Source organism: Raphanus sativus, chromosome 8 (assembly GCF_000801105.2).
Source record: "Raphanus sativus cultivar WK10039 chromosome 8, ASM80110v3, whole genome shotgun sequence".
Classification (NCBI taxonomy): Eukaryota; Viridiplantae; Streptophyta; class Magnoliopsida; order Brassicales; family Brassicaceae; genus Raphanus; species Raphanus sativus.
The window spans coordinates 17,138,463-17,264,260 of record NC_079518.1 but is presented as its reverse complement, the minus strand read 5'-3'; the positions used below and the strand labels follow the sequence as shown (position 1 = coordinate 17,264,260).

Below are 125,798 nucleotides of genomic sequence, written 5' to 3'. Positions count from 1 at the left end.
CTCTTCAAATAAAAAGAATCAGGGGAAACTATAGATTAGACAAAGAGAATCCGATGCCGAAGTCGAAATCGACCATCTGGACGAACCAAATGTCGATCGATCCTCTGGGAAGGAAAACGATCGACCGTCTAGCGGCACCAGCAATAGCAATACACAATCTACCGGGACTGAAAGAGTCTATAGAACTCCTCCCCCATTTCCTCCAAACAAACCACAAACTAAGAAAGCATTGGAACATGCAATCTGCAAAAAGGCTTTCGACAAAATCACTCTCGAGATGTCTCTCAGTGACGCTCTTAAGATAGCCCCCTCGGTGAAAAAGTACGTAAAAGATATGATATCCTCGAGTGGAGAACAAAGCGTCATGCTGGTGTCAGAGGAAGTAAGTGCGATGATACAAGGAGAAACTTCAATCAAAAGGTCTGACCCTGGTAGTTTTGTCCTAGATTGTAAGATACAAAACGCACGTTTTCCTCGATCTCTATGTGATCTTGGTTCTAGTGTAAACCTCATGCCATACTCTGTGGCAGTTTCACTAGGTTATAATAAATTCGTTCCAACGCCTATTACGCTAGTTCTAGCTGATCGTTCTATTAGGGTACCTGAGGGAATCCTCGTAGATGTACCAGTCAAAATTGATGATTGCTTCATACCAGCAGATTTTGTTGTACTCAAGTATAAACAATTGCCGCAAGACCCCCTTATATTAGGTCGCCCTTTTTGGCTACAGCAGGAGCAATAATAGATTGTAAAGGAGGAAAGATTAACTTAAATGTCGGAGATATATCAATGAACTTCGACATGGAAAAACTAGTAAAACGTCCTCTGATAGACGATCACGCCTTTTACACAGAAGAAGTTTCTGAGCTGGAGAAAGAATACCTTACGTATATATGTGCTACCAATTCATCAGAAGACACATTCACTCCTGATGAACAAGAAATTATGAACGTAGATAGCAGAACAGAAGATTATGTGAACCTTATGGACGCAAGTATCGGAGATGCAAATGAAGAAATTGATGATTCTGAAATCATTACGGATCAATTCCTTAAGGAAACTATTGATTGTTCATTTTCTTCATCGACCAAATGGACTAAAGAAAAAGCGCCCAAGGTGGAACTGAAACCACTTCCAGCTGGCCTGAAATATGCATTCCTTTGCGATAAATCATACCCTGTCATTGTTAACGCTAATCTCAAGAATGGAGAGCTTGCGCTTCTTTTAAACAAGCTGCGTAAGTATCGGAGAGCGATCGGGTATTCTCTCGATGATATTCCCGGAATAGCTCCTGACCTTTGCATGCACCGCATCCACCTCGAAGAAGATGCAAAAACATCTATTAGAGCAGCAAAGGAGACTCAACCCAAACCTAAAAGAGGTAGTGAAAAAGGAAATAATTAAACTTCTGGATGCTGGAGTTATATATCTTATCTCAGATAGTAAATGGGTAAGCCCTGTGCATGTTGTACCAAAGAAAGGTGGGATCACAGTGGTTAAAAACGATAAAGATGAACTTATCCCCACACGCACTGTCACTGGACATCGAATGTCTATTGATTACAGGAAACTGAATGCTGCTACTAGAAAAGACCATTTTCCCTTACCTTTCATCGATCAAATGCTCGAAAGACTGGCTAGCCATAAATATTACTGTTTTCTTGACGGATATTCGGGATTTTTCCAGATACCGATACATCCTGAAGATCAAGAAAAGACAACTTTTACTTGTCCTTACGGAACATTTGCATATCGCAGAATGCCATTTGGACTATTTAACGCACCAGCCACTTTCCAACGCTGCATGATGTCAATATTCACAGATATGATCAAGATTTCATGGAAGTCTTTATGGACGATTTTTCGGTTTACGGATCAAGTTTTAAGGATTGCCTAGACAACCTGTGCAAGGTATTGGAAAGATGCGAAGAAAAGAATCTTGTCCTAAATTGGGAAAAATGTCATTTCATGGTAAACGATGGTATAGTCCTTGGACATAAAGTTTTCACAGCTGGAATCGAAGTAGACAGAGCTAAAATTGAAGTAATGACTGGTCTACCGGCACCCACAAACGATAGAGACATACGAAGTTTCCTTGGACATGCTGGATTTTACAGACGATTCATACAAGATTTCAGTAAAATTGCTAGACCCCTGAACAATATTTTGTGCAAAGAAGTTAAATTCGATTTTACGCCAGAATATAAGGAAGCTTCCGAAGCGCTGAAAAAGTCTTTTATAACTGCCCGAGTCGTACAACCACCAGATTGGAATCTCCCTTTCGAGATTATGTGCGATGCGAGTGATTTCGCAGTTGGAGCGGTTCTAGGACAACGAAAAGATAAGAAACTACATGCTATATACTATGCGAGTCGCACACTCGACGAAGCGCAACGGAATTACTCTACCTCAGAAAAAGAGTTACTAGCAGTGGTTTATGCTTTCGAAAAATTCCGCCAATACTTAGTTGGAGCACATGTTATAGTCCACACTGATCATGCTGCCATCAAATATTTAATGCAGAAGAAAGATGCTAAACCAAGACTAATAAGATGGATCTTACTACTCCAAGAGTTCGATATCGAGATCAAAGATAAAAGAGGAGTAGACAACGGTGTCGCTGATCATCTTTCCAGGATTCAAATTGAGGATAAAGTTCTTATAGACGATTTCTTTCCTACAGAGAATATAACTCTTTTGGACACGTCATTCATAGGTCACATATCGCTCATATCTGACGGATTGCTGGACGAATCAAATGGCAAATTGACAACCGACACTACTGATGTAAGATCAATCATATCCATCAGCGATAGAACATCAACAGAACTTATTGACATACCAGTTAAGGTTGCTTGTAATGCTTTGAATCATAATATATCTGATGTCTCTCTACAAGAAGCAAACGCGATTGGACGGAACATCAAAGATCGCCCTTGGTATGCCGATATAGTCAACTATTTAGCCGCTGATTTTGAACCAGAAAATTTAAAAGGTTATGAAAGAAAGAAATTCTTTCGTGAAGTTCAGAGATACCATTGGGATGAGCCCTATCTCTACAAGCACTGTTCTGATGGCATATATAGAAGATGCGTCTCTGAAGCTGAAATCCGAATATTATTTACCAATGTCACAGCTCTGATTACGCAGGACATTTCGCTACTTTTAAAACAGTTTCCAAAATTCTCCAAGCAGGATTTTGGTGGCCAACAACATTTCGCGATGTTCATGCTCATATAGCACAATGCGACAGATGTCAGCGGAGAGGAAAAATAAGCAAGAGACATGAGATGGAACAAAAATTTATCTTGGAAGTAGAAGTTTTCGACTGTTGGGGAATAGATTTTATGGGTCCTTTCCCATCTTCTTATGGCAACAAATATATCATGGTCGCTGTAGACTATGTCTCAAAATGGGTTGAGGCAGTTGCTTCGCCAACTAATGATGCATCTGTAGTTATCAAACTTTTCAAGAGCATTATCTTCCCAAGATTCGGAGTTCCCAGAATAGTCATTAGTGACGGTGGATCACACTTCATCAACAAGATTTTCGACCGATTGCTTGAGAAGAATGGTGTCCACCATCGAGTGGCTACACCCTATCACCCACAAACCAGTGGACAAGTGGAAGTTTCGAACCGACAAATCAAGGAAATCTTGGAGAAGACTGTCCGAATAGACAGGAAAGATTGGTCTCGCAAACTAGACAATGCCTTATGGGCATATCAGACCGCTTATAAAACACCACTGGGAACGACACCCTTTCACTTGCTGTACGGAAAATCATGCCATTTACCAGTTGAACTGGAGCACAAGGCAGCCTGGGCAACCAAATTATTAAATTTTGATATTAAACCACCTGCCGAGAGACGACTAATTCAGCTCAACGAGCTCGATGAAATACGACATTTGGCATATAAAAATTCGAAGTTATATAAGGAACGAACAAAAGCATATCACGATAAGAAAATCATATCTAGACACTTTGAACTGAATGATCAAGTTCTCCTATATAACTCCAGATTAAACCTTTTCCCTGGAAAACTAAAATCTCGTTGGCCAGGACCTTTTACAATAAAGGAAGTAAAACCTTCCGGAGCACTAACGATCGTTAGTGAAGAAGGCGACGAGTTCACAGTAACCGGGCAGCGAGTCAAACATTATTGGGCCAAACCACCTGATATAAAGCCCCTTCCACTGCTACCACCCGATGATAACTAAAAACAGTTATCCTAAGTCAAGCTAAAAACTTTAAACTAAGCGCTGAATGAGAGGCAACCCATTTTTTTTTTTTGTTTTAATTCATATTTTCATCCTTATTTTAACTTTATTCTCAATTTTATTTCATTTATATTCATATTTATTTTACTTAATTCATTTAATTAGAAATTTTAATCTTTAGTTAGTGCCATTTTCATTATTTTCAAAGCATTCACTTTCACATAAGCATAAAAATCGATCGATGTCAACAAGTTCGTATCGATCGACACGGGGATGTCGAGGCAATTTCTCATTTAACTCGACATCCGCTTCTTCTTTCCTTATTTCGCAAACCCTAGCCGAATCTTAAAACTCCCTTTTCTCTCTCGATTCTTGACTATTTCCGTTGAATCTTTGCCCAAAACCACTCGATTTCAAGCCCTCCATCTGTTTTCATTCGCATTTCTCTCATTATCCAAGGTATTGGTCCGAAATTCTCTTTGGATTGAAACCCTAAGGTTTGGTTTTTGAATTGAGAAAATCGGGTCGATTTGGTGCAGTTCTAGGGCGTTTTAGATGTTTAAACCGGTTATTTTGGTGCTAGGATAGTTTGTTATGCTCCAATCCACTCTTTCGATTCGTTTTCGTATAAACTGTTGAAATTGCAGGTTTCGCGAGTCGCTATCGATCGACACAGACTTTGTCATGTCGATCGCTTCCCGATTCTCTGATGAACACTGATTTGATCAATCGATCGACACACACGAGTGTGCATCGGTCGATATTACACTCTTTCGCGAACCAATGCTAACTTACTCATTTTACTTTTCTTTTCAGATGAGCACAGATTCGGACACTGAGAGAGAGAGAGGAGGACGAAGAGGAGGAGTGATCCCGCTGGCCCATCAAACCGCCGGCAACCTCGAGTCCCGAGGGACGACGAGAGGCCTCCATGGCCACATGAGGATAAGACCCCCATCGCTTACAGGGAGGGTCGCAACTTCTCGGACCCTAGGGCAGTCATCTCCAGCAGAGAATGTCTCGATAGAGAGCTCACAGAGCAGTGGGACGACTACGACAGCCTGCACTACAATGCCTGCATCGATGTCGACATCGAGCCTACACGCTTCATTGACCCGGAGGTCACGCACAAATGCGGATCCAGGATGATCTGTACGCGATGATTGCTCAGCTCGGGTTGGGCACCATAGCCACACACGCCTACGACCTCCACGTTCCGTTGGTGCACCAGTTCATGGCCTCTGTCCGTCTCACCTACCGCCATGACGATCCTAAAGTCGCGGGCGACGGCGTTCCCTCTTTTTTTGCTCGAGGGAAGAGATACTCGATCACCATCCCCCAGCTTTGCAGCATTTTCGGTTTTGAGGAGGATGCGACATCTTGCAGGTTCTCACCTCTCCCTGGTGCGAGCGACTTCTGGAAGATCATAGGCACATGCAGTTGGAGCGGCTCAGCGACTCAGTCTGACGTTCGTCACCCGACTCTCCGCTACTTCCTACGGGCCATTGCCAACACTCTGGTGTGCAAGATGGAGCCCAACAAGGTGCGCCTACATGATCTCTCACTGCTTTTTCCAGTAGGGAACGGCCTGGTCGATCTCTCTCACCTCGACACTGCGGGACTGGTAGTCCCCAACCTTGGAGCTCTCTTCGCCGAGCATCTGATCTCACTGAAGAAGAAACCCTTCTCAGGCTCGGGTAGGAAGAAGGAGAGTGTGGGTAATCTTCTTACACCGATCTTTGAATTCTGTGGTGTCCGTTTGGACAGGAGTACCGCGGACCGTCGCCATCTCTTCATGGACGAGCAGCATCTGATGAACTGCGGCTGGCTCAAGGAGAGCCTTCTCTGGTTTTTCAGGATTGACCGCCGTTTCCGTATGTTTCAGCTCCCACATGCATCACTCACTGACTTCGACCATCAGGTCGACATGATCCGGTTCAGGCCCGACGACGAGTTCCTATTGGATTTCACCACCGAGTCTCGCCAGGAACCGATGGAGCGTGGTGTTGGAGGATCGCAGGCAGCACCCACAGCTCCCCTTCCTGACTTTCCGGAGATACCTGACGTCCCGATGCCTGAGGCAGACTTTCAGAGGACGGTCGTGAGTGCTCTCCGAGCCATCTGGGCTAGAGTCACGTGACCACCATGTGCGAGCAGGAGGAGTGTCAGAGCAGCAGACCCAGGACCATCTCACCAGTACCAGCACGAGGAGGACGAGGAGGACACCGACTAGCCTTCTTACCTTATCTCTTTATCTTTCAGAATTTTTAATTTTATGTTTATGTTTGTATTTGCAGGATTTATGTTTTTAAACTTATCTATGTTTTATGCTTTAGCAGTATTTCGTATGTTTAATTTTCTTTGTGTTTGGACTGACAACAGAGCTAACTTGAGTGTCAAGCTAGACGAGTGAGTGAGTCCCGTGCTAACACATTATCCCACACTCTGTCTGATACTGTCGATCGATACCGTCTATGGTACATCGATCGACAGGAAAGACAGAAAGGTACGACACTTTGCTTCATTATCTCCACTTCTAATTTTTTATATTTATATATTTCCCTCTTATTATTACACTGAGACGGTGTAATTTAAGTCTGGGGGAGAGTGTTACTAACATTTATCAATTATCATCTATTTTCCAAAAATTAAAATCGTTTTTCGAGTCAAAAAGAAAAAAAAAATATAAATATTTATTAATGATTTTCTAAACCACTCTTTGGCATTACTCTAGACTTATTTACCACAGATTGCACTAGAGATACCAAAGTGGATCAACCTGTCAGTTGGCCACACTTGTCCAGATTGTCTAAAGGAACCGAAGCTAGCCTCCAACCTAATACTGACTAGTTTAGCTTGTCTTGGGGCTTGGTATACATTGGATCAGAATCCTCCTACAAGACTGAAAAGGTACAAGTCTGTGCAATTCTAGTCTCCTTCCTTCTCTCTTCGGCATCTCAAGATCTAAGTTTATAAAGAAAAGATTGAAATGATTTCTTGAGAGGCAGAGGGGTAGGAGTGATTCCTGCGACCCCAGTATTCTAAATCTCAAGAATGATCACACATTGTGGAACGAGGGGTAGGAGTGATTCCTGTGACCCCATTATTCGCTACACTTTGCCAAAAATGTGTGAGTTACAATGCAAATGTCAATGAGATGGACTAGACGCCTATGTGGCATCGAAACCTGTTGAAATTGAAACTAATAAGAGATTCAGAGAAGAGAGATGAAAGGAGAAAAGAATAAGAAAAGACTACCTGCTCAGGAAACTTGTTTGAGTTGAATCCATGTGTCTTTTGATCGATACTCCCAAGGTAAAGCACGCATTTTTATTTTATGTTAAGAAATGAGGTTAGTAAAGGAGAATTTTAGACAAGATCTGCTAAGTTGTTGGATAGATGAATCTGGTTGCTAGACTAGGATAAGGTATAAACGTGCATTTGTGGTTGAGACCGTTTAGATTCTTATGACGAAGACGTGAGATGGAAGAGTGTCGATCGATATTTAGCCATTCGATGGATTACGATTTAGAAGATTTTCAAGTATCATAAAGTGTGCTATTTACACAATTAGTCCCTGGCCGCCTGTTAGGCTTTATATACTAGGGGTTTGTATCATTTTAAAGGCAGACTTGCCTAGAGACCTATTGGAGAAGAGAAGCAATTTGGCTACCTTAGGAGAAGAGTTAGAGTTGGAGAGATAGATCTGAGACTGCAAAACAGAGAAGATCTTGAACTCCCTTTTTATCTTACTCATTACTCTTTGTGTTCCTTATTTCATATTAAGTTTTATTCAAACCATCATGGTCTTGTCTCTCATGAATATGTCTGAGTAAACCTAATTGTTAGATTTAGGTTTCTCATAAGGGTGAATCATGTGATGAGATTGAGATATTTGTTAGGGTTGTTAAATTAGTTCTTTCACTTAGTTATTCTTAATACTAGATTTAGGATTGATCACCCTTAAATCTAGATCTTAGGATTGAAGAGATAACCAATTGTATACTCTCAATACCCTGAAATAAACTAAAGTGATCTAACTGACTAGACTCATGCGAAAGGTGGTCTAGATCATTAGAGAACGTGTTCAACCAAATCGATAATGCTTGCTAGAATTACCATCGATCGACACAACCATCGTTGTAGCGATCGATTGTATGAAAGGTGTATCGATCGATTAAGACAAAAGTCGTATCGATCGACTCTTTTCCGAGATCAACAAACGACAGTTGAGATCCGGGATCTAGTAAAGGAGACCCTACTGGTCGTACCAATTGATTGAGTTCAAAGGATTAAAACCCTAATGTCGCTTTCAAACTGCATAAATTCATACCTGAGAAATATCTGAATCTAGCTATCCTCCTCATTTAGAAACAACCTTCACTTCAGTTACTGAACAACTCCCTTGTTCACATTAATATTTACTGCTTTAAAACATATAAAACCTTAAGTCTATCTTTATTTCTATTTAATTAAGCCTTCAAGTAATCCTAGAGTCCTTGTGGATTCGGTCCCTAAGTACTGCATCTGAACCTCTTATTTGAGAGAGTAATTCACTTTTTAGGATAATTTAAGTGACATCACTATACTTATATGTTAATCATATTTAATTTTCTTATACATGTATGTTGCAGATTTTGTTGGTCAGATTGTTGAATTGGGAGAACTAGAAACAATACAATGTTCAGGTAAACCCAGGAGAAAACTTGAGTTTCATCTACAAGATATCAAGTCTGATCCTCCCAATATTTAATCAATAGATTTCTTTTGAAATGTTAATTATCTTGCTTATTTTATTATTTTTTTAATATAGTGATTCAAAGATTCCATGTTGTCTTTGGAGCAATTTTGATGAAATCGTTCATGGTGTTTGCACACAAAACGAAGTGGAATGATTATTTGTCTAATCTGATTTACTAAGATCTTACGGTTTCGAGGTTTGATGAACTTTATTGTTTTAAACTCTCTAGCAAATAAAGGATATGTATTAACAGGAGAAATACAAATTTACAATGCGTTTGAAGCATTAGACATTATAATAAATCCTCTGATCGTAGAAGCTGACGCGTTCAAAGAGTTGTAAGATACCGTTTTGTTTGAAATATTTTTATAGTTTATATTAAGGTTATTTGCTTGCCATTTTAAATTGTGTAAATTTAAGGTTTGAAGATAAAAAGCCCCTTTTTGCGGGTCAAGAGAAGAAAAAATTGAGCTGGAAACTATTAATGGAGTGTAAGATAAGTGTGACAAATGACGTCTAGCACCGCAAAGAGGCATCCGTGAATTATCACCATGCCTTGAGGTAAACGACTTTGTGATCCCATTCAAATTATCCTAAAGAGTAAATTACTCTCTCAAATAAGAGGATCAATTGTAACATTTAGGGATTGAATCCACAGAAAGCTCGGACACACAATAAATTCTAAAAGCAGTGATTAAGCTAGGTCGAATACAATTAACTAAAGCAAGCAGTGATGAACAAGTAATTGTTCAAATGAGTTGACAGGGGTTTAAAAAAATATTAATAAAGAGTTAAGCCCAGGGTTTCTATTCAAGATTTCAGGATTATAGAGGTATGGATACTAAGATACATTCAAGATATATAAGAACTCAACAAAAGTAATAGTCTAACAACTTCCGTATTTTTAGACTATTTATTATCTAGATCTTCAAACCTCAGCTTCCGCTTGTTGGTCTGAAGAAAGTGTCGATCGATGACTCTATAGGAGTATCGATCGATACACCTTTTGTCGTGTCGATCAATTAGTCTATGAATACCGATCGATACGTTTTTAGGGAAGTTTTAAGATCGGGTTGAAAAATGTCCACTAGTCTTCCTAGACCAACTTTCGTGTGTATCTAGCAATCCTAGCTCAGAGAATCTATTCAGGTGAAAGACCAAGCCGTCGCTGGCGCCTAACTATCCTATTATCAGGGTTCTAGTTAGCTAATCTAGAACACAAGCATTAAACACAAAGTCAAGATGAATATCTCTAGGAACTTATAAATACCATATTAATTTGGGTTAATCCTTCTTTTTCTATTTGAACCCTAAACCTAACAAAGTGAATTACTCAGACATAGCAATGTAAAACATAGCAATAGATAAATAAAACTGCATAGATAACAGATAACAAATATGGAGTTCCAAGACAATCTCTGAAGGATTTTATGCTCTTCTCTCCAACTCTAAACCTAAAAAAATCTGCTGTGAATGATAGAAAATAAGAAAGCGTGTGTTGCCTAATACAATGGTGAAGTCTTGGGCTTCAAGTCGGATGTGACCAAGTGGGTTTCTGCGCGCTCGCTATCGATCGATAGCACAGAATTGCATTGATCAATTATAACATCTCTTTGTCGACCCAAGTGTGTTGGTCGACAGTCAGCTCCGGTGAAATCTCTATAATACTCTGAAATGCTCCAAAATCTCCACTTTACTCCAAATGACTCATGAATCTGTAAACACTCCAAAACATAATAATTATATCTTAAAACACTTATATACCATGTTTGGAATCAGGTAAATTCCATGATATATCAACTCTCCCCAGACTTACTCTTTTGCTTGTCCTCAAACAAAACAAACAGTAGTCTCCCTGGAAGAGGTTTGAAAACAGCAGAAACTCACAAAGTTTAAAACTCATAATCACTCTATCAAATAAATCCTAACCACAAAAGTTCATTATACCATATCTTAGTATAGCAACCGAATTCATCTATCCAACAACTTAGCAAATCATGTCTCAAATCCCCTATACTAACCTCATTTCTTACATAAATAAAAGTGCATGCTTTACCTTGGGAGAATCGATCAACATACAATTGGATTCTTACTCTAGCAAGTTTTTGAACACACAAGTAGTCTTCTCTGATCCCTTTCTTCCCTCTTTTCTATCTTCTCTGAATCTTATTAGTTTCAATTCCAATGAATGTTGATGCTAACATAGACATCTTGTTCATCTTGTTGACTTGTCTACTTTTGTAGCTCTATTTTTGACAAAGTGTGGCGAATAATGGGGTCACAAGTAATTTACATATCCCTTGTTTCCACAGTGTGTGATCATTCCTTTCAGATTTAGAAAATGGGGTCAAATGTAATTTACCTATCCCTCTGCCTTATCCAGGAAATCATCTCAATCTTTTATATCTGAAGATGCCGAAAAGAAAGAGAGAAGGGAACTAGAAACACACATACTTTTACCTTCCAGACTTGTAGGAGGGTTACTGTCCATTGTGTTCCAAGCCCCAAGATAAGCAGTTAATGTCAAATTAGTTTGGAGGTCAGTTTTGGTTCCTACAAACAATCTCAACAAGTGTAAACATAGTTGACAGGTTGATCCACTTTAGTATCTTTAGTACCCTCTGCAATCAGTAAATATAAGAATAGTGCTAATCAAGTAAAAATTGAAAAGTTCATTGTCCCCTTCTTGCCTCAATAAAAACTTTTTGAAAATATTTTGATAAGAATCATAAATAAACTAGATATCAGTAAACCTCCCCCCAAACTTAAATTACATTGTGTCCAGTGTAAATCTAGTCGGAGTAATGGTGAATAAATAAATAATAAGTACTAAGTTTTGAAGTACGAACAATATACCTGACCGGAATGAAAATCGATCGATGGTTGGATGTGTCCATCGATCATGGGATGTTCAGGAATGTCGATCGATGTCGACCTACTTACGTCAGTCGATGTGAATGTCAATCGTCTTTTTTTAATATATATAATCTGCAATAATAGAAAAACGAAATAAATACTAATGTATGATAAAATTGAAATAAATTACCTAATAGTGGGTTGCTTCTCACTTAGTGTTTTGTTATAGTCATTTAACTTGACTCTGGTGGGTAGATTGGCTAGTATGGTGAAAAGCAGCTACTTGTTTTAAACATTATCACTGCTCATTCTGAACAATCTAGCAATGAAGTTTCTTGTGGCATCATCTCCTCTGGTCTATCTTTCATTCATCTTTACTGTTGCATCTGTGATGATTTGTAGCATCTCTCCTAGATTCTCAATGATGGACTGATGCTTTCCAAGCTTGTCATAAGCATAATCTGATAGTTCCTTTAGTTCCTCTTGCATTAAATAAAGCATGTACATCTTATCTTTTATCAGCTTCTCTTAGTCTGATGCAGGCTCAGCGTCGATCGGTGTTGATGTTGGTATGTCGATCGGTGCTGTTTTGTGCATGTCGATCGATGCTGGGTGTCTTCTGTCGATCGATGCTGATGTTTCAGAACGACTCGCAAGCTGTCTCTGAATAGCTGTGATTTCTTTCTGCATCCTCATTGTGAATGAGTCCAATGTACTGATGATGTTGTTGAATTGGAAGTAGATCTCATCATATCTCTTGTAGGATCTATCCTCTGTCTGATCTAAAGCTCTGTAGATATCTTCTACCATCTTATTTATCTCTGCTTTGGTGTAGAGGTCTGCTTCTGGTTGGATATCATTGAATCTATTTTTCCAGCTAAGATCTGGTTCCATACTTTGGAGTGTTGTCGATCGATGCGCAGGGGAGTCTGTCGATCGATTTTGAGCCTTCAGCTTGAAAATCAAGTTGCCTTTGAATGGTGTCGACTTCTTGCTGTAATGCATCTACACGTGAAGTAAGTCCATCCGTGTTGTCATTGAGCGGATAGTAGACTCCATCTAGCTTGTAATTGAATGATTTCATCGAATCTTCTAATGCTGTGAGTCTCGCGTCGATCGATGGTAAGGACTCTCTGTCAATTGATGGCGATGCTTTCTATCGAGACTCATCCTTCTTGTGAAGCAAATCCAATTATTTTTGCATCACCTCACTCCTTTTGATTATCATGTTGATGTTATCGTGGATCGATTTACTATAACCAATGTCAATCAATTTGCTTTTGTCTGATCTAGAGACATGACTGAAACGAGTTCCTTCCCCACAAGCTGCTGCAAATAATGGGTCAATTTCTGCTCTTGCTTGATATGCTGGCTTGAGTGGGCGGAATGTACTTTTAATGATTTCCTCTTCTCTGCAAAGATCTGTGTGCTCAATAGTTTTCTCACTTTTGTAGTCTTCATCATATTCATCACATCTGGTTTCTATGGAAAAACTTTCTATGTAGTGATCATCTGCCAATCAAGTAGTTACCATATATGTTCCTTATATCATCATTCTGATAATTGACTGTTGTTGAGTGTTGAGTGGTGAGGGCGAAACTCGGGTAGCAGTGGTGAGGTAAGAAAAAATTGTGACTAGTAGGGCACTATTGATTGATTCTTTCGGAGGGGTGTCGATCGGTTATGTGTGAATAGGGTCGATCGATGTCCGAGCGGGGTATCGATCGATTGATACCCCGTAGTCAATCTCTTCTCCAAAGTGGCATCCTGTTATTAATCTTAGAATTATCTTCTACTTCATAGACTGGAGTACTATCGATCGATGTTGAATGCATGCTATCAATCGTGGGTGGTAGGTTGAGGTCGATCGATGGTCGGGATGAAGCATCGATCGATGCGATTTTGTGATCGTCGATCGATGCGATGTCGTGATTGTCGATCGATGCTTCAGAATCGTCGTCGACTCCGCAGTAACAAGCTGCTATCAATCGTGGTTGACTTTCAATCTCCATATGTGGTGTCTTTGTCTCGACAACTTTAACTGGATCATAGTAGATGTTAGGATCGATGAGTGTCAGGCATATCTTGTTGGTCTTCATATCACATACAGCTCCTACGGTAGCTAAGAACGCTCTCCCAAGTAATAGAGAAGAATTCATGTTCATCTTGTTCTCCAAAACATGGAAATCTACTAGAATTAGGGCATTACCAATCTGCACTTGGAGGTCTTTGACTATTCCTCTTGAATTCCTTATAGAACAATCCACAAAGGCGAACGATTCCTCTAAAGGTTCCACCTTTATACTTAGTTGGTCTGCCATAACCATGGGTAGTATGATGACTGAAGAACCAGTATCGCAGAGTGCACCTGAGAATTCAATACCTTATAGTATACAGGGTACTTCGAACTTTCCAGGATCAGCCTGCTTCTTTAGGGTAATCCTCGTCTTCATCTTGCTTTTGAACTATGGAACATTCTCTCAATGTCCTGCTCTGTTTCTTTAGTTTCTCTAAAGAAGATCCACAATCTGTCTTTAAAATAAGCTTCTTCGAAGATCCACAATCTGTCATTAAGATAAGCTTCTTCAAATGGCTTATCTATTGGTATCCTCAGACCTCTCTTTGTGAAACTATCCATCTCCATCGTATTGATTCCCCTTTTATAGTGCTTAGGAACTTTTTCTTTCCTTTTTCGTAGTCTCCTTTTTTTCATATTCTGATCAAATTGCATAGGATCTTCCTTTTCTTCTGAATGTTGACAGGTGTCATATGTGGGTGTCTCTGAAGGTTTGGGTCAGTTTCTGAAAGCATTAATTAGTGCAACATCTATCTTCGGTAATTTCACTCACTACGTGAGAGGTGCTCCTCGATCGATGTCTTCTTGCTCATGTCGATCGACATGATCGATTGGTGTATCATCATGTTGATCGATATCATGTTCTGATTGTCGATCGATGTTGGTCTTTGGAGATCGTAAGAGGGTGGGTGGGTGTGTATGTCTAGCTGCAAACTCCTCGTGGGTCATGATTCGGACTGGTTGGCTCGATGCAACTGACTCTGTTGACTTCGTCGATCGATGGTAGGTAGGACATGTCGATCAATGATCATCATCCTCTGTCGATTGATGATCAAGTCGTGGTGTCGGTCGACACCAATGAGAGCTGCCAATAATCATGGCACTCTCGACTTCAAAGTCTCCCTCTTGAAGCTTCTCATGCTTTACCACTTGCCAGAAATTATCATTTATGATGGCATTCACGTGGTGCTTCATTGGATCATCTCCTCTACCTCTGCTGAAAGCTTCTTGCTTCTTGATGGTGTCTCATGTTTGTAGCACTTGTGTTTCCAGCTTCTTCACATGTGTGTGCAAAGAATCAAACTTTGAATTCAGCTATGTTTAGACAGCATCAATCTTTCCACTGAAGTTCACCATTAACTTCTGCTGACCCTCAAGAACTTGATCTAGCATAACTTCTATCTTGTTCTCTCGAGTCTATGGTGGTGGATTCTGGTAGTAGGAACTTCCATAGGATTTTTTGTTGTTGTTGCTCTAGGGTTTCTGGTACTGAGAAGTATGGTTGTATCCACTTCTTTGTCCTTATGAGTTTCTGTATCTATTTGGATTTCCATATCTTTGGTTCTGAAAATATGTACTACTGATGTAGTTTACATTTCATCTCTTTCACTGTCAATATGTATGATTAACCCCTTGGCTTTCTGAATCTCAAAAACTTAGTCCATTTTATGTTTTTTGTTTAATCGGTCTCAAGTTGTGAACTCATTATCCGGTTGTAAAATCTTAAATTATGTAATGATCTAAACTTAAACTTATTTTGTTTATCCACTAATCATTTTTTGCATATCTCACATGAAGTTTTATACTTTTTGTTGTTCTGGTTTTTAGTTGATGCATTATGCTTGCTTTTTGCTTTTAAACTTTGTTTCATTAGTCTATTTTCGGGTTAAATATAGTTTAGGGATTATATTTGATATTAGTTTAGGTTTAAAATGTAGTTAGAAAGCTTTGTTCATAGATCAGTTTTTTGGTAATGATTGGATAGTCTAGGGTTTAGATACAATTATAATTTAGCAGAGAAGTAGTTGTTGAAGCTGTGATCTATGGAAGATTCGAAGGTTCTCTCCTTAACAATAGATTTTTTTTTGTCATCGACTTTTACAGACTCAATCGGACTCTGTAAATCAAACTGGTAACTCTGCATCCATGTGTACAACAAAGGACGTTTGTTTCCTAGCACTACGTGCTAAGCCATCGGCCTTCAGATCTTCTTAACAATTGATTAAAAGAAATATCTAAACTATTAAGGCTGAAGTACAAATAAATTTAAGCCCTAATAGTTGCACAAAAATTACAATTGACTACCATTGATATTAATTCTACTTCACTAACTAAAGAAAAAGCTTTCACGCCATCAATACAATAGTAATAATTAATGTTGTTACCAAAGGTAGAGAAAATTACCTATGCATGCAACCTGTCGGTATTAATTGTTCATTGTACTTTCCATTTTATGTGATACAGTTCTTCTGTAAATTAACTTTATTTCTCATCATATTAATTATTAACCAATTATGTTATACACTATATTTCATATTCATAACACTATTAATAATTAAAATGAGTTAGCATATATAATTAAACATATTGTACCATGTCATCTTACATTTATAATTTTAAATATTTACAAAATCAAATTTGATAAAAATATTTTTGCAAATCATATGTTAAAGAAAAATTATATATATATACGTTAACTTTATTTTTATAAAAATTATTAAAAACCCTATACATATCTATTCTATTAAAAGAGAAACATTCTTAAAAAATCTACTTATAAAAGGTTACTGCACTTTCATTAATGGTATAATTGTAATTTATCTAATGGTCTAACAATACTTCAATAAGCCGATTCTATATCTTCTACCGAATACAATGAAACGTCTGGGGCCCAACACTATAGAGTTAATGTACGGTGGTTTTTGATGTATATTTCCATCTTCTTTTTTTATTAACAAATATGGTTACACTTAAATTTAGTATTCATACCATATAAAATTTTTAAAACAACTAAAATACAACTATTAATATTTTATATAATACGACTTTGTAATATAATAATATACAAAACTAAAATATTTATTCATATTAAGTTTTTTTATCAATGAAAAATAATCTGCGCTTCTAAGCGTGGATCAAAATCTAGTATTCATTAAAATAGTATAGATATTTTAAATATATTTATACCTGTTATTGGTCAAACTTTCAGCATATTTTATCGAAATCGTATTTAACAAAGTTTTGTAAGTTACCGATGTATGTAATGATGATAATTATGAAAAATATAATATTTTTTTGTTATATGATTGAAGAATATTTAAATTTTCTTTGGTAATATAAATTAGATCCCATATAATTAAGATCTTGTAGTTTCCAATGCAATCATTATTTCCCAAATCTTCGCATGTGGTTACAAAAATATACTCCCTCCGTTTCTTAAAGAGTGTCGTTGTGATATTTTTTACACAGATTAAGAAAGTTGTTGAAATATATGTAAGTTGTAATTAATTATACCTTTTTGACCAATAATATTTTAGATAAATAAAATTATTATAAAATCAATGCAGTTTGCAATTAATTTTCAGCTGAAAGTTAGTATAATTTACATTGGAATTGTAAAGTGACACTCTTTGTGTAACAAGAAAATGAACTCAGAGTGACACTTATTATGAAACAGAGGGAGTATTTCTAACATTCTAAATATCAGAATTAATATTACACAGGAAAAAGAATCTAAGAAGTTGTTTATGTTACCAATGTTTGTAGTGATGATATATAATCATTTCTATGTTATGCACCGTTTTGTGTAATATATTAGTTGAATCATTATTTTGTATTAGGAAAACTTGAATCAACTTTATCTTTGTAAGATGTCTATGACTCAACCCCTCAGGAGGCTTTCGAAAAGGTAAAACTGGAAACCCAATTGCATTATAGGGCTATGCTAGCTATGCAGAAGGAGCAACTGGATGCAGTTGTTCTCAAGAATAAAGACGAGGGTGAAGTGAGGGCTATCATCGCCAAACTAGAGTTACTTGACAAACTCATCTCGTCGTATGCAATGAAGTCTAAGAAGGAAAACCTTGAATCAGAGCTACGGCATGCAGAAGCAAGGATGGTGGATGTGAAGGTTCCAGATATTGATTGGTTCAAGCTTTGTGAACCAAACATGTATGACTAAACTCACGTTTTGCAAAGGAATAAAATCCCACGTTTTGAGAAATTGTTTTTAGGAAATGCACATCCGAAAAATATTCCAACTTCCTAAAATACAATTAAATATTCTCTAACATTAAATTTTAGGTTTTCTGGATATTCTATTAAGACTTATTCTTGGGTTCACCCCCTATGTGAACTTAGAGATTCACCAACCAATAGAAATCAGTTATTTCACAATCTATATTTTCTAAAAAAAGAAATAAAGTATTGTCAAATTATATTATATTTTTAAAAATAAAAAATTTTAAAAACCAATTAAAATAGTAATATATGCAAATATTTTTTTTAAATATATATTTTAACGCCGTTATTAAAACACTAAACTCTAAACCCTAAACCCTTGGGTAAACTATAAACCCTTGGATAAATCATAAACCATAAATTAAAAATACTAAACACTAAATTTTAAAAATACTAAATCCTTAATCCTAAAAAGAGTTTAGGGATTAGGATTAAGGTTTTAGTATTTTTGATATTTAGTATTTTAGTGTTTAGTGTTTTTTATTTAGAGCTTAGGTTATCAAAGGGTTTAGGGTTTACCCAAGAGTTTAGGGTTTAGTATTTTGATGAGAGCGTTAAAATATTTAAAAAAAATTGCATATACTAGGGTTTAAGGTTTACAGTTTAGGATTATACAAGAGTTTAGGGTATACTCAAAGGATTAGGGTTTAAGATTTACGATTAAGGATTTTTCTTTTACGATGTTAAAAATATTTTTAAAATATTTTTTTCTATCTAATAATATTTTTATTTATTTATTTATATTTTATTTATTTTAAAAACATAATATAACTTGACAATATTTTGTTTACTTTTTAAAAAGATATCAATTTTGAAATAACTGGTTTTTATTGGTCGATGAACCTATATGTTCACCTAGGAGTTGAACCCATGAATAACTTTTCTATTGAGCATCTCTTATACATAAAACCAGTTGAGTTATTCTTGGGTTCACCCTCTAGATTGAACATCTAGATTCATCAACCAATATGATTTCATTATTTCAAATTCAGTATCTTTTAAAAAAGGAAACCAAATATTTCGAGAATTATATAATGTTTTTAAAAGTAAAAACGTAAAAATAAATAAATAAATAATAGTAGTTGCAAAAAATATTTTTTAAATATTTTTAATACCGTCAGCATAAAACTAAACCCTAAACCCTAACTCACAAACCCTAAACCCGAAATCATAAACTCTAAACCCAAAATCATAAACCCTTGGGTAAACCCTAACCGGCACTTGGATAAATCTTAGATCTTTGATTTTTTTTAAAAAAATATTTATAACACAATCAACAAAACACTAAACCCTAAACCCTAAACCCTTGGATAAATCCTAAACCCTACGATTTAAAATTTATCCAAGGGTTTATGGTTTACCCAAGGGTTTAGGTTTATGATTTAAGGTTTAGGGTTATGATTTAGGGCTTAGAGTTTATTGTTTTGCTGATGGTATTAAAAATATTTTTAAAAAAATTGTAACTACTATTATTTTTATTTATTTTTACTTTTTATTTTTGTTTCAAAACATATTATAATTTGAAAATATTTGTTTACTTTTTTAAAAGATACTGAATTTGAAATAATGAAATCATATTGGTTGGTGAACCTATAAGTACAACCTAAGGAGTGAATCCAAGAATAATCGAAACCAGTTTCATCGACTTATAGCATCATTAACACCACTCCATATTTTACTGCACAATGGAGTGGAATAATGAAGAAAGAAAAAAGTGATTACTCCATATATGGAGTAATGAGTTTTTTTTTTGGGAAATTTTCAAAAATATCACTTTGAAAGTACCATTATTCATTTTTATCACCACTAAAGATACATTTTTCAAAAATACATTATTTAGTAAAAGATTAAAGACTCTTATATTCTTGTTTTTATATGGTTTTCAAAATTTTAACCCTAAACTCTAAATCCTAAGCCCCAAATTCTAAACCCTAAACCCTAAACCCTAAATCTTCAACTCTAAACCCTAAACCATAAACTCTATACCCTAAATTCAATACCCTAAACCCTAAAATCTTAACTATAAACCATAAATCTCCAACTCTAAACCCTAAACTATATACTCTAAACTCTAAAACATCAAATCTAAACCCTAAATCCTAAACCTTCAAATCTAAACCCTTCATTAAAAGTGGTTAGTGTAAACATGAAAAGTGTTACTATGAAAATGGTATTTTTGGCATTTTCTCTTTTTTGTTCACTTCTCTATTTTCCACTCTATCTTGCAGTAAAATATGGAGTTGGGTTGGAGATACTCTTATACTCACAACCATTTCGACACAGAAAAAACCCACTATGAAACGAGATCTTAGATAAAATGATGAAGAAAATAAATATTATCGTGATAATTTTAGATCTATTAACATGATTTTCTCATTTACATCTCTTGGTGGGAAAGTTTATCGAGCAGTTATAAAAGGAGAAAACTACCATTTAATGGGTACTTTGAAGCCTCCATGGAGCAATTCAGCTAAATTGTGTAACATAATATTGTAATCTATAAATGACAAAAAAAAAATTGTAATCTATCTGCAAATTTTTTGGTGCAAATGTAATTAGTTTACCTGGAATAATAAATTGATAATTTTATATTTTTTTACCGATATTTTTCGAATGCAGTTTGTAATCTCTTAGAAAACCACGTTAAAAATACAAGGGATTTAAAAATAAAACACTGTCTATGGCCAACATCTTATTTATGTTTAATACATGGTACAAATCAAATATATATGCCCCTAAACTATATATTTTTGATTGGCGTAAACAACATCCATGTTTTGAAAAATATATATAAAACGTGCAAAACAAAACAATATTCGCACTTTGAATAACAAAAATTGATTTTGAAATTCTATGTATATAAGAGTGATTTGAAATGGCCCTTGTTGGTTCAAGGAATTGAAAGAATTCAAAATTTGAGTAAATCCTAGAAACTCTGAGATTTGAATAAATCATAAAAGAATTTATTACAAGTATAGTTTTTTTGAGAAAATTTGAGATTTTTTGAAAAAACCTGAAATTTTAAATATTTATTTAAAATAATAGTTTTAGTTACTGTATTTTGATATTTATCCGTTTTATGAAATATATAAAAAGTTTTTAAAAACCATTTTCAAGTATTTTTTTCATTTCAAACAGTTTTGATTTTCTTTTTAAAAATATGAAGTAAAAGTTTTTATAAAAGTTTCAAATACCATCACGGGAGGTAGTATTTTCAATTTATTGCTTTTTCACTATAAAATATCTTTCAACCCCCACCAAATTTCATTTGATAAATTTTACTGATAAATTCCAAATTTGATAAATTTTATTCATAAAATTCATATTTTTTCAATAATCTGGAAATTGGAAAAACTATACAAATAACTAATCCAATAAGCTTAGATTTCATATCAAATTTATGAAGGCTAAATACAATAAAAGAGGATTTGAAAGAAATATGAAATCCTCTCAAATCCTTGTTCCAATAAGACCGCCGAAGTCTCACAGATTTTAAGAGTAAACTAGAGACTGACCCGCACGCCCGTGCGGGTTTTAAGTTTTTTTTTTATAAATTGATCATATTTTGTTTTTCATGATTAATATTATATTTTATATGTGTCATAATATAATTAATTGTATAAGTATTTGAATATTTTTAGGTTTCAATATATCAGAATCGAACCCGAATAAAATAGGATAATATGGTTACTTTTGGTTATTTGGTTATTTTTAGGTTTCCGCGCGGATATATTTTTAAAAAATATGTTACTATTTTTCTTTCATGTCAATATTAGGACTTGAAAAAAAATCCAAATCTGAAGAACCTAATCGATCCCAATCCGAAAGAGTAGTACCAAATCCAAACCAAAATTGATTAAATATCCAAATTATTCAATGATATATAGATAACAGAAATCGTATCTGAAACAAAGTATTTCGGATTTCCAAATGTATCTGAAAAATGTTTATATATTTATACATAATAATTATTTTAAGATTTAATGTATATAAAACATCCAGAATACATATGATACTTTTAAGCTGGTTTTAATATTTTAATATATATACAAATAGTCAAAAACAAATATTTAAAATAGTTATATTATACTCAAAATACCAAAACACTTAAAATAACTATTGATTATCAATACAAATATTTAAATCAAACCAATTTATATGTTAAGTTTTTCTAACATATTTATTCGAATTTATATGTAATATATTATTTTGTTTACAGACTTTGAGAAATTTGAAGTATATAATGAATTTAAAAATTTTAAAAGTAATTTAGATCGGTTATCCGAACCCGACCCGAACCCACAAAGATCCAAATAGAATTTCGAACCGAAATTTAAAAATATCTGAATGAGGTTGAAATTTTGATTTTGAAAACTCGAAACCCAAACTGATCTAAACCGAACCCGAATGGATATCCGAAAGCCCACCCCTAGTCACTATTATATATCATATATATGTCATCGTATAATTAATATGTACCATCATATATGTAATCACATAATTAATAGTATTTTATATGTACCATCATATAAATAATAATATATAATATTTTAAAAATAATGTGAAATATAAAAGCCATAATTTAAGTTGGTATATGAAATTGGGCTTTTTATTGTATTTTTCTTATATATATTAAAAATATTATTTTAATAATAGTTATTTGAAATATTGTAGTAAAAGTTTTTTTTGAATATATGTATATTTTAAATCGATTTTTAATATAAATCAACTTTAAAATATTATTTTGATTTGAAATATTTATATAAAGTTTAAATTTTGTTTTATTATTATTTTAGACAAAAAAAAATTTAGGTAATTAAATTAGTCTATTTTCGTATATTTTAAAATTAGCACAAATAGATAGTTTTCACAATATAATGGACTTCCAATTTTTATTATTAAGATAAGTCCATTACTTTTTCTAATATACTACTATTCATATTTCCAAACAATATTATATTTTTTATATTGCTATTTATATTTTCAAACAAATTTCATTAAGACTACTATTCAAGTTTCCAAATAATTTCAATGTGTATTTTAATTTTAATAATATAGATTATAAATCTTGATGAGCAAGTTGTGCAAATAAGGAATATACTTTATATTTAGATTTTTTCAAATATTTTGTGTTAAATTATTTGATTGTGTAATTAATTATATTTAAACTTTTTGATAGACAAAATTTATTGTAATCAACCAAACCTATAATTCCTTGATTAGCATATTTATTCTAAATGTGAAACCTTAAATGTAGGGGATTATTTTGTTAAGTAATTAAGATTTTCAAAGATTTAAGGAAAGTTATTTGATTTCTTAACAGTTTTGAATTGATATTATTCGATTTATTTTTTTAGTGATAGGTGCAAGTCTTTATGAATCACGATTTTGAATAAACAGAAACCTGTTTTCCGCTTATTGAGCATCCGATTTAATTTTTTTTTCTTAAGAAAATTAGAATAATTATAGGTTATGAAAACAAAAGGTAGCCAATAAAATTGCTGACCAAATTTCAAGATCAGACATATTCCAAGGGCGCAAAATACAATGGCGGACAAGCTTGCTCATGGGGCAAGGAGTTCACCTTCAGCTATGTTATATGTCGATTCGATACCTCCGGTTTGGCTTTCCGAATCGGTGGAATCACGTTAGAGTAATTCATTGTTGTCAAAAAAAAAAAAAAATTGCTGACCAAAAAAACGTAGTGGGCTTTGTAGAGAGCTTAACGTGAAATGATCTTGAATAATTAGCCCAAAATTTTTAGTTAAAACCAGTGGCAGTCTATTGTAAATAATGAGAATAAGTGAGGGTTATTTTCTATTTGTACTTTATTAAAACTTTTAATAGGATAGATAAACGAACAACATGACGGAAATCATCCTTATTACTTATCAGAATAGGCTATACTAAATAATAATTCTATATACGTAAACGATTGTTGTTCTAGTTATCTACCGAAACGTAAAGATTTAAAAATAGGGAAATATGTAAAACGTAAAGATTTTAAAATATGTAATTAGTAGATGCGTAGTTAGTAGATACATTGGCCCAAATAATGATTGTTAATCATTATATATGTAATAATGGGTAGTAATGGACTTCGAGGAAAATATGGAAGTTAAGTCCATCACAAAATCAAATGGTAATGCATAAAGATCCAGTGGCCTAAGTGGTAAATATTAAGGAAAATTAATGGTTAATTCCAACTTGTACTTCAGTTTTAATAAAATAGACTAGAGACTGAACCGCCCTCAAGAGGGCGGGTATATTTTTAAAAAAAAAAAATTTGCCTAATATAATTTAGATGTTTGTGTGTTTGTATAATCATATTTTTGTATGATATGAATTTAATAGAATATATCATTTTGTAAGTATATTAAATAAATCAAGTTTCATAAGTATGTACTTGTGTCAAATATGTTTGAAATTTTTTTTCAATCTTTATTGATAAAGTTTGCAATATGTTATATTTTTTGGAAATTTCATATATGATAACATTTTTAGTTTCCCAAATTTATTTTTAAACTTAAGTAGGTGTTTTATTAAAAAATATAACAAATTATAGAAATTGTTTGATAATAATGTAGATTAGTAATATCTAATTTAAGCTCAATTAGGCAAAATAATTTTCAAAAAATAGAAATTTTAAAAGCCATACATTATTAGGAAATATAACGATTTGAGTCATTGAATGTTCTTATTTGTTGGATATATACTCAGAAAACAAAATCGATATGATCCATGTTCTCAAAGAACCAAAAAATTGTAAATACTTTTTATATTTTTTGGTTTCAATTTTTGATAAATTTAATCTTATATTTGTACTTTTTTATAATCATATTTGTATTTTTTGTAAGCGGTTTAGACATTGTGTCTACTTTCTTTTGACTAAGTTTCTAATGTGCTTATGAAATAGTTTTTGATTAACATTTACAAAAAATAATTATAAAAAAAAGAAATATAAAATTTTAAGTACAAAAGAACACAAATATAATTATAAAGAAAAATACAAATATAACATTTATATTTATAAAAATAATTAAAACAAAAATTATATCCGCTCTAAGGACGGATCAGAACCTAGTATTAATTTAATATAATTTGGTAACTATATAAATATGTCAAGTTGTATAACTATACATTTTTATTTATGCATTTCAGAAATTATTTTAAAAATTTATTCAAGTTTGCAACATATTATATTTTCTTAGTAGTTACCTAACATAATTAGTCAAGAATATTCATACCAAATAATTGATTTGGAATCATATATCAGACATATGACTAGTAAATAAAAAGGAAACAGAATTTACTTAACCTATTAAAACCATACTCACGTATTGACTTGAGTTGTCTAAACAACCTGTCTCAACGGCTTGCCTTGTAAAAATCATTGATAGGCAGATTCGCAATCAGTGCCTAACAATGCTACCAAAGAAGCTAAAAGGATATGAAGAAGTTGTCCAAGTATGGCTGTCAGGCCATAGTTTCATTTCAAAGAGATGATTCTTCCACTTTTCTCACATCCGTTCCTCAGAACTGATCCATTGGGATAACTTTTTCATATATATTTCTAATAAGAAATGTATTGATACTTCCAAATGTTTTGACTCCCTTTGTTTGTTTTTTCTTTTTAATTTCTAATGAGAATTTTTTTTATTTCTAATGAGATCGTATTGAATCAGGTTCCAAATTGTTTTTTTAATTTCTAATGAGAATTGTATTCAATGTACTTTAGGATAAAATATAGGACATTTGTCCATTTTAAATGTTTATATGAGCTAAAGCATGAGAAATATAAAGATAAGCTAAAGCATGGGAAAAATAAAGTACTCTTAAATCTATGTTTTGATTTAAGGATATGTTACTTACCTTCAGACTGACCTCTTTCTCTGTTTTGGAAAACAGATCGTATAGATTCCGACAGCTATTATTGGTTCTGTTTGATGCAGAAGCTTACTTGAACTTCTAATTGTGACAATCTTATCCGTCATCAGATAAGTATCTATTTAGCATATATTCTACATTCTACTTTGATAAAAAATTGTTAAAGACTTGGACACGATTTTTAACTGATGTCTTCACTTGCTTATACAGGAAATTATATGCAATAAATGATCAAATACAAAGTACTATAGAATATTACAAATGGCAGCAACAGAAGCTAAAACAAAAAGTAAGCGTTTATTACGTATTTGATTGATAATATAAAGAATGAAACAATACTGAAGCGATCTATACTTACATTTCTGTCTGTGAAGGTGGGGATTACTTTCACTTGAATTCAAGTCTTGAATATCTTGAATACACCAACTGGTTTTGAATGATTTCTCGTCAGAAAGGTAAGCGTTTCCTGTTTATGCTTCATTTTCTCAATTAAAAGCAGCATATAGTGGTTGTAGAAATCGTTTCATTTCCTAAGTTTAGTATATATAGGAAAGGATAATTAGGTAACATAAGTAATAAGAATATTCCTTGCGGATATTGGTTAAATTAGTTAGGGAAATAGAATATTTGGAATTAAAAAAGATACCTGGTAAATCTTCTTTTTTTAAATCGCTGAGGTAGTTGAAATTTTAATATGTTCAGTTTGAAAAGGGAGGAAATATACCATTTAAAAATCTTATTTTTACCTTTTTGGGTTTTTTTATTTAAAATATTTACAAATTTAGTAGTTTCATGTTTTAGTTAGCTATATATTTGCATTTATACATCAGATCGTTAATAATCTAGTTATTTTGCACCTGATTATATGCCTCGAGAATTTGGGCAATGTTTGTTAGAAAATATTGGATTTGAAATTAAATATAATATATTTCAAATTCAGATCGTTGAGTTAATTTGATTTAAAATTTTGAAGTTGCAAAATGGAGATAAGAAGCTATTAAATTTTAGTTTAAAATTTTTATATATTTAAATTTAAATTTTACATACGATATGGTTATGTATGGAATTTCTGAAAATCTATTTATTTGCCAAAATTTTAGCTTTTGATTAGTAGTTTATATTTTGGTTATTTATTTGAAAAAGCTTTGCAAACCCTAATAATTTGGTCGACTTTATTTCATATCGGTTAATTCGTTGAGGACTCTAATTATTCGTAATTGTTATGCAGTATAAGTTTTTTTTTAAAATAAAAACGAATCAGAAAATTAAAAGGATAGATATTCATGATATTGAACAATGCAACATGTAAGTTTTATGGTTTAATTGTTTGTAACCATGATTGGAAGTGATGAATGATACACTGATATTAACATAATGTATTGTTTTTAATTTTTATTTGCAGAATCTAATAAAAGTTGAACCTTGGGTGTCGATGGGATGGAACATTTATAAATGGGATGAAACATTTATTGTCTAAGAATGTAAATAAATGTATTTTACCAATCAAACGTTCACGATGCATTATGTGTGGATAGGAAATCATAGTTAATTTAACAGAGGTGTTGATTTTTAGATTTTCTGCTGTATAAAAATAAAAGGAAATTCGGAATATATATAATTAAATAAAAATCATAGGTTTTAAATGTTTCAATGGCATGGATCTGTAAATACTGTTAAAACAGGAGGGTACCTCAAAAAGGGCATTCTGTTTTAATAGTATAGATTCTAAAGATTTTAGAATTCACACTCATAAATCATTTTTAAATGACATAAACTGTTAAATCTTGTTGATTTAAAATCTTAATAATAAATATAATTAATTTAGGATCATCTACTTTATTAAAACAGAAGTACACATATAAACTTACCCTACAAGTTGCACAATATTTACGCCCAAATGCCACTGATTATTTAATAAACTACACGAAATAATCTACTTGTCTTTTCCACCTAATAAATGTTTTTCAAATATGCCTGATTGTAACTAAAAAATCGCATGACTTTCCTCCACATCCAATCATTCTCTCTCCGAAATATAACAACATCACAATCACAATTTTTTCTCTTTTACCTAACAGAAACAAACATAAATTTCTGGTCATGCGATTTTTGAAAAACCTACAAAGAAGAGTCCCTAATGCATATAATGACAAACGAGTCGATTAATATGAAACACAGAGATGGCTCATTGTAATTGTATCTTTTAGATGATTTATATGAACTAAATAATATAAAATATGTTTTTAGGGAAAAATTACAACCAATGGATGGACTTCTTAAGCTTCTTACGGTATAAATTAAAATTCAACTTAAAAATATTGTCTACAATATGTGTAACTTCATTATCGAATTCAAAGAATAATGATTTCAAATATTGAATTGGATCCAAAATTGTAGCATAAAAAGCCAAAATATCAAAATCTTTCCTATTTCTATGGTGAAATCGAAACCTACTATAAACAATCACAATAAATCACTTTTAATGCTCAACAACCACACAATCATCGCATTCCTATTCGTAATCCTATATATTTAATATGTCAATTAAATTCGAATATATTAACAACACAAAACCGCAAATCATAACAACTAAATATGCGTCTTTCCTATATTCTATGCTATATAATCTAAATCGCCATTTACAGAATATTCTTCTAATTAATGTTTGCGTATGATTGCTTGCATAGGTGGTTAAGATATTTTTCTACTCTAGGGTTTTAGGTCTCCACTATATATTAAGAGCAACGTCCACACATACTCTTCACACCATTTTCTTTACCGTCTCAGAAAAATCATGTCTGCTAAAAAAAGTTTTCCATTTGATCAGCGATCTCAAGCCATATAAGGATAAGTGACGTGTTCAAGTGAAACTGATTCACTCATGGATACAAAACCCACCTTATGCTGATGAAAGCTTAGAAATGGTTTTAGCTGATATCACTGTTAGTTCTACAACTTTTACTATCGTTTTTCTTAAGTTTTTTTATAAGTTTCTTTCTTTATTGAATCGTTTGTTGTTTTTAGGGTAATAAAATTCAATGCTCATGCAAGAGATCTTACATCAAGCGTGTTCAACATAGTCTTCCTCTTGTGAAATGGAAGGTTATTGAGAACATGAAGATTAGTGGAACCGGTGGCAAATTCAAGCCAACCAAATTGAGCTATAAGATGAATATCATTAACGATACTGTTTTTACAGACTCAAATCATAATGATGATAGCAGCTTCTTGGCTCTATCGAGTTTTGAAGAGATTTTGGGTGGCAGTCTTGATACTCACTGTCTAATTGGTATATACTTTTCATCTTATATTTATTTCTATTTTATCTACTTTATTAAAACTTTTACCTAACATGGTTTTTAATATTTCACAGAAATCTTAGGGCAAGCAATAGAGATTGGTGGAGTTCAGATCATCCAAGTCCAAAATGAGGATCGAAAAAGGATTCAGCTTCGCTTGCGAGACAACAGGTTATTAAGTTAATTAATATTGATTTTAATGTATATTTATGATTGATTTTATTTAAATTTAATGATTTCAAATCTGTTATCCAGTGGCCATGAATTGGCGTGTTGTTTGTGGGGATCTTATGCTGAAAGGATTGAAGAACATCTTGAAAAAGCAAATGGTGATGACATTGTTTGCTTAATATGATTTACTAAGATAAGTGAATTTCAAGGTTTGAATTCTCCTTATAAATAACTTTCATCTTACCTTATTAAGAAAATCGTTATTCTGTTTGTAATAACTTCGGTAAATAAATTTCATAGGTCAAGTTCAAATAACAAATGCATTTGCTGCCTCTCTATTGGATCTGAATCCAACAATGCCTGAGGCTATGGAGTTCAAAGAAAAGTATAAATTTTTAATCTTTATATTTATACAGTTTTTCAATTCAAATGGTCTATAGACTTTAAATTTTCTATTTTCAATATCTCAGGCTCAAAGATGGAGTACTTCCTCTTGCTGTTGTTGACCCTAACGATGCTAAACCAGCCATTGATGATTGGGATGATGTAGGTATCATCATGATTTCCGAGTTACATGAGACTACCCAGGTTTGTTTTTTTTTAAAGTATCATATATTATATAAGGTGACAATTATACTTGCTGCTTTAAAGTAATGATTTCCCTTTGTCCATTGTAGCTCGAGAATGTTAAGATCGTTTGTTCAATTGAAGCAATTGATACTGATTGCGCCTGATACTATTTTGCATGTAAGAAATGTGGGAAAATAGTAACTAGAATCAATAGAGCAGCTAAACTTTTGTTCCGCTGTGCGATTTGCAAAGCTAATGTTTCTAAGGTGTTCCCAAAGTAAGATTTTTTATCTTTTAAAATCATCCTTTACTTATTTTATATTTTTCATAACAGTTATAATATATAACTAATGTGCATTGTTACAGATTCAAACTGCATTTGATTGCTGAAAATGATACCGGAAAATGTAAACTGGTGTTGCTTGGCACTATTGCTCAGGAACTCATTGGTTTTCAGGCGACTGACCTTTGGGACGGTTCTTATGATGATGTACATTTCTATTTTTAAAACTTTTACATTATTATTTCATATATTTACTAAATACACCTTTTTCAGATCATCCTGAAATTTTGCCTCAACCAATAATCGATTTGGTTGGCAAATCTTTCTGTTTTGAAATTGAATCTTCTGAAAATGGATCCGAGAGCTATACGGTTTCTAAGGTTTGGTCTGGAGATATTATTCAGAAAATTGAAACTGAATCTGAGCCAGTGTCCCTTATAGAAGGTGGTTCATCCAGTATGGCTTCTGGTGGGGTAAGTTATTTTGACAATACTATATTCTTATTTATGTGAACTAAATTACTGTTGTTGCAACTACTATATTATAATTCCTCTACATTGTAGGTTCTGTTGTTGGATGGTGACAGTCAAACATCCTCAGAAGATTGTGGAACTTCATACTCAAAAAGAAAGGAAAGTGACAATGATCTTCCAGACATAACATCTACGTCGAAGAAGATCTGCACTGCCACAATCAAGACTGAAAACCCTAAGACTGATTAGTGTGGAAGAAGTTTGGGCTGCCGAATCTGATGTTTTTGCTTTTTTCTTTGATTTCAGTATTTTGGTTTTTGGTTATTTTCATTGAATTATGTTTTCATTTGTCCTTTGCTTTTTAAGTTTTTCAATTTAATGTTTTTGTTTTCTGTTTGAACTTCCAATAATGTTATATTTGGTTTTGGCATTTATTTATTTTTACAATATCTTGCATCTACTTTATATGACCAAATGAACAATCAAATCCATCAAACTTATCTAACCAAACAATATAACATTCTAATGTTCTCATATCCTCATAAAAACTATCAACTGTAAACTAAAATTGATGTTACGGATTGCATACCTTATTACAATTTGACGAGTGGGCAACAATGTCTGAAAATAATTGGCTTTGTCCCTCCTATATTATTCTTTGTCTACGCACGGCCATAAAGCAAAGCCTGCATATAATATACAATAATTTTTTTTTTAATATTAATCAATGATTTATTAAGTCTATAACATTTTTATTAACCTTTATATATCGTATCTACATTAAAAAAAATTTCCATTTTGTTCTGGCCAAGCTTTGATCTTTTCTTATAACTCAACCTTGCTTTTCCGATCAAGTACCTGAAACAAATAACACAGAATAACAAAGTTAGAAAAGAAAAGATTCATCTTTTGAAGTTTTGTACTTTTATTCACAAGTACCAAAGAAAATGACATAAAGTAGACAAAAAATGACACAAACTGACAAGTTTCTTTATCAAGAACCATGCAAAAGAAAGTTCTGATGGCGCTGCTTTAAACTTTTCCTCTACAGTGGACAAAACAATGACACAAACTGACAATTACACAATTTTCAGACATCGGAACCATGCATGACCTCTACAGTTTTTTCTACAGTTTTTAAAAAAGTTTGACAAGTCCATCAACTTGGTCACTTCCCAAGTGACCAAGTCTATATAATCTCTAATTCCCTTACTGAAAAAACAGAGAGAAACACTTCTAACCTCTTGAATTTCTTTTTGATCCACTTTTACAAACAAAGAGTTTCTAAGAAAGATAAACTATCCTAGATGGGGTCAGATTCTTCTGTTAACAATGGTTATATCATTGATATCGACTCTGATTTCGGTGATTATTCAGAAGCCGATCCGACCAACTACTTTGCAAATCTCGACCTACGCTATTTTGCTGCCAAACCAAAGGAAATGCTAACCGAGAACACTGAGTTGAAAGAAAAGTGTTTGGAGAATGACAACCCGGTTGCTCATTATATCGAGGGGATAATTAAATACTTCATAGAGAATGAGCAACGTGCAGGACTCCGTCATTTCCGACAAGCTTCCATTGGGAAAAATGATGACGGTACGTTATTTTACGGTTTGTTAATGATGGTTCGTGGTCACTATTGGAAGAGGCAAAAGTACATGGATAAACTTCGATGGTTGGAAAAACCATCGAGGTCCAATCAAAGCTGGGAGAGAATCAAGAACTCCCTAAGTGCAATTCCGTGTAGTTTCACTCATGATGACTATGCGGAGATGGTTAACATTCGACCACGGAGAATGTGCCATCCCGAGGATGACATAACTTTAGTTTGCGATGAGTGTTACTACTACAAAAGGGTTTATCAATGGTTTTCTTTTGTTACTCGTGAAGAATAAGAAATGGAAGTGTTTATCAATGGTTTTCCTTTGTTTTGTGTAAGTTTATCCATGCAATATGTTTTAATTTGTTTCATGCACTATGTAATCCTCTAGATGAGTTCTCTATGTTGTATAATAAAGCACTTGAATGTTTCTGTGTTTTTTATTTGCTTAGCAATATGTTTTATTATATGTGACAAAACTTTTGCATTTTATATTCCAATTATTTAAATGATTGAAATGTTAAGTGGCGACCAACATGTATTCACCAATATCCTAACTATCCTAAATCAGTTCCATACCTAATTAATTTCTAATAATATAACTTACCATTAACAAATAAATCTTTAACCTATCTACGTTAAAGATATTCTCACACCCTAAAAACTAGCCATTTTGTTTCTACTGCCCACAAGCCGAGTAAATTATCTGAAAAAATTGAAGTATCTTTGCTCGTAGATCATGAAACGAAAAAGAGGAGGTCGTGCCCAAGGAAAGGAAAATCTTCCTACAGCTTCTGCTTCATGAATACAGAGAAGCCCGGCAGCCTTTGTTCCTATTCTAGTTGGATCGGGTTTTATAGTGCCATTGACATCAGTTTTCCATAGGGTTAACCAGAGCATCGAATCCTCACAGTCGTCTACCACCTATGCTGCATTGAATGGTGCACAGGGTCGTAACCTAGCGTCACCTCAGACACCATCTACTGCTCCAGTCCGTCTGTTTGGTAAACCTTCTGTGATAAAATTCATTAGTTAAACAAATTTATTTTTACTAAAAACTGTTCTAACATCACAATTTTGTGTCTCTGTGATACTGAAAAAGGGGTGGATTTGACTCTAAACCAAACATCAAGTTTATCAGTTCAAAGAAGTTGTTTGACTAACTCTAATTGTAAGTTTTTCTATTACACTGTCAGTTAAAAAATGAAGTCTTTTGTAATTCAGTTTCCTTCATGATTACGGTTTAATAAAGTAAAATTTTTTTTGACAGTGTCAATCACTAGAAATTCTCAAACTACAAAACCTGTGATCGAGAACTCAAAGAGAAAAAGAAAGCCACCGCGCTCTGTTTTGAATGATATTACCAATATTTCACATTCATTCTCGAATGAAAACGAAGAAACACCAACAAACATAAATGGTGATATCGATGAGGATGACGAAATCCTTAATGAGGATTTTGTTGGAGGTACCAATCACTACGTTTTGTGCTTAGCTAAAGTTAAACGTAATGAAAAAAAAGTTAATATGTTTTTTGATGATTATGGTTTAGGTATCTCTGATGTAGAAGGTGAGCTTGATTTCGATTGTAGTTCTCAAGAAACTTCAGACAGTGAAAATGAACCAGACATTGTCGAGGTTCATGCTACTCCTGACACTGATCCATATCGTCCAGCACCATTTTCTATGAAATCAATTTTGGAACGATCCCAAAAACGTTCACAGAGCTCAACAAAGGTTCTAACTAAACCAAAAGAAGAAGGTTATATTCATGTTTACTTTTCTGTCTATTTTTGTTTTCTCTAATTTACAAGTTATTAAATATGTTTATTTTTAAAAATATTTTACACATGACCAGAATATCTTGACGAGGGGGATTCTGATCACTCATGTAGTCATTGTGGCGCAATATTTTGGTATGGTGAAAGGTTAAAAAGACGTAGAAATACGTCTACACCTACATTTTCACTATGTTGTTTACAAGGTCAAGTTTAGTTGCCACTACTAAAAGAACCACCAGAGGTGCTTAAAAATCTGATGGAAGGAGATGACCAATTAAGCAAGCATTTCCAAAATAACTTGAGGGCTTACAACATGGCTTTCTCATTTACTTCACTTGGGGGAAAAGTTGAGAGATCAGTTCCACAGGGCAAAGGGCCTTCTATGTTTCAGCTTCAAGGGGAAAATTATCATCTAATGGGAAGTCTACGCCCTAATGATGGAAACAATGCCAAGTTCGGTCAGCTATATATAGTGGACACCGAAAATGAAATTCAAAACAGGGCTAACTGTCTCAGATACCGTAAAATATGTCTGGTCCTAATATAGTACACCATAACTCATTTCAAAACTCTATTTTATTATATTTATTGATTTCTGATGTTTTTTTGTTCATTTCAAACAGCAAAGGGAAAGCCAAGTTCAATGCAAAAAAGAAATACAGGCTGAAGGATGAAATTATTGACATTTTGGTGAAGATGTTAGACGAAGTTAATCCTTATGTGAAGCGGTTCAGATCAGCTAAAGATCGCTTTAAGGCAGATCCTGATGATGCATTTCATATGCGAATTGTGAGTGACCGCTTAACGGATGGAAGAACTTATAATACTCCTACGGCTACTGAAGTTGCTGCACTCATACCTGGTGATTTTAATCTAGATATGGATAACAGGGATATTGTTCTTCAACAACAATCTGGCAAGCTTAAACGGATTAACGAGATTCATGCTTCTTATCTAGCTTTGCAATACCCTCTACTGTTTACTTATGGAGAAGATGGTTTCCGACTGGGTATTAAGAAAGGTGTAGCAGCATCAAAAAAACTAAAAAAGCCTAATATCAGTATGAGGCAGTTCTTTGCTTTTCGACTTCATGAACGTAAGGGTGAATCGCATTGTCTCCTACATGGTAGACGACTCTTTCAGCAATTCATCGTTGATGCTTTCACAACTATTGAATCAAACCGCTTGCGCTATCTAAAGTTTAACCAGTCAACTCTGCGGTCTGATAGTTATGATTCAATAAAAGAGTCTGAAAATGCTAGAATGACGGATATGAATGAGCAAGGTTCAGAATTCATTTTGCCAGCTTCTTTTGTGGGGAGTCCTAGATATATGAAAAACAACTACTTGGATGCTATGACTATATGTAAGCATTTTGGATTTCCAGATCTCTTCATTACTTTTACTTGTAATCCAAAATGGCCAGAGATCACAAGGTATCTGAAGAAAAGGAAGTTAAAAGCTGAGGATAGGCCAGACATTATTTGCAGGCTTTTCAAGATGAAACTTGAATCATTGATGGACGATTTAACCAGAAAGAATATGCTAGGGAAGACTGTCGCATGTAAGTCTAAATTCGTTTCCTATTCCTATTTTACTTGTAATCTAAAATTTTTTAATAATTTTTTTTTTCTGACAGCAATGTATACTATCGAGTTTCAAAAACGTGGCCTACCCCATGCTCACATACTCTTATTTCTTCACCCCACCTCCAAGCTTCCCAATACAGACGACATTGACAAGATTATATGTGCAGAAATACCGAACAAGGTTGAAGAGCCAGAACTCTATGAAGTGATTAAAGATATGATGATTCATGGTCCTTGTGGAGCTGCAAATATGAATTCTCCATGTATGGAGAATGGATTGTGTTCAAAGTCATACCCAAAATCGTTTTCTGCAAACACCACAATCAATAAGGAAGGGTTTCCTATTTACAGAAGGCGTGAGAAATCAGACAATTATGTTGAGAAGAATGGCTTTAAGTGTGATAACCGGTATGTTATTCCGTATAACAAGAAGCTATCTCTACGTTATAGAGCTCACATAAATGTGGAGTGGTGCAATCAAGCTGGTTCTATTAAGTATTTGTTCAAGTACATTAATAAAGGACAGGATCGTGTAACTGTTGCTGTTGAACCTCCTGCTCACATCATTGACAGTATGTTGGCAAGTGGTCAAGGAAATTTAGCTACCGAACCTCCTACCATTACAAATGGGAATGTGACTTCAAATGTCGAGGGAAATGTTGTTGACGGCACTGAAGGAAATCTTGAGAAGAAGAAGAATGAAATAAAGGACTTTTTTGATTGCAGGTTCATTCAATTATCTATTTCCTTTTTTTTTGTAGACTAATTTTATCAAGTATTTCTATTCACATTTTATTTTCATTGCAGATATGTCTCGGCTTGTGAGGGGACTTGGAGAATTTTTAAGTTTCCAATTCACTATAGGTCTACATCAGTTGAGAAGCTGAGTTTTCATCTACCCGGGAAACAGAACATAATTTTCAAGGGGAAAGACAAACTCAAAGCTGTTATCACCCGAAAACTCATCGAGAATACAATGTTTCTGGCCTGGTTTGAGTTGAATAAGATTGATGATCTTGCGAAAACTCTAACCTATGCTCAAATACCAAACTACTTCACATATAACAAGAAGCAGAAGAAGTGGATTAGGCGAAAAAGAGGCTTTAGCATTGGGAGGATTAACTATGCTCCGCGGAAACAAGAAGATGCTTACTTTTTGCGTGTGTTGTTGAACATTGTGAAAGGCCCTACCTGCTACGATGACTTTAAAACCTATGAAGGTGTTCTTTACCCTAGCTACAAGCTGGCATGTTTTGCTCGTGGATTACTAGATGATGATCAGGAGTACATTGATGATATTTTAAGGAGAAGTCATGAAAGCACAGCAAGTGAACTGCGCCAAATTTTTGTTATGATGCTGATGAATGACAGTTTGTCTATGCCCGAGGTTGTGTGGGAACGTACATGGCATTGTCTTTCAGAAGATATCGAGTATAATCGCCGAAAGTTTTTCAAACGACCAGGTAAATATAAAATTATTGTTTGGAAACGACTCATTAAAGTATTGTTTGAAATTATTTTTGACATTTTCTTTCTTTTCTAGGGTTACAAGTCAGCGACGAGGACAAAAAGAAATATGCTTTGCAAGAGATTGACAATCTTTTGAGGCGTAATGGTACTTTTCTTGGAAAATTCCAAGACAACCCGCCAAGATTCAAATGTCTTGATACTAGATGAGAGAAACTACTCACGTGAATTATTGCTACAAACCGTTGAGGAAGAAAGCCGCAAAATGACTGATGAGCAAACTAAAGTTTATGATGAGATCCTTTCGGCTGTATATGAGGGAACAGGTGGTATGTTCTTTGTTGATGGATTTGGTGGTACTGGTAAAACATTCTTGTGGAAATTATTGTCTGCAAGTATTAGAAGTCGAGGAGATATTGTTTTAAATGTTGCATCAAGTGGCATTGCTTCATTGTTGTTGCAAGGTGGTAGGACTGCTCATTCAAGATTTGGGATTCCATTAAATCCGGATGAGTTTTCTTCGTGTACTATGTCGCATGGATCTGATCAGGCTAATTTAGTGAAGGAGGCATCACTCATTATATGGGACGAAGCTCCAATGATGAGCAAGTTTTGCTTTGAAGCACTGGATAGAAGCTTGTCTGACATCATGGGAAAAATTAGCGACAATCCTTTTGGTGGAAAAGTCATTGTTTTTGGTGGTGATTTTAGACACGTTCTCCCTGTAATTAATGGAGCTGCAAGACCAGAAATTGTGTTGCAAACACTCAATAGATCATATCTTTGGGAACACTGCAAAGTGCTTAAGCTGACCAAGAATATGCGATTGCTAACAGGTTGCTTGTCAGTTGAAGATGCAAAGGATCTAAAGGAGTTTTCTGAGTGGATTCTAAAAATAGGGGATGGTAAAGTTAATGAGCCTAATGACGGGGAAGCATAGATTGAAATACCCCCAGAGTTTTTGATTACTGACGCAGACGAACCTATAGAAGCGATCAGCAAAGCTGTCTACGGTGATTCTGTTTCACTTCAAGATAACAAAGATCCTAAGTTTTTCCAACAAAGAGCAATTCTATGTCCAACCAATGAGGATGTTAATATGATCAACGAGTACATGCTGGATAAACTTCCTGGTATATTTTTAAGATTCGCAGCTAAACCTTGCTAAGCTAATGTTGTTTCTATGAATTAAATAACGCTTATGTTTTTTTTACAGGAGATGAGAAGATCTATACTAGCGCAGATAGTATAGATCCATCAGATAAAATTGCTCTAAACAATGAAGCATTGGGTCCAGATTTCCTTAACACTATCAAGGTTTCTGGTTTGCCTAACCATAGCCTGAGACTCAAGGTTGGTTGTCCTGTGATGGTTTTAAGAAACATTGATCCTTCTGCTGGTTTGATGAATGGAACAAGGCTTAAGATTACTGAGCTAATGGATTTTATGGTTAAAGCAAAGATTATTACCGGAGCAAAGGTGGGCCACACAGTTGATATTCCTAGGTTGTTAATAACACCATCAGACACAAGACTGCCATTTAAGATGCGTAGAAGGCAATTACCTCTGGCTGTGGCATTTGCAATAACTATAAATAAAAGTCAAGGTCAATCATTGTCTGAAGAGGGTATCTTTCTCCCACGACCTGTGTTTTCACATGGGCAGCTTTATGTAGGTGTTTCAAGGGTTACATCTAAAAAAGGTTTAAAGATATTGATTGTTGGTAAAGATGGTAAACCTCAGACTAAAACTATGAATGTTGTGTTCAAAGAGATTTTTGACAATCTCTGAGATTGATCATGGATGATCAGGTATGTTTGTTTTAAATTTCTAAGTTTAATTCACTACAGGAAATATGGGTAGTCTTAGCGGACGGAAAACGCTATGTAAAGAAAAGCATAGCGCTTCCTTCACCGCTCTGACATCGCCCGTTATAAAAAGTCTGGTACTTTTAATAGCGGTTTTCGTTTATGCTATAGTTAAGTAAACAAAGATAGCGATAATTTCTATGCTATTGTAAATATAATATATAATTCGCTTTTATATACGGGAATAACAATTAATTAATATTTAAAATTTAAAACCACCAAATATAATTAAACAAAAAAATAGTTAATGATTATATTTAAATAAGCCAATTAATTCATAACTAAAAATCAAAATTTATTTAGTAATTTAATTCTAGTTTACAAATAAATTCTGGTTTACAAAACCCAGTTTACAAAACCCGGTTTACAACGGTTTACAAAACCCGGTTTACAAATGTAAACCTAAAGCCTAACCTAAAAAAACAAAATCAACCTAACAGCCTCCTTCGGTTTCTTTATCTTTGAGGCCGACCACCACCCAACAGCCTCCTCCACCGCACTAACTACCATTGATGATGTCGAGACCACCATTGTTGACGCCGATGCTACCACCATCAAGCTTCTTCAGCCTTTTTAAACAAAGAATACAAAAACAAAACCGGAATTAGAACACAGAGATAGAGAGAGAAAGACGAAGCCAGAGATGAAAACAAAACAAAAATCAATTAACTATGTTAACACGACTTCTTCTCATTCCGTACTTCGTCTTAGATCTGTAAACAAAACAAAAATCAATTAGAAGTATATAGGAAGATGAAAAGAAAGAGAGAACAGATAAGAGAAAGGGGAAGTGAGTTTACCTGTCGTGATGGTTGCCAAGACTTCGTCTGTGCTTAACACTTTGAATCAGAAAACCCCCTTGGGACTGAGAGGAGAGGAGAGGAGAGGAGATCGAAACTTAACACTTCTAATCAGTAAAAACCCTTGGGACTCAGAGAGGAGAGGAGATAGAAACAGAGACATCTAGAAAGATGCAAGATTACTATTTTTTTGAGATCTGTAGAGAGAAGAGATCGACAGAGAGACACAGTAGAGAAGAAAAGAAGTTAGACCATTAGATCTCTTTTAGTCCATTCTAATCCGACGGTGGAGATTGTGATCCGTGTAAAATCATCTTATTGGTCAATGACAATTTTCCTTTTTCTTTTTCTTTTTCTTTTAACTTGTTTGTTTATAATTCTTAAGCTAAAACTAATTAGTAATGACCATATTTTTACTTTGTAAGAAAAAGATATTTAGTTTTAAATAATCTGTATGTATTTAGTTAATTTTATATTTATATTTTATGGTTTAAATTAAAATTGTAAGATCACATGTTTAAAATGAAAGGATTAGTGTTTATGATATAGGGTTTGATGTTCAAAGTATGTGGTTTATGGCATTATATTTATAGTTTTGTATTTGAAAGTTATGATCTATATAGTTATCTTTTTTTGTTTTGACAATATATAATTTAAGTTTAAAATGTTCTATATATTTTAAGTATATATTACAAATTTGGGGTTAAGATGGAGGGTTTAGGGTTTGAAGGGTTTGTGAAATAGAATTGTGCTTAAGATACATATTATAAAATGAAATTGATAAAGTTATTGTTTATATAAGGAATAGGTTTAAGTTTAGTAATTATATTATTTGTAGTAATTTGATTTTTGACTTATATGTAGGGTTTGAATTAGGGGTTTAGGGTATTAGATTTAGGGTTTAGATTTAAAATTTAGTGTCTGAGGTTTTGATTTTAAATTTGAGATTAGATTTTAAAATGATTGAAATTTTGATTTTAGGTTTAAGATTAAAATTATACAAACAAAACAATTTTTTATAGATTGAAATGTAATAGGTACTTTATAAATATAAACACTAATTTAAGTTTATGGTTTAAATCCTAAATTTTAAACATAGCCTTTAAATTATTACAAAATGCAATTTGTCACATGAATCATAGTGCTCGAATTGTCAAGACTACAAGATACTGGTATGACCCCTTTGTTTACTTCACACATGTATATGTATCCATATTAACAGAGTCAAGGGCCAAGAATCAAGACTATAAGATACTGGCATGATCCCTTTGTTTCAAATAGTCACATGGGAAGATTTGAATCCAAGAATGCCACAGTATCCGGAAGGCAATCTTACACCGCCAACTGTATCCATGCATGCAAAGATGCATTCATCAGATCAGCCAGCTCCACCTCCACGGCAAGCACCACCAGAAATAAGAGCAGGAGTCGCAAGATTTGTGGGAGACTTGTAAAGCTTGTTTTCTCTTTAACTTTTGTTCCCTGCAAAAAGGGAAACACGAAGTAGAACAATCAAAGGCAAAGAAGCCATGTTGAACTAAATCTCACAAAAGCCACCATCCATTGTGAACAAAGCCAAACAATGTATAGATATGAAAAGTTTCTCAGCATAACACATCACACACACAACTAACTAAGAACATAACCAGTTTCAGATGCAATGAAGAGACACAATGGACCAAACCGCAAACTTTGTCTTCTCAACATAGCACAACACACACACTACTAACTAAGAACAGAAAAAATTTCCAACCAAGATTTCAGATGTAACAAAGAGACACAATATATCAAACTGCAAACTTTGTCTTCTCAACGTCACACAACACGCACACACTACTAAGAGCAGAACCAGTTTCCTACAACACTCCGACAACCACACTATGGATCTTTGTTATCATTGAAAAAAAAAGATAAGATAGGGGTAGAATCCTTCACATACAAGTTTGAACTGTCGTGGATATTGACACGCCACAAGAGAACCATAACTAACTTCCAAGATGATGGCACCTTCCTGCAAGTGAAGACAGGACAGAAGCATAGTTCCAAATTTAGTGACATATCACAGAGTAGCTAAAATAGATAGGTGCAAACAGAAATTTGAGCTCAGAAACGTCCTCTTACCATGTGTATAACGAAATGCTAATCCAAGCCATCACGTGGTAGACATCTCTGTAATTAAAACATGTATATTTGTTTTAAAAATCAGACACATCGGGGAAAGCAATAAGATAAAAGAAGGAAGCCAATTAAGAGAAGAATGTGAGTCTGTGACTTGAACAAATCTCAATGATTCTACAGATGCAACCACTAAACGGGTTGGAAGGAAGTCAATCCTATAAAAGTCATCTACTTTCAACAGATTCTACAAAATGGGTTCCAACAAAACAATTATATCTCTCTCTATTCCAAGTGAAACAGGAGACAAAAAAAATAAAAAGAAAATACGTTTACTTTGAAAGTATGTTTCGCTTGGTCAGAGAAACCATTCCTTGAGAACCTCAGCTTTGTTACAGTCTGCACCCAACAAAGATCAAAGTTAGTTTTGATTAGTGAGCTGAAAAAATTATCAGATAACTAAAGATAATTATAAAAGTGAATCTCTCAATAGGATTGGGGAAAAGAGAGAACCTTTCCGCCATGGCTCCAGGATTTGAGGCGAGCAGAGAAAGTGCCTGAGAGGAAGAAGAAAAGGAGACGACTTTAGAGGACGGGAGAGGTGATGAAGTAGGTTTCTGTTTAATACTATCTCTGAAGCAAATATGGATCATAAATCAAATCAAGAATTAGGGTTCTTGCTCGAATCAGAGAGGGATTTAGGGAGCGGACTACGGAAAGGAAACAGAGACAATGGCAAAGAGAGATAGAGAAATTACAACTGGGATACCCAGGAGATTTAACTCAGCTGGCCGTGAATGACTAAGATTGGAGTGTTGTCCGGTGGAAGCCATGATTTCGTGAGATATGGAGGAGAGATGGAGACGATGAGTTCGTGAGAGAGAGAGAGAGAGAGAGAGAGAGAGAGAGAGAGAGAGAGAGATACAAAAGAGTGAATCAGAGAAAATTTGTTAGAGCCTTTTTCTAAGTATTGGAGCCAATACTACCACATTAACGCGGCTAAAACAAATTATTTTCCCGCGACATCAAACATAGCGTTTTTAATATATAAATGCTATTAAAAAAATCAGTGTTGGTATATAATAGCAGAAACATCAAAAACGCTATAGTCTGATGCTATTAATACTCACATTTCCTGTAGTGATTGTAGCCTTGCGTAGAAAGATTAAATTTCTTATCAAGTTTACATTTTGCAGACACGCATGGAGGTGAGGAAGAGTGCTACAGAATGTGCGTTTAAGTTTTAGAAGTTTTTGCGTGGCTTCTATTATAGGATTTTAGTTTCGCATTATAGACAAAGTTTGTTGTTTCTATCTTTGAAGAATTTTTAATTTCAAAACATATTTGCGATTGTTATTTAATTTATGTTCATTCAGAACATTTTTCCACATTCAATCTATACTAAACCTTAAACTACGGACAACCTAACTGATAATAAGCTATTAACTACAATCTATGCTACTCCATAGTGATCATAGTGACTAACCTTTTTTGGCAATTTGGAGCATGACTCTATGTGCAGATGACAACCCTCACTCCTGTTGTATCCTTTCTCAAAACCTTCACTAACGAAGGAAAAAAAATTATTCAAATATTTCAGAAAAAAATAAGTACAGTAAGATGTGTTAAAGTGAAGTTAAGATCAAACATTATAAACAGTGTTGCATTACAAGTGTGACAAAAATAATAACTACTTATAACTTTGATATATAAACTAAACTCTCATGTTGGTTTAACATTTAAGAAATGAATTGAGAACTTATCTTTCTGTATATGTCTTTGCGCTATGAACCGTATCCCTTCTTTCTTATATGAGAACTCCTTTAAGTGTTTGGTCACGATTCATAATCATGTGTCTGTTTAAAAATTAACAAAAACAAAATTTCTTATACTCATTCATTAATTTACCGTTCCGGAGTTTAAAAATTGAGAAGTTGTTACTCACCCGATGGTGCTTCACATCTTCAAGTGAACCAGGTAAGTAGATGATCCATATGCATTTGTAGGTGACCAACCTCCTCTACCTCCTCTAGCCTTCCTCTTAGCTGTAACTTGAAGCTTCACTCCTGAGTACAAGTGTGACACAAAACAAAAACTACTGATAAGTATACAATATGTGTTCCCGGTTATATTTACCATTAAAGAAATGAACTGAGAACTTAACTTTCTGTATCTGTCTTTGCGCTATGAACCGTATCCCTTGCGAATTTTAATATGACAACTCCTTATGTCTTTGTTCATCATGACCATGTATCTGCATATTTTTTCAACAAACAAAAACAATTTTAATCATTTATTAATTTACAGTTACGGAATTAAAAAATTGAGAAGTTGTTACTTACCGACGGTGCTTCACATGTTCAAGGTAAACTCTGTAAGATGATGATATATATTTCCCCAAACAGAGCGATTCACAACCTCATGTATACTTCCTCTTAGCTGTTACTTGAAGGATATGAGTCATAGTGACACGACAGAGCTTCATCTCAACCTACTAAAGAGCAATTGTATGCTATTGTTATCTTAACTGATCATGACTCCCGAAGGAAGCAAAAAATTAACAATTTCTTTAGTATATTATTTTACCTTTTTATTTGCAGAGACATTTGTAGATCGACGAACAGAGGTTACAGTCTGTTTAACGGATAGAAGTAAAGAGTTTCCTGGTTGATTCAAATAATATACAAAATTTTGATAGTTAAACAAAAGGTAAACCCAATCTCTTTTCTGCAATCGATATATAAAATATTTTTCGAACTACTTTTCCAGTATATGAATAAAATCTAACCTTGCGGACTGTAGATCTGTGTCTACGGTTGTGTCCGAAAAGAGATTGGGTCTTAATACAAAAGCTTTCCCAACCATGCATATCCACCACTTCATCTTCTTCATGTTCGATCTACACATGCAAAGAATATAGTTTCAAAAAGAATTAACAATAAAGCAATTTTTGGAAATAAGAGTCACTTACTCCATACCTTGATTCGTAAGGATAAAACATCAGATTCACTATTTCTTGACGGTAAGAGTGTTACGATTTAAGGTTGACTGAAACGAATCACCGGTAATCTCCTTTTTCATCTTCGTCGCCATTAGAGAAAACCGAAGGTCGAGAAATTTTTTTTCTTAAAGTTTAGAATGTTTTTTTTTTGAAACATGAACGGTCACAAAAATATGTTGTCGGTAAAGTTAATGGAGGGGAGACATGGGCCTGTCGACAACTTTAGATTCATTTATAATTGTATGGCCCAAACTGGAATTGTAATAATAAAAGCCCTATATAAATAACACATTTTATTTTCAAAGTGTTTACAAAACTTAATCTCATTAGTTTATATTAATTATCTACAACCATGTTGTTTAATCTAAATTCAAAACTCATATTATATTGTTATTATTTTAAATGCTAATTGATAAAAAAAATTATATGACTAATATATTGTTTAGATTTCACTTAATATGTATGAAAACTTATTTTTTTCTACAAATATTCAAACCAATTTTTTAACAAATCACATTATTTGTATTTAAATATTTTTAAACTAATTCACCCGTTACATATAAAAAACAATATTAACTTCTTCTGCATTCAACCTAACCATGTTATATTATAGAATGGAGGGACTCTTAATTTGTGAAATTTTAATATTATGTTTATATATAGTATTTCATAGTATAACAACATGTCATTTTATAACAAACAATTTATAATTAACACCTGCGCGGTCGCCCGGGTCCAGCTCTAGTTCTTATTTATTATCCTCATAATACCATGGCATAGATTTTCAAATAGATTTTTGCCTTTCATTAAGGGCTTTATTGTAATTTGGATAATGGACTACCATCTCCAACTGTCTGCCGGATTGTCTAGCAACAGTAACATTTAGGCCATGATTATTACGGGGTTTTTTGGTGGGGTTCTTAGCGTAATATAAGAATCGTTTCTTAACTTTTAATTAAGAAGAACTAAAAATTATCTCTTAAATATCTTATTTTCTTAGTTTTAAAAAGGAGATTCTTATATTACGTTAAGAACCACACCCTAAAACTCCGCAATGATAATGTTCTTATCCCTCTCAACTGAATAATACAAAACGTGCAGGACCCACTTCTCTGAACAATTTTAGTGTTGATTTTTTTACCAAAGAACTGAATAAGTATTCCTTCATTTTATCAAGTATATGGTATTTATCTGTTGTGTCAAAAGGAGAAGAGGAAATCAAAATACGAACATAGTAACAGTCCCTTATATACTAAAGGAGAAGCATTTGCATAAATGTATTCACACATATTGACACAAAAATGCTTACGTGTCAGTCTCACATTCATTTAGGAATTAATGCGTTCACGCAGCAATTTCTTAATTCTGTCCTAAATAATTTAATGTGTTCACACACTAATTTTTTTATTTAACTCTTTTTAGTTTACGTATTATTAATTTTTGTATTAGTGAATTCAAGTTCTCCAGACAAGTACTAAATAGTATCATTGTTGAAAGTAGGGATGGGCACTTTACCTGATATCCGAAGTGGCACTCGAACCCGATCCGAAAAACCCGAACCGAAATCCGAACCGAAATAACAAAATACCCGAACGGGTATTGATTTAGGATAGATTGGATATACGAACCCGAACGGGTAATACCCGAACCCGAATGGATATCTGAAGATAACCGAACATATATATACTTACCTTTATATTTTTAGTTTTCATCTCTCATTTTATTTAAAATATTTATATTGATGTCACAGATACTTTAAGATTATATAATATACATATAACTACGGAGAAAAATGATTTGATATTCATTCAAAATGAATATCAAGCTTTTTATTTTATGTATTAACAAAAGTTATATTCAAACTCTTAAAATAATGCCAAATGAATGTCTATTTATTTTTGAAATTTACCTCCAAATCTATTAATAATTTAATTTATTTAAAAAATAAATAAATCAGTTAATCGAAAACTAAATTTTTAAATACAAAAACCTTACAAATGAAAATTTTAATTTTTTCTTTCAAAATCTAAATATCCGAATCCGATCCAAAATAACCAAACCCGAACTAAAATTACCCGAACCCGACCCGAAGTTGAGAAATACCCGAACGGATATTATACTCCTATACCGAAATACCCAAAAATCCGAAATACCCGATCCGAACCCGAACGGGTATCCGAACGCCCACCCCTAGTTGAAAGAAATAAACTACAAAATCATTAAGATTCACATCAACTAAAATGTCAGAATGAGAATGTTTTTAGAAATTGAAAGTTCCGTATTTTACCGAACTTGGCCATGGCTGAGGTTTATGCATAAAAAGAAAAAAATAATTATGGTTGCTTATGAATTAAAAAAAATAGGTGAAAACACCACACAAAGTTAGATCTTAGTTTAGCAAAATATTGTTTTCTTTACATAGTTTTCATATCAAACCAAGAACTAGAAACATAATCAAACTGTACAAAAAATTAGAAATCAGAAAAGCTTTTAAAAAAAAAGGTCGCGAAATCGATTGAAAAACATAATTCATGTATCGAGTGAAGAGATCACATTATTTACGAGGCAACTCTAACCTATTTCATTCGATTATATTGTTTTTTATTATATTTATCAGATATTTTTTTAAAAGTACACGTTATTAGTTATATACTACATCTTGCCCAACATTATTGGCATCACGTCCAACCATTTTATTTCTTAAAGTGTGGTCCAATAATTATGTATGTAAAATAATCCCAACATATTAGTTTTGCATTTATTTATTTTTCTTTATATTAGTAGAAGAAAATAATTTTGGATAAAATATTTGGATTCGAAGAACCGAACCGAACTTGATTTGAAAGTAATACTAATATAAACACAAATGAAAACATATAAAGTACTCAAATGGATCTAAAGTTTAATATCCGGATAACCAGATCCGAATCCAATCCAAACTAAAATATTTTGGATACCGAAAATATCTAAAACACAATTATATACTTAAATATATTAGTTCTTTTAAATTTTATATCTATTAGATATTAATTAATATGAAAATACCTAAAATAATAAAATATCTTCAAAATACTGAAAATATATTATTTTCTCCATTTAAATATTTAAATTAAACTATTTTATGTAAATTTAAGTATTTAGTCTTATATTATTTAGATTTTTATATTTTAGATTATTTTTATTTTTGGATTTTGAGGATTAAGTATATTTTGATTTTTTTTTTAAATTACATAATTAAAAAAGGTACCCAAAGTCGAACTTGAACTGAACATGCAATGATTCGAACCAAATCCAAACCACATTCAAACCAAAAATTATAAATATCTGAATTATATTTAAATTTCTAACTCTAAAAATCAAAATCCGAATATATCAACTAAATACGAACATAAATTTGAATGTTCATCTCTTGAAAAAATATACGACATATCTCTTACTACAACTTAAAATAAATAATCTAATCAGTTATTTTACTCCGCGTATGGCGCAGATTACTACCTAGCGATGTAGTATATGGAATTATTTATTCAACTTAAGGAAATATTTGATTGTATCGGTCAAAGACAGTTCCAAGTTTATTATTTGATTACTAAACAAAATGTTACATACTCAACTGAATAATACAAAATGTGCAGGACCCACTTCTCTGAACCGAGCCGGTCCTAGGTTTTTGGTGGCTAGAAGCGAAGTTAAAAAAAAGGCTGGTTCATAAATTTTTCTACTAACTGTTTTTAAACAAATAAACAAAAAATCTTAAACAAAAACGTTTTAAAACATGAAAGATCAATACATTACTTCTGAAATATGATTCTTCTTGCATTTCTTCCCGCAAACTCATTCATCAAGTTTGTATAATCAAGCTTTTCAGCCATATCCCTCTCAATCGACAACATTGACAACCCATTAAGCCTCTCTTGTGACATACTCGACCGTAGATACGATTTTATGAGCTTCAACTTTGAAAAACTTCTTTCTGCTGAGGCAACAGAAACAGGAGCTGTCATCATTATACGATATGCTGTCCATGTATTTGGATACAAACTTTCCCTCTTTTTCAAAAACTCCAATATTCCAGCAGCTTTTGTAATACCTTCAGGTAAACCCGCCCTCAAAAGCTTCAGCTCCAAAAACAAATCATCACCATCAATATCAGAATAATTACCATGCTTCCGAAAAACTTCAAGATTAGCACAAGAAACCATCAGCTTGTCATCTTCAGCTAGCTTCAGTTTTTTTAAGTCGAATAAGAATCCAAAAGTCTTCTCATAACCTTGAAGTTGATCAAACCTTCTCTCAAGAGAAACCAAACCTTGATCCACAATTTTGATGAAGTAGTTGATCCTAAAATCTTCTTCAGGTGTTAGCACCACATCTTCTCCAACATTATCTGGCTCTTCATCATGAAACTGTTTTCTTTTAGTAGGACGGTTTGCTTTTTTAGAGAACACAGGATCAATTTCCATTTCACTAGCAATCCTTTCAGCTTCCCTCTTAGCTGCTTGAAAGCCAGTTTCTCTATAATCCTTAAAAAAAGAAACAAGTCCTTTCAATTGAGCAATAGCAATATCAATATCCATATCTTCTAACTGCAGGATCTTGCTCACTTTGTTAACAACAAACAAAAGCTCATACCAAATAATCATTCCAAACACAAACTGAAAGTTCCCAGTATTGTTTCTCTTTGTTAACCTCTTCTTGAATATGTTTGTCAATGGTCTGATTCGTCTTTAGTCTCACTTCTAGCTCTATCCACTGAGTCATGCATATGATATGCTTATGACTTTTTTCATGCTCCTTTAGCATTTTCGAAAGATTTCTCCAATCATCGTATCCACTGGTTGCAATCTGATTAGCATTTCTGTCTTGGGTGAATAGTTTACAACAAAAACAAAAGACTTTATCTTTCACTTTCGAGTAAACTAACCATTGTCTATCTTGCTTCTCTCCATTTCTTATTTCTCTTGTATAAGAAGAATGAGAAAAACATCTACCAATATAATCTCTTGGAAAATGATAATCAATCGGTAGCCGCATTGTTGGACCTTTCTCAACAAGAAAATCTCTCATTCTATTACCAATTATTTTCCAGTTTCCAGGATCATCGACATCTCCACTTATCTGATATTCTTTAACACCATCTTTTTTCTCTTCTTCGTCCTTATTTCCAGTCTCTGTTTTGTTTTCACTGCCACCACCACCGTCACTCTCATTATCATTCATGTTCTGAGTCACATCCACATTCTCTTCATCCTCATCAATGTTTATATTATTAACATCCTCTGCATCTTCTATAGTCTCATCTTCTAAAACCTCATCAAGTTTAGGAGTTTCAGTTCTTGTAACGTACCTTAACATTGAATTTTCTTGAGATTTTATTAATGCTTCTTGTCTTTTCTTTCTTCTTTCTTTTTCAGCACCTCCCATCTCTTTTCTAATTCTTTTAGAACCCATCTTTCTGCAAAGATTAAAAAATCAATGGCTATGTTATAAACAAACACATATGACATATAAATAATCATGAGTGGAGAGATATGTATATGTAGAAAATATGAAACCTAAAGAATTATATTACAATATAGTTGTCTTGACTACTTTTCCACAAAACAACGTCAAAAGAAGTTACAAGTTTTAAAAGTAACAAACAAAATTCTATAATTTCTATTACATAAGTATGTCATACTGAATTTACCACGTTGGATCAAGAAGAAGAGGAGATGACAAATTGAGAATTCAATTTACAATTGCAGAAGAAAATAAGCCACCATTCAAGTAATAGGAATTAGGAAGATGATATCAATTAAGGATATGTTTAGACTTTGGAGCTTAACGGCGACAGTAACAAAAAAAAGTGATTAATCTAGGTCTAGCGAAAATTTCCTTTTTTTTTAACTTAATTTAAGTTCATTGTAAAGTTAAAAAAAAATATTGCGACTGGAGAGAATCGAACCCGAGACCAGCCACATGTATCTGTTACCAATAAGCCACTATACCACGAAGCCCTTAACAAAACTGTGGCCGAAAAATATTCATAAATCTGTCGGCCGGAAGCCATTGCTTGATTGGCTTGGCCCAAGGGCCGCCTCTGCTCTGAACAATTATAGTGTTGATTTTTTTTTTACCAAAGAACTGAATAAATATTCCTTCATTTTAGCAAGTATATGGAATTTATCTGTTGTGTCAAAAGGAGAAGAGGAAATCAAAATATGAACATAGTAACAATGATGTAGTATATGGAATTATTTATTCAATAATAAGGAATTATTTGATTGTGTCTGTCAAAAACAGTTCCAAGTTTATTATTTGATTACTAAACAAAATGTTACATATTTACAGAAAAAACAAAAAACTACAAACTAACATTATACCTACGAGTCAAAATCTAAAATAAACAAATATGATTACAAATAAATGGATATACATACATATGATTATAAAGCATCGAGCGTATGTCCGGTCAACATTTAAATTATTATTATTTTATAAAATAGATTTTAACTAAAATATACACAAATATGATTATAAAGAAAAACACAAATATGGAAAATTAATTTCTAAAATAGAACTAAAACAAAAAGATATACTCGTCCTTTCAAATGGCGGATAAAAATCTAGTTTAAATTAAAACCAGTGATTGAATAAAATTTCTTTAACTTATATTTTCAACTAAATTAAAAAAGTTTACTTAAAAACTAAAGTAGCTAAAATATGCATAATCAAAAAATGTATAAAAAAGCATAACTTTCCATGGGCTGCACTTCCCATCCGAAGGTTAGGTCTGTGTCTTTAATAGATCCGGGTTTAACCCTTACAAGTTTAAGAAAAAAAAAAGCATAACTTTCCTTTTCAGAGGAGTCCATCACGCAATCAAACCAATTGATTGCTCTATTTCTGTTATGCATAACTTTTTCGTGGAACCATATATTCTGCGCTAACCACACCAAAAAAAAAAGAGAAGCCAATGAATGTGGTAAAGTTGCACATGCTCATTGATTAACCGTTTTTATTGATCACGACAAGCCTACTATGGAGTCTTCTCTTGGGCTCTAATAACACTGGATCGGGCTTTTAGACTGGGTAAGGAGTGGGGTAAAACCCGCTTGAAACAAAAAATAGATTTCTAAGGAAACGTATCTATCTTATTAAAACAGAAACATTCTGCTGGACCTAATATTTATTTTGTAAGTTTTTAAATTAAATACACATTTATACTTTATAGTTAAACATACATTAAATCACTTTATGTTCTTTTCTTTATACTATTATATCCATGTTTTCAAACAATATACTTATTTCTTTATACTACTATCAATGTTTCCAAACAATATACTTATTTCTTTATACTACTATCAATGCTTCCAAACAATATATTTTTATACTACTATCAATGTTTCCAAATAATACAATAATTAATCTTAGTTATTTTATATCTATCATTTTCTCTTTAAAATTTTGTAGAAACGTCATAATTTTAAAGTTCACTATCATAAATTGCAAAATAGTGAACTTTAAAATTTCGATTATAAGATTACAAATTATGAAGCTATTACAATTTAAATCCAATTAGATTACATATCGGTCATCCATCAGTTCAATCGGTTAGTCTCGGATTTTAGTGATTTTTTAATATGAATATTTTAAAAACATAAATTGAATTGTCAGATCTCCGGATTAACCGGTATAATCACAATCGGGTTGAATTTAAAATACTGATTTAAATGCAAAAATATTTTAAATACACACTCTTTAAAAGTTACCAAAATATTTGTAAAATTATTAGTGAAACTTTTCATCGTAAAATATTTCGCGCTTCAAAAGCGCGGATCAAAATCTAGTTACTTTTACAAGAAAACGGATATCACGGATGTTATTGTATCATTAAATAGAATAGTTAAGATGAATTAGACTTTCGTGACCAAAAAAAAAGATGAATTAGACAATGGCGGTAGTTCAATTTGCTTATAACTTATAAGTACTTGTCAACTCTTCCTTTTTGGGTTCATAGGGTTTACCCTTACACATAATTAAATTCGGAATGAGACTCATGAGTAACATGACACTGAAAGAAATGATCAATAAATAAAAGGTGAATTAGACGATCTTATTTAGCCAAAAATTAATAAAAATTAGACGATCTTATTTAGCAAATTTTAGCCATGCAATCTATTATTTCTCGGAGTACTTTTTATCTACCAACTGCCAGACTGCCAACTGCGACTTGCTTCAAGAGGCGTTGGCGTAGGCGGCTTTCGTTTCACAATAAAAAGAAAACTACTTCAGTAAAAAACATAAATTATAAAAAGAACACATTCTGCTTCTCACAAACCAAACGAATCCATTAAACTCTCTCCTCTCTCTACCTTCTCTGGTCTTTCGATTGTTTTAATTTCCCCTACTTCTCTGGTATCACATACAACAGAGATTCCACGATGTCTCGAGGAGCAGAAAATCTCACAGTGGCCCTGTTGAATAAGCCTGGGGAGAACGGCAGAGAAGACGATGAGTTGGGGATAAAGGAGAAGGTTTGGAATGAATCAAAGAAGTTATGGGTTGTGGCGGCGCCGGCAATCTTCACAAGGTTCTCTACGTTCGGAGTTTCTATGATAAGTCAAGCTTTCATCGGCCATCTTGGTCCTATCGAGTTAGCCGCTTACTCAATCACTTTCACCGTTCTCCTCCGTTTCAGTAATGGTATTTTGGTAAGATTTTAATTACTCCTCCTTTTTGTTATATGATCTAGTAATGATTACGGATTAAAACGTACTATATTTCTTCCGTTTGTTGCCAGAAAAAAACGTACTATATATATATATTTTTTTTTTGTAAAAAAACGTACTATATTTCTTCCAAAACACTATGTGGAAAACTCTCATATAGTCGTCAATAACTCAATACTAACCACTAATAAATTAAACGTATTTTCATTCGTCATCAACGATCTATAATCATGTATATGCTTCAATAGTTCTGATGATAAAACACTCTATGCAAGGTGTTACTACTTATTGATTTCAAAAAAAAAAAAGGTGTTACTACTTTTCGTTTTTAGTTTTTAGTTTTTTTTTTTTTTCGTTTTTGTCATCAAGTACTTTTTCAATAATTAAGATTCAGTATTAATGGTACTTTGATAAGATTTTAATTACTCCCTTTTTGATTGTTTACAGATTTTGAAATAGTTTTTGTTTTTGAAAAAACCAATTTTCAAACAATGATTTTAAGGAAATAGATTCCCTACATTTTAGGGAAACTATTTTTTCAAATAACTGTCATTTTCTAAACAAAAACCAAAATCCAAGTTTTCTTGGTTTTTCTAACTTTTGACCTTTTCTGTTTTTTTTTAATTAAAAACTAGATCATGACCCGCTCGATCGAGCGGGAGTCAATTTTTTTTTTATCTTCGTTTTTACTAAATATTATATATGATTGCAATGTGTATTAATATAAAATTTTGATTAATAACACTGTGTACTAATGTGTTTAAATAAGCAATGTGTTTAACTACTAAATCTGATTTTTAAATTTTATGATAACGTAAAGTAGATTTTTTTATATTATTTAAAATATATAGTGCTATATATTTTGTATTTTCAGCATTTATTATACAAAACTTACATTGGGGTATTATTTATATGAAAATATGTGTAACATAATATATTTATATATTATATAAACATATACACACCCGCACGGGGTTTATTTTTAAAATGTATTCTATATTGTTTATTTTTATGTAGTATCGAGTTTGTATAATTCAATTTTGTGTTTAAAGAACAATATCAAAACTGTCTTTCGTATGTAAAAAATAACACTTTGCAAGCGCGAGTTGTGTTTTTTTATTGTAACACAAAATTTTATATAAAACTTATGTTTTTTGTACATTACGAAATTTAATTTTTTTAAATAATTATTACGTAATTTCAAAGTGAATTTTATCTCTAAAGTCTAATATATTTTGTGTGTAATGGTTCAAAGCATTTTCGATATATGTTATATTTCAGTTTGGTTTGTTTTTAGTATTATTGTATAAGTATAATACTATACAATATTACTATTTTCTATACAATATATGAAGCTATGTGTTATTTGTTTTTAGAAAGTAGATTAGGTCCAACGTAGTTATAAGAATAGTCATATCTTTACGTATGTGTCTATGACTTATCTACCTAATGTTATTCGTACTAATAAAATTAATATGGCCAATAAAAGTATACTGATCAATTTAAAATAAATTGTATAGGGTAATTATAGAACGATTAATATTTTTAGTATTCTTAGTATATATCTTATCTAAATCGACATGTAATAAATGTAAAATCATATATGGAATATAGACAAAAAGAAGAACTGTATTTAAGGAAATATATCAATGCAAAGTTAAACTATGGTATGTATTATATATAAAGAATGAGATATTTAATTTAAATATATGAGATCTACTTTTAAAAATCCACCTAGAAAAGTTGTAATGTTCCTATTTTAATAAGATAGATTTTGTTACATTTATGCACTAACATGGGAAACAATAAATAAAAATGCCAACTACTATAAACAGATAAGTTTTTAGCAAAAGAATTGTTTAACATATATAATACAAAATAATTTCTATTAAGAACATTCTTTTAAATTTTCATTAGAGTTGAATTAGTTATTTAAATCTACTTCTATGTAAAGTTTGTATATTTTGTTAATAATCAATTGGTATTATTTTATTAAAAGACTGTGATATATTCTTTTAGTAATTTTAATTTCGATAATAAAACAAATTAAGTTATAAGTTAATTTAAAAAAAAAAACAGAAAAACTAAAATAAATCAGTTCAAATTTTAGAAAACGGAAAATTAAAGAAAAAATACAAATCATAACTCTACATTTAAAAAAAAAATTGAGATTTTTGTTATTAAGAAAATATATTAAAATAAAAAACTTAAAAGTAATCATTCAACTTTTCTAAAAACTAAAACTACAGTAAAATAAAAAAATTAAAATTATTAATTTTTAAAACAAAATGAAAGCCAAAAACAAAAAACAAAAAAACCAAAATCACAATTTGTATTTTTTCAAAAACTAAAATTACTGCAAAATAAAAAAAAAGCCAAAACTAAAATCCAAAATCCAAAAACTAAAAACAAAAAACCAAAAACTAAAATCTGGAAACCATCTAAACAATCTTCACCATAATCTAGTAATGATTATGGTTTAAAACGTATATATTTCTTCCAAAACACTTCGTTAAAAACTCCCGTATAGTCGTCAATAACTCAATACTAACCTTTAACTACTAAACGCATTTTGATTCGTCATTAATGATTTACAACCATGCATATGCTTTTCAAGTGCTCTGATGATTAAACACGCTTCGCAATGTGTTACTATTTTTGTTTTTGGTGTTTTTTAGTTTTTGTAAAATAATTGAGGAAAAGGGTTTATAATTTTTTTTATCGAAAAAGGGTAAAAAAAATTTATATTTTGCCGGGTCTTACTTGAAGACCACAATGGTAAGCAGTGATGTCAGCCTTTTTGAGTCTATACCTTATATAGATCATGATAAGTAGGAATGGACAAATAAACGTCGTCCAAACAATTTCATTTTGGATTCTCACCTAGAATTATCACCTACTCGCAGTTATGTGTACCGGCCATTTATTCAATAGCCCTCTGTTTAAAAAGTTTGTTTGACGATATAAATAGTTTACGTAACTACAATGTATATTTTCTCCAAAAAAAAAACTACAATGTATTTTTATTTATTTATTGAATATTTTGTGGTCAATAAAATAATGTTAAGATTTTTTTATAATTGGATGAATTGATTGGTTAAATCATATATTTTTTAAAATAAAAACTTTTTAAATATTTGTGTTTTAAACAAAACTAATTACGATTAGAAACGGATGAAGCAATAAAGTAAAACGTGTTTTCTGAATAGTATTTTCTTGTGGACTACTGATATTAATTATTTCCTCCCCCATAGAAAACTTGTAGATAGCATAAACAATTTCGTGTTCGATATGATTGTTTGCGGATTACTTGTCGTAGACTCTGTCACTCTGGTGGTTTCTTTTCTTACGAGTCATTGGGTCGACAATTACATTCCAAAAACCAAAGTAGTATAATATCTAAAAAGTATTTTTAATTAAGATCTATCGAATTCACAACATGGTAGTTAAAAACCAAAATTGAATCTGTTTTTGATATAGTTAATATTAATAAAGGAAGAAACTTTATAAACTTTTACGCGAGGTTTACCATATTCATGTGAAAAGTAACATCAAATAATTTAACTATTTATAGGATCAATCGTATTTCAACATTAATGAAAAGGTAAATCATTAAGTACTGATAGATATTACATAAATTACGTTTGGTAAAGATATAATTTTTTTTAGGTATTTTGTATTTAATACTACATCCATTTCAAAATAGATGATGTTTAAAGAAGTTTTTGATATCTTAAAATAGATGATATTTTCATATCTCAATGTAACTTTTTATTTTATTAAAAACTATGTAACTAATTTTATTTAAAAACATATTTTATAATCTATTTTGTTATTAGTTAAATAATTTTTATTTATATTAGTTACATTTTAAATAAAAATAAGTTTCTTAATAACTATGCATACTTAGTACTTCTATTATTTAAAACAGACGGCTATATTCATTTCGTTTAAAGAGACATTTTATTGTAAGTTTTTATCACCTCAGAAGCAATGGTGTATCAAAAGTATTGTCGGCAAGTTTGACAGCATCCTTTGGCACTAGGACTGGGCATTTTATCCGTTAAATTTTATTCGATTCATTATTCATTGCTATTCGATTCGAAAATTTCGGATATCCGTAAGCTTTCAAAGTAAAGTAAATACTAAAATTTAATATCTGTTAAAATCGAAGCAAATCACAAATATTAAAATTTTGGAAAGCGAATATCTGATCCGATCCGTCAATATATAAATACATGTATAAATCACGAATACAAATTCAATAACCTCTCGAGGCTTTTTGTTTACAAGACGGACCGACGGAGTCGATCAATATGTTTATTAGTTTTGTTTTTCTTTTTCTAAATAAAATGTATATGTTTATGTTTATATTTACTAGTCCGTCTTGTAAACTAATAATCTGTTCCATTTTATTTGGGCTTATAGTTTATATTTGGTTTAATGGTTTATATTTAGGTTTGAGTTCACCGATTAGGATTTAAAGTTTAGTATTTAAGGGTTTGGGTGGAATTGAGATAAGGTTTAGTATCTAGATTTTAGAGGTTGAGATGAAGTTAGTGTTCAATACTATTTTGGTGTCGTGGAGTAGAACGTTTAAACTTTGACATGCGTTCATTTGTTACTATTTTATTTGCATATGTTGCTATTTGAATTAAGGATTTATATTTTTTTTTACAAGTTAGTAATCATGTAGTACATTGCTGAATTGCCTGTCAAAAAAATTGTATTTATGCTATTTGTTAATTGTAAACATATATAGTATAATATATTTAAACAATTTTATGCTTTTATTAATGTGAACTATATTATTTATACCATATTCTATTCTATTTATATAATAATACTATAGTCACCACGTTGATATCACAATAATAATTTTATCGTAAACTTGCTTCGTAAATGGACAAAACCGAAAAAATGGAAAAAAAAGCTAGAAGATCTAATAATGTTAACATCATTACCATATTCTTAATTTTATTTTTTAATTTGGCTATTACACAAATTCACCCAAAATTAAATAATCAGGCTAAGACGTCATTAACGCACTTTCAAAATTAGGTTTAGTTTTATATGGTTTTGGAGTGATTTTTAGACAACGTTATTTCGGATTTGTAAAAAGACAAACTTTATCGTGTAAATTACGTATTGTAATGCAGTTAGGCATGGCCAGTGCACTAGAAACACTATGTGGTCAAGCTTACGGAGCAAAACAAAACCATATGCTCGGAATCTATCTCCAAAGATCTTGGATCGTTCTCACAGCTTGTACCATTTGCCTCATGCCCGTTTACATCTTCTCGGGCCCTATTCTCTTAGCCTTAGGACAAGAGGAACGGATCGTCCGTGTGGCTAGAATCATAGCTCTATGGGTCATTGGCATCAACTTCTCCTTCGTACCATCATTCACTTGCCAAATGTTTCTCCAAGCTCAGAGCAAGAACAAGATCATTGCCTACGTGGCTGCAGTCTCCTTAGCCGTCCACGTGTTTTTGTCATGGCTCCTAATGGTTCATTTCGATTTTGGAATCACTGGTGCTATGACCTCGACGCTAGTTGCGTTCTGGTTGCCCAACATTGCGCAGCTCTTGTTTGTCACTTGCGGTGGGTGTAAGGATACGTGGAGAGGATTCTCTATGTTGGCTTTCAAAGATTTATGGCCCGTCTTCAAACTATCCATGTCTTCTGGTGGAATGCTTTGGTAAGCTTAGTTCGTTATTTAAATATATATATATATATATTAAGAAATGTCTCATCAACCAAACATTTGCATAGAAAAGTTTTATAGTGATCCATACAGTGGTTTTGTGGCTGGAAGATGGAACCATATAATTATTAATTAGTTTAGAATTTGACTGAACATTTGGTTACAATTTACAAAAGAAAGTTCATATAAATAGCTTTATCGGTAAATGAGACAAATGTTCGAAACAGTGAGTAAAGTAAAAATCACAAGCTCTTCTATGGGGAATGACATTGTCAAATACTAATAGTAAAAATAAGTCGAGTCGTATATGTAGACTAGTTCTATAGTATAGTTGCATTTACGCATTTAACCATATATACATATATTTACAAATATATATTAGAGTTTCACAAGTTATAATACTGGTTATTTTGGACAGCTTGGAGTTATGGTATAATTCGATCTTGGTACTGCTCACTGGAAATTTGAAAAACGCAGAGGTGGCTCTAGATGCACTTGCAATCTGGTATATAAACCACAATTAAGTTTCTCTCTCTTCTCAATCCTTTCCATTATCTTTTCAAATCTAATACATTTTACTTGATTCTTAAATTCAAACATGATCATGAGTAGTAATAGATATATAGTAGTATCCAAGTATTTATAAATCAGTTTTAAAAAAAAGTATTTATAAATCGACTCTTCTTTTCCAATTATTTGTAGCATCAACATAAATGGACTGGAGATGATGATAGCACTAGGGTTTTTGGCAGCAGCAAGGTGCGTACATATATTACCTACACACTATAAATCATTGGATCTGTTTATATCACCATCTGATTCTCTTTTTATTTATGTATAAACATAGTGTAAGAGTGTCGAACGAGCTCGGTAGGGGAAACTCGAAAGGAGCTAAGTTTGCAACACTCAACGCGGTTTTTACGTCACTATCAATAGGAATTGTTCTATTCTTCGTCTTCTTGTTCTTAAGAGGAAGAGTTTCCTACATTTTCACTACAAGTGAAGCTGTCGCAGCAGAAGTTGCTGATCTTTCTCCACTTTTAGCATTTTCCATCCTCATGAACAGTGTTCAACCTGTTCTCTCAGGTGTGTATTTTTGCTATTTGACGTGTGATGATTACTAATATCAAACCGAGCTTTGAAATAACATGTATTTTGTACCGTTTTAAACGGGAACAGGTGTTGCTGTTGGAGCAGGATGGCAAGGATATGTTACGTACGTCAACCTTGGTTGTTATTACCTTATTGGAATTCCTTCTGGTGTTATCCTTGGCTACGTCGTCGGTTTGCAAGTCAAAGTAAGTTTTCGTTTTCTTGCTTTATTTTTCTGAGTTTTCATTGATGCTATTGGAAACAACACAGAAAGTTTACTTTCTCTAAATTTTAGGGTGTCTGGATCGGAATGCTCTTCGGAGTATTCGTACAAACTTGCGTGCTTACTGTCATGACTCTGAGAACAGATTGGGATCAACAGGTTAGAAATTGATTACTATAATTTACAAAAATATATTTTACAAAGTTTTTTTAAACAAAATAATCGTTCTGCTCAAGCTTGAGCAAGTTCCGTTTTTGGAGCTGAAACTGTTTGTTACCAAAACTTCAGGTGTCTACATCGTTGAGCCGTTTGAACCGGTGGGTTGTACCAGACGAATCCGTAAACAAAACTTCATCAGAGGAGTAATTAATTAGATTCTGAAATTCTCATATAAGAAGTCATAACTTAATATAATCAATGCAACTCTTAAAGACAAGACTGCAACAATTATGATCCAGCATGGTCTCTCGTGGCTAACCTGTAATAAGAGGATACCCACGATATAAAACTCAATTCTAGCTGTGATACAAAAATTGGTTGTGTTTATATCAAACATTATATTTTTTCTTTTCCATAAAATGTGTATGTCTTAAATCTGGAATTTCGTAGGATCTTTTGTTGGGCTAAGCTTGAAATAACTTAAGCAATAAGTTATCTATTTCCTACCAAGTTATGGATTAAGGAAATAGGATAAGTCTAAAGTGTTTAGGAGTTATCTAAATACTTATGTTTAGTGAGATTAGGTTTTATAATACCTATATATATGGATGTGTCAAAGTGTGGCACAACATAAAGAGTTTGAGAGTTTTAGAAGCTTAAGGTTTTGAGTAAGTTTCCTTGAGATTAATAAAGAGAGTGATTCTTATTTGAAAGAGTTCTAAGGTTACTGAGTTCGTGATTCAATATTGTGGTATCAGAGCATTAGGTTTGAGAAGAAGCTAACCGAGATACACCATGGGCGACGAGAAGAAAGACGAGATAATACCGAAGTCAAAAGAGAATGGACCATCTTCCATTAAGTGTCCTATGCTAGATTCTGCCAATTACACAGTATGGGCCATCAGGATGAAAGTTGCACTCAAGGCAAATAAAGTATGGGAGGTCATAGAAAAAGAAACCAAGGATGAAGATAAAAATAACATGGCGATTGCCTTACTGTTTCAGTCTATCCAAGGATGAAGATAAAAATAACATGGCGATTGCCTTACTGTTTCAGTCTATTTCAGAGGCGTTAATTCTACAGCTTGGAGAACTTGATACAGCAAAATCTGTGTGGGAAGCCATACAAGCGAGACATGTAGGAGCTGAAAGAGTAAAAGAGGCAAGATTGCAAACACTGATGGCTGAATTTGACAGGATAAAGATGAAAGAATCTGATACAATTGATGTATTTGTGGGAAAGCTTTCGGAGATAACATCAAAGGCTACGGCACTTGGAGAAGTCATCGACGAACCAAAACTTGTGAAACATTTTCTGAAAAGTCTACCACGAAGACGATACATACATATTATTGCAGCACTAGAGCAAGTTCTTGATCTAAATTCCACTAGCTTCGAAGACATAGTTGGGAGAATGAAAGCTTATGAAGAGAGGATTGGAGAAGAAGAAGAGGAAGATGAACAAGATGATCAACGAAAACTTATGTATGCAAATTCAGACTCACGACCATCCTATCAAGATAACTATGGCGGAAACAGAGGACGAGGAAGAGGACAAGGTGGTCGATCACATTGGAGAGGTAGAGGACGCGGTCGTTATGGTTCATGGTATAAACAGGAACGTGATGATTCTAAGATTACATGCTATAGGTGTGATAAATTGAGACATTATGCATCGGATTGTCCTGATAGACTACTGAAGCTTCAAGAAACAATTGAGAAGAAGGAAGAGGATACACAAGAGGCAGATAAGCTTATGCTACATGAGGTAGTTTACTTGAACGAGAAGAAAGTAAAACCAAGCTTACTAGATTTTGATCAGGCTTCAATACACTTGTGGTACCTTGACAATGGAGCCAGCAACCACATGAGTGGGAACCGATTGTTCTTCTTTGAGATGGATGAAACCATCAAGGGAATGGTAAAGTTTGGGGATGATTCGCGCATTGAGATAGAAGGAAAGGCTCCATACGTTTCGTGCTGGAGAATGGTGACAAGAAAGTTCTTGATGGCGTATACTTTATTCCTGGTCTGAAAGCAATATTATAAGTTTAGGACAGGCCACTGAAGCTGGCTGTGAGGTTCGTATGAAGAATGATCATCTACTTCTGTATGATCGAAAGGGAAATCTAGTAGTGAGAACAAAGAGATCAAACAATCGGTTATATAAGGTGATTCTAGAAGTGGAAAGTATCAAATGCTTAAAGATGATAGGATCAGACGAGGCAAGCTTATGGCACTCACGCTTAGGGCATGTCAACGTTGAGACTATGAAGATGATGGCAAACAAGGAACTTGTAGTTGGATTACCCAAGATGGCGACAGGAAAAGAAACTTGTGAATCTTGTATGCGAGGCAAACAAACACGAGCAAGCTTTCCTCAGTCAAGCACATATCGAGCTACACAACCACTTGAGCTAATACACGGAGACCTTTGCGGACCGATCACTCCAACTACACCGGCTGGGAAGAAATATATATTTGTGCTCATTGATGATTACTCTCGCTACATGTGGAGCATTCTGTTAAAAAATAAAAGCGAGGCTTTCGAGAAATTCAAGACATTTAAATCCCAGGCCGAGCAAGAAACAAGAGAGCATATTCAAACTTTCCGGACAGACAGAGGGGGTGAATTTACATCTAAAGAGTTTCAAGGATTCTGCGAGTTGAATGGAATCAAAAGACATCTTACAGCGCCATATTCACCGCAACAAAACGGAGTAGTGGAGCGATGAAACCGAACCTTATTAGAGATGACCAGGAGTATTCTGAAAGCAATGAATCTACCAAATTACTTATGGGGCGAGGCTACAAGACATGCTACCTATCTTATAAACAGAGTGGCAACGAGGTCTCTGACTCCGGCACAAACCCCATACGAAGTGTTACGTGGAAGAAAGCCCAATCTCGGTCACATTCGAGTTTTTGGGTGTATCGGACATGTAAGCACAGAAGCAGTGGGAAGAAGAAAATTAGATGATCGGTCTAAGATGCTAGTCCACCTCGGTACGGAACCGGGTTCTAAAGCATATCGCTTTCTAGATCCAACGAGCCGCAAAATAATCGTTAGCAGAGATGTAGTGTTTGATGAAGATCAAAGCTGGAACTGGAATGGAAAAACAGAGGTTAGCAATGGGGGTACTGGAGGTTCTGGTTTACGTTTCGAGAAGCTTGGCAGTCAAGGAATGATAGGAGACGTGATTATGGATGAATATCAAGATAATAATGATTCTACTCGAGTTATGAGTGGAACCGAGCAACATACAGATGTTGTTGATGAAGAAACAGAGGAGGTAGAAGAAACAGAGGAAATAGAAACAGAGGATGACGAGGAACAACAGTCTGGTCCAAGACGATCGACGAGAACTCGAAGGTTACCTGATTATCTTAATGAATACGTATGTCTGGCAGAGATAGACTGTGAGAGGCTACTAATGTTAATAAATGAAGAACCGTGGGATTTCACCGAGGCTAGAGCACATAAAGAATGGATCATCTCTTGCGAGGACGAGATTGAATCGATAATCAAAAACAAAACGTGGGATTTGGTTGAATTGCCTCTAGGACCAAAGCAATAGGCTTAAAGTGGGTATTTAAAGTCAAGAGAAATCCCGACGGAAGCATAATCAAGTTTAAAGCAAGATTGGTCGCCAAAGGATACGTTCAGAGACACGACATTGATTACGACGAAGTCTTTGCCCCTGTTGCTAGAATAGAAACAATACGGTATATTATAGCTCTTGCGGCCACCAACTGCTGGGAAGTTCATCACCTCGACGTCAAAACCGCGTTTCTCCACGGTGATCTAAAGGAAGTAGTATATGTGAAGCAGCCGAAAGGATTCGAGGTTAAGGGAAAAGAAAACATGGCGTACAAACTCAATAAGGCACTCTACGGGCTCAAGCAGGCTCCGCGTGCTTGGAACATTAAACTCAACGGGATTCTTCATGATCTTGGCTATGTGAAGTGTTCAAAGGAACCATCTCTCTATCGAAGAAAGATAAATGATCAACTACTGATTGTTGCAGTGTATGTAGATGACCTTCTTGTGACAGGTTCTAACTTAGAGATGATATACGAGTTCAAACGAAAGATGGCTGCAAGCTTCGAGATGAGCGACCTTGGGAAACTGACCTACTACCTTGGCATCGAGGTTCTCCAGCATCGTGATGGTATCACTCTATCTCAAGCAAGATATGCGTCTAAAATTCTGGAGGAATCAGGAATGAGTGAATGCAACTTGTGTTACATACCAATGGAACCGAATCTAAAAGTGTCAAAAGGTATGGAGGAGAGACGAGTTAGTGAAAGGGAATATAGACGAAGTATTGGTTGCTTGAGATACCTTCTTCATACACGACCAGACCTTTCTTTTGTGGTCGGTATACTCAGTAGATACATGCATGAACCAAGAGAATCTCATAATGCATTACTTAAACAGGTATTTCGTTACTTGCGTGGAACGTTAAGCTTTGGTTTGTCATATGAGCGAGCAAACGGCAGTATGAGGATTGTTGGGTATAGTGATAGCAGTCACAACTCAGACTCAGATGATGGGAGAAGCACGACAGGTCACATCTTCTATCTAGAAAGGTGTCCTATTACTTGGTGTTCTTCTAAACAGGAAATAGTAGCCCTTTCATCTTGTGAGTCCGAGTTTATGGCAGCTACTGAAGCCGCAAAGCAAGCTATCTGGCTCCAGGATCTCCTTGCCGAAGTAACAGGAAGCAGATGCGAGAAAGTGACCATCCGGATCGATAACAAATCAGCAATAGCACTCACTAAGAATCCAGTGTTTCACGGACGCAGCAAGCATATTCACAAGAGGTTTCACTTTATAAGAGAGTGCGTGGAGAATGAGCAAATAGAAGTGGATCATGTTGCAGGGAGTTTTCAGAAAGCGGATATACTAACGAAGTCGCTTGGAAAACAGAGGTACAGAGAAATGAGAAGCCTCATGGGAGTTTAAGATTTGAAGGTTGAAGATTTCAAGCTTAAGGGGGTGAATGTTGGGCTAAGCTTGAAATAACTTAAGCAATAAGTTATCTATTTCCTACCAAGTTATGGATTAAGGAAATAGGATAAGTCTAAAGTGTTTAGGAGTTATCTAAATACTTATGTTTAGTGAGATTAGGTTTTATAATACCTATATACATGGATGTGTCAAAGTGTGGCACAACATAAGAGTTTGAGAGTTTTAGAAGCTTAAGGTTTTGAGTAAGTTTCCTTGAGATTAATAAAGAGAGTGATTCTTATTTGAAAGAGTTCTAAGGTTACTGAGTTCGTGATTCAATATCTTTTATGTTAAATTCATTTGTTTAAAGGTATAATTCTGAAGCACATGTGATGCAGCGGCATCACTAAGTTTGGCGCCAACATAATACTCGATAAGGAATGATTCAAACCATGTTGCTTTCGGATTTGGTTTTCTGTTTTAGTTCTTTTAAGATAATGATGCTTTAATTCCTTGTTGCTTTAGACTTAAGTTTCCTATTTTCTTTAGGTTTTCGTTTAGATTAGCTATATAAGAAGAACTAGACATCTTGTAATACTCACTTTTGATTTTAATAAACTAGAGAGCTTTAGCTTTTAAACTTGTCTCGATTTGATTAAATTCATCAATATAAGAAGTTTGGTCTCAAGATATTCATACAAATCTCTTGATTGAGCAAAGAACTGTCTCTTGCAACACTTTTGCGAGATTGATCTTTCAAAACCTATCCTTACGCTGCGTCAACATGTTTCTGGATCATGGTGCTCTATTACATTTTCACCAAATCATGATCCATCCATATCTTAAGTCTTAAAAAACTACCATGTTCCATGATTCTAAGATGTGTGATTTTGTTATTTAGACGTAACTGATACTTCGGAAGCTTTTCCTTTGGAAATAGGCATTTCCTGATTTTAAGATGATTCTTTTGGGGAATTGGTTTGGTGTCATAGATTTTAAAGCGAAAGTGGTGCTGCTGGTGCACAATAACCTTTCCGTCGGGTCAAAACCTCTCCGGGCAAAGCTTTGTAACACCCTTATCTTCCAAAGTAAAATAACTAATAAATAATAATTTCAAAATTTCCATTTACTAATCTTCATAAATCGTCTCTAAACATGTAAATCCAATAAATATCCATGGATCGTTTTCTCCATCTTTGTGTTCTCTTTTATCTTGGATCTCTCATCCTAGGTTCTTTGGTGGTAGCACCAATCTGTTCCGGATCTGTTTCTTCTCTCTCTTTTCCTTTCGCAGATCTAAGGCTAAGGTGAGGATTGATGTGATTTCTTCTTCCTTATTTCATTATCGCTTCATAGTAGGAAATTCTAGCTAAACCATTTATACCTACATGTTATCTATATAAAACACATAGTTGTTTGATAAATGAACTATTATATATATATATTGTATATAATGTGTGAACACCGAGATCAACTCATAGGTTGCTAAACTGAATATGGTTGTATGATGAATGAGACTTGTATGCGGTGTTTGCATTGTGTGGGGAATAAGAATGTGTAGGTAGTGTATATGATATAGGGAATGGCTTAAGATCTTTTTTTTTGTCGGTGTGACAGTGCAACGTGTTTGAGACTTCTCCGGTGTTGCATTTTTTCTTGCTGAGTCATGCGAAACAGAATGAGGTGACATGATTATGTGAATGCGATAGCATGTATCGTGCGAGGACCGAATGAGGTGGCGTGATCATGTGAGTGTTGTAGCATTGATCGCATGGGGACCGAACGAGGCGGCGTGGAAGTGTTGTAGCATGGATCACGCGGAGACCGAACGAGGTGGCGTGGTCATGTGAATGTGGTGGCGCTGATTACGTGGGGACCGAACGAGGTGGCGTAATGGCGTGAAAGCGTGGAACTCACGGGGACTGATCGAGATAGTGAGGTTTCACGCGACAACATGAGAAGCGCGGGGACCGATCAAGGTGGCGTAATCTCATGTTGGCATTGTTGGGGTTTATCCTCGTTTCTTGTTGTTTGCTATTGTGTTTACTGGATGTTCTAGGTATAGAGCTTTTGTTATGTTGTGTCGGGTGATGAATTTGGGGCTCTTGAAGCTTCCGTCAATGAGCTTTTGTCGAAATGTTCACTCCTCCTCTTTCCTTTCTATTTCAGATTTAGCTCATGTTGGTGGATTTTTTTTAAAGACGTTTTGGGATTCTAAAGACATATTATTTCGGGCCTTGTGGCTGGAGACAAGTGTTACGAAATCGCTGACCATTTAAGCTATGCTGGGTCGGGGTGTCAACCTTGGTTTTAGGGGCGGCATAAGATCTTTCGGCCATGGTGTTCAAGGATGTGGATGCGCTTCAACCGGTGATAGAAGAAGACGGATAAAGAATAAAGAAGACGACTATGGAGATGCTTCATAAAAAAGTTGCAGTGAAAATTGGAGGTTTTAGCAGTTGTGATGGTGTTCGATCAAAATCGCACGAGTCACTGACTGAGTTAACTCACGTCCTGAATCATGCCACCAGTGTCGGTCCTGAGTTTTGTGGTGCCTAAAGCGCATTAAAATATCATGTCCCTTACAACATTCTATACTATTAAAAGGGAAGCATTCTTGAAAAATCTACTTATACAAGTTATCTGAACTCTTTCATTAACTAACAATATATCTTGGTATACCCTTAATTTGGTTTTGTTTAATTATAATGATAGTATCAATCAATATTGTTACCGTAAAGTGAGGGATCAAATTATGGTAACTCAGCCCCTCTCGTGTGTATTCATATTTATGCAACCCATCCATCTATTTCATTGTTAATTGTGCTAACTCAGCCCCCTCATCTACTTTTTGTTAAAATGAAGTACATACCCGATCAAGTACGATATATATATATATAGTATTTTCATGATGGACCATCTAATTATTCAATCATCCAATTAAAAATATGGTTAAAATTTTATTTTAAAAGAATTCTATTATTACCCTTAATTTTAATGTATACACTATATTTTATGATCATCATCTACTATATTTAGATATATATCTATACTATTAAAACAAATGACTGTTTATGAATCTGCCCCTAAAATTTCTAAGTAATTACAAAAATTATTTGTACATTTTTTCTAGCATTATTTGCAACCAATCCAAAATCATTATTTTGCAATTACATTAAAAAGTATTTAATATAATTCAGTTCTTACTCTTTTTGTAAATTTTGTTTCCTAAATATTTGCACCATATCTTTCTTGAATTCATATGCATTTAAAATGTTACTTGAAAATACTACTGGTTTCATATTACACCAATTCATAGATTTCTTATTTTGTTATCACTTGTCAGCAAGATTTTCTACAAATACATCTTATTCTATTAAAACAGAAGTACAAAATTAGATTGACCCTTAGTTTTTCACTATATTTACATTGTCATGCCACTGAAGTATTAAATGAAGCTATATTTAAGTATGATTGTTTTTTCCTAATTTAAATAATAGATTTAAGCATTTAATGTTTTTTCCTAATTTAAATAATAGATTTCCTTAACAAAATCCTAACCAAATATATTCCTTATATATTTCATACTAAAATATTAAATATTTTTAATATATTTAGTAATAAATAATAAAATAAAAAATCACATATCATAATCAATTATATAACATATAAATAAAATATATTTTATATATTATTAGCATAATACTTCCTATATAAGTCCAATTAGTTATAAATATAAGATTTGTTTATATGATACACTGTAATATAATAGACGATTAAATCACAAAATATAATTATTTAAGAGTAATAAATAAAATTGTTGTGTTTTAAAATGTTATATTAAAAATTATGTAATACATTTTAATTTACAAATATATATAGTATACCCTTAGTACAGAGAAAAAAATTAAAGTGAAAGAAGATATTTATACGTTCACAGGTCAAACTCTAGAAATAAACAAAAACAGAGCAACATTATTTTTCTTTAACAAATTTATTTTAATAGAAATTATAGTTCTAAATATGGTTATATATTTTATGTATTTATAATTTTATTTTCTTTCTTTCTGAGGGATGCTAAGATATTTGAATTAGAAAAAAATATGACCAACCTCTATATTATTTTAATTAGGAAATATCAGAATATTTTATTAAAAATTAATTTTAATTTTTATTATAACTGCAAAGATTACTTTCCAATCAATTTATATCTAAATATTATAAATACATTATTTAACAATAAAAATTAAAAACATAAAATAAATATATGCCCGGTCGGACGGGTCAAGATCTAGTTAGTGTTTATAATTAGAGAAATTTGGAAAAAGAAGATACTTTCATCTTGGATTTGTCACTTTAAGATTTCTATAACATATTTTAGGAAAATAAGATTTTGATTTCCTTTAAATAGCATACTACCCTTAATTTATCAATTAAGTTGGATTATAATTTATAATTTTTGTAATTGATTTTAAATGTTAAAATAGTAAAATTAAAAAATAATGGGCTTATTGCAAAAGTGACTCAAAACTTGAAGTCAAACAGAAAACTAACATTTTCTTTTGACTCATTTTTTTTTGAGTTCTTAACCCCACATCTGCATTTTATCTACGAAAATGCCATTAACCCTTTTTTTTCTTTTCGAAAATGGCTTCTTTACTGTCTCAACCTCATTTTCTTCAAGTATTTACAATATTGCCACTGCCATGAATAGTGGGAACAACCTTGTACGAACTGTTTGGAGCTTTTAATGCCCTTTAATGCACGTAAATCTCTTTACACTCTCTCTGTTTCAATTGTTATGAACTAAAAACAACATTTCTTTCACTTTCTCTCCATATTCATCCAAAAAACTGAAGCTTTTGATTCAAAATATGGGCGATGGTTGACAGAGCCATATTTCTTTCGTTTTGACTTACGGTTGCTTTCGTTTGAGTTTCTGGGTGGTTGGAGAAGACCCTGTGTGCAAACGAAGTCATCTCACCTAGTTTAAGGTACGAATTTGAATTTTTTTCAAAATATGTTCGCGTAGAAGACTTACAAGTAAGTCATCTGTATGTAGAAGACTTACTGATGAGTCTTCTGGTCAAACGGACGACTTAAACTAAGTCGTCCAGCTTTGTTTGTTGAAAAAAAACACTCCAGACGACTTATATATAAGTCGTCTACGAGAAACAGGCTAGTTTTGCATTTGACCGAATCGTGTCAGATCTTTGACTATTTCTGGACGACTTATAATTCAGTCGTCTCTGGGAAAGTTAAAATTTCAATATTTTATTAAACTAGACGACTTACGTGTAAGTCGTCTTAGGTTAGTTTTGTAGTTGAAAAATAAAACTTCATAATTTAACTTTTACCAGACGACATAATATAAAGTCGTCCCGTCAGAAGACTTAATTTAAAGTCGTCCGGGGAAAGCAAAGTCGTCCAGAATTTTTCCCAATTTTCTGGTCAAACCTTGCTTATCCCGGACGACCTTAAATTAAGTCGTCTAGCTGGACGACTTTTAGTTAAGTCGTCTGGAGAAAGTTAAATTTCAAGTTTAATTTTTCAATTACAAAACTAACCTAGGACGACTTACACGTAAGTCGTCTAGTTTGAATAAAATATTGAAATTTTTACTTTCCAGAGACGACTGAATTATAAGTCGTCCAGAAATAGTCAAAGATCTGACACGATTCGGTCAAATGCAAAACTAGCCCGTTTTTCGTAGACGACTTATTTATAAGTCGTCTGAAATTTTTTTTTAACAAACAAAGCCGGACGACTTAGAACTAAGTCGTCCCTTTTAATTTTCAATTGCAAAAGTGACCTCTTTAGACGACTTACCTTTAAGTCTTCTGGACGACTTAAATCTAAGTCGTCTGCGATAATGTTTATTGAACTTCTTCATTTTCTCTATGTTTACTAATGTGTTTTATTTTGAATATTTGCAGATGATTTTTAAGTTACATGCAGTGTATGGAGAATGGTTGTTGAGAGATTTCCGTTGGGATTTTGTGGTTGATGATCTCAAAGGAGCAAGATTGTTTTTATTGAATGAAGATTCAACACATGCAGAACTTGTTGCAATGGCTCAAGAAGATTATAACCTGGACATGAGATCAGTGACTGTGGAGATTAGCTACTCATTACCAGCAGAAATGATGATGACTCCAGGCAGTCCTCCCATTCATGTTACAAGTGATAGACAAGTTCGAAACTTGCTTGAGATACTCAAAACGCATAGAGTATGTCTTTGTGTATCAAGCCGCAGCAAGGTGGAAACGGTTTCAGAGAAAAGAGAAGAAGCTGGTGAATGGGAAGAAGATGTTGGTGATAATGATGAAGCTGGTGAATGGGAAGAAGATGTTGGTGATAATGATGAAGCTGATGAATGTTTTGAAGATGTTGGTGATAATGAGTCTGTTGAAGATGAAAATCAAGATGGGGAGGAGGAAAATGGGGAGGAGGAAAATGGGGAGGAGGATGCTGATAACACTATTGTTGGTGCAACGGATCAGAATGGTGGGGATTACAGTCTTTATGGAAAGGTTCTAGATGAGGAGGAGGAAGATGATGATAATATTTGTTTTGAAGAAATTGAAAATACATATGCTAAGACAAATGCTATTGAAGGAGGAAAATCGGATTGTACCAGCATCTATATCAACCAGAGTTTTGTTAGCAAGGATGCACTGCTTTCATAGCTGCGGTTGACAGCAGTGAGGGGTATGTTTTCTTTCAGAATATACAAATCAACAAAAACTCTCCTTGTGGCAATATGTCGGGTTAGCGGTTGTGGATGGAAGATCAGAGCGAGTGTGAAACATGGGCCAAACACGTTTTGGGTAACAAAGTATGTGGAAAAACATTTATGCTCAATTGGAGACCGAATCGCTCAGCGGAGACACTGTACACCAAAGTATGTTGGTAGTCTTTTCATTGATCGTGTTGGGATCATTGATGGGATAACTCCACAGCATATCACTGATGCAATGAAGAACATGTTTGGCATGACGCTTGATTACACCACTTCATACAGAGCACTGTTATATGCACAGAAATTGGTGAGAGGATCAGCAGAAGAAGGGTATTCGCGTCTGCCTTCATATCTCGAGCAAATCTCCATTGCAAATCCTGATTCTATCACGGCTATAGAACTTGATTCTAAGAAAAGATTTAAGTATCTATTTCTCTCTTTTGGAGCTTCTATCAAAGGTTTTAAGTATCAGAGAAGGGTCATTGTGGTGGATGGAACTCACCTAAGTGGAAAGTATGGAGGTGTTATGTTAGTTGCAGCCGCACAAGATGGCAATTTTCAGATATTCCCATTGGCTTTTGGGATCGTGGATGCTGAAGATGAACCTTCTTGGGAATGGTTTTTCACAAAATTGGCTAGTTGTATATCTCATGACAAGCCTCTGGTGATAGTCTCTGACCGGCACGCGGCCATTAAAAGTGCATGTGAGAAGGTGTTTCCTTGGGCAACCCGAGGAATATGTTATTATCACCTTCAAGATAACATTGTCAAAAAGTTTAAAGGGAAACATCTCATGTACTTGGTGAAAGGGGCTGCTTATGCGCACACGGTTTACGATTTTGACCGGTACATGGCTGAGATACGGAGTGCAAACCCGGAACTTGCAACGTATTTGGAGAAGGCCGACGCCAGGCTATGGTCAAGGGTTTATTGTAAGGGGAACATGTTCAACATAAAAACAAGCAACATCGCTGAATCTATTAATTCCGCACTGAAGCGAGCAAGAGGATTTCCGATTCCGTTCCTGCTGGAGTTCATAAGGCATAAGTTAGGAAAATGGTATTGGAAAAGGAGACAAGATGCTTTGAGTCTCCCAACTGAACATAGCCGGGGTGTTGAATACTTGCTTGCTGCTCGATCAGAGATAGCGGATACGATGACGGTCGAACCAATTGATGGATGGCGTTTCTTTGTCAAAGGTGGCAAAATGGACTGTGTGGTTGATTTGGAACATGTAAAGTGTGATTGTGGTGTCTATGGAGTGGAGAAAATACCTTGCTCTCATGCTATAGCAGCTGGAACACATGCTGGTGTGCATATCGACACACTTGTATGTCCACTTTACTCAAAGAATCATCTGTATGCAGGATACTCAGAGAATATATATCCTATCGTGTCACAACATATTGAGGAACGAGAATGCTTTCCTCCAAACGTAAAGCGTGGTCCGGGGAGACAGAAGAAATCAAGATGGCAATCTTGGTTGGAGCTATCTAGGATGAGAGGACACAAACTCAGGAAGAAACACAGGGCACTGAGATGCTCAAACTGCAAGGAAACTGGCCATACGAAACCACAATGTACACAACCAGTTGACTAGTTGTCCAGACGACCTAAATTTAAGTCGTCCAGTCTTCATTACCCGTCCAGACGACTAATTTCTAAGTCGTCCAGTGTTTCGTCTACCAGATAACCTTTTACTAAGTCTTCTACTAAGTCGTCCAGTGTGTTTTATTTTTAGACTACCTTCTACTATCCCTTCAAGTGTATTTTTTTAGACGACCTTTTACGAAGTCGTCCAGTGTATTTTATTTTTAGACTACCTTCTACTATTTTTAGACTACCTTATTTGTAAGTCGTCCAAACCTTCCAGACGACTTATTTGTAAGTCGTCCAGCTGGAAAACCTTCCAGACGACTTATTTGTAAGTCGTCCAGCTGGAAAACCTTCCAGACGACTTATTTGTAAGTCGTCCAGCTGGAAAACCTTACACAAGTTAGAAAATCTATACAAGTTAGAAAATCTATACAAGTTAGAAAATCAAATAAATCATACATGCCCACAAACATACAAATAGATTTGTGTATACAAATAGTTCAAATATACAAATAGATTTGTGTATACAAATAGTTAAAATATACAAATAGATTTGTGTATCTATACAAGTTAGAAAATCTATACAAGTTAGATTTGTGTATCTAATCATACATGCCCACAAACATACCACCATCCTCATTATCTTTCAAATGCTGATCAACAAGCTCCGTCCATATAACCACAGCCATATTATCCCTCATAGTCTTCGCATTGGACCTAGCAAAGTCTTTAGGGCTAAAGGGGACCCCAAGAGTATGACATTCAATGTACTTTACAGCGTACACGCCACAATCACCATTGTTGGCTGTGGGTACATCTTTCAGCAGTCTCTCATATGTGTATCGCTCCAACCCATGCATCTGGTCTCCGCACTCAACAAGCAGATAAGGGACCATCTCGAGAAAAGGCTCCATTATCTCATCCCATTTTTCTGGTATGGTAGATGAAGGTATGCTGTCCCAGACGACTATGTGCCTCTTAGGGATCGATATCCAAATAGCAACCCAATGTTTGTTGTCCAAGTTCAGTGGCGCATAGATATCATCAATGTCCTCCCTCCACTTCTTGTTTGATTGGCAAAATGAAGGCATTGATCCGTCATACAAACTCGCCGCCCCACTAGGTAGCATTCTTCCTAAACCATTGTGATCAGACGATGATGCTTTGAAGAACAAATACTGTTCTCTCAAAGACTGGGTAAAGTTGTGATCCAGGAAGCACATTCGCTCGCTCCGGAAACATTGTGGGTTCTCCTAATACCTCTGTCTCAGCACATTCATCCAAGCATCTATATGCTGCATATAAAATAATACAAGTTAGAACCTTCCAGACGACTTATATATTTACAAATCTATACAAAGACAAGTTACCAGACGACTTAAAGATAAGCAGAAGACTTACTACGTCTTCCAGCCATGCTTTGGGTGTCCGGAGTTTTTGATACCACCAAGTTGGTGATGTACGTGGTTTGTCCTCTTGCTTAGTGAAATAATCACTGCAAACAAAAAAACAATCAGTTTTGGTAGACTAAATCAAGCTATTATGGGTAAAGCAATCACTTACGGATCAGTTTTCAACCAATCAGCGAGCTCCTTCATCTTAGGTCTGTTTAGTGTGGGAAATGGATTATACTTTCCCACTCTAAGGAGTTTCCTTCTCTCTGCCGTATAAGGAGATATCTGCGTGGGAGCAGGTTTCTTCGTTCGTTCACTCCTTGCACGCACAGAAGCAGTGGGAGCTGTTTTGTCCAATACAACCAGGCTCGGTTCTGAAACTGGAACGCTTGGATCGGTGGAAGCGAAGCTCGGTTGTTGATCGTTGGAAGCGAAGCTCGGTTGGTCAGTGGAAGTGAGAGGAACAATCTCTTTGGAGGTGACACCATCTGCTTTATCCTCCGGCAAGATCTTATATACCGAGATCGCCTCATCTGTTGTATCCTCCGGCAACAATCTCTGCAATAAAAGTTGCAAGTTAACCCTGGACGACTTAAATAAAAGTTGTCTGGACGACTAGTTGACCCTGGACGACTTAAATAAAAGTTGTCTGGACAACTAGAAGACCCTGGACGACTTAATTCTTGTTGGGAGAGGATTTGATACTAACCTCTTTGGGCAGAGGAGAAGGCTGTTTCTTTTGAGGAGAAGGCTTTGCCTTTTGAGGAGTAGGCTGTTTCGTTTGAGGAGCAGGCTGTTTCGTTTGAGGAGCAGGCTGTTTCGTTTGAGGAGCAGGCTGTTTCGTTTGAGGAGCAGGCTGTTTCGTTTGAGGAGTAGGCTTTGCCTTTTGAGGAGTAGGCTTTGCCTTTTGAGGAGCAGGTTGTCTGGTGGGAGGAGTAGGATGATTGGTTTGAAGTGTAGGCTGATCCTTTTGAGGAGTAGTCTGTTTGTTACTAACCCCGATTTCTGGGGCTTGAGGGGTAGGCTGTTTGTTACTAACCCCGGTTTCTTTGGCTTGAGGGGTAGCCTGATTGGTGACACCAACCTTCTTCTCCACAGCTTCCAATCTATCGGACATCTTCCTAATCTCCCTGATGCACTTCTTAAACCCATCTTTCATCATGTCACCTAAGCCACTTCTTAAGTCCTTGAACATATTTTCTAACTCCTCTCTGGTCACCCAACTAGCCTCTTCTCTAGCCTCTTCTGTAGCCTCTTCTCTAGCCTTTTTAGGAGCCTCTTTAGGAGCCTCTTTAGGAGCCTCTTTACGAGCTTTCTTCCGAGGTCTCTGATTGTCTTCCTCCTCCTCCTCCACCTCCACCACAACCATCTCTTTGGCTCTTTTCGATGGAGTCACAAACTTAGGTTTTGTACCAGTGACATCATACATGACTTTAATGATGTTCTCCGCGGGCACGTCCTCAACCTCAGAGTCCCATTTTGGCCACATTTCACTAATGTCCTTCTCAACAAAGTTGATCACGCGGGTCTGCAGTAAATAGAAGAAGAATCGAGTTAGATATTTGAAACAAAATACTAAATAGACGACTTAATTATAAGTCGTCAACTAAGTCGTCCAGCTGGACGACCTTCCAGACGACTTATTATAAGTCGTCTACTAAGTCGTCCAGCTGGACGACCTTCCAGACGACTTATAATAAGTCGTCTACTAAGTCGTCTACTAAGTCGTCCAGCTGGAAGACCTTCCAGACGACTTATAATAAGTCGTCTACTAAGTCGTCCAGCTGAAAGACTTTCCAGACAACTTAATTAAGTGAAGATGGAAAGGTACTGATAGACCCCGGCCCAAGGATCAGTACATGGAACCGGCTCAGCATGGAGTTCAGGACGTCCAGATCAGTTCAGCCGAGGTTCATCCATCCGTCCGCACCAGACAGACAGACCAAGCCGTGTACCGGATCGACCCGCGTACACCCGGGAAGGACCTTAGGCCGGATCCACGACCAGACGATGGAATTGATCGACCCACATCACTTCTTTCCCGACCCATTCATCATTCTAGGACTGACAGTCAAGCCAGAATCCATGATCATCGTGATCAACACCCGGATCATCGTGATCATCGTGATCAACACCCGGATCATCGTGATCATCACCTGGATCATCGTGATCATCACCCGGATCATCGTGATCACCACCCGGATCATCGTGATCATCACCCGGATCATGCTGATCACGACCTTTCCGACCACTTTAATGATTTCATGATGATCGATGCTTCCAACTTCTCCAAAAGAATGTTTCTTAAGCTCTCTGAAGATTTGGGTCAAGAAAAGTTGCCATCCGTTCATGAAGGTTCACTGAACAGCCCGCGGACAGCCCTTCGTACGTCCTGGTCCATACCGTGATGAACTTGATCAACACAGCAAGGTTCATTGAACCTGGACAGAATAATTTGAAGGGTTCAAGGCCAGTCAAACTCAATTTTCGTGCCTTGACCAGATCTGGTCAAGTTTGCATTTTCTATGTATTGTTTTCATTTTTTTTATTTCTCTTTGACTCAAAGTACTATAAAATGTAACTCTTTGTCATTGCAATGCCATCAACGAATTTTATTCTTCTTTTTGAGTTTTTACTCTCTGTTCTTTGTTTAGAACATTTCTAGTCTCTTGGTGAGGTTATCTCCAAGTTTCGATCCTTCCTTTGTTGGACCGGTGCGTCACATCCGGCAACATTTGAAGTCTGGTAGTATCATTGGGCCTTTCCGCATCCCATTGTGTCACCATTCATCCCAGCAGTTCTCTATCCTTCCGGATCAGAGTCCATATCAACCTTACCGAAAGAGTGATCCCGATTTTGGTTCTATCAAGTGGTATCAGAGCCACTCTTCCGGTAACTCTATTTCTATCCATTTTCTCATCTCTCCATTTCTTCTAAACACTTCTTCATCTATCTATCTTGAACCCGGACCCCTCACTACCCCCATAAAAAAAAAAAAAAAAAAAATAAGATCTAAGTTTATGCTGTAAAAAAAAAAAAAAAGAAAAGATTATAAAAAAAAAAAGGATTCAAAGTTTGATTGTTTGTGGTGAGGTGGTGGAAGAGAAAGCCTGCTGGCCGAAGAGAAATCCGGCCTTTGAGGTGGTTAAGGCGGGTTCCCCTTTAAATCTCTTATCTTTCTATCTTAAACACTTTGATCTTGCTTGGATTTGCCTATTGGGCTTCTTGATATGTTCTCTTAGAACCTTGAGAAGAAACTCTTGTGTGACCATAAAACTTGAGAGAAACACTTGAGTGGGTGAGATTAAACACTTGAGAGAGTGAGGAATTTTATCTACTAACTTTTGTGTTGAGATTTTCAGGTTACAATGTTTGGTCTTCACCGGAGAAGTAGCAAGGAGAAGTCTCCACGACCATCTGTCTCTCAAACTCCACTTAAATATTCTTTGAACAATTTTGATGAGTTTGTTAGTGTGCAGGAAAAGCCAAAGAGGAGGAGCAAGGAACAAGTCAAATCGTCCAAAGGAGAATCTGTTCCAAAAAGGCGATCTTTTCAGTTTGATGTCCAAGAGATCTGTGACAACTTTGAGAAGGGAATGATGAAAGCGCTCAAGGACATCAACCAGGTCCATAAGGAGAGCACATCCACACGTGCACCTGTAGCTGAGCCATCCTTGTTCATCAGTAAGAAAACTCAAGGTGAATCTGAAAACCATTTTGAAAAGCTTAAAGATTTTTCAGATTCTTTACCCATTTATGATGAATCTGATGAAGAGCTAATTGAAAGCTTGATCACTTGTGAGGATAAATGTGATGATCTTCCTTCTCTTGAACCTGAGTTTGTGTTTGAGAATGAGCAAGCTAATGTAGAACTAACTGTTTTGCAACCGGAGCTTCCGAGTAGTTTTGTTTTGTCTCCACAGGTTTTTGAGGAAGAACCATTCAACCATCCACATCATGGACGACTTCCTGGCACTAGGACACCTTTGGATGATGATCTAGGTCCTATCTTTGATGAGGAGGACGAACTTGGTCCAGTCTTTGATGAGGAAGCAACAAGCATCACATCCATAGCTATGGAGAGTCATCTATGCTTTGATCCCGGCACATCTCCACTCCCTTTGTCTCCTGATTTTCAAAAGCACTGTGAGAACTCTGATTTGCTTAATTCTCTGCCTGACATGTTTGTCAAGATTAGTTCTCATGATGTGACTCGTTTTGGTCTTGACAAGATGAAAGAATTTTGTGTTTCAAAATCTGTTTTTGAAAACATAATTAATTCTTTTGAAAATTTTAAACCTGATGAACTTCTTGATCAACAATGTTTTCAAAATGTCAATGGCATCAATTCTGGAATCATTTTGAGCTTTGATCAGTTCTTGGAACACAACAAAGGTTTTCATTCTCTTGAAAAGTCATTTGATCATAGTTTGCAACAAACCGATTTCTGTGCTAGAAACTCTTTTGATTCGTTTGTTTTCAAAGGAAATGAATTTGATCTGAGTTCTTATATTCATGCACTGATCACTGATAATTTATTTGCATCCTCTTGTGCCTTGGACGGAATTTTGGTTAAGAAGTTGTTGGAACATGAATCACTTAGAACTGAAAATAATTTTTGTGATCTTGATTCTTGTGATTATGTTTTGCAGCCTGATCTTGTGTGTTTTAAGACTGATAAAACTTGGCATCTTTTGAGATCATCTCGTGATCATTGTGTTGTTTTGAGCCTTGATGATATTTTTGTTTACAACACATTCTTTGATAAGTGTCTCAAGTCTTTGATAAATGTTTCTCAATCTGAACTTAAGCTTGTGTGTTCAGATGTTGAGCAGGATATGCACGTTCTGAAAATGTCTAATATTGTTGCATGTCTTGAGAAAATTTTGGTTTGTAATATCTACTTTGATGAGCATCTTGAAAGGCTGAAATGTGTGCTACTTGTTCTTGGAAAAGATATCTTGAGTTTTGATTTGAACAAGTATTTCTCTTGCACATATGATCCTGGTCTTTTAGTGTTTGTTTTGAGTATCCAGGAAAGACAGGTTCAGCCTCTGAATGAAAGCATTGATCGTGCCCAACAGCCTGAGTTTTGGAGAAGCATTGTTGTCCAAACCGGCTACCTTGGAGATGCCAGCGACAGAGGTTCAGTCCACGAAGGGTATCTCGACTTTCAGAAGGTCTTTTGTCATGAAACCAATTTTCCTGGAAGGCTAACTCACCAAGGATTCTCTGAGGCTTGGAATCACTTGAAAAGCTTCGCGGATGAAGGAGATATGAATATTTCAAATCGGAGGTTCTCCAGCCCATCTATCCGCGAGTACAAGATTTCTAAAGGAGATTCATGCCCAAGAAGGGAACGACCTGAGCCTAAACCGATCCTCCATGAACCAAAGGTGTCTCCACAGTCCACCTCCTGTCCAAACCAAAAGCACTGTAAGGATCATGAGTTGATTGTCTCTGCTCTTCATGAAAATGTTTTGAAACCGAAAATTTCTAAGCAAAAACAAGTCTTTACTTGGTTGAAAAACATTTTGCTTAAACCTTTTCATGAATTATTTTCATTGAGCTGTGGTTTGAAAGAGATTTGGTGTAGGAACAAGCATGAACCGAAATTGCTTAGGCCAAAGAATTCTTTTGATTTCGTTCATGATGAGAATTTTACAAATTTGGCATTATCTCATTCTTTTCCTAGCAGTTTCACACCTTGGCCTGATTTTGAATTTGATAAACCGATTTTTGGCACTCAGTTTACTTGCTTGATGCTTGCCCACGTGCTTGATGATTATCCTAAGAGCTTGGATCCTGTTTTTGATGTCTTAAGGATAGAGAAACCCTTTGATTATTTCTTTGTCAGATTTGATGTGGTTTCTCTAGTTGTTTTGGATGAACAGGATAAGCATGATCAGTTTCAAAGGAGAGCAAGCAATGATGGATGCCAAAGGACTTAGACTTACTTGATGAAAAGGACTTCTAAACTCCAAGGAAGTTTCTGTCCAAACTTTTCATTCACTGATTTTTCTTTGAACTTTAATTCCTCTGAATCTGATTTATTTCCTTTTGATACAGGTACAATCGATTTGAGGACAAATCCTTTTGAAGAGGGAGGGAATGATAGACCCCGGCCCAAGGATCAGTACATGGAACCGGCTCAGCATGGAGTTCAGGACGTCCAGATCAGTTCAGCCGAGGTTCATCCATCCGTCCGCACCAGACAGACAGACCAAGCCGTGTACCGGATCGACCCGCGTACACCCGGGAAGGACCTTAGGCCGGATCCACGACCAGACGATGGAATTGATCGACCCACATCACTTCTTTCCCGACCCATTCATCATTCTAGGACTGACAGTCAAGCCAGAATCCATGATCATCGTGATCAACACCCGGATCATCGTGATCATCGTGATCAACACCCGGATCATCGTGATCATCACCTGGATCATCGTGATCATCACCCGGATCATCGTGATCACCACCCGGATCATCGTGATCATCACCCGGATCATGCTGATCACGACCTTTCCGACCACTTTAATGATTTCATGATGATCGATGCTTCCAACTTCTCCAAAAGAATGTTTCTTAAGCTCTCTGAAGATTTGGGTCAAGAAAAGTTGCCATCCGTTCATGAAGGTTCACTGAACAGCCCGCGGACAGCCCTTCGTACGTCCTGGTCCATACCGTGATGAACTTGATCAACACAGCAAGGTTCATTGAACCTGGACAGAATAATTTGAAGGGTTCAAGGCCAGTCAAACTCAATTTTCGTGCCTTGACCAGATCTGGTCAAGTTTGCATTTTCTATGTATTGTTTTCATCATTTTCTTTTATTTCTCTTTGACTCAAAGTACTATAAAATGTAACTCTTTGTCATTGCAATGCCATCAACGAATTTTCTTCTTCTTTTTGAGTTTTTACTCTCTGTTCTTTGTTTAGAACATTTCTAGTCTCTTGGTGAGGTTATCTCCAAGTTTCGATCCTTCCTTTGTTGGACCGGTGCGTCACATCCGACAACATTTGAAGTCTGGTAGTATCATTGGGCCTTTCCGCATCCCATTGTGTCACCATTCATCCCAGCAGTTCTCTATCCTTCCGGATCAGAGTCCATATCAACCTTACCGAAAGAGTGATCCCGATTTTGGTTCTATCAGGTACCTGACTCAAGATAGCAGCTTTCATGAATCTGCGGCCTCTGCTGCCCTCGTAAGCCAGAATCGGTGGAGACGAACTGTTTGCTCTGGGTAGACCAATACTAGCACCCAATCCCGGAATAGCTGTGTACGCCCAGACCTGAAGAACTTGTATAAACCCATCCACGGTGTAACAGCCAGTAATATCTTTGTTCCACAAAGAGTCCATCAGCACCTTAAACGCGACTCTCCCCAAGGATAATTCTCAAACCGTTCTAAATCCATCACTAGCCTTGCCAGAGTAGCTCGTGTAGCGGTTGAGAACTTTCTCCCTTCAATGAATCCAGTGAAGATGGAAAGGTACGCGAGTCGCTTGCGATCTTCCCTGGACCAATCCCCGCATCTCTTCAGTGCTGCTATTATCTGATCAGTAGTTGGCCCAGCTTCCAGATGAACTCCCATCATCCCCCAGAAAGAAACCATCTCTGGGGTAACTTCACATTCTGGTGTCTCAAGGTCCTCGATGTACTCGCAGTTTAGACCAGTGATGTTTTCAAACTCTAACAGTGAAAATCTCGCAGGTTCTGGACCAACGAGACACCACATCTCGTACTTCTTCTTAATGTCCAGCTTTAAACAGAGCAAGTAGTGAACCAGCCTTGAAGCCCAACCAAATCCCTGCTCCTTGAACTTGATGAAAACTCCAAATCTCGACTCCTTGAGCTCTTCAAATTCAGCATCAGTGAGAGCTTCCCTAAGAGCAGTATGCAACTTCGTGTTATCCGTATGATACGAAATGCTATTGTGGGGTTCTGGCTCTTCCCCTAATGTGTATAACCTACGGGGGAGTTCTGGAATATCCATCCTTTTTGTCTGCAAAATAATCAAAGACAACAATAGAAGTCAGAACATAAGCTAAATCAATCACGCCTTAATTGTTACTCCAGACGACTTAGTAGACGACTTAAATATAAGTCGTCTAGAAAGTCGTCCAACTGGACGACTTAGTTGACGACTTATATTTAAGTCGTCTGGAAAGTCTTCCAAATGGACGTACTAAGTCGTCCAGGTTGAAGACTTTCCAGACGACTTACTTACAAGTCTTCCAGTAGAAAAATTTCAAGCGGACCTGATTAGTCGCAGAAGGAGTTGGAGTACTCGTCATTGTGGTTATAGATCTGAAAAAATAAACGTGAAACGGTGAGAATGAGTAAATTGAAAGAGACAACGTTTTATGTTCATCTTTTCCACGAGTTTGATGACTTACCGGCGTTAGGGTTTACAGAGAAACGGCGCTACGGTTTACAGAGAAGAAGCGGCGGCGCTAGGGTTTTGAAGAAGCGGCGGTGCTAGCTAGTGTTTAGAGGAAGCGGCGGTGAGAACGTTGGTGAGCACGGTGGCGAGGGCGACGGTTTGTTCGGAAATAGTGGAAGTGGGGGCGCTAGGGTTTAGAGGAATCGGCGGCGCTAGGGTTAGAAGAAGCTGCTGCGACAACGGTGAGAATGAAGTGAGATAGATAGCCGACGTTGAGAACGATGGTTGTTCGGAAATAGTGGGAATTCGAATCGCCTTTGATATCGCCGGTGAGAGAGAACTGTTAGGGTTTCTGAATTTCGCGGAAAATGAAAAAAAAAAATCACCTTATATATTGGGTAAATAATCCGGTTAGCTTTAAAAGTACATTGGTAAACTTTAAGGTTTGGTCCGGTTTAGACGACTTATTCTGGCTGATAATGTACATCAGACGACCTAATATTTAGTCGTCTGGGAACAGAAGACTAAATATTAAGTCGTCCAATACCCTAAAATGAACCCCTAAACTAAAATGACTAAATTAACTTACTAACCACGTTATAAAATCAAATTATACTTCAATAGTGTTTACTATACACAGAAATGAACACGCCTAGGTAATTTTAAAAATTTTCAAAAAACGGTTTTAATGCTTTCCAAAATCTAACCCTAAGAACACATACAATACTACAACATATGTTGATGAAACATAAACTAAAGAATATCATGACTCACTACTTTCACTCATCTGGGCTGAAAACAATTGAAATTTGTTATATATTAATTTATATCTCTTAAGACATATGTTAATTACATAATTCCAATTTTTCACTTATCAAAATATTTTTTACAAAATTTTTAAATTATGTTTAAGAATAATTGTCCAGACGACTTAACTTAAAGTCGTCTGGACGACTTATTTTCAAGTCGTCTGTTTACAGACGACTTGCGAGGGGTAGAAACGTAAAAAAAAATCCGTTTTTTTGTTTGTTTACAAGGAGATAGTTGTAATTTCAATAGTCTTTTAGGTTACTTTTGCTTTTGACCCAAGTTGGGGTATTCTTTTGGGTTTGACTCCAAGTTTTGAGTCACAATTGGTAATTCTCCCAAAAATAATTGGACTGATAAAATAATCGAAATGCCCGCCTCAGACCCATAACAGGTTTTTGTAATTAATGTTTAGGTTAAGTGAGTATTTAGACAAAAGAAAGAGCATATAGGAATATTAAAAAAAAAAAGGTGTGAAATAACAAATCGTGAAAATTTCGTCGTCCTCCGAAACGGGACGAGTCAGTAACGACGTGTTATGTTTTGTTTTTTCATTTATTTTAATCGACTCTTGACCTGAAGAAAAAGCTTCGTCTCTTCTTCGCAAGGAAGGAGGGGGAAGGTGAAGGAAACCTTCTTCGAAAATCCCTTCCCTTCTTTAATAAGATGAAGAATCAGTATAGTCTTGGAATTGATGGTTTACGAAGCTCTCTTTCCCCTCCCCCCATCGATTCATCTTCTTCCAAATCTGAACACGAAGATTCTATCTTTCGTGATTATACTCTAGACCTCTCCTTCTTATCCTCCGATGATTCTCTATCCAACTTGTCTCGCCATGTGGACACAACCAAAGGTAACTCAAAAACTCCTGTCTTGTTGTTAGGATCGCGTTTATCAAATACTTTTGTGTGTTCTTTTGACAGAAAGACAGATTGTAGAGGACAAGACAGTCCCTAATCCACTTGTCTCGAAACTGCCTGAGATGCTGATTGTGTCCTCCACTGTTGCTGGTGATGGCAAATTGGAACTTTCATGTCCCAACACAACTTTATTATCTGAAAATTCTTCAACAGACTCCGAGGAAGATACTCCTTGCTGGGTAGGAATAAACTCTCGCAAGACTCTCCCCTCAGGTGCCACCTGCAGGCGCTCTACTACTGATGATCTCACTGGGTTTCCTAGGTTGAATCCATTGGCCCCACAGTTCATACCATCCAACTCCAAGAAGATTCTTGAAAAGGATGTGAAAAGCTGTGAAGAGAAAGGCTCTTCTTCTTCCTCTTTGAAGAAGTCTCTCTCTTCGGATTTTCCATCATCGTCGTCAGGTGAAAGTTTGGGTTTTGTATCTCAAGATGAGTTCCAACAATCTAAGAGGTTGGATCCTTTGGCCCCTCTGTTTGTTCCCTCCAATGCAAAACTAAGTCATGAAAAGCAAGTAGCTTTTGAGACAACTTCTGCTCTTACTTATTCAGATAATAAGTCGCTAGGGAAGGTCAAGGTAGATACACCTTTGGGTTCATTCAATCCTTGGCTTGAAACCAAAGTTGGTATTACTGAGTCTGCAAAACTAGGAAGCTCTAGCAACAAGTCTCCTGGTCAGAGGAGACTGAATCCATTGGCTCCTCAGTTCTCTCTTGCTGATACTAAACCCAAAGCATATAGGTATGAGAAGTCCTCAATGTATGTGGAACCGTTACTTCCCAACATGTCACATGGAAGTTCTTCGCTTATATCTCCAACAGCGGACAGTAACTTTGGGTCTACTAAGTGGTATGCGGTGGAGCCAAACACTACTCTTCCATTTCACGTGGTGGAAACTGCAGCGAGTTCGTATTCAAGGAACGCGAAAGCTTTATCTGGTGGCTCATCTCCAAAGATGGATGTGATGAAACTGCTTACGACGATTCATGGACTGTCAGAGTTGCTAACACTTGCACATGGTTCGGAATCTTCAGATTCACCGGAAGAGCTTGATCTCATTAACAGTACTGTACAGAATCTCAACATGTACATCCAAAATGGCATTCAGGAACAGGCTGTGAATCAAAGCCTTGTACAACACCATTCATATGATCTACAGCTTTTATCTAACAAGAGTAAGGTATGTTGTTCCCACATAGGGAATCACATTACATTCGTGTAGAACATAGCATCATCTCTTGTAGATTTTTACATAAAATGATATTGTGTTAATGTGTCACCATGATTCCAAAGACAAACAATATGACCGCCGACCTTGATGTTAGAAGGAAAGGGAAATACTCTGTGGTCTCAGGGGAGACGTTTCCAGATTCTGGTTTGTATCAATATGGTGTGACCAAAGATAACGGCTTTGGTCAGGTATTGTTTTTTCCTCTGCATACTTGAGATATGTTATTTTAGTGGAAGGTGAATCTTTGGTTTTTGATTAACATGCAGGTTGTGGCTAAAAGTGGTTACCAGCAGAATCATCAAGGCGAGGAGCAGATTAACCAGCATGCACTGTTCTATAAAAGCTTATGGCTAAAGGCTGAAGCAGACAGGTGTTTGATGGTTTACGAGACTTCTCTTTCGAATCCTGGTTCTTGAGGGTATCAGAAAGGTGACATCAATCATCCATATTACTTCATCATTTGATATTGTATTGAGAGAATGGAGTTTTAATGCCATTTACATGTGGTAAGGCTTCCACAAGGGGGACCTTCAGATCATTTCCTTTCGATTAATGCAGGTTGGCCGGTAAAATTTCGGAGAACAAGGCTGACATGTGTTGTGACTAAACGTGCAGAAGGATGAAGTTGGTTCTTTTTTTTTTCTATTTACTTTAATTTTCATGCTAGATGACTGAAGAGAATAAATTTGATTATAATCTCAGTACTTAAAACTTGCATAATCCTTACTGATCAAAACTTGTTTTTCTTTTTGCCAGAATCTGGGTACTGTTTGGTCGGTGGAGCCTTTTGATTGCTGGAGATTTTAATGTTTTTTTTTTTTGCTACGTGGTCCTGATCTTTTGGATTCTAAGATGTATGTATAAACAAACGATTTGTAACTTCTCTCTTAGCTGTCATTACGCTCTTTGTAATATAGTGATTTTTCTTACAAACTTACACAATTGAGTTGCGTCTTAGATTTTAGCATAATAGGGAAAGAGAATGACCTTAGAGTAAGGTAGAAATCATTAGTGCTCCAAGAAAATGATTAGCTAACTGTTTGGTTTGTAGAGTTTTTATGAGTTTGTTTTTATGTTGAAGACGAAAAGAAAGGTTAGCTAAAATGTAGTAGGAAAAGAAACAATGAAACAAATGCAAAAAGCGAAATGGCTCTGCAACTCTTAGATATTAAAAAACCGGTCCTTAATTTTTTTAGTTAAAAATTAAGAGATGAATTTTTATATTTTGCTAAGAACTCCATTCTAAGAGCATCATTATTGATTGTCCTTAGTTTTGAGTCTTTAGATTATTTAATTAATTTTTATGTTAAAAAACAAAGTTAAGGACAAACCTCCAAAAGATTGATTATTGGTAGGACTTATAAAGACTAAGGACAATCAACCACAAATAAATAAAGACTATATATGGATTCAGAGACTGATCCAACTAACTCTTTTTTTTGACTAAGGTGCAGAATGATGATAGTGAGATTCATGATGGAGGAGTAACCAGTTATGGAAACAAAAATGATTAACATATAAAGATTACACACCGAGAGGAGGAACTACTAAGGAGATTTGAAGCAGTATTTGCAGGATGAGCCACTGCAACAGGTTCTTGTGACTCGGCCTTTGTTGTCTCATTTGTGTTTTCTGAAGCAGTATTTGCAGGATCAGCTCGGCTTCCAACACTTCCCTGTAATTTGGCATTAGACTATGCCTAGCCTGCAATTTTATCAACCACAAAGAACAACTCTTTTGAATGATCAAAGTGGCAACTAGCGTCTCTCACTCTCATCATCAACTCAGATCAAAAACACCAGATGATTAGAGAGATGATGGTCAATATTGAACCTTGACAAACTCGTAAATGCCATCAATGTCAACACCGTTTCCATCATTGATCGTTGATATAGCCTCACGTACCGGGTCATCTACATGTGTGTCCCTGAAACAACCAAAGAAAGAAATAAAAAACGTAAAGAGTGGGAAAAAATCTATCAAAATAACAATACATGAAATCAAAGATCAGTGCCACAAACTTAGAGGAACTATCTTCATCGGAAGAACTATCTGCTGCATCAGGATCCATGCCCACTGCAACAGAGAAGAGTTTGGGCATGATATTAAAGATCAAGAAATTGAATCATAAATCGATTGAATCAGACTACCTTGATATTAAGCAACAAATAAGTGTTTGATGGTTCGCGTAGATCTTAATCGAATCGATTTCAAGGAGAAAGAAAAAATAAAAGATGTTACTCGATATACCTTGAAGAATAATCGATAGCTACTATCTCTATCCGCGCTTCGGAAGTACCAAATCTTAGTCGCCGGAGAAGAAGAGAGCGATTCGTTGGAGAACAAGAAGAGAGAGAGATAAAGATGATACATCGTGGTTTGACACATGTCCCATAAGGACATTTCTATTGTTCCTTAATTAAGGAACGTCTTTCAAATTAAAAGGTATTTTTCTTTTTCTTTTAATTATAGTTGAGCTAAGATACATGTTAAGGACAGCGATAATCTTGCTCTAAGAACACCCAATAAACATATTCTTATGTCGTGCCATCACAAGGTCTGTTACTTCGTGTGGACAAGTGGTGGCTTAGAAACATTGCTAAGGATCAAGGACGACGTGTTATGCAGCTCGAGTTTGTAGCTGAGAGCTCAGTAGATCGATCTTGGGCCTCGCACCAGATATGACATAAGTCCCGGAATTGGGACTCTTGTAAACGTGTGGCTTCGATATGACGAATAACACCTTAGGGATGCAATATTCTCCAGAATCAAAAGGTTTTTTACTTACCAGGAAAATTGAGAAATTAGAGTTTTATGGTTAGAAGGTTTTACATTGTTGGATCTTTTAAATGGTGACACAGGTTTCATGCCAATGCTAAGCTTCAGAACGGCTTTGCTACTTTTTCTTCTAGCTTCTACTTTGCTTAGAATTCTCATTTTCTTCACCTACATGGCCAAAACATGAAAAAACTAACCTCAAGAACATAAAAGTTCTTAATGCAGAGACGATGATGGTCATTGCTCTGCCTGCTCTCTGATTGTGTCTCTAAACTTGATCATGACTGGTTCCTTAGTTACGTGGCTTATCAAAAGACCTCCCCGGAGAATATTCAAACCGACTGTCTTTTTTTTTTGTCAGAATTGTCAAATCAAAAGCTATTACGTCTTCTTTATTGTCAAAAAGAAATGATGCATTCACAATCTTAACTAGAATTCTCAAAAAGACTTTTCTTGGTTCAGTTTCAAGAATCAAAAGAATCGCAAATGGAAGAAGAAAACCTTTCTTTGTACGCCATGATCCTATCAAGCTTCTCTGTTCTTCCTATGGTTCTGAAGACATCCATAGATCTTGGCCTCTTCGACATCCTATGCGAATCTGGCCCTTCTTCTCCTCTCTCTGCTTCTCAGATCATGTCTCTCTTGTCTACTCAAACACAGCAAAACCGTGATTCAACTTTACTCAATCGGATTCTTCGATGTCTATCCAGCTATACCATACTCACGTGCTCTGTTTCCACTGTCCAAGGTGAGCCATGTGAGGTCTACGGCTTAGCTCCTGTTGCCAAGTACTTCACCAAGAACCAAGGTGTAGGTGGCTCGTTAGCTCCGTTGGTTAATCTGTTTCAGGACAAGGTCGTGAATGACATCTGGTAAATTCATTAGCAACATCATTAACTATATTTGTGTGAAACATGATGCAGTGTTGTTGTCCTGAAGTAATCTGATTAATTATGAGTTTATTTAAGGTACCACCTTAAAGATTCTGTTCTTGAAGGAGAACTTCCATTCAACAGGGCTCATGGTTCAAGTGCGGTCGAGTTGGTAGGCAGAGATTCAAGATTCAGAGAAGTGTTCCAAACCTCCATGAAAGGTTTCAATGAAGTTTTCATGGAAGAATTTGTGAATAATTACAAGGGTTTTGATGGTGTGAAGTCACTGGTTGATGTTGGTGGTGGAGATGGCTCTATTCTCCGTAAAATAATCTCCAAGAATACTCACGTCATCAAAGCTATTAATTTTGACTTGCCCTCTGTCATCAACACTTCATCAGTTTCTCCAGGTATGTATAATACAAGTTCCTGCAAAACTTCTGTTGTATTGTAAATGGGTTTCCAAAAGGATCATGATTCTGTGTATTGTAGGCATTGAGAATGTTGCTGGGGACATGTTTACAAGCGTTCCTAAAGGAGAAGCCATTTTCATGAAGGTTAGTTTATTTGAGAGTTTCATTAACTCACGAGGCTTAACAGAAAAGCTAACATAGGGTTTTCTTGTGTGACGTGTTACGACTACAAAAGTGGATACTCCATAGCTGGGACGATGAACATTGCGTGAAGATACTCAGCAACTGTCATCAATCCCTACCGCCGACTGGTAAGATGATTGTGATCGATATGGTAGTCCCGGATTTTCCAGAAGATACACTCTTAGACAGAAGCTTGTTTCAGTTTGAAATGTTCATGATGAGCATGAACCCATCTGGGAAAGAAAGAACAAAGAAAGAATTCGAGGTCTTAGCTCGCCTAGCTGGATTTTCTAGTGTCCAAGTTCCATTTACATTTCTCTGTTTCTCTGTCGTTGAATTCCACAAGAGTGCATGATATCCCCTATATATTATTTGGTGTTATAATCCATCGTATGGATTGTGTGGATTGCTCATAACCAAGACCAAGGAGGTTTACATCCGACCCGTCTATCCGACCTGTCTACATTCCGTCCGAGACTTGTCAAGATGAAGACCCATTCAACCGAAGCATTTATGAGCTTTGACCAAGTCTTGATATTGTATTGAATGTAGTTAAAGTGTATTCATTGTGTAGATTCTCTTTGATGTAAAACCTTATGTGACAACCACTATATATAAGTGACAAGAGCTAATGAGAAAGACACAACTTTCACAGCAACACTTCTCTCATATTATAACACGTTATCAGCACGATTGTGCTCTCCACCGGAGTTCTTCCTCTGCGGCCAGCTCCTCCGGCTCTCAGCCTTGCTCCGCCGGCGACTCCAAGTTTTCCGGCCAGTTCTCAAGCTCTTGTTCAAGGTGGTCCATTCAGATTCCTGGTTAAGAAGAGGTAAACTAATCAAAACTTTAATCAAAATCTAAAATCTAAGAACATGTTCATAAGAACACTATATGTTCATATCTTGGATCTATATGAATCTTATAAAACTTATTAAAATCTGTTGTTCTAAAATTATCATCTAAATATTAATCTTGAATCAAAAGTTCTATAAGTATATTGATTCTAAAATTATCTTGAATCTCTAAACACTACAAGAAAACAATTGATTTGCAAGGAAAATTTGCGAGGAAAAATTTCCCTTGCAAATTTGCAAGGGATTTGCAACGGAACTGCAAGGAAATATATAATCCTCGCAAATTCGTTGCAAATTTGCGAGGAAATAAATTCACTTGCAAATTTGCGAGGAATTCGCGAGAGAAAATACAGTTTCCTCGCAATTCAAACGCAAATTTACGAGAAAACTAGTTTCGTCGCAATTTTCTTGCAAAATTTGCGACGGTTTTGTATTCCTTGCAAATTTGCAACAGAATTGCGAGGGTTTTGTATTCCTTGCAATTTGTTTTTTTCAAAATCATGTTTTCTACACTTGAACGGTTTGGAATTTTGCTAATGACTTTGGTGTCTTATAACATGTTTACTTAAAATATTTAATATTTAAAAAGTATGTCGATGACTATTTTTGAAAATTTCATTAATTAACATCTATAAACTCAATTTCCGACACTTGAATTAGTATTACAAAATACTAACATCAAAAATATATAACTTAAACATTCAATATACATCAATTAAATTAACAGAACTTTTTAAAAATATATTTTTACGTTAAATAACTTTTCTAAATTAAATATAAAGAAACATATATTACTCCACTGAAAACGTAACAAAACCACAAACGAAACCCTAAAATACATTGAGTTATGAATTTGCAAGAAAATTGCAAGGGACCTCTCGCAATTCTCTTGCAAATTTGCGAGAGTTTTTGAAAACCATGCAAATTTACAAGGGAATTGCAAGGAATCCATTGCAATTTGCTTGCAAAACCATGTTTCACCACTTAAACGGCTTGAGATTTTGTTAAAAAATTTGGTGTCATATAACACATTTAATTAAAATATTTAGTGTTTAATGTATACATCTATAAATATTTTTGAAAATACACCAATTAACGGTTATAGACTCAATTCCCGACACTTGATTTAGAATTATGAATATTAAACATCAAAACTATATAACTTATACATTTAATATACATCACTTAAATTACGAGTTTTTTAAAAAAAATACATTTTTACATTAAATAATTTTTCTGAAACTAAATATAAAGAAAAATATTACTCCACCGAAAATGTATCAAAAGCACAAATGAAATCCTAAAACACATTGAATTATTAATTTGCAAGGCAATTGCAAGAAAATTGCAATGACTCCCTCGCAATTGCCTTGCAAATTTGCAAGGGATTGATTTCCGTCGCAATTTGCAAGGGAGTTTCAAGGGAACTCTCGCAATTTCCTTGCAAATTTGCGAGGATTTTTGGTTACCTTGCAAATTTGCAAGAGAATTGCGAGGAATCCCTTGCAATTTCCTTGCAAAAACATGTTTTCTCCACTTGAACGGTTTTAGGGTTTTGTTAAAGATTTGGTGTCATATAACACATTTAGTTAAATATTTAGTGTTTAAAATGTATGTCGATCAATATTTTTGAAAATACAGATTTTTAGTTATAAATTCAATTCTCGACACTTGAACTAATTACTTAATACAAAAAACAAACTTTATAATTTATATATTCAATACATGTTAAATAAATTACTATAACGTTCTTAAACATATTCATGTAAATAATTTTTCGAAAAAGAAATATCAAGAAACACATTAGTATATACAAAACATAACAAAACTCTAAACAAAACTCTAAAACACTTTAACCAAAATTTTGCAAGGAAATTGCAATGACTCCCTCGCAATTCTCTTGCAAATTTGCAAGGAATTGATTTCGGACGCAATTTGCAAGAGAATTGCAAGGGATCTCTTGCACTTTCCTTGCAAAACTATTTTCCCCTCCATAAAATAAAAAGAAAATGACAAACGAGTTTCTAGAACTAGGGTTAGTATATAAAGACACAAACCTAATTCTTTTCAGAGTTATTAACACAAATAAGCAGTTTATGTGTTTTTATTACACTCTAGAGCACATTGTGCTACACAGACACTTTCTTGTGGTTGAATACCAAATTATCCTCAAAAAAGCAAAACCAGAGATGGGCATTTGAGTAAAACGATATTTTATGCTAGTTAGGCTGGTTAGCGATTTTCTTTTGCTTTTATGGTTTTTCTTTTTTTTTCTTTTTGAATTTCTCTTATTTTGTGTGGTGGACTTGAAGAAAATATTAAATTGAATTTATTTTTTGACTTTTTTCTTTTCTTTGATGGTGAAACCTCTTATTCTCGTCGAGAACTTTGATTTTGATGACAGATTTGTTGACTAGGGAGATGACGACAAGACAAAAATGACCGAGGAAGAAGAATGCCGAAGGTGAGTTCTTATTTATCGTTTTTCATGTTTTGGGTTTATGTCAGTTGTTCCGAACCTGAGATATATATGGTGTAACGCTTCTTGATATGGGGTTTGTCACCTCGTAGGGTTTCTGATCTTAGGAGATTGTTGATTAAGTATGTGTTTTTTTGTGTATATCAGGTGAGTGTGCAGCAAACGATGGAGACTGATGAATCTGAAGTCGGGTGGGATTGGAACAATGAAATAGTGGACAGGAAGCTCGACTACATGGTGGGCATGATTAAGGAAAGACACATTTGTAGTTTTATTTTGTTATTCTTCTGTTTTGTTTTCTATGTTTTTCTGCAATTATTAGTTTTTTCTATGTAATCTCAATCAAAGAAACTGATGTTGTTTGTTCAATAATTGAGAGAAAAATACATGCTAAGTGTTCGACAAAATGTGTGAATACTATTAAAGATGTACATATGGACAACAAAGTATGAACAAGTAATGTAGGCATTCTAAGCATACATGTGTACAAATAAGCAAATGTACAACACATATTGTGTACATGTGTACAAATACATTATTGTTTCGTTAGAAAGAATACATGTGAACAAGAGTTCATATGAATATTTATCGGTGTACACACGTACACTACGAAGTTGTTACGAAGTTGTACAGATAAGTTTTGGTGTACATGCAAGTTAAAGGTTAATACTGAGAAACTGTGCACAAACAAAGATGAACATTGTTTTGTTGTTGGAGTAGCTTATAAAATTTATTAACATTTATATGTACATGATGTACATGATGATTGTCTGTCCACGTGTACACAATCTTGACTCGACATGTACATTGGTTGAAAAACAATGTGTACACCGATTACAAAATATTATAACCGCATATATACGTGTACACATGTATTTTAATGTCCACATGTACAATGTTTTATAAAAGATTACATATACATTAGTTCTTTGTACACTGCATAAGTTATGATATCTGATGGGACCTGAGTCTTTAGCAAACATTTGTGCCTAACGTTTAGTTTGCATTTTCCATAGTCCCAGTGATGTAGTATATGATCATTATCAATTTGAATGCTAAGAATCAAGAATATACATGTGAAATTAGTTTTAAGTTATTCAACATACGTTCCAAGACAAGTCTGAAATCACAAATGCATCAATGTTCTGTTTAGCAAGCGTACATGTGAACTAAAGTCATGTGGATACCTAGAGTGTACATATGGATAATATGAAGCAAAATGTACACATGTACACTATGAGGAAAATGTACACATGGACATCCAACTGAACGTTTTTGTAGAAAATTTACATAGGAGTCTTGTGTAGATGGTTAAGAAACCTTTAACTATAGCCATTCCAAGAATTCACTAATAATGTGATCCCTGTGAATGTAACAATCATTTTGAAACGAGGCATCTTAAACATTAAACTTTTTATGCAATTAAAACTTAAAATAATAATCTAAATGACCTTTTATTGGAACACCAAAAAAACAGAAAATTGACCATGGAGTATCCATTTATTATTGTTTTTGAATCGAACAACAATGTGTACTGAAAAAGATAACACATTAAAATATGTGTACACATGTACAATGGTTTTGATGTACACATCAATCAGTAACACTTGGCGGGTTACTTACATGAGCCGGTCTGTAGACTCGGATGATTCAAAATATTCCCATCAACAAGCCATAAAGAAATAGGAATCTTCTCTTTTACATCTTCTTGTGGAGTTAACTAAATGGAAATAACAAAGGAAACAATGTCAATCTTTGTTCATACACACGTCAACAATTTCTCTACCCATCCATGAAAACAAAACAAACAAAAATCTCTATAATACACATATTTTTACATAACAATTTGAAAAATCTCAAAAGTATCCAAACTTCTAACTTTCTCTCCACCTTAGAGACAATAACAAAACATCATTTTTATAAGGCTACAACTTTCTAAAGTTTGATGAATAGCAATTGGTTCAAAGTTAGAACAAAGATTGGTTCAAAGTTGTAAGCTTTGACTATATGTAATACAATGAGATTGCTAAGACTTTGTGAACTTTTATAGAAAAGAACCAGACTTTCAAGGAAACTTTGAATGGGAAAAGAGATGGTTCTTACCATATCAAGTGCGGCAGCGTTAGAAGGATGGAGAGTGGTGGAGGAATATGGTGATTATTTAAGAAGCCAACAAAGGGTTTCTTGACTGCGGTGAAAAGGTGGTGGTTGGATCCAAAACAGAAAGCTATGTTATTGATGATTGATGTGGAGTCGATTCTGCAAACCCAAAATAAATAATAAATCACTCACTTTGCTTACAGAGATCAAAAGAAAGAGATGATTTTGAAGAGTAAATCTGAATCGTTAAAGGTTAAAGTGCAAAAGTAAATCCAATGGTTAGGAAATAAGACAAAAATAAATCTTGTCAAAAGTATTATATTTAATCTGGGTCGTTGAGTGGAAAGAGAGGTGTGTGGTGAAAGTTAATTCCAGTTAATATAATGGTTTGGTTAGTCAACTGATTATTGTGACGTGACTAATTCATTTAGAAGAAGGAAAGTAGTTAGAAAAAAGTGTCTTGGTAGAAGAAAGTGATCTATCGTGTAATAATAAACTTAAAACTGCCTCTGGGTGTTATTATTTCTTCTTTTCATTTGTTGGAGCCGTCAAGAAAAAAAACAAGGGATTTTTTTCTCCCACCATCTCTCCTCTCTCGGGCTCTCTCTCCTCGCCGACCTTGTGTCTTCTAGCCGTACTCTCTCTTCCGCCTCTCCTCTCTGCCGCCATGACATCTCTCCTTGTCGCCAGCTCTCCTCTCTCTCACACACAGCCGGATCTACTTTATCTCACACCCCACACCACCATGGTTCGACCTTTCTCTATCTCTCTCTCTCTGTCCCTTTGTCCTTCTGTCTCTGTCTCTCTGTTTTGAACTGAATTTGTTTGTTTTCAGGTTGGAGGACGCAAGGCACGATGAGGCCGGAGCCACACTTCCATGGTTAGTCCTCTCTCTTTCTCTATCTCTCTGTCTCTCCCTCTGTTTATATCTAATATTTTTTTTTGTTTTTGCGAAGGGAGATGAAGGATTGAGAAGAAGCTTGATGGTTAAGGAGACAGGGCCGGTGGTGGTGCGGCTGTGGTTGTGGTTCGGCTCTAGTGGTGGTGCGGCGGAGGAGGCAAGGAGTCGGCTGATTTATTTTCTAGGGTTAATTTTTTTTTTAGAATTAGGTTTGGTTAAGTTTAGTTAGGTTAGCTTAATTAGGTTTAGTTAAACCGGTTTATTTAACTAAACCAGCTTATTATAATTTTTTAGCTTATTATAATTTTTAGGCTTTTAATATATTCATGTATTTAAATATGTATCTGTATGTATATATATTTCGTTATATATATTTATTTACATTTTTTTATTTTGTATTTTTGTTAATTTTTTTTAATATTTTTAAAAGAATTTGCGAGGGAAACTTTTTATTGCAAATCTAATGCAATTTTGCGAGGGAATATCCGACTCTTGCAAATTTGCAACGAAAATTATTCTCTTGCAAATTTGCGATGGAAATTATTCCGTTGCAAATTTGCGAGAGAATTGCAAGCGTTTTTTATTTGCGAGTAAGGATTTGCAAGGAAACGACTTTCCTTGTAAATTCGTTGCAAATCGCAATTTGCAACAGAATTGCGATGCTTTTTTCCCTTGCAGTAGACATGTTTTTTTGTAGTGAAAATCTGTAAAACTTATTAAAGAACATAAAGATCTATATGAATCTTGATTATAAAAACTTTGAATCTTATAAAAGTTATGTGAAATCCTTAATACCATCAAAACCATTAATCTTCTTGCTTGGTTTTTCAACCAGCAAAATTGAAAACCCAAAGATCAAAACCTTGAATCCCTTGCTGTGCCATTTTCGGCCAATCTCCCTGAAAATTCAGTCAACCAAAATAAAATCGATATTAAAACCTATTGATTGCTTATCTTTGACTGTCATTATTTTCTTTGTAACTGATATGATTTTATAAATGCATTTTCGATTTTTATAAATGCATTTCCGGTTTTATTTGACTAGGCATTTAAATATTATAACCTATAGTCCTGTTTTGCATTAATATGACATAAGATGAAATAAGTTATAGGTTGAAATCATTTGATCTTATTATTGTTTGTCATCTTTTATTTAAATCCTGATCAGTCTTGAGATAAGTTCATTATAGATGTTCATGACTATATAATATGTTCATTATTTTCTATGCACCACAAATTAGAGTATGTTCATGAGGGGGAGTGAGGACATAACCCATGATACATGACCATACTAAAATTTGTGAAATATGGTCCACAACCTTGAAAAATGATTTTGTGATGATTGAATTATATTCTAGATCATTTTTTGCATAACATCTATTATTCTGAATTAACCATATTGAATTGATCTTGGTTTAGAAAATTTATTAGATCATGCTCACATTCTGAACTGACCATTTTCATTCACTTATCATATTGTCTTATTGAAATTGATTATACATTCATATGGTAGATAATTCTGATCATGATACCTTGAATTAAAATCCTGAAAATTATAATCATCTCTTGTCTTGTTTATGAGGCATTTTTATATGCTGTTTGACAATGATTGCTTTATATAAAATCCTCCTGAATATATAATACATATATATATATATATATATATATATATATATAAATACATATTAAAATATACATATTAAAATCTTCCTGAAATATAAAATATATATTAAAGCCATGGTCAAAATCTCCATTCATATAAAATCTGAACATGGATTGATCATATTATTATGAATCCTCATTCCTTATGGATTATTTTATTCAGATGTCGAAAATCAACAACCTTGAGTTTGCTGCCCTCAATCTCTCCGGAGATAATTACCTCCAATGGGCACTTGATGCCAAGATACTCTTGAGGTCCAAAAACCTTGGTGATACTATCACTGAAGGCACCGAGCCATCGGTCAAGAATAAATACATGGCCATTGTTATCATTCGCCATCATCTGGTTGAAGGTCTTAAAGATCAGTACCTCACTATTGAGGATCCTCTGGAACTATGGACAGAGTTGAAAACCAGATATGATCATCAGAAAACTGTGATCTTGCCAAAGGCCCTTTATGATTGGAGGAACCTAAGAGCATGCCCATCAGGGGTTCTAAACGGGTTCATGGGCTCGGGGTCATAGGGCCGGGATTAAAAAAATAGAAAAATGGGCTATTTTCGGTGACCCGTCTCTTACCCACGATCCGTCCGTCGCCGAGTTCAAGCCACGTGTCGCGGACACATTGGTCTCGTGTTTTCGAGTTGAACCGGAGTAGATCGCGAAACCATTCATTTTCTTCTATTCTCAAAAAGTTAGGGTTTTGTGGCGATTCTCATGCGACGCCGACTCCCGCAGCTTTTCACCATCAAATCGACGACGAACGGTCTCCTCCACGAGCTCAGGTCAGTATCGAGTAGATTGTCCGTTGTTTTGAAGCGTTTTGGGCAGGGAAGGGTTCTCGGCGATTCTTAATCGATTTAGGGTTTTCGTATTAGTGTTTAAAATCGAGTTGGGGCTTTCAATTAATCTGCATGCGGGGTTGTATTTGGTTTGTTTCTCGGAGATTCAAAATTGATTTGGGGATTTAGGGTTAGGGTTCGAAATAGATTTGGGGGTTTTACAGGTTACGGTTCTTAATTGATTATGTGGGTTTCGCTTTATGGTTTTAAATCGTCTACACGGGTTAATTGTTTCGTTTTCATCGATTGATTGACATTTGTGAATGTTTTGTTTGTGCTACAGATGGATCCCGCAGCAGAGAGAAGAGACATGAAGAGGAACATTGAGTACAACAACAGTTTGATCTATGTGGCGGATTCAGAGTACGGGATACCAAGTAGGTGTTACTGTGGTGGGAAAATGATAAACGAGGTTCAGGGGAAGGAGGAGAGAGACACTCTTCCGGGGAAGCGCTTCTTCACCTGCATAAACTACGAGGTAGTCTTTCAATTGCTTCTTTGTTGCAGTTATTTTTCTTTTTTTTTTCCTGTCAAGATTCTGATGACTTTTATCTTGTTGTTTATGGTATTACCAAGGCTGATGGGCTCCATTATCGTCAGCCTTGGGTGTTTGGTGTCCAGGAGGAGATCGAGAAGCTGACTGCCCGGGTAGAGAAGGCTGAGAAGGTGATGAAGGAGGTGCCCATCCTCAATCAACAGATTGAGTCACTAGAGGTAATCTCTTCTCTCTTCATTGCATTGCTTTATTGTTTTGGTGTTTCATTAGTTTAGCGAAGATAACGTATTAACTCATTTTATTTTTCTTGTTTACATGTCCAGGAACAGGTTAAAAGGCTCTCTGGCCAGGTGGATGTTCTCGCTATGAAGGTCGCTGACTTGGAGATGGTCTGCTTGGATTGAAGGTAAGACTCAACTCAAAATTTCTGTTTCTGTTTCTCTTCTCGATTGATGTTTCTGTTTCTTTTTTTTTTAAATATATTAACCGTATATAAATTTACTACAAGTACAACTTTAAACTACAAACTAGAACTAAAACTTTAAACTACAAGTAAAAGTAAAACTTTAAAAACTTTAAACTACAACTAGAACTACAATTTTAAACTACAACTAAAAGTAAAACTATAAACTACAACTAGAACTAAACTATAAAAAGCTGCAACTAGATCATAAATTGTATCGGTTTGTTGGTTGGTTGCTGTGATTAATATGGATTGTACTGAGCTTTAAATTATGATTTGCACTGATTTGATAGCTAGAGTTTAATGAAATTGCGATAGATAGTTGTTGTGTAATGAATGTTTGGTAGTTAGAGTTTAATGTACTAGACTAAACTAGTTTAAAAACATAGCAAATCCTCATGTAAAACACATACATATCAAACCCAAACCGAAACCAAAATGGAACATCCTCCCCAAACCTCCCAATCCTCTCTTCAAAGAAGAAAGTGGTCAACCAAAGAAGACGTTGTGCTCATCAGCGCTTGGTTGAACACCAGCAAGGATGCCATCGTGAGCACTGACCAGAAGGCCGGAGCGTTTTGGAAGCGCATAGTGGATTACGTCAACGCAAGCCCTCTGCTCAGTGGCGCCGTTCCTAGAGAATGGAGTCAGTGTAAGCAGAGGTGGGGAAGAATCAATGAGCAGGTGTGCAAGTTTGTGGGCTGCTATGAAGCAGCAGTGAGGGAGCAAGCGATTGTCCAAAACGAGAATGATGTCATGAAGGCTGCCCATGACATCTTCTTCAATGACATTGGCATCAAGTTCACAGTTGAACATTGTTGGAGGGAACTTCGGTTCGATCAGAAATGGAAATCACTCGGTGTTCCCAAAGAAGGTCCCAAAGAGAAAAGGAAGGAAGCTGCGGAGGTGGTGGCTGAGGAGGAAGGTGCGGAGGTTCGGCCTCCTGGTGTCAAGGCTTGCAAAGCAGCCAAACGCAAGAGGCAAGGTTATGATGAGATACATAGCATGCTTGCTGTGAAAAAGGAGATACAGCAACAGAAACTCCTAGAGCGTCTCCTTGCCAAAGACCCTACCCATCTATCTGCAAACGAAATCACACTCATGGACAAACTCATTTCTGAAATGATTTGAGATGGGTTTGTACTTCTATCGATAGGTTGCTTGCTGTTGTGGTTCATGTTGGTTGCTTGCTGTTGTGGTTCATGTTGATAGGTTCATAGATATACATTGTACTTCTTTTGTTTGGTTGCTTTGTGTATTTTATTATGTTTGGTTGCTTTGTACTTCTTTTGTTTGGTTGCAGTGTACTAAATCATTGTTTATTTTGTCTTGCAGGTCACGGGGCTGTAGTGCAACTTGTATGGCAGGAAGGAAGGAAGGAAGGAAGGAAGGTGTTCAACTTGTACCTTTATGTTTGTAGTGTATCACGGGAAGTGTAGTATTTTGTTTGTCTCTACAATTCATTTCAATTCACGGGAATGTACTTGTCTTTATGTTTAACTTTGTACTTGTTTGGTTGCTCACGGGTAGCAACCACATTGAACTTGTATCGACTCTGCCTACTCTATATATTAAGCATGTGTTTGTTTCATAAATTTGCTCACTACTCTCGACTTTACTCTTCTTTACTCTACTCTTTCCTTTACTCTTCTTTACTCTACTCTTCCTTTACTCTTCTTTACTCTACTCTTCTCTCTAGCTCTCGACATAACCCTGTCAAGACAACTTTCAAGACAACTATCAAGACAAGTATACACTCAACTATCAATCTCTATCTCTCTTTGTCATTTTATTACATAGACTACAAGTATACACTCAGCTATCAATCTCTATAAAATACTTGTCATTTTATTACATAGACTACAAGTATCAAGATATCACATTTTATTATTTTTTTTTAAAAAGATATGTTTTGTTATTAAAGTAATGAAGATTTATATTTTTTATTTTATAAAAAATATGTTTTTTATTAGACTAGTGAAGATTTTTTTTTTTAAATATATGTTTGTTATTAGACTAGTGAAGATTTATTTTTTTTTCAAAAAAAGATATGTTTCTTATTAGACTAGTGAAGATTTAATTTTTTTTTCAAAAAAAGATATGTTTAATTTTTTTTTAAAATCTGAAGATATGTTTCTTATTAAACTATTGAAGATTTATATTTTTTCATTTTGGTTTTGTATGAAGGAAGAAGTGTTCAAGTGATGTCTTTCTCATCAGATGATGCAGCAGATAAACTAATTGAAGATACGTTTGACCAACATGTTGATAATTTTATCGACCAACAAGTTGATAATTTCATCGACCAAAAAATTAACAAGCCGAAGAGACGAGCTTATATCGAAAGACATAGGGAGCAAGGCCACGAAGACCTTTGGAACGACTATTTCAGTGAAAATCCTACATACCCACCAGAAATATTTAGGCGGCGTTTTCGAATGACGAAGCCATTGTTCCTTTCCATTGTCGATCGCCTGAGTAATGAAGTTCCATACTTTCGTCAAAGACAAAATGCTCACGGAAGGTACGGCCTATCTGCACTTCAAAAGTGTACTGCGGCTATACGTATGCTAGCATATGGTCACTCAGGAGATACGTATGACGAATATCTCCGACTTGGTGAGAGTACCGCACTTCTATGTTTGGAGAAGTTCAACGAAGCGATAATACAATTGTTTGGAGATGAGTATCTACGAAAACCTACACCAGCTGATCTTCAACGATTACTCGATATCGGAGAGGTACGAGGATTTTCGGGAATGATAGGCAGCATCTACTCTATGCATTGGGAGTGGAAAAACTGCCCAAGGTCTTGGAGAGGGCAGTACACACGAGGTCACGGAAAGCCGACCATTGTCTTAGAGACTGTGGCATCACAGGATCTTTGGATATGGCACGCATTTTTCGGTTTACCAGGTACCCTAAACGATATTAATGTTCTCTATCGGTCACAAGTTTTTTCTGACATTATACAAGGTCGAGCTCCTAAAGTTAATTTCACGGTCAACGGCCACAATTATCGTATGGCGTACTACCTTACAGACGGAATCTATCCTAAATGGTCAACATTTATCCAATCCATCCCACTACCTCAAGGTCTTAAAGCTGAGCTTTTTGCTGAAAAACAAGAATCCGCCAGAAAAGATGTCGAACGTGCTTTCGGAGTTTTGCAATCGAGGTTTGCAATAGTAAAAAATCCTGCTCTACTATGGGACAAGGAAAAGATTGGAAAGATTATGAGAACTTGTGTCATACTACACAATATGATAGTAGAGAACGAACGAAACACATATATTATGTCTGATACATCTGAGTTCGAGTCGGGAGAGTCAAGCAGGAGTTCACAGGTGGAAATCTCGCAACCTACGGACTCTCCTTCCAACTTCGTTAATAGGCATGGCATTCAAGCTCAAATTCGGGATCAACAAAAACATGATCGTTTGAAAGCCAATTTAGTTGAAAATATATGGCAAAAATTTGGTAGTCTAGATGAATAATCTTTGTATGTTTTTCAATTTCCATTGTATTAAATAAAATTAAAAAAAAAAATAATAATATTATTTTATTCTTATGAACCCCATTTTCGGGTTCACTAATGGAAGAGCAAAATTAATACGGGTTCGACACTATTCCCGGACCCACCAAAAAACAATATAAAATTCCCTATGAACCCCCCCCCCTTGGGGTTCACTAATGGGCATGCTCTAAGAATCCAAGACTATAAGTCTGTGGAAGAGTTTAACTCGGTTATGTTCAAGATAGTCTCTAAGTTGAAATTGTGTGGAGAGACTATCACTGATGCTGATATGCTGGAGAAGACATTCTCCACATTCCACACCAGCAATATGTTGCTTCAGCAACAGTACTGAGAAAAGGGTTTCTCCACTTATGCTGCCTTAATCTCTTGTTTGTTGCTTGCTGAACAGAACAATGAGTTGCTCATGATGAACAGTGAGCTGAGGCCACCTGGTGCTAAACCATTGCCTGAGGCACATGCGGCCATAGAGCCAAAAGATGAGACTCCAAGAGAGTCATACCGCGGTCGCATGAGAGGCCGTGGAAGATGGCAAGGAAGTAACCGTGGGTTTCAACCATGAGGTCGTGGGTTTCAGCCACGAGGACGTGGATTCCAGCCACGAGACCATCTTGGTCCTAGCCGAGGTTATAGCCGAGGTCATCAAGCTAGCCGTGGGTATAAGTCCGACTTCAAAACCCATGGCTCGACCAAATCTCCTTGCTATCGTTGTGGAATGACCAATCATTGGGCTAACCGATGCAAGACTCCACAACATCTTGTTAAGCTCTACCAGGAGAGCATGAAGGGAAAAAACCCTGTGGCAAATTGGGTCCAACATGATAATGAGAATGATCTGGACCATGAGAATGATGACCTTTTTGGATTCGAGACTTCGGATTGCCTTAAGGAGGCCAATTAAGATTTCGACATCATGTTGCTTTTGTCTTTGCACTTTTGCATTTTTGCTTTGGCTTTATGTCTTTGTTTCCTATGTTCTATGACTTTGGCAATTTTATCTATGAAATAAAATTTTATTTTATATATATGCCTTATATAAGTTAAACTTATTAAAAACAATAAAGCAAAAACCATTAAGACATCAAGTCATCTAAGTAATATCTTCTAAGGTGTTGACTCTTGTCTATTTTCAGAAATGAAAGAAGGCAAGAACCTGCTAGTAGTGGATAGTGGATCAAGTCACACTATATTAAAAGACAAAGGATATTTTGTTAATCTCACCATAAAGAGTGCCAATATCAAAACTATAGCAGGCACAGCCAGCCTTATTAAAGGCCATGGCATGGCTCGCATAATAATGCCTAAAGGAACGCATCTAGAAATTATTGATGCATTATATTCTCCTAAATCAAAGAGAAATTTGTTAAGTTTCAAAGACATTCGAATGAATGGTCTACATGTTGAAACTAAGGGCGAGGGAAAGAAAAAAATATCTTTTGATTTATAATAACACTACAAGAAAACAGCGATATACCGACGGCTGAAATCCTCGGTATTTCCTCGAATAACGGTATTCCGAGGAAATACCGAGGATTCCAGCCGTCGGAAACATTTCCTCGGAATTTCAATGTTCCTCGGAATTTCCTCGGAAAATTCCGACGAAATACCGAGGAAGTGTATTTCCGAGGGAGTTCTGAGGATGCGTAATCGTCGGTATCTTCCTCGGAATATACCGAGGGTATGGTTCCTCGAAAAGTGTCCCTCGGAATATTTTGAGGGCAATGCTCCTCGGAAAGTGTCCCTCGGAATATTGTGAGGGCAATGTTCCTCGGAAATTTCCGAGGAAAGATTCCGAGGAATATTCGTCGGAAATTCCCGAGGAACATTGCCCTCAGAATATTCCGAGGAAAGTGTCCCTCGGAAATTTCCGACGAAGGTTCCTCAGAGTACTTCCTCGGAAATATCCGAGGGACATCTTCCTCGGAATTTTCATTTTTTTTTTTTAATTTAAAAATTTTTAATTTAAATTCGAAAATATAAAATTAAAATTAAAACTAAAATTGAAAACATATTAGATAAAACATTCTCGAGTTGTACAAATCAAAATAAAACATTCTGAAAATAAAACATTCCGAGTTTTTGAAAAAAAAAGAACTACGGGTGTTGCACGTCCGGGAACACCTCGTTCGGGTACATCCTCCTCATCATCTCCATCATTTGCTCTTGCTGCCTCCTGTGTGCCTCAAAGCCCTGTTGACTCGCCATCTGGGCCTCCAACGCAGATATGCGACCATCCTTGTCCTTCAACTGACCCATAAGTACTTCTGGATCAACAAAGGGCTGTTGTGAAGCAGCAGGAACCGACCGGGAGCGACGACCCAAACCGACCAAACGTCTCTTCTTCTTTGGAACCGACTGAAATAGAAAATAACCAAATTAATATAAAAGAAAAGATGATAAAAAAGAATCAAAAAATAAATGAATTGCACTTTAAAAAAAGAACTTACTGATTCCACGATTTCGTTGATTCGACTCCGGGGCAAGTTAGTCGCAGCCGTCGAATCGTCTTCGTCGGTTTGAAGCTGAGACAATTCTTCTTCCATATGAGATTGGACCAGGCTGACCACTTCCCTCACAACGCTATCATCAATCTCCCCGGTCTTCTTGTTAATATACGCCGTCTTCATTAGTTCGTAATCATCAACCGGCTCGCCATCATTTTGTTCCGCCTTGAAAAAAAATAAATTAAACATTAGTAATTAGAAGAAATACACAAAAAATAAAATTTCAAAACTTAAATAATTGAAGAAAAAGAGACTGAACTTACCATGCGATCCGCCAGAGTGGCAATAGACTGGGCACCCAAGTTGTGCTTATAGATGCCTTTTCCTTTACGATCGCTCTTGCGGTTGGTGGAGTTGGTGGAGGAAATTTCTTTCGTCTCTTCCTTATTCCAATGAACACACAAGTCCTCCCAAACCTTGGTGTTGATCGATTTCGGAACCTTTTAATAAATAAAAAATAGATAATAGTTAACTAAATAAATAAAATAGTTTAATAAATAAAAAATTGTTTAATAAATTAAATTTTACCTTGTTCACTAGCCACTTCTTTTTCCACTCGTGGATCTGCTTCCCATAGTTGTCCATAACTTTATGGACGAAGCTGTTATAGATAAACAGCGTATCATCGGGATTCCAGTTGAATTCTTGCTGAAAAAAATACAATTAGTAGAAATTTTATATTAATGATTAAAAATATAAAAAAAATTAGAATACTTACCGCAAACTGACGAAACCACAGCTGCTGCAAACTGTAAGGGAATTCCGTGAAAGTCCGATATCCCTTGTCGAGGGACGAGTACATCATACCGTTGATTCATGTGCTGATCCCGTTCGAGGATCGGTCGAACCTAATGTTAGGAACAAATTATTAATACTGAATTAAATTTTAATGAAAAAAAAAGACGTTTAATTACCATGTTTGACCATGACCACATGGATACGGAGTGAGATAAGGAAGATGGTCACGACCGGGCTGTCGAACCAACTCCTTAATAGTCATCACTCCCGGAACGACTGGAGAAGTGGGAGCGGGTGCAGCTGAGGGAGATGTATGGTAGGAGCTGTGTGGCGATGCGGATTCCCGAGGTTGGCTGGACGAACCCCGAGAGTGGCTCCCCGAACCACCACGACCTCGTGATGAGGGACGACGAGGTCGAAGTGGAGGCAAGGGCTCATCATCATAAGACCTGTAAACAGTTTAATAATGACAAATAAAAGTTTTAATCAATAAAAAATTGTTAAATAATTACAAATAATAGTTTTAATCAATAAAAATGTTTAATAACTACAAATAATAGTTTTAATCAATAAAAAATGTTTAATAATTACAAATAATAGTTTTAATCAATAAAAATTGTTTAATAATTACAAATAATAGTTTTAATCAAAAAAATGTTTAATAATTACAAATAATAGTTTTAATCAATAAAAATGTTTAATAATTACAAATAATAGTTTTAATCGATAAAAAATTGTTTAATAGTTACAAATTATAGTTTAAATCAATAAAAATGTTTAATAATTACAAATAATAGTTTTAATCAATAATTTTTTTTTAATAATTACAAATAATAGTTTTAATCAATAAAAATTGTTTTAATCACAAAAATAGATTTTATATACAAAAAACGTTTTCATATTATATATACATAATTATTAATTCGATTTTTATAACCACAAAATTAATAAAAACTTAAAAAAAATTCCAAATCAATTGAATACAACAAATAATCACAATCTTAAACCCTAAAACCATACTCAAACTCTCAATACACTACTCTACCATTCACCTTAACAAAAAGCTACAAAAATCATTACACACCATAAACAAAATCGATTTTTGAAGAAAAGAGAGAGAGAGGGATAGGGTCCTTATTTGATTGAGGAATGAAATTGAGGAGATTGGGGTTTGATTCGCCGGAAATCGATGGAGGAGAAGAGAGATGCGGCGGAGTTCGCGAGAAGAGAGGAAGAGAGAAATGGGGAAGAAGAGATCGGCCAGACCTAATATTATGAGGGGTCCGACGGAAAAGGTCCGTCGGAATTTCCTCGGAAAAAATAATGTTTTTCCTCGGTATTTCCTCGGAAACCATTAATTTAATTTTCACGAAAATAGTTGGCGGCTAGGGTTCCCGGGTAAATGAAAATATTCCGAGGAAACAGGGTTTGGGGTTTCAAAAATCGATTTTTTTTGCCCGATATCATTTCTTATACAAATGTAATGCATACCATTGAGGATTTTTTGTATAGATGATCATCATCCATGAAATAACAAAATTTCAAAAATAATCATAAGTATTCCGTTTACCGTTTATTAAAGTGTATAAGTGTTTATCTTATGCTGTGTGGTTTTCGTTCATGCAATCGTAAAAGTTGGTTTTATGGGATAAAACATCAATTTTTTACTTCATAATCTGCTTAAGACACTTAATAAAGGTTATATACGTGTTATTCAATCCACAAAATTTTGTTTTGGGTTAAAAACCCCTATTTTCTCGGAATTTCCTCGGAATTTTCCGACGGAATTCCAAGGAAAGACGAGAATTTCCGAGCAAACCCTTTTTTTCCTCGGAATTTCCTCGGAATATTCCGAGAAAATTTCGAGGAAAAAGACTCTAGCATCAAACCCCTAAATCTACAAAGTATATTCCGAGGAAATACCGAGGAAAACCTTATATCCGTCGGAATTTCCTCGGTATTCCAATTAAAAAAAAATCTATGCTAATCTGTTTCCGAGTCATCATCACCAGATGAATCTGAATCTGAAACTTGGTGAAACTCTCCAATCTCTGGTTCATCCTCTACGTGAACGACGGCTTCCTCTCCGAAGTCGGTTAAATCTACTACAAGGCCAACTCCAGCTAAATCTTCGGCTGCACTTAAGTTGCCGGATGTGCTTGGTTGTAGTGGGTCTTCCAGCCTCACACCTCGATTTGGAGTGTTGTCGTGCCAATCACAATAGAAAACAGTACACCGCAATCCAACCATGCCCAAATACTGGATTTCCATAATCTCATGTATGTTTCCGTAGTATACATCATCTCCTGATGCAGAACAAACGCCAGCATCATAGGTCGTTCTCGAACGTCTCCTCTTTTGAGTTGTGAATGCATATCCTCGAGTACAAAATCTCGGATATGGCTTCACAACATATTTTGGTCCAACCACCATCTCGCGTATCCAATCGTCAAATGTTTCACCTCTGGCCAAACCAGCAGACACCTATTAATAGCACATATATATATAGGTTATATCAATAAATGTGAATTAGTATAAATATGTGATAAATGATATTTTAATTTGTTTAAGGCACTCACATAAGTAAGCATCCATCCAGCAAATTCTCTCTGCTTCATTTCTTCTAGTTCCTCCTCTGTGGCGTATCTATATTCGAACCGCTTTTGTGCCATAAAAATCCTGTACATATGATGACGATAATGTAATTAATTAAGATTTAAATTTGAACTTGTTAAAATAAAAAATTGTAAGCTAATTTATTTACCTCTCATATTGAAGAACATCTTCGCAGTTGGTGAGCAAATATGTTTGCAAATGACTGCGCTCCTCCTCATTAAGTCGACGGTCCTTTGGTTTTCCGCTAAGTCGTCCAACATCTCTGAAAATGTCTGGAACCGTAACATGATATGTTGCCCGTTCGCCTCTATCATCATGCCGAGCAGGTTTTCTGTTTTTGGTTTGAACTTCTGCTGGAAAGTAGTACTCGGCAAAGTTTGAAATTTCTTCATTGATCATCTGTGCGACTATAGAACATTCCACCCTACTTAAAATTTTCACCATCTTCTTCAAATGGAACATATACCGCTCATACAGATACATCCATCTATACTGCACAGGACCACCAAGTTCCAATTCTCTTGCCAAGTGAATAACAAGATGCTCCATAACATCAAAAAATGAGGGAGGAAATATCTTCTCAAGGTTGCACTGAATCACGGCTATGTTAGTCTTCAAATTTTCAATACCTTCAAGAGTCACTGATCTCGTGCATTCATCGCGGAAAAAAGCATTTATCCCTGCAATTGCTTCATGAACATTTCGTGGTAATAGTTCCTTGAAAGCAAACAGAAGGAGGCGCTGCATCAACACATGGCAATCGTGACTTTTTAAGCCAATAAACTTTCCTTCCTTTCTGTCGATACAGTTACGCAAATTAGATGCGTAACCGTCTGGAAATTCCACATCGTTTGAAATCCAATCAAAGAACGCATCTTTTCCTTCTGCATCAAGTCGGTATATGGGAAAAGGTGCCCTACCATTCTCATCAACATGAAGTTCTGAACGAGCACATATATCGACTAAATCCAGTTTTGACTTCAAGTTATCCTTTGTTTTACCTTGAACGTTAAGGATCGTGTTCATGAGATTGTCAAAAAAGTTCTTCTCAATATGCATGACATCTAAATTATGCCTTAGCAAATGATCCTCCCAGTATGGCAGATCCCAGAATATACTTTTTTGTGCCAGTTATGTAGGTTTCCAACAGCATCTACCGGAAAACGCGCATGTCCACCGATGTCTGGCATCCTTTCTGCACCAAAATCTCTTAGTTGTGTCTTCAAACCTTTCCCACTAATTTCCGCATGTGGACTGTCAAACACCCTCTTGTTCTTCGTAAACAAATTCCTACTCCTACGATATGGATGATCAGGTGGTAGGAATCTCCTGTGACAGTCAAACCAACACGTTTTCCTTCCGTGTTTTAGTTGGAAAGCAATAGTGTTATCTTGACAATATGGACATGATAGCCTTCCATGCGTTGTCCATCCAGATAACATACCATATGCTGGAAAATCACTTATTGTCCACATTAGTACTGCCTGCATTTGAAAGTTTTCTTTACACGAAATATCGTATGTTTCAGCACCTTCAGCCCATAGTTGTTGCAACTCATATATTAGTGGCTGAAGAAACACATCAAGTGATCTCTTAGGATGCTCTGGTCCGGGAACGAGAATGGAGAGAAACAAAAACTCTCGTCGCAAGCACAAGTTTGGGGGTAAGTTGTATGGTGTAACAATGACTGGCCATAGAGAATATTGTCTTCCACTTTTGCCATACGGGCTGAAACCATCAGTACATAATCCAAGGTAGACATTTCTTCTCTCATACGCAAAGTCGGGATACTTTGATTGGAAATGCTTCCACGCTTTTGCATCTGAAGGATGTCTAATCTCACCATCTGTTGAGTGCTCCGCATGCCATCTCATTCGTTGCGCTGTGCGTTCAGAAAGATACAACCTCTGCAACCTTTCCGTCAAAGGCAAATACTACATCCTTTTATATGGAACTGGAACTCTTCCACCCGTATCTTTATAACGAGGCTTCCCACAAAATTTGCATGTAACCCGCTGGTCATCCGCCCTCCAATAAATCATGCAGTTATCGCTGCTTACATCTATGACCTGATAAGATAAACCAACACCAGCTACGAGTTTCTGAACCTCGTAGTATGAACCTGGAGCTACATTATCCTCAGGTAGAATACCTTTTACAAAATCAGCAATCGCATCCACACAATCTTCAGCCAAGTTATAATATGTTTTAATGCCCATCAGTCTTGTAGCAGATGATAAAGCTGAATGACCATCTCTGCAACCTTCGTACAATGGTTGCTTTCCAGCATCCAACATATCATAAAATCTCCTAGCTTCTGCATTGGGTAAATCTTCCCCTCTAAAATGATCATTTACCATCTGCTCAGTACCTACACCATAATCTACATCTGTTCTAATTGGTTCTTCTAATCTAACCGCCGGCTGAGGTTTGCTAGTACTACAATGTTCATAATCATTTTCCCCATGATGATACCAAATTTTGTAACTTCGTGTAAACCCACTCAATAAAAGATGAGTCCAAACATCCCACTCTTTAATAACCTTTCTATTTTTACAATTAGAGCGAGGACATCTTAACATACCTTTTTCTGCTTCCGGTAGTTGGCGAACTAACCCCATAAATTCGGTTATACCTCGTTGGTATTCTTCCGTAAGCAATCTCGTGTTCGGATCCAAATGAGGTCGATCGATCCAAGAACGAAAATAATTTGAAGAAGACATATTTTTTTTTCAATCAAATTCGTATGTAAAGATAGTAGGAGGGAAGATGAAGAAATGGAGTGAATGAAGAGGAAGAGGGGTGGTTGTATTTATAGATGAAATCCTGGCGACATACCGAGGAAATTCCGAGGAAATTCTGACGCTAACGGCTACTTCCTCGGAATTTCCTCGGAATATTTAAAATCTCCCAACGGCTCTCCAACGGCTCTCTAACGGTTATAAAATTTCCTCGGAAGTTCGTCGGTTTTTTCCGAGGAAGATGGTTTCGTCGGAAATCCATAAGAATATTCCGACGAACTTCTGAGGATTACTGATGAGGTCGAAGCTACCAGTATCAGCTTGGGGACATGCAGTTTTACATGCTGCTGAATTAATTCGCTTAAGGCCATCCAGTGAACATAAATATTCTCCATCCCAATTACTCTCGGGTCATGAGCCAGACGTGTCCCATATCAAAACATTTGGATGTTCTGTGTATGTTCCTATTGCACCACCACATAGAACAAAAATGGGACCTCAAAGGAAGATGGGAATATATGTTGGTTTTGATTCTCCAACTATTATTAAATATCTTGAGCCTACTACTGGAGATTTATTTAAGGCCAGATATGCTGATTGTCATTTTGATGAATCAGAGTACCCAACATTAGGGGTAGAAAATAACAAGCTGGGCAAAGAAATAATATGGAATCAAACATCCTTATCATGGAAAGATCCTCGGACTCAATCATGTGATTTAGAGGTCCAGAAAATAATTCATATGCAAAAGCTAGCTAATAAATTGCCTGATTCCTTTGCTGACCCGAAAAGAGTGACTAAGTCCTATATACCAGCTTGTAATGCACCAATAAGTATTGATGTCCAAGATGGACACAATCAAGTGGCTACAGAGTCTAAAGCACGTCTTAAGCGTGGTAGACCAATTGGTTCCAAAGATAAAAGACATCGGAAGTCAAAGAAAGGTGCAAAAGAAACCGAGGTCATAGATTGTCCAGACAAGTCCGGAATGGCTATGCCTAAGGTACCTACTAATGGGGCTCGGGACGCTGAGCCTCTTGGTACTGAAGACATAGACATTGACAATGATGAGATCTCAATTAATTATTTAATGTCTGGGACAAAATGGAACCGGAAAGATGTCGACATCGATGATATATTTGCATATAATGTAATCCTTGAAATGATGGACTTAGATGAGGATCATGAACCCACGTCTATACTAGAGTGCACTCAAAGATCAGATTGGCTCAAATGGAAAGAAGCCATAAACGTGGAGTTAGAATCATTTAAGAAAAGGAATGTCTTTGGATCGATTATCCAGACACCTTGTGATGTTAAACCAGTGGGATATAAGTGGGTATTTGTGAGGAAGAGAAATGAACATGGTGAAACTGTAAGATACAAAGCACGGCTTGTAGCACAAGGATTCTCACAAATACCAGGCATCGATTATGAGGAGACATACTCCCCTGTGGTGGATGCAACTACATTTCGATTTTTAAGAAGTCTGGCCATCAAAGAAAATTTGGATATGCGGTTAATGGATGTTGTAACCGCATACCTTTATGGTCCACTGGATAACGAAATATATATGAGATTACCAGAGGGTATTGAGCTCAAAGATAATAAAGGTTCTCGAGAAGAACACTGCATAAGGCTGAACAAATCCTTATATGGACTTAAGCAAAGTGGTCGAATGTGGTACAATCGCTTGAGCGAATACCTTGCCAAAGAAGGCTATAAGAACGACCCTATCAGTCCATGTATCTTTATAAAGAAGTTTGCAAACAATGGATTTGTTATCATAGCAGTGTATGTTGATGATTTGAACATCATTGGAACCTCTGGGAAAATCGCCCAAACAGTTGAATGTCTCAAGAAAGAGTTTGAAATGAAAGACCTAGGTAAAACTAAAGTCTGTTTGGGATTACAACTTGAGTACATAAAAGGAGGAATCCTTGTGCATCAAAAGGCATATACAGAAAGAGTACTCAAGAGATTTAATATGGACCAGGCTCACCCATTGACCATCCCAATGGTCGTGATGTCCCTTGGAGTGGACACTGACCCATCCGGTCCTAAGAAGGACGATGAGGATGTCCTGGGTCCCAATGTGCCTTACCTTAGTGCCATAGGAGCGTTAATGTATTTGGCTAGCCACACTAGACCAGATATATGTTTTGCCGTCAACCTCCTAGCTCGTTTTAGTTCATGTCCGACCCAAAGGGACTGGAACGGAATTAAACATATCCTACGTTACCTACAAGGAACTAAGGATTTAGGTTTATTTTATACCAATGAAACCAAAGATGGTTTAGTAGGCTTTGCTGATGCAGGCTACTTATCTGATCCGCACCGTGCTCGGTCCCAAACCGGCTATGTGTTCACTCATGGTGGTACTGCAATATCATGGCGTTCCATGAAACAAACTATAGCAGCCACTTCATCTAATCACTCAGAAATCTTAGCCATGCATGAGGCAAGTCGTGAGTGTGTATGGTTGAGGTCCATGACCCAACACATCCGATCAGATAGTGGTATGGTCGAGGACAATGGTCCGACCATCATATATGAGGACAATGCAGCCTGCATTGCTCAACTCAAAGATGGGTATATCAAAGGTGACCGAACCAAACATATTTTACCCAAGTTCTTCTTCACCCATGAGTTGCAGAAAGCCAAGGAGGTCAATGTCGTTCAAATCCGGTCTAGTGAGAACTCAGCTGACCTCTTCACCAAGTCACTTCCCACCTGCACATTCAAGAAGCTCACGAAGCAGATTGGTCTTCGTAGACTCAAGGACCTTCAGTGATGTCCAAATCAGGGGGGGTAATGTGTGTTGTACTCTTTTTCCTTAACTATGGTTTTGTCCCAATGGGTTTTCCTAGTAAGGTTTTAATGAGGCAACATTAGCACATTACAAACCCGATATGGTTATGGCATCCAAGGGGGAGTGTTATAATCCATTGTATGGATTGTGTGGATTGCTCATAACCAAGACCAAGGAGGTTTACATCCGACCCTCTACATTCCGCCCGAGACTTGTCAAGATGAAGACCCATTCAACCGAAGTATTTATGAGCTTTGACAAAGTCTTGATATTGTATTGAATGTAGTCAAAGTGTATTCATTGTGTAGATTCTCTTTGATGTAAAACCTTATGTGACAATCACTATATATAAGTGGCAAGAGCTAATGAGAAAGACACAACTTTCACAGCAACACTTCTCTCATATTATAACATTTGGGAAGACTTTAAATAGTTATAACTTGAATTTTGTAATAACTAGGGTTAAACCCGCCCTACGGGCGGGAACACAAATATATAAATAATTTAAATATATTTAAAATGCATAATTCATTTTTAGATTAAAACTAATTAATTTTTTACATTTTTGTTACGTCAAATTTGTCGATTATTTTACAAATCAAGTTACAAATAGAAAAATATATTATGTTTTAAAGTCTTCCCTAATTTAGTTTCTAACAATGTGTCACTTTGATTATTTTTAACAAAGAAACATCTAAGCTTTGTATATAAGATTTTTGTCTTTTCTTGTTAAATCTCTTATATTAAATTTTTAATAAGTTAATATAAACATATATCTACATTTCAAGATAATTTTAACATTTTTTCTTTATATTTTTTTAGTTTTGTATTGCTTTTAATTTTACATACATGAATATTTGAATTTTTTAGAACTTAAGTTGTTTTTCTAAATTGTTTTTTGTCAGTTAAAGTTTTATGTGGAATTTAAATCATTTGTGTTATATATCAAATTAATTATCTGATGAAGAATTTTGTCTTTAACCTATTTTATTTTCATTTTATTTTGAGAGAAATAGTTTCTAATTTAGTTTCTAACAATGTGTCACTTTGATTATTTTTAACAAATAAACATCTAAGCTTTGTATATTAGATTTTTTTCCTTTCTTGTTAAATCTCTTATATTAAATTTTTAATAAGTTAATATAAACATATATCTACATTTCAAGATAATTTTAACATTTTTTCTTTATAATTTTTTAGTTTTGTATTGCATTTAATTTTACATACATGAATATTTGAATTTTTTAGAACTTAATTTGTTTTTCTAAATTGTTTTTTCTCAGTTAAAATTTTATGTGGAATTTAAATCATTTGTGTTATATATCAAATTAATTATCTGATGAAGAATTTTGTCTTTAACCTATTTTATTTTCATTTTATTTTGAGAGAAATAGTTTTCTGATATTTTTAGATATAAAAATATCAAATTAAGATATTGATTTAGTATATTTTCAGTGATATTTGTAAATTCTATATGAACACATCAAATAAACAACAGTCTCAATTTTAAAATCATATGTACTTTCAATTCATATTTTACGTTTATTTGAAATTATTTTATTTTTTAAGATTAATATTTTTAATTAATTTCCGGTTATCTTTCAAACATTTAGGTTATATAGTAAACAATATGATGACATTAAATGATTTATGGAGTTAACTTATATATAGTATATGCTATTTGTGGATATTTCAATAACATATAACATAAATTTTAAAAATTGCATTAAGTTGTATATAATATATATTATTTGTTATTATCAGTATCATATAACCTAAACTTTAAAATCACGTGTTTTGAATTTACATATTTATAAGCCTTCCAAGTTTTATGTAATAATTATCCTTATTGGTTATATTTATGTTAAAATAATATGTGAACATTCTCGATTATTTATACCATCAACTTATATATAATATATGATATTTGTGAACATTGTCAATTGCATATAACCTAAATTTTAAAACCACATATTTTAAATCTATATAGTTATAATTGTTTTAAAGTATTGTATTTTTTAAATTTTTATGTTAAATTTCAAAAATATTATAAATATTACTATTTTATTAACCTACCTTATCTGATTTTGATTTCTATTTTATTGTTTCAAAGGCTTTCAATATTTATTTAAAATTATATTTGTTAGTAATTTTTATGTTAATTTACAAAAATTAGTTTAACATAAGTAACTTATATATAACGTTTTTAATTTTGTAAGTTTAACTTTATATGATTTATATTTTATTTTTAATGATTTGTTTCGTAATATTGACATTATGAATAACAGATCGAGAAAATGATTGGCATATTTTTTATTGATTAAAAATAATATGTGGACATTTTCAGTAATTTATGACATCAACTTATATATATATTATTTATTATTTTGAATATTTTCAATAGCATATAATACAAAATTTTAAATTAACTGTTTTAAATTTTTATCGTTATAATTATTGGAAAGTTTTGCATTTTTTTATTTTTTCAAAATTTATTATATATTCTGTTAACTTTTGCTTTTGTTAGCTTTTCTTATTTGATATTGATTTATATTTAATTTTGAAACAAACAAACTTTTGGAATATTGACATTTTTGGAATTTTAAACTAAAATAATAATTTCACATATTATGGTTAGTTGTTTTAAATCTTATGTGTCTTCAATTATATTATTGAATATTTTCAATAGCATATAAGCTAAACTTTAAAAATCATGCGTTCTAATTGTTTAAATATCTTGCATTTTTAAGTTAGTTATTATATTTATAAGATATTTTATGTTAATTTCGAAGATATATTATATATTAAGTTAAATTATCTACAATTCTTTGATTTTTGTAAGTTTACCATATTTAACTTGATTTCAGCATATAAATATGTTAATATTACAATAAAAGTTTAATATAATATTTCTATTGGAAAGTTTTGCATTTTTTTAATTTTCAAAAATTTATTATAGATTCAGTTAATTTTTAATTTTGTAAGCTTTCCTTATTTGATATTTATTTCTATTTTATTTTGAAACATTTTTTTTGAATATTGGCATTTTTGAAATATTAAACTAAAATAATAATTTCTCATATTATGGTTAGTTTTTTTAAAAATCATATGTGTCTTCAATCATATTATTGAATATTTTCAATAGAATATAACCTAAATTTTTAAAAACCATGCGTTTTAAATTTATATAGTTTTAATTGTTTAAATATCAATAAGATATTTTATATTAATTTCAAAAATATATTATATATTAAGTTAAATTATCTATAATTCTTTGATTTTTGTAAGTTTAACATATTTAATTGATTTCATCACATAAATATGTCAATAGTACAGATTAATTATTTTTATGTATATGGTATATATTTACTTTACATTTTTTATAATAATGTCACGTGTCTTCTTTCTGGAGAAATTTTGTTCGCTGATGTGAACGCTCTATGGAGCTTCAAAAGTGAACAGTATAGATTAAAAAATTACCTCATCCTATGTGGCAGTTATTTATGCATTCTAAATGGCTGACGTGGCAGATTTATAGAGTGTTTTGTTGTGACGGATGTGAGAAGATATAGATTAACAGATGAATGAATAAGAAGGATTGACACATAGATTTAACGTGGTTAACTCTTAGGGTTTAGTCCACGGGCAAAGAGAGTACTTTATTGATGGAGGCTAGATTTTCAGAGTACAATTCGTGCTACACAATAGTGTAAAACCCTAGATGTATATATAAGAAAGTCTTTAATGAAACTTTCCATATTTCTCGAATTTGGGTACTATCGACCGATACGACAACACGTCTATCGATCGATACTCCCCTTTCATATATCGCCCGATCCATGACGTCTGGATCGCCCGATATAACTCAGCTCGCATATTCAAGGCATATTTCAACAAAGATCCACCTTGACTTGAATCCTCCATAATCAGATGTACCAGAATGCACTTCTCTGTGCTCAGAATACAGATGTACCAGACTCCCTCTTTGCCTCAGATGTTCCGTCGAACTCAGACGTCAGATGTTCCGTCGAACTCAGACGTCAGATGTCCCGTCGGACTCAGATGCTCCTCAGAGCCAGATGCCCCTTAGGGCTAGATGCCCATCAGGGCCAGATTAACAGCTTGAGATGTTCAGCAAATCAAGACAATGCTTGAACTTGCTGTGAGGAACCGCCTTAGTGAACATATTGTGGGAACCGAAATTCGCACTGTCGATTTTAGTTAAGTTTAAACGTAGGAAAACTAAGTTGACCTAGTTTTCCCCGAGGATCCCAGCTATCTGCTGGGCCACGCACGACAAAGTTAATCACGAGTATAGTTTGGGAACAAATGCGCAAAATAAAGAGAGCAAAAGAAAGAATCTTATTTCCGAATTTGCGGAGAGCGTTCGTACAACAGGTCGAGATCTCGGCCGCAAGAGCTGTCGATCGTCGCTAGTCTCAAAACCTAGATCTAACCTAATTGAGTCGCAGCTCGCTAAAAAGGAAATAAAAGCCTAAGTTCTAAGTTGTTCTAGAGTGGTTTCTTTCTTCTGATTTCGGATCTCCCTTCCTCTGCTCCTAGCCTTGCTTATATACTCCCATATGACGGTCTATTATTGATGGACTGAGTCTGCCGCGAGCTGGGCTTTTTCCATTTTCGTCGGCCTTCGTGTTTATCGGGAAAGTTGACATTTATCCTTTGGGAAGTTTAACATTTATCTTGTTATGTGAAGATAATTGTAAACCGTCGCATCTATTTTTTAGAGAATCGTAAATGGGCCGTCCGATCGGTTTTGGTCCCTTTCGGGCCATCTTCCGGACTTCCGTTGTTTTCTACGATTTCTTTGAAAGAATGCTCCTACTTGGATGTCGATTCTTTCGGAAGATCTCCGATTCATTGCTGAAGCGAATGGTGTTTTAAGATAACCATCACCGTTTTATACGAAGTCTTTCTATCCGTTAACATCTTACGGGTTCTCGAAGCCTTGGAGCAGGAAAAGGAGTTTTGTTTGCGGGATCTCGGAGAGTCGCAAAACACGGATTTCTGGCAATCCGGGGGCCTAGAACTTACGCACGAAGATTAGCCGTCCGACGACCCGAGCCAGCACGGGGCTAGCCGCCCGGCGACCACGACCGGCACGGGCGCTAGCCGCCGGCAGCTACGGCCATCACGGGGCTAGCCGCCCGGCGACCACGGCCGGCACGGGCGCTAGCCGCCGGCGGCCACGGCCATCACGTGGCTAGCCGCCCGGCGACCACGGCCAGCATGGGCGCTAGCCGCCGGCGACCACGGCCAGCACGGGCGCTAACCGCCGGCGGCCACGGCCATCACGGGGCTAGCCGCCCGGCGGCCACGGCCAGCACGGGCGCTAGCCGCCGGCGGCCACGGCCAGCACGGGGCTATCCGCCCGGCGGCCACGGCCAGCACGGGGCTATCCGCTGGCGGCCACGGCCAGCACGGGGCTAGCCGCCCGGCGGCTACGGCCACGACCGGAGTCGGCTGCTCGGTTCCTTCGGCTTGTGCGTGTTTTTACGTTTTAGTTTTCCGTAGGTTTTTCCTCGTGTAGAAAACGTTTCTAGCCGTTGATTTCGAGATGATTAATCTCTAACTCAATATTTTTTCTCGATTACCAATTAGTCTCTCGAGGTTGCTCTAACATCTTTCATGTTTTTCCGAGACTTTCGGACATCGATTTCGTCTTGACCGATTTTGACCCCAACAGTTAGCCCCCCAGCTAGCTAGGAGCCGTAGGGTTTGAAGGCCCTAGCTTGCGGTATGGTTCGTGTGGAAAGTATGGAGACGAAATCGTGTCGAAGGTCGGGGTGAATAGTCAAATCCTTGCCTATAAAGACTTGTGAATTCTTTACCATTCTTATTTCACCCAAGAATCTTAAGTTAAATCTCTCTCTTGTAAATTCTCTCTCTACTTTTAGAAAAAGAATGACTTCAAGATCAAAATCCTCGAGGAGGCAGTCTCACTCGTCTTCGGACAGTTTCCATGCCGAGGAGGAAGTTCCGAAACCGAGGTTCCGGAGGTTGACAGGAGCGCGTATTGCGACGCCGTCTTCGGTTCTGATGCTCCCCTTCCCGTGATCCCGATTCCCCGGCGACCTCTGAGGGTGCATAAGGAAACTGATTCGCTGTGCGAAGTATCCATTGAATATCTCGGAACTCTTCGAGAGTTTTATGAGGTTCCGAAGGGAGTCATGTTTCGCATTCCTCGCGGGGATGAGAGTTCGGAGAATCCTCCGAAGGGTTACTTCACTTGCTACGAGGCGTTCCTGACGCAATGCCGACTGTGGTTCCCAATCCCCGGGGTCATCGTTCAGGCTCTCGACCGTTTCGGAATCGTAATCAGCCAGCTGAGCGTGCCGGCTTTGGAAAGCTGGCTTGTCGTTGTGATTTTGAGTTACGAGTTAGGGATGGACCTTAGCCCTGCTGACTTTGAAGGGTTGTGGAACTCTAAGACGACGAGCATTAATGGAGTATATTCCATGAAGGCGAGAACCAATTTTTTGGTAATCCGTGGAGTCACCTCGCACGCCAAGGATTACGTTGACCGTTTCTTTTTTGTGAGGATAGATGGAGAATCTGTCGAGGAAGGCTTTCTCCACCTATTCCCGACGGACTGGTTGTACCAACGAGGTAAGATCGTCGCATCCCCTTTCTTAGACTCTGAAATGCGAGTACTGAACGTTTTTTTTTTTGTTTGTTCAGAGAACAGGTGTCTCGCGCATGTTCCTTCCGATCTTTCGACCAAGAGAGACATTTTTAGGACAATTCCTTGTTCCTGGAACTCCTTTACTCTTGACCGGATTCGAGGGGCGGTAGCGCTTCACCGATCGCGAGGCGGTACGCGGCCTTGTGTCAATGATGGATCCTACGTTTTTGCTCCTTCAAGGCGGAGGCGGAGAAAAGGGATTGCTTTCGAGGCCTCATCGGAAAATGGTGAATCCTTTGTTCCTCCGATCGAAGAGAGAATTCGAGAGTTGTGGAATCCTATCCAAGTCTCGGAAGATACGGCGGATGTAGGCGCGGGTTTGAATGCAGGTGACGGGGGTGAAGAGGTCGACCAGCCCGACTCCTCATTTGGAATATCTCTAACCGATTGTTATGCATTCGATTATAATTTATGATAGGCCAAGTGTGGCTGTTTGTACGTATGTGTTGCGACCCTTAGGAGGTCGCGTGACTTTGTGTTTCTCGGGATCGGCCGTTGGTGGCTTTTGAATCCTTGCTATAAATGCTTTTATGAATTCTGTGTTTTGATTTATACTTTCGTCAAGTGTAGAGGGTTTGAATACGTGCAGTCACTTCGTACCCAATCTCTTTTTTTTGTCGCTTGATCCGTAGGTTACTTTGTAGCGAACGTTAGGTTTATAAGCGATAAGAGGCAAATTTTGGAATCTCGTATTCTGGATACTTATGCCTATGAGATGTCTTAGATACCAGCAAGGCCGGTTTAGGGCAAGACCTATGTCTACTTTCGGACTGAAGCTGTGCGATGACAAATCGGATTTCGTTTTGCCTGTTTGCGATTTCGACCTGACTCGTACCGTTTTAGAATCTGCGAAGTGCTTATCGGCTTATATGATTCGTTTGGATACGAGTCGAGCTACTTCCTTTACGAAGAGCTAACCAAAATTTGGATTTTTTGTATAGCGCGCTATGGTATCCTTGTCGGATGAAAGAGGACTTCGTTAGAAGCCAGATTACGAATTTGATTGAGTGAAACGTTTCTATGTTTTTCCGTCGGGGCCAATCGACGGAAATGAATTTTAGAGTCGCGGACAGACTGTTTGATAGAGTTTTTTAGAGTCGCGGATGGACTGTTTGGAGGAGAATGGAGAATCAAGACTTTGTGGGAACTAACAACGTCTCGTGTTCCTGATGCGGCCATGAAATCCACAGCTCCTAAAGTAGACAAAACTTTCCATGTTTGGACTCAGATGAACCTAGACACCATCAAGCCTATGGTTCGTTTGACTCAGCTGGCTGTTCCCAAACAAAGGCCACCACTTAAGCCTCCTTATCAGCTAATAATATGTGGGTCAATGGTATTAAAGGCGTGGTCATCATCTTCTTAATAAGCAAATCTCAATCCCTTGAGATCAGCCCTTTTGACCAGCATTTTGATTGTCTTTTAATTATGATTTGTCCTAGAAATCCGCCTTTCATTTATGTCTTTGATTCTGTCCAAGAGCTATATATAAAGCTCCTCTCCTTTCATTGTAAAATCAGATTTGAGTATTGAATAAAAAGTGAGACTTTCTCTTGAGAGCTTTTATGCTTGTTCTTGTTATTTCTAAGTTATGTGAGATTCTTTCTTAGGATGCAAGTGTGGAGCCTTTATCTTTGTGTGAGATTCACTTAGGTGCTGGTTCTTGATCTTATCTCAAAGCCTTTCACATCTTTGAGTGGCGATCTTCATTTCATTTAAGCCGCAAGTTTTGATTTCTTGTGAGAAAAGCTAGAGTGAGATTCTCTGCCTGTATCATTTGGTATCAGAGCCAAAAGCTCCTATCATTTTTTTCTGTTTTTTCATTCTACTTTCCAAAAAAAAAACCAGAAAAAAATCGTTTTCCTCTCTCTTTCTTTTCTGTTTTGTTTTTTTTCTAAGTTTCTTTCATACAAAGATATTATAAAGAGAAGTTATGGAAAACCAGTCCAGCAACAGCAATAGCAACATGGCCGACCATCCTTGGAGTCTTTTGAAGCAAGAAGATTATTATTTTGCAGGAAGATCAGGCCCAGATGAGTACTTTGAATGGGAGCACAAGATGAATGAGTTCTTCATTTCTTGCCGCTGTCCAGATTTCGAGAAGGTACACATTGCTGCTGATCAACTCATCGACCTAGCTCAACTCTGGTGGAGACAATCTACTGCAAAAGGAGGCCGTCGCTGGAATTATCGAGAATATACTTGGGGTGAGATGAAAAATATGATGAGGAAGCAATACATCCCACATGATCAGTATCAAGAAATCCGGAGGCAATTTCGCACGCTTTGCCAAGATGATAAGACGGTCATGGAGTACCACAAGCAATTCAACCATCTTCGCATTCGGCTCAATCCAGGAGTAAGGAATGAGGATATCATGGACCAGTTTGTTTATGGGCTGAGAGATGAGATTCGTTTTCACCTGCAAAGGTACACATGTGATGGTTTGGACGGGTTGGCCCAACAGGCGGCCCAAATTGAGCATGAAAACAAAGAGCCCGAACCGCTTGATCCATCTGAAGAGGTCCAGCAAAATCCGAGGTACATCCCTATATTACATGAGCAAGTTTTGAGGACAAAACTTTTACAAGGGGGAGGAAATGATGCGGCCATGAAATCCACAGCTCCTAAAGTAGACAAAACTTTCCATGTTTGGACTCGGATGAACCTAGACACCATCAAGCCTATGGTTCGTTTGACTCAGCTGGCTGTTCCCAAACAAAGGCCACCACTTAAGCCTCCTTATCAGCTAATAAATATGTGGGTCAATGGTATTAAAGGCGTGGTCATCATCTTTTTAATTTGCAAATCTCAATCCCTTGAGATCAGCCCTTTTGACCAGCATTTTAATTGTCTTTTAATTATGATTTGTCCTAGAAATCCGCCTTTCATTTATGTCTTTGATTCTGTCCAAGAGCTATATATAAAGCTCCTCTCATTTCATTGTAAAATCAGATTTGAGTATTAAATAAAAAGTGAGACTTTCTCTTGAGAGCTTTTATGCTTGTTCTTGTTATTTCTAAGTTATGTGAGATTCTTTCTTAGGATGCAAGTGTAGAGCCTTTATCTTTGTGTGAGATTCACTTAGGTGCTGGTTCTTGATCTTATCTCAAAGCCTTTCACATCTTTGAGTGG

The 125,798-nt window shown here is 35.4% G+C and overlaps 12 protein-coding genes and 2 long non-coding RNA genes across 18 annotated transcripts; 10 read left to right on the top strand and 4 right to left on the bottom strand.

Annotated features, from left to right (window-relative positions):
- Positions 1-28,941: 28,941 nt before the first annotated feature.
- Positions 28,942-31,065, top strand: LOC108820125 (uncharacterized). Its single transcript, XM_018593104.1, has 11 exons — positions 28,942-28,962; positions 29,045-29,309; positions 29,394-29,490; positions 29,575-29,648; positions 29,791-29,875; positions 29,961-30,078; positions 30,168-30,185; positions 30,243-30,337; positions 30,427-30,536; positions 30,617-30,816; positions 30,907-31,065. The coding sequence occupies exons 1-11, from the start codon at positions 28,942-28,944 to the stop codon at positions 31,063-31,065; spliced, it is 1,242 nt and encodes a 413-aa protein (XP_018448606.1).
- Positions 31,066-32,123: 1,058 nt separating this feature from the next.
- Positions 32,124-39,047, top strand: LOC108820123 (uncharacterized). The gene is given in 12 exon segments (XM_056992899.1): positions 32,124-32,594; positions 33,231-33,423; positions 33,522-33,590; positions 33,690-33,887; positions 33,972-34,181; positions 34,278-34,746; positions 34,824-35,764; positions 35,840-36,515; positions 36,597-37,252; positions 37,333-37,340; positions 37,429-38,389; positions 38,473-39,047. Coding segments are annotated over 12 exon segments (5,427 nt in total).
- A 515-nt stretch (positions 39,048-39,562) lies between these two features.
- On the bottom strand, positions 39,563-40,061 carry LOC130498838 (uncharacterized). Its single transcript, XR_008937780.1, has 3 exons — positions 39,925-40,061; positions 39,795-39,837; positions 39,563-39,693 (listed from the first exon to the last, which is right to left on the bottom strand). It is a non-coding gene; the product is annotated as an uncharacterized LOC130498838 (long non-coding RNA).
- An 8,684-nt stretch (positions 40,062-48,745) lies between these two features.
- On the bottom strand, positions 48,746-50,491 carry LOC130499013 (uncharacterized). Its single transcript, XM_056992898.1, has 2 exons — positions 50,070-50,491; positions 48,746-49,765 (listed from the first exon to the last, which is right to left on the bottom strand). The coding sequence occupies exons 1-2, from the start codon at positions 50,489-50,491 to the stop codon at positions 48,832-48,834; spliced, it is 1,356 nt and encodes a 451-aa protein (XP_056848878.1). The 3' UTR covers positions 48,746-48,831.
- A 2,781-nt stretch (positions 50,492-53,272) lies between these two features.
- On the top strand, positions 53,273-61,345 carry LOC108818869 (protein DETOXIFICATION 21). Its single transcript, XM_018591820.2, has 8 exons — positions 53,273-53,736; positions 58,914-59,455; positions 59,880-59,966; positions 60,164-60,220; positions 60,309-60,547; positions 60,641-60,759; positions 60,849-60,935; positions 61,065-61,345. Exons 1-8 carry the CDS (start codon positions 53,467-53,469, stop codon positions 61,140-61,142), a joined length of 1,479 nt encoding a protein of 492 aa, XP_018447322.1. The 5' UTR covers positions 53,273-53,466; the 3' UTR covers positions 61,143-61,345.
- A 623-nt stretch (positions 61,346-61,968) lies between these two features.
- Positions 61,969-62,970, top strand: LOC130499012 (uncharacterized). Its single transcript, XM_056992897.1, has one exon. It carries the CDS (start codon positions 61,969-61,971, stop codon positions 62,968-62,970), a length of 1,002 nt encoding a protein of 333 aa, XP_056848877.1.
- Positions 62,971-75,371: 12,401 nt separating this feature from the next.
- LOC130498423 (extensin-like) lies at positions 75,372-76,990 on the bottom strand. The gene is made up of 2 exons (XM_056991779.1): positions 75,791-76,990; positions 75,372-75,722 (listed from the first exon to the last, which is right to left on the bottom strand). Exon 1 carries the CDS (start codon positions 76,988-76,990, stop codon positions 76,298-76,300), a length of 693 nt encoding a protein of 230 aa, XP_056847759.1. The 3' UTR covers positions 75,372-75,722; positions 75,791-76,297.
- An 8,315-nt stretch (positions 76,991-85,305) lies between these two features.
- LOC108822965 (uncharacterized) lies at positions 85,306-87,909 on the top strand. Of its 4 annotated transcripts, none has more exons than XR_001944995.2 (6): positions 85,306-85,668; positions 85,739-86,916; positions 87,030-87,155; positions 87,234-87,396; positions 87,479-87,591; positions 87,724-87,909. XR_001944995.2 is itself a non-coding variant. In XM_018596180.2 (5 exons), exons 1-4 carry the CDS (start codon positions 85,482-85,484, stop codon positions 87,381-87,383), a joined length of 1,641 nt encoding a protein of 546 aa, XP_018451682.1. In that variant the 5' UTR covers positions 85,306-85,481; the 3' UTR covers positions 87,384-87,396; positions 87,479-87,909. The 4 variants fall into 4 exon arrangements, 2 of the variants coding, with proteins under 2 accessions (XP_018451682.1, XP_018451681.1); XR_001944994.2 differs by having other exon boundaries at positions 85,307-85,668; positions 87,526-87,591; XM_018596180.2 differs by having other exon boundaries at positions 87,479-87,909.
- A 488-nt stretch (positions 87,910-88,397) lies between these two features.
- On the bottom strand, positions 88,398-90,090 carry LOC108820121 (telomere repeat-binding factor 5-like). The gene is made up of 4 exons (XM_018593101.2): positions 89,218-90,090; positions 88,989-89,043; positions 88,801-88,894; positions 88,398-88,671 (listed from the first exon to the last, which is right to left on the bottom strand). The coding sequence occupies exons 2-4, from the start codon at positions 89,036-89,038 to the stop codon at positions 88,492-88,494; spliced, it is 324 nt and encodes a 107-aa protein (XP_018448603.2). The 5' UTR covers positions 89,039-89,043; positions 89,218-90,090; the 3' UTR covers positions 88,398-88,491.
- A 44-nt stretch (positions 90,091-90,134) lies between these two features.
- On the top strand, positions 90,135-91,871 carry LOC108821435 (flavone 3'-O-methyltransferase 1). Of its 2 annotated transcripts, none has more exons than XM_018594478.2 (4): positions 90,135-90,617; positions 90,762-91,027; positions 91,110-91,174; positions 91,266-91,871. In XM_018594478.2, the coding sequence occupies exons 1-4, from the start codon at positions 90,232-90,234 to the stop codon at positions 91,566-91,568; spliced, it is 1,020 nt and encodes a 339-aa protein (XP_018449980.1). In that variant the 5' UTR covers positions 90,135-90,231; the 3' UTR covers positions 91,569-91,871. The 2 variants fall into 2 exon arrangements, with proteins under 2 accessions (XP_018449980.1, XP_018449979.1); XM_018594477.2 differs by having other exon boundaries at positions 90,137-90,617; positions 90,714-91,027.
- Positions 91,872-97,195: 5,324 nt separating this feature from the next.
- LOC108821197 (uncharacterized) lies at positions 97,196-98,004 on the top strand. Its single transcript, XR_008937333.1, has 3 exons — positions 97,196-97,397; positions 97,485-97,529; positions 97,606-98,004. It is a non-coding gene; the product is annotated as an uncharacterized LOC108821197 (long non-coding RNA).
- A 2,340-nt stretch (positions 98,005-100,344) lies between these two features.
- LOC108821817 (uncharacterized) lies at positions 100,345-100,980 on the top strand. The gene is made up of 3 exons (XM_018594810.2): positions 100,345-100,533; positions 100,632-100,769; positions 100,875-100,980. Exons 1-3 carry the CDS (start codon positions 100,366-100,368, stop codon positions 100,953-100,955), a joined length of 387 nt encoding a protein of 128 aa, XP_018450312.1. The 5' UTR covers positions 100,345-100,365; the 3' UTR covers positions 100,956-100,980.
- A 472-nt stretch (positions 100,981-101,452) lies between these two features.
- LOC108820120 (glutathione S-transferase T3-like) lies at positions 101,453-102,145 on the top strand. The gene has a single exon (XM_018593100.1). It carries the CDS (start codon positions 101,453-101,455, stop codon positions 102,143-102,145), a length of 693 nt encoding a protein of 230 aa, XP_018448602.1.
- A 1,073-nt stretch (positions 102,146-103,218) lies between these two features.
- Positions 103,219-105,111, top strand: LOC130499011 (uncharacterized). Its single transcript, XM_056992896.1, has 2 exons — positions 103,219-104,400; positions 104,941-105,111. The coding sequence occupies exons 1-2, from the start codon at positions 103,219-103,221 to the stop codon at positions 105,109-105,111; spliced, it is 1,353 nt and encodes a 450-aa protein (XP_056848876.1).
- Positions 105,112-125,798: the final 20,687 nt, after the last annotated feature.

What these genes read in the sequence shown, in the direction of transcription:
- LOC130499011 (XM_056992896.1), top strand. Translation starts at nt 103,219, where the DNA reads ATGTCTTTCTCATCAGATGATGCAGCAGATAAACTAATTGAAGATACG. An exon ending in CGGACTCTCCTTCCAACTTC is followed by an intron (nt 104,401 to 104,940) that starts GTTAATAGGCAT and finishes CTTGCTGAACAG; the next exon opens with AACAATGAGTTGCTCATGAT.
- LOC108821435 (XM_018594477.2), top strand. Translation starts at nt 90,232, where the DNA reads ATGGAAGAAGAAAACCTTTCTTTGTACGCCATGATCCTATCAAGCTTC. An exon ending in AAGGTCGTGAATGACATCTG is followed by an intron (nt 90,618 to 90,713) that starts GTAAATTCATTA and finishes AGTTTATTTAAG; the next exon opens with GTACCACCTTAAAGATTCTG. An exon ending in GAGAAGCCATTTTCATGAAG is followed by an intron (nt 91,175 to 91,265) that starts GTTAGTTTATTT and finishes CGACTACAAAAG; the next exon opens with TGGATACTCCATAGCTGGGA.
- LOC130498423 (XM_056991779.1), bottom strand. Translation starts at nt 76,990, where the DNA reads ATGGTTGTGGTGGAGGTGGAGGAGGAGGAGGAAGACAATCAGAGACCT.
- LOC130499012 (XM_056992897.1), top strand. Translation starts at nt 61,969, where the DNA reads ATGGCGATTGCCTTACTGTTTCAGTCTATTTCAGAGGCGTTAATTCTA.
- LOC108820125 (XM_018593104.1), top strand. Translation starts at nt 28,942, where the DNA reads ATGGTTTTAGCTGATATCACT. An exon ending in GCTATGGAGTTCAAAGAAAA is followed by an intron (nt 29,876 to 29,960) that starts GTATAAATTTTT and finishes TCAATATCTCAG; the next exon opens with GCTCAAAGATGGAGTACTTC. An exon ending in GGCGACTGACCTTTGGGACG is followed by an intron (nt 30,537 to 30,616) that starts GTTCTTATGATG and finishes CACCTTTTTCAG; the next exon opens with ATCATCCTGAAATTTTGCCT.
- LOC108820121 (XM_018593101.2), bottom strand. Translation starts at nt 89,038, where the DNA reads ATGGATCCTGATGCAGCAGATAGTTCTTCCGATGAAGATAGTTCCTCT. An exon ending in GATGAAGATAGTTCCTCTAA is followed by an intron (nt 88,895 to 88,988) that starts GTTTGTGGCACT and finishes TGGTTGTTTCAG; the next exon opens with GGACACACATGTAGATGACC. An exon ending in GCATTTACGAGTTTGTCAAG is followed by an intron (nt 88,672 to 88,800) that starts GTTCAATATTGA and finishes ATAAAATTGCAG; the next exon opens with GCTAGGCATAGTCTAATGCC.
- LOC108820120 (XM_018593100.1), top strand. Translation starts at nt 101,453, where the DNA reads ATGGAACATCCTCCCCAAACCTCCCAATCCTCTCTTCAAAGAAGAAAG.
- LOC108818869 (XM_018591820.2), top strand. Translation starts at nt 53,467, where the DNA reads ATGTCTCGAGGAGCAGAAAATCTCACAGTGGCCCTGTTGAATAAGCCT. An exon ending in TCTTCTGGTGGAATGCTTTG is followed by an intron (nt 59,456 to 59,879) that starts GTAAGCTTAGTT and finishes TATTTTGGACAG; the next exon opens with CTTGGAGTTATGGTATAATT. An exon ending in CTAGATGCACTTGCAATCTG is followed by an intron (nt 59,967 to 60,163) that starts GTATATAAACCA and finishes AATTATTTGTAG; the next exon opens with CATCAACATAAATGGACTGG.
- LOC108821817 (XM_018594810.2), top strand. Translation starts at nt 100,366, where the DNA reads ATGAAGAGGAACATTGAGTACAACAACAGTTTGATCTATGTGGCGGAT. An exon ending in TCACCTGCATAAACTACGAG is followed by an intron (nt 100,534 to 100,631) that starts GTAGTCTTTCAA and finishes GGTATTACCAAG; the next exon opens with GCTGATGGGCTCCATTATCG. An exon ending in AACAGATTGAGTCACTAGAG is followed by an intron (nt 100,770 to 100,874) that starts GTAATCTCTTCT and finishes TTACATGTCCAG; the next exon opens with GAACAGGTTAAAAGGCTCTC.
- LOC130499013 (XM_056992898.1), bottom strand. Translation starts at nt 50,491, where the DNA reads ATGGGTTCTAAAAGAATTAGAAAAGAGATGGGAGGTGCTGAAAAAGAA. An exon ending in GAGAAAGGTCCAACAATGCG is followed by an intron (nt 49,766 to 50,069) that starts GCTACCGATTGA and finishes GTGAGACTAAAG; the next exon opens with ACGAATCAGACCATTGACAA.
- LOC108822965 (XM_018596180.2), top strand. Translation starts at nt 85,482, where the DNA reads ATGAAGAATCAGTATAGTCTTGGAATTGATGGTTTACGAAGCTCTCTT. An exon ending in CCATGTGGACACAACCAAAG is followed by an intron (nt 85,669 to 85,738) that starts GTAACTCAAAAA and finishes TTCTTTTGACAG; the next exon opens with AAAGACAGATTGTAGAGGAC. An exon ending in TTTTATCTAACAAGAGTAAG is followed by an intron (nt 86,917 to 87,029) that starts GTATGTTGTTCC and finishes ATGATTCCAAAG; the next exon opens with ACAAACAATATGACCGCCGA.